The 121896-nt window shown below is 47.2% G+C and overlaps 10 protein-coding genes and 1 long non-coding RNA gene across 16 annotated transcripts; 6 read left to right on the top strand and 5 right to left on the bottom strand.

The window, feature by feature from the left end:
- Window positions 1–730: 730 nt before the first annotated feature.
- fbxl4 (F-box and leucine-rich repeat protein 4) lies at window positions 731–8122 on the top strand. 4 transcript variants are annotated; one of them, XM_049026499.1, is made up of 8 exons: window positions 731–815; window positions 2288–2879; window positions 3691–4027; window positions 4127–4371; window positions 4785–4998; window positions 5329–5400; window positions 5508–5820; window positions 6621–8122. In XM_049026499.1, the coding sequence occupies exons 2-8, from the start codon at window positions 2386–2388 to the stop codon at window positions 6782–6784; spliced, it is 1839 nt and encodes a 612-aa protein (XP_048882456.1). In that variant the 5' UTR covers window positions 731–815; window positions 2288–2385; the 3' UTR covers window positions 6785–8122. The 4 variants fall into 4 exon arrangements, with proteins under 4 accessions (XP_048882456.1, XP_048882453.1, XP_048882455.1 ...); XM_049026496.1 differs by lacking the exon at window positions 731–815 and adding an exon at window positions 1019–1207 and having other exon boundaries at window positions 2439–2879; XM_049026497.1 differs by lacking the exon at window positions 731–815 and adding an exon at window positions 1024–1207.
- Window positions 8123–12626: 4504 nt separating this feature from the next.
- pou3f2b (POU class 3 homeobox 2b) lies at window positions 12627–15820 on the bottom strand. The gene has a single exon (XM_049025956.1). It carries the CDS (start codon window positions 15716–15718, stop codon window positions 14582–14584), a length of 1137 nt encoding a protein of 378 aa, XP_048881913.1. The 5' UTR covers window positions 15719–15820; the 3' UTR covers window positions 12627–14581.
- A 15780-nt stretch (window positions 15821–31600) lies between these two features.
- Window positions 31601–39737, bottom strand: LOC125749342 (uncharacterized). The gene is made up of 4 exons (XR_007399852.1): window positions 39669–39737; window positions 33456–33493; window positions 32206–32906; window positions 31601–31688 (listed from the first exon to the last, which is right to left on the bottom strand). It is a non-coding gene; the product is annotated as an uncharacterized LOC125749342 (long non-coding RNA).
- A 5658-nt stretch (window positions 39738–45395) lies between these two features.
- mms22l (MMS22-like, DNA repair protein) lies at window positions 45396–55833 on the top strand. Its single transcript, XM_049026500.1, has 23 exons — window positions 45396–45892; window positions 45966–46091; window positions 46877–46929; window positions 47064–47151; window positions 48177–48448; window positions 48532–48662; window positions 48737–48850; window positions 49211–49387; window positions 49471–49530; window positions 49616–49732; window positions 50140–50390; window positions 50634–51143; window positions 52200–52366; window positions 52631–52781; window positions 52870–52994; window positions 53095–53237; window positions 53315–53474; window positions 53569–53738; window positions 53877–54088; window positions 54193–54359; window positions 54487–54583; window positions 54751–54918; window positions 55549–55833. Exons 1-23 carry the CDS (start codon window positions 45717–45719, stop codon window positions 55622–55624), a joined length of 3711 nt encoding a protein of 1236 aa, XP_048882457.1. The 5' UTR covers window positions 45396–45716; the 3' UTR covers window positions 55625–55833.
- Window positions 55834–55866: 33 nt separating this feature from the next.
- klhl32 (kelch-like family member 32) lies at window positions 55867–65126 on the bottom strand. 2 transcript variants are annotated; one of them, XM_049026501.1, is made up of 10 exons: window positions 64959–65126; window positions 61095–61275; window positions 60893–61000; window positions 60583–60681; window positions 59920–60135; window positions 59080–59806; window positions 57890–57948; window positions 57118–57310; window positions 56944–57038; window positions 55867–56853 (listed from the first exon to the last, which is right to left on the bottom strand). In XM_049026501.1, the coding sequence occupies exons 1-10, from the start codon at window positions 65018–65020 to the stop codon at window positions 56692–56694; spliced, it is 1902 nt and encodes a 633-aa protein (XP_048882458.1). In that variant the 5' UTR covers window positions 65021–65126; the 3' UTR covers window positions 55867–56691. The 2 variants fall into 2 exon arrangements, with proteins under 2 accessions (XP_048882458.1, XP_048882459.1); XM_049026502.1 differs by lacking the exons at window positions 60583–60681; window positions 60893–61000; window positions 61095–61275; window positions 64959–65126 and adding an exon at window positions 60259–60537.
- A 2994-nt stretch (window positions 65127–68120) lies between these two features.
- calhm6 (calcium homeostasis modulator family member 6) lies at window positions 68121–72797 on the top strand. The gene is made up of 2 exons (XM_049025128.1): window positions 68121–68707; window positions 71959–72797. Exons 1-2 carry the CDS (start codon window positions 68168–68170, stop codon window positions 72373–72375), a joined length of 957 nt encoding a protein of 318 aa, XP_048881085.1. The 5' UTR covers window positions 68121–68167; the 3' UTR covers window positions 72376–72797.
- A 132-nt stretch (window positions 72798–72929) lies between these two features.
- LOC125748670 (calcium homeostasis modulator protein 5-like) lies at window positions 72930–77369 on the top strand. Its single transcript, XM_049025129.1, has 2 exons — window positions 72930–74246; window positions 75169–77369. Exons 1-2 carry the CDS (start codon window positions 73704–73706, stop codon window positions 75550–75552), a joined length of 927 nt encoding a protein of 308 aa, XP_048881086.1. The 5' UTR covers window positions 72930–73703; the 3' UTR covers window positions 75553–77369.
- A 797-nt stretch (window positions 77370–78166) lies between these two features.
- Window positions 78167–82790, top strand: rwdd1 (RWD domain containing 1). Its single transcript, XM_049025131.1, has 7 exons — window positions 78167–78348; window positions 78925–78990; window positions 80646–80776; window positions 81212–81355; window positions 81515–81647; window positions 82030–82092; window positions 82255–82790. The coding sequence occupies exons 1-7, from the start codon at window positions 78276–78278 to the stop codon at window positions 82365–82367; spliced, it is 723 nt and encodes a 240-aa protein (XP_048881088.1). The 5' UTR covers window positions 78167–78275; the 3' UTR covers window positions 82368–82790.
- Window positions 82791–84620: 1830 nt separating this feature from the next.
- LOC125748671 (amine sulfotransferase-like) lies at window positions 84621–88381 on the bottom strand. Its single transcript, XM_049025130.1, has 7 exons — window positions 88214–88381; window positions 87747–87905; window positions 86790–86998; window positions 86565–86691; window positions 86321–86415; window positions 85572–85752; window positions 84621–85432 (listed from the first exon to the last, which is right to left on the bottom strand). The coding sequence occupies exons 1-7, from the start codon at window positions 88218–88220 to the stop codon at window positions 85305–85307; spliced, it is 906 nt and encodes a 301-aa protein (XP_048881087.1). The 5' UTR covers window positions 88221–88381; the 3' UTR covers window positions 84621–85304.
- Window positions 88382–90951: 2570 nt separating this feature from the next.
- On the bottom strand, window positions 90952–95524 carry LOC125748668 (zinc finger containing ubiquitin peptidase 1). The gene is made up of 11 exons (XM_049025127.1): window positions 95344–95524; window positions 94604–95039; window positions 94408–94509; window positions 94207–94316; window positions 93330–93498; window positions 93060–93248; window positions 92777–92942; window positions 92473–92636; window positions 92157–92377; window positions 91967–92057; window positions 90952–91091 (listed from the first exon to the last, which is right to left on the bottom strand). The coding sequence occupies exons 2-10, from the start codon at window positions 95031–95033 to the stop codon at window positions 92010–92012; spliced, it is 1599 nt and encodes a 532-aa protein (XP_048881084.1). The 5' UTR covers window positions 95034–95039; window positions 95344–95524; the 3' UTR covers window positions 90952–91091; window positions 91967–92009.
- Window positions 95525–95578: 54 nt separating this feature from the next.
- Window positions 95579–102362, top strand: kpna5 (karyopherin alpha 5 (importin alpha 6)). 2 transcript variants are annotated; one of them, XM_049026023.1, is made up of 14 exons: window positions 95579–95737; window positions 96388–96521; window positions 96761–96862; window positions 97074–97173; window positions 97328–97422; window positions 97589–97720; window positions 97802–97890; window positions 98230–98329; window positions 98830–98993; window positions 99086–99164; window positions 99603–99728; window positions 99803–99930; window positions 100310–100488; window positions 100799–102362. In XM_049026023.1, the coding sequence occupies exons 1-14, from the start codon at window positions 95734–95736 to the stop codon at window positions 100984–100986; spliced, it is 1620 nt and encodes a 539-aa protein (XP_048881980.1). In that variant the 5' UTR covers window positions 95579–95733; the 3' UTR covers window positions 100987–102362. The 2 variants fall into 2 exon arrangements, with proteins under 2 accessions (XP_048881980.1, XP_048881979.1); XM_049026022.1 differs by lacking the exon at window positions 95579–95737 and adding an exon at window positions 95772–96036.
- The last annotated feature ends 19534 nt before the right edge of the window (window positions 102363–121896 follow it).

Below are 121896 nucleotides of genomic sequence, written 5' to 3'. Positions count from 1 at the left end.
GTATTTTACATTTACTAATTTAGCAGGCACTAGAAATCACGCAAAGCAAGTCCACATGAGGAGCAGAGTCTGCCAGGTCCTGGAGCTAAAGACCCTGCCCTCAGTGGGGCACCATTTTGCCGCAGTGGCAGTACCATGGTCCGGGATGCCATCCTAGAATCAGAATTTGATTTGATATGCTAATAGGCACCAGTGTTTGAATTTGATGGGGGGAGGGGGGTGTGTTGTTTCCCAATACAGTGATTCTATTAAATCATCAAACACTTGGTTAAATTTGAACTGTCTCTGTTAGGTGGGCAGATGATCCGCCTGGGTACTGCCCACTCCCCAGCCACTTGTAGCTGCAGGTCCCTGCTCTGCTAACTCTGCCAGCTATCCAACGATTTCTCAATCACGGGTCCTTACCTGCAGAGCCTCATACCACCTCTAACCGCTGTTAATTGGCAGTGCTGTAAGTAACATCGAAACTCCCTGCTGGTCATGGTTTATCGGTACAGTTTGTTTTCCATAACCAATGTGAGGGATTAGGAGTCCTAATGGCGAGCTTTGATAAGAAAAACGGCAGTTTTGTCTTTGCGCACAAAGTAGGACCCATTAATGTATTGCGTATATTATTTTATTGTCACTAAAAGATGTTTTGAAGGACTTTATTTTTACGACTAACCCCCGCTCCGCCCCCCTCCCAAAAAAAAAAAAAAACTAAACAAACATTCAGAGCTGAGACTGAATTATTTCCTCTTCGAAAAGCAGGAAACCAAATGTGTCGTGTGGTGGCTGAAGTAGAAAACCAGGTACCCCGCCACTCAGACCAGCAGGTGAGCAGGGTTGTGTAAGTGTAAAAATAATACCTTATATATAATACTTAATACTAGTCCTTATAATTGATTATCAGTGTTCGATGCTGTTAAAATGGTACAGACTTACCAGTAAAGTCTATATAAAATTTTAATAGAAGCCAATTCTGATGTATGTAGAATACATTCGATCAAGAGACCGAGCTGATAAAGTTAAAACATACATGGAATAATAACATTGACATTTGAATGGGAACTACATTTCCCATAAACCCCCAGAGCCAGGGCGAGGAGCCGGATGTTTACGGTCCGGACGGGAAATGATGGTGCCATGCGATCGCTGCTGTTTTCTAGATGGATTTAGAAATGTCACGGAGGCGCTTGTATTATTTTCACTGGTATTTGGATATACCGTAAGTAACGTCAATAAAATGTTATAGTACTTTAGCTGCAATACTTCTGCTGCTTAATTGCTAGTTTATACACCGGCGTCCACCCTTGCAAGCAAGTCAAGTTTATTTATATAGCACCTTCGGGACGCCTGCCGTTACTTAACCCAGCAGCCAAATTTTACGTCTCAGCAAAACTGGACGCGATGGCTGTGCCCGTCTTTATGAGCGAGAAGAATGGCACCCGTGCTATATTTTGGCGTACATGCCGAAACGCGTCTTGTCGGTGAAGCCCCGCTCGGGCCGGTGCTGTATCGGCTACACCGTTTATAATCTGTCGGTCAGGTGGTGATTCATAGCTGACAGGCTGAATGCCGCGATGGTGATGGTGGTCTTCCTCGCCCATTAAGGTGCCGATGACAACCTAAATGTAAGCAACACCTGACGGGTAACATAAAGCAGCGCCTGAACCAAAATGTAATCGAGTGTCCCCATATAGACTCAAACCTCTCCGTTTTTTTTTTATATAGTAGATTTCGCTGAACCATTCTTTGCCGGCAGAACAAAATTTGATAAAACCCTAATGGAGATGACAGCAGACTTGAAGGCTGCTTGATGCACTTAGTGCGCGTAAACTAATGGTGTGTAATTAATGTCAGAGAGTCAGATCAATTTTTTTTTTGAACAGATACTTTTCCCGCAGTTACAACGTGGTCAATAATAGATACATAACTAGTGCATGAACGCCTAATGCTTGAGCTTCAAATTCTTATTACTAGGGTGACATTAACAATGACTTAATGTCTGTGATTTCCCTGGTGTGAAAACTACACCCGTGTGTGTTTCTCACCAGCCCACAGTGACGTTTGCATTCCTTACTCCATATCCACCTCTCTTGGGTTTACCCAGTGGTTTCCTGCCACTTGCAGCAGGACAGCTAATGTCACACCTCCACATTCCCCGTTGAAATCGACTTAATGACAGTGGTATTGCATATCTTCAGATTGGTTTATGGAGACTGCCCCCTTCTGGCCAGTTATAGCGGTGACTGATGCTCATGAGCTTGTTGCTGTCGCGCTCTGCCTTTCTCTGTCTGACCTGCAGGTGCTGCATGCGTTTGATCCTGTAGCCTGAGCTGATTAGTGCAGACTGCTGCCTGGTCCTGCTTCTGGTCTTCCCCGGTCCCAGGCCAGTCCTTCCGTATGCTAACCCTACTGGGCATGTTTTACTATATCTGTCTGCGGCGCCGGTCCAGAAACGGAACCCGGGGCGAGGTTCTCACCAGCCGGCGGGCCGTCGAATGCAGCCAGCGCACGCTGCCCCTGAGCGTGGAGGTGAAACAGTACGCTAAGGAGGTGCTGGACTTCAGTTCCCACTATGGCAGCGAGAACAGCATGTCCTACACTATGTGGAACCTGGCTGGCCTGCCCAACGTCTACCCCAGCTCCGGAGACTTCACCCAGACCGCCGTGTTCCGCATGTATGGGCCCTGGTGGGAACAGTGCTCCAGCACGCCACAGCTGTTCCCCAGGACGCCCCTCTCCTTCCACAGCCAGGACTACATCGAACTGGGCTTTGAGGAGCCTGTCTACCCCACTGCCCTGGAAGTGCTGGAGACCTACCACCCAGGCGGGATTGTCCAGATCCTGGCCTGCTCGCTCAACCCCTTTTCCCAGAACCCACCTGCTGATGTCAGGTTAGCCTCCCCGGTGTTGCCGTCTCAGAATCAGAATCAGGTTTATTCGCCAAACACAGGCACGTGCAAGAAATCTCCTTGGTGCAGGCGTGAGAGCAGACAGACGCGGCTATACAGACAAAAATGAAGTGGAAACAAAAACAAAATACAGCTAAACAGAAGTCATGTACAAGAACAGAATCTAAACAAATTTGTGTGCTGACTGGGGGGTAAGAACAATGTAATGTCAAGGGGCCAGTGAGAAACACTGATGTGCAAAGGGCACAAACACTTATGAAGTGGGGCGGCATGGTGGTGCAGTGGTTAGCACTGTTGCCTCACACCTCTGGGACCCGGGTTCGAGTCTCCGCCTGGGTCACGTGTGTGGAGTTTGCATGTTCTCCCCATGTCGTCGTGGGGTTTCCTCCGGGTACTCCGGTTTCCCCCCACAGTCCAAAAACATACTGAGTTGCTAAAATTGCCCGTAGGAGTGCGTGTGTGAGTGAGTGGTGTGTAAGTGTGCCCTGCGATGGGCTGGCCCCCCATCCTGGGTTGTTCCCTGCCTCGTGCCCATTGCTTCCGGGATAGGCTCCGGACCCCCCGCGACCCAGTAGGATAAGCGGTTTGGAAAATGGATGGATGGATGGATTATGAAGATCACTGATTAATAGTTATTGCAGCTTTTGGGAAGAAGTTGTTCTTGTGTCTAGTGGTTCTGCTTTTTGTTGCTTGAAAGCACTTGCAGCTACCAAAACCTGGAAGGCTTTGGAGAAGGTGACGACCGGGGTGAGAGGTGGTCGCCGTGCTGATTCGCGCCTCTCCCTCCCCTCAGGTGGGAGGTGCTGTGGGCGGGGGAGCCCACCAAGAGCCTGAACCCACAGGCCCGGCAGTTTTCTCCCAGCATCAAGCAGATAAACTTCGCCACTAACCTGATTCGGCTAGAGGTAAACAGCTCCATGCTGGACTACTACACAGAGCTGGATGCCGTCATCCTGCGCGGGGTCAAGGAGCGCCCCGTCCTGGCGCTATACAAGACCCCTATGCTGGACATGAGCGATCTGAGTGAGGGCGAGGAGGAGGACAGGGAACTGGAGGCGTGCTACGGCAGACAGGCCGAAGACGCCAAGCGGGGTACGGGGAATGGCTACTTTGACAAGCTTCCCTATGAGGTAGGTGTTACACGCTTCCCAGCTTTGGATCCTCGGATCTTTGGTTCCCCGCCTGTCCTGTCCTGGTCTGACGCCCCGTCTCGCTGTGCCTCGCCAAAGCTGATCCAGCTCATCGTGAGTCACCTGACCCTGCCAGACTTGTGCCGATTGGCCCAGACCTGCAAGCTTCTGAGGCAGCACTGCTGTGACCCGCTGCAGTACGTCCAGCTGAGCCTGCAGCCCTACTGGGCCTGGCTGAGCGACGCCTCCCTGGGCTACCTGCAGAGGTGCTGCACCATGGTCCAGAGGCTCAACCTGTCCTGGACGGGGAACCGCGGGGCTCTCACTGTCACTGGCTTCTGCAGGTACGCCTGGGCTCACCCCACCGCTCACCGCTCAGCTCTGCGGAGGACCCTGAGGGACACGTGTGTTGACGTGCATTAGTGTGTGCACATGCATGTACACTTATTATTCATTTGTACTGAGATGATATTCAGTGAATGTTTGAAACTGGGTCAGTTTGTGTTATGGGTTAAAATTAGAGCAGGTATTAATACAGTTTTATATGCAGTATGTAACATACTGTGCCGTGAATAAGTATTTTACACTGTAAAACATAGTGAACCAATTCAAGTGTCTCTTTTGTCGTTCCTTTAATACAGTCTGTACCATAGCACTGTGCCTAGTGGGGGTGTTCAGTGCAGCAGTGTGTGTGTGTGGGGGGGGGGGTGTCTGCTGTAGTCTTGATGGGCAGGGAATCCCTCTCCTTCCCATCCAGCTTCATTAAGGCATGTGGGCAGGGCCTGGTCTGCCTGGAACTGTCCTGCTGCCATTTCCTGACCGAGGCCTGCCTGGAGGTCATCTCCCAGACCTGCACGGGCCTGCAGGAACTCAACCTCTCTTCCTGTGACCGGCTGCAGCCCCAAGCTTTCGGGCACATAGCCAAACTGACACAGCTGCGGCGGCTGGTGCTGTACCGCACCAAGGTGGAGGTGAGACACAGCGGGCACGGTGATGTGGAGGGAGGCGGCTGGGTGTCATTTCAGGCTGCGCAAAGCTGGGAAATTAACGTTTCAAAAGAGGAATGGTCCTATAACAGAACCGTGAGGTACCCCACTGATTATAGCTGCTCGGCCGGAGGGGCGTGTGCATGCTGCGGGCTGGGATAGGAGGTTGACCACCAACACATCCCTCAACCTGAAGATTTTTAAAGCATTTTTCTAATAATATATCTGTACAATCCACCAGGAATATTACTGTGTGTAACCAAGTCCTAATCCTCTCTTTGCTGTTTGGTTGGGGGCCGTCATTCCTGACTGCAGCAAACGGCCATATTGAACATCCTCACCTTCTGCACTGAGCTGAAACACCTTAACCTGGGGAGCTGTGTAATGGTGAGTCGCCCCCTCCCCGCACATTAAGTTATGTGTGATTGGTGCTTTGCGTATGCTGATGTGGTCCCGCTGAAGTTCAAGCCTGCCCGTGGCGCTGCCGCCCACAGATCGAGGACTATGACGCGGTGGCCAGCCTGCTTAGCACACGCTGCCGCTCGCTGCTCTCGCTGGACCTGTGGCGCTGTAAGAACCTGACGGAGCGCGGACTGGCGGACCTGGTGTCCGGCTGCCGGCTGCTGGAGGAGCTCGACCTGGGCTGGTGCTCCACTCTGCAGAGCAGCTCCGGCTGCTTCCAGAACCTGGCCCGGCAGCTGCCCCGTCTGCGGAAGCTCTTCCTCACCGCCAATCGGACCGTCTGTGATTCGGACATCGAGGAGATGGCTGCTGGCTGTCCTGCCCTCCAGCACCTCGACATCCTGGGTGAGTCGTCTTTCCTGGCTGTCAGTGTTCTTATGGCAGAGCCGACCACCTTGCATTTCACTGCAGGTTAAGTCGAATTGTATACCTTGCATGTGATAAATAAAACCCTTGAATCCTATTAGGTCCCAGCAGGCAAAAATTTAAAATTGACCCAGGTTTAATTTAATAAGCCAGAATATTTTATATTAATACCAAATTAACATTTACTTTTTATTCATTAATTTGATGCTTTTTGGGTCGGCATGGGGACTTCGCGTTAATTTCCCCGACGGGCTTCCGCTTTTGATTGCGGGATTTCGCTACAAATCTCCTGTTGTTCACGCTTTATTTTGTTAGCTAGTTTATTGCGTTTTTTTTTTTTGTACGCTTCTTTGAGAAAATGGAGTGTGTAATTGACCAGTGTTTTAGCGGGAGAATGCTGAAAAATTGTTGCATTCCGGTGGATTTCAGCATGCCTTTTGGGGGAAAACAAAACAAAGCAAAACGAATAAGAAATTTTCTTTATTTTCATGAAAAAGATATTTAAATGTGACATTTCTGGCCAAAGAAATGATAAATTGAATCTGAAGCCCTTCGGGCCTGTTTTTACATTTTCCTGCAGTCGCGGAGGCCGCTGCCCTCAGTCAGTGTGCTTACCCGCTGTTACTGACTGTTATCCACATGGGGTTTGAATAGACTGCGTCTTTGGCTCCTGGAGACGCTGGGAGTAGGCGGCGTCAAGGAGGTCCACTGTGGATATCCCTGTGACCGGCGGGGTTAGCAGTGCTGTGGGGCCTGACCACCGTGTGTCTGTGTGGCAGGGACCCGGATGGTGAGCCCAGCTTCCCTGTGGAAGCTGCTCCGCTGCTGCCCCTGCCTGCTGCTTCTCGACGTGTCCTTCTGCTCGCAGATAGACGCGCGTGTCGTCCAGGAGCTGATTGCGCATTTCCCCGGCGTGGCCATCAAGAAGAGCTTCACCCAGTGACTGGGGAGCGCGATTGCCCTGGCCATGACGGGATCTACTGCGGCTGCTCTGCCTCGTCCGGTCGTGGTCCCCAGGTCCTCTTAGTCCTCCATTTCCCTTTCAGTTTTGGCAAGGATGCTGATCTCAGGGCTTGATTTCTCCACTGCGATTTTTTATTTTTTAATTTCTCCACTGCAATTTTTTAATTTCTCCACTGCGATTTTTTATTTTTTAATTTCTCCACTGCGATTTTTTATTTTTTAATTTCTCCACTGCGATTATTTTATTTTTTAATCCAGAGTAGCTGATCTCCCATTCTGTCCACCCACCTCTGCTGAGATGATTACCCACATTAAGTTGTCTTTTCTATGCAGAATGAAGTTGTAGAGGTCAGGCAGATGGATGCATCCACTCTACGTCAGCACTGATGCCCTTAGGTGAACACATGTGTTGTGGCTCTCCTTACTGAAAGACACGACCATGTTCAGTGTTGCTCCTGTCTGCCTAGGATGGAGTTCAGGTGCTACAGAAGATGCCTGATTATTATTTTTTTTGTTCGTCCTTATCTCCGTTTATGAGACATCGTTGTGCCTTAGGTGGAGGAGGGTGGAGATTATATACTGCCACTCCCCAGGCCGCAGGTGTCACGAGTGATGATGGGGAAACATGCTGATCTGCAGAGACTCAGACGTCCTGACTTAAAAACGTCTCAAACACCACCCTGTCCGGGCAACGCCCAGTCACCACCTGAGCCGCATTGCAAAGCAGCCCATCGACACGCTGTGCGCGGCAAACATGCGGCGCATCACGCTAAATACGTCACACACAGACGAGGCACATCATGCAAAGCATTCTGATGAATGTCTTGGATGACCGGCCGCGCTACAGCATGACAACGCAGAGCAAGGCGCCCTCACTACTGCAAATGTTTAGAAAATCCTCGACGGCTTTCCTGTAACGATGTTGTGTGTTGCTTGTTTATTTTGTCGAAAGAGAGCCGTGCTGTTTTGGTATCAGTGTCATGAAAAAAAATAAGCTGCTGCATATACATGCGAAAGCACAAACATGCTGATGTATGTGCGGATTGCGGGGAATGAGTGGTGAGCCGCATGCATTTCCTGTGTGTGCAGCGCCTCCCAGTCTTGGACATTAAGAGCATTTACACGCACACACCCACACTGTTGGAAGAAGCACATTAACTGATTAGCGTCCTGTATGCCTGTAATTCTGCTTGATCTCCCAGTGGTTTTCAGTCTCTGAGCACTGAGATCTAAACCTAACCCTAAACCTAACCCTAACCCTCTGCAGAACACAGCGCTGACCTGTGCCTCTCCTTTTTTTTTTTCTTGTACACCTGAATTTAATAAAGTAAAAATTGTGAATGAATCTGACCAAACTTCAGACCTCTCCTTTTGTTTTCCCTGATGAAAAAAAACTTCGCTGTCTTGCTGCACGTGTTACGGGGCTGTGGGGTCACTGTCCATGTTTGCGTGTCTTTGTGTGTGTGTGTGTGTGTGTGTGTGTGTGTGTGTGTGTGTGTGTGTCTGCCTGCCTGCCTGTCTGTCTGTCTGTCTGTGTGTGGCACCATCCAGGCCCTGTGAGGCTCGTTAGCCTGCCCACTGACGACCTGCAGTGATTCTTTGGGCCCCGGTCTGGTTTTTTTGTTCCTCTTTACAGTGCTGCTGTTTTAATGACCTGTTGGAGGACAGTTTAATGAAGTCTGCAGGGGGTTGTACTGCCCCCTGTGGTAGCCTGGCAGGTGCTGAAACGCCACTGAGTCGCTGGACCTGGGGCAGATGAGGAGAGCGGCAGAAGAAAATCCAGTCTTATTTATTAGCATTTTTGTCAGACTGAAGATGTGGTCAGCAGATCCGTTTCATTTTTATATTTTAGATGTCTAACAGTAAGAGCATTTACTACAGTCATTTAGGTAATATTACCATGAGTAATACAGTGAGTTGCTGTCATTATTTTAATGTTTATCAAGACATCTACCCTATTTGAAATGATTTTATTTGGCTTTATTTGCCTTGTGCAGAAGTACACTGGAATTCTTCTCCATATTGCATGTTTCTCTCCTTTGTGACACACACATGTATACTGTATATACACACCGAATGGGGGCAGAGCCTGGGGTCTGAGTGCGGGGTCATTATCTATCTATCTGTCTATCTGTCTGTCTTCCTCCCTCCCTCCTGCAATGCACTTAGTGACATTTGTTCTTGGAAAAGTGAAGAGTAAGTCAACTACTTACTAATCCAGAGCCCTGGTATTATTTTTGCAGGGGGGGTGAAGTAAGGGCCGGATGTGACAGTTCTACCGAGAACGTCGCTCATTTTCCCCGACTAAAAAACTCCTATAAACTAGGCCTTGCGCCTTCTGCCGGTGGTGTGGATTGGTTGGGGTGAGGAGTTCACACCCAGCCCATCGGAAGCCCAGCATAAAGCTCGCTGGCGTCGCTCATCCTGATTTTCCTGCAGACGCTTCTTTGGACAGCTGGAGTGCGAACCTGACGGTGTTTCAAATAAACGGGGAAGACAGGAGGTGCCGGCATTAAGGATGACAGCGGTCTGACGTCCCTGAGGATTTAAGGTATCAGGTGTGCCATCTGTTTGGTGATGCGGAGACAACGTCACGCGAGATACCGCCGGTATGCGCTGACAAGTAATGGGTATCCATGACGATGCCGGGTCATGTGACCTCTGTCACATGTGACACTGAGCCTTTTAGCCACAGGTCATTTTAGTACACGATTCCCAAGCATCCTACCTCAAGAAATACAGCATCTGCTTCCAAAGAGAATCCAGGGTCCCGGGACAGATACCCGGAGCATGATGTCGATGCCAGTCGTTCGACTGCCAATGTGGCTACTATAGGGCATGCCAGAGGTGTCCAGTGGCATTAGTAACTCAGCCGTGCAGGAAGGTTTGAGGGTGAGGATGGAGCCACAGCAACTGGCCCATGAACAGTCCTGGTGCACTGCTGCAAGGGTCTGGGTTCGAGACTCGTCTCACTTAACCCGCTGTCTCCCCAGAATCCCCCCAGCTGGCCCCATTTCTTCCTGCAAATGCACAGAATCCAGCTACATGTGGTTAGTCTGTGCAGGCATTTAGAATGAAAGCTGGAGCAGAGCATCTGGCTAAGTGATGGGGGCGTGGCTGTGCTTAGCTCAGGTGTAGCTGAATGGCTGTAGGGTGGGATGTGTGAGATGGGCAGGTCAGGTGTGTGTGCATTAGTTTTATATTACATTGCGGGGACCAAATGTCCCTAGGAATGAATGGAGAGTCCCCACATTACAAACCTGTGTGTGCGTGTGTGTGTGCGTGAATGATGTGTGAGTGTGCCCTGCGATGGGCTGGCAGGAAAATGGATGGATGGATGGAATTTTTGTTGGCTGTTTAAAGACTGTCCTATTACAAGTCTGTAACAAGAAAGATTGTTGGTGGAACGGTGTCAGGCAAACATAGTTCGTGCTGAAATATTCAAAGAAATATAGATTGTCACGTGTAATTGCTGGTAATCATACACCAATATCATGGATTATAAATATTAGTTTTTCATTTCTTTAATTGCGATGAGTCACGTGATTTTATACCTGGCCTGGTGTAAACTGCGTTTCTATCTGTATTTGTATCTGGTGTCACACCGGACTGAAGGCGCATCTGGTTTCTCTACATGTACAGAATCTTGATCAAGTGAATGTAGCGTGAGTCCAACAGAGCAAGGCTGCGTCCTATTTATCATGTGACTCATTCAATGGCAATGTTTGCTGAAGTATTCAACTGGGAAAGCTTAAGATACATTTAGTTAAGGTATGCTAAAGGTAGCGTGTTTGCAGTTACTTTGAACATAGATCGAGTTTCTGTTGGACGAATTCACAGAAATTCAACTGAGGTTTATTTTTGGTGGTGGTGGGGGGGGCGTAATTCGGATATTTCTGTTGTGAACATCACAAATATTTGTTGTTGTCATTGCTACTACTGCATGGGATAAATAAACCCGAGTTACCATTAGCGCAACTCATTTAAACGCGTTTAGCAAACTGAATGCCATTTAAGTTTATGCACTACGGTGCAAAAAAACATACGAATCCAGCCCCAGTAAACTGCCGATTGAAATTGCAGTTAAAGTGGTCTGTTGTGTATAATAATAAATCTCCATTTATCTGAGCTAATTTACCGTGATGTAACGTGCTGAAGATGTACGTCATATTTATTAGCTGGCGTTTTGTGCTCAGACCAGGAGATCGTGACATATTAATGTGAGACCGACCTGTTCTGGTGTCGCTAAAGACACAAAGCTTATTTATAGCTGCTGATAGGCGACTTGTCGCGATGGGACACGAAAAACGCGTTTTACCCGCTCAACCAGTCAATAACTAATTACACTAATGGGTTTTTAGTATCAACAAAACATTGAAAGAAAATATAGGTGAAGGACATGGAGAGAGCAATCGTAAAGCTTGACTTCCCCTAGAATGATTTTACGTAAGCCTACGCAAACTAATGGTAAATACGCGGACCAGGGCGTATTTGGCGGATTCGGGGGCTATCTGACATGCCAGTAAAATTACAAGAAGTCTACAATTGGCGTCATACGGATTTAATACGGATCTGGTCAGCTACGCAGAAACTGTATCAAACCTGATGCTGATATTAACCTATAATGTTTTACGTGTTTATATTTTGTTAGTGTAGATAATATCAATTCACTATTTTTAATTAAAATACCTTGAGACAAACAGCCTTGCTATCCCTTTAATCCACCGGCACTGATAAAAGGTCATAATCTTATCATGAAGAGATCTTCCCAAATAATATAATGCAGATAACCGAACTTACGACAGTGGGGCACAGCTGAAATATCTCTGAAATGACGAAAGATGTTCGGGTAGTCAAGTAGAGCGTGACAAATAAAGAGAACAGGCCCAGCAGTTTTTCTGAAAGTGTATGACAATGAAAAACAATCAAAATTTCTTAACATTTTATCGAATATATCCTGGCTCGACACATACTGCTTAATTTTAGCTGTACTTTTGGAAATATGCAAATTGGACTTTATTACATATCAATTTGATATTATATTGAATAATAAATTATTTAGATTGTTTGGGGTAATGGGCGCGCAATGAAATACAGTGTAATTTTACGTTAATTGTTAATTTTTCTAAACTACTGTCATTCAGGCCTTTCCAAAACTGATACATCATCCAGTATGTTTCAGTACAGGCTAGACCCTGATGTGTATTTTTAAAGATATTTCACTTGTGTTCCTGTTAACGGCGTATCGGCGAGACCCCGAAACAACTCACACGCGCAGTTTCCCTCGGTAGAGGGCGGTCTATGTGTCATCTTAAAGCCGCAGGGTAGGATGACCGTTTTAATACTAATTAGAATGACCCGTTGCGCGGAGTCATTGCAAGAGAACAGAAAACAAACTTCATGAATCCCGAAGGAAAGTACAGAAGTAACCGAAAAAACACACGGAGACCCTCTAATAGCCATTCACCATGCACACTCAACGCCGGCTAATTCTCAGGGGTAATATAAATATATCTGAAACAATTGTGGGAAATCGCATAAGCTGTTGGTTTAAAAATACCGCTGATAGCGAAATACAGTATTCCTCCATACACAAATGTAGTCATAACAGAATCATATGTAAGTCTGTTTTCGATAAATGGGCACTGGTCACGCAATTACTGCCTTTCCTTCAGTTCATATAGTTTTTATAGCATGAGATACAGGTATTTTTGCAATTCCATCCATCCATCCATCCATAACTGCTTATGAAGTAGCCTATACATGGTCAGTTTTGCAACTGGTAAACCAACTATTTAAAATTTTAAATTAAAAGACGCATGGATTTCTGTTGAAGAAAATACAAATATAAACCATGAATAGACCACTGTTGTAATGGGCAAAATCAGACGCGCAATCGTTCGTTTGTTTGAATAAATTCTTGCCGAAACATTAGCCTGTTGTTACCTCTGTGTCTGTTTTATTTCCCCGCAAGTTTATCCAAATCAAACAGAATGTGACAAACAGGAAAACAAAAAACGGAAAACATATCACAGTTTCTCAGGCAGTTAATTAGTCCATTAATTAAAGCTACTGATAGAGTGGGCACGGAGTCCATTTCGTTGGCTTATTGGTACCAAAAAGCAGGCAACTCCTAAACGATGTCACCACGTTTCTCTGGGCAGCATGTACACACACAGAATAATAAAACACCGTGTTTAAAGTCACATAAGTACAAAGAACAACGAAGGACGACTGTTGAATCTGCGTAACCTTCAAACACAAACTTTATCATTGCGTCTGCGAGCGACTGATTTTTAACTTCTAAGCGAGCTGGAAAAACAGCATGAAAAACGTGACCTTGCTTATTCCATATGAATGTGAAAAACGCGAAAAGCAATATTGATTCATGGTGCATTATTTATATATAAACCATACGACAGATTTCTGCTACGTCAATAAATTAATTTCGATCCAAATTAAAATGTATTGAAATAAGACGCACCTTATTAAAACTATAGGTGTTTGGGAGCTTATGTTGCTTATTTTTTTAAATAGAGTGAAACTCTAAGTTCGTTTTTAAGCTGTAGTCTACCCCAATAAAACACCCACATGTTTTATCTTCATATAATTTCTTAACAGCCGGCGACAATGACGGCCACTCAGCATGAACTCGAAAGACAAGGTCATAAACAACGAGACAATTAGTCTCCATAAAAGAACTCAGGTAAAACACCAGCAGCACCTCATATGGAGATATGAGTGTGACAAACAGTGAGCAATGTTCCTGCTTTAGGTTACTTTAAATAAAAGCATCATGTATTAAATGCAATACAAAGTTATGCAAAAATCATCTGAATAAAAAAATAATTTTAAACAGTTAAAACCTGTTTTGTTTTAGAAATCGTTTAAAGGAAAGCACTCCATTGTGAAGGAAACTGAACTGTGACATATTTACAGGTGAGCGGGGTGTTCTGTCAGACGTCTGAGGTGAAATATCGGTAAAAAGTGTCCGGTCTCAGTAGCCAGACAGCCCCTCCGTGCCCTTTCTGCAAGCTGCTGCTGTGCGTCTTTGTGTACTGCGCGCTCTGATGTCCTTAAATCGGGAACGCGCATCTGTTTCTCCTTGGTAACTCCGTACCAGGCTGTACATAAACATGAATTGTTTTAATGGAACATTGTCTAGCATGTATTGAATGGATTCAACTATTATTAAAATACTATGTAGTAGTAGTAGCAATAATAATAATAATAATAATAATAATAATAAATACGCGTGACTCATTATGTCTCGAGACGGACAAGTAACCAATACCATAGCCGACACTCAACCCTTCAGCTCCCGATGAGAAGGTAAAGATGGCGTTTAATTACTGAATACAATTCTTAGTCTTCGTCTATCATATCAAGGACATGGAAACTATCCAAAAATAATAGAAACCATTCAGTGTTTCTCTGTATTTTCTACAAAAGTCTTCTGGTTCCAGTAATGTTATTGTCAGTGTAACCCATAATGAGCTGGTTCCCCCAAAATGTGGGAGCACACTTTACGGAAGTGTCACAGTGCTGGGCGTGTACCGGAGAGTTTCTTCTCCGCTTTAAGGACAGTCCTTCCCCTCCCAGGCCTGCCGTCAGTGTTAATATACTCACTGCATCGCCTGCGGTTTCCGCCTGATGGGCCAAATATAAGTGCACAGTATCGCCCACAGCAGCCCGGTGCTTAGTAAGTAATTAGAGAGGAAACGAAAGGTTTCATAGTCAACAAAGTTCAAGACGTTCCGTTGCTGTTTCATTGAACTTATGTCTGGACCACGTGGTGAGGCGGCGTGTCCCCATATACGTCCTCTCCTCCTGGTACCGGTCCTCCGGGGGGCGTCATACGTTTCTCTTTCTGTCTTCGGTTACAAAACCAAACTCTCACCACTTCTTTTTCCAGCTGAAGACTGTCCGCCAGTGCGGTTATTTCTGATGCCGCGGGCTTTGGACACTTTAAGAAATGACTCTCCAATGCTCCTTTTACGCTTACCTCGATGGAAGTTCGTTTTTTCCTCTTCCTCCCCTGCGCCGCAATCTTGTCCAAGCTGGTGGGACTCCCAGAGGAGGAATCTGCCTCCTCCAACCACTTGTTTAGCAAAGGTTTCAGCTTACACATGTTCTTAAAACTGAGCTGCAAGGCCTCGAACCTGCAGATCGTAGTCTGTGAAAACACGTTTCCATAAAGGGTTCCCAAAGCCAGGCCGACGTCCGCCTGCGTGAAGCCCAGTTTGATTCTGCGCTGCTTGAACTGCTTGGCAAACTGCTCCAAGTCATCGGAGGTTGGTGTGTCTTCATCCGAGTGGTCGTGCTGGTGTTGCGGCGCCGGGTGGCCCTGGTCACTGATGAGCGGGCTGTGGTGGTCCTCCTCGGTGTCTCTCAGGGTGTGCCGGTGCATTGGCTGTCTGCTGCCGGTAACCAAGTCGTTGATGGGGAATCCGGACTGAGCATATATCAGACTCTGGCTATTATTAGTAGCCATGCTCTGTGTGTGAGAAGATGTGGTCGTTCTCCATCCTCTTGCGTTTAGATGGTTTCCGTGCTGCTGGTGTACCAGATGAGGGTGCCGCGGTTGGTGCTGCAGGCTGCTGGAACTGTGCAGTTCGTCCCTGGCGCTCTGCACGGCGGGCTTGACGTCTGGATCGCTGATGGTGCCGGAGGACCACGGGGCTCCTTCACCGTGTGACAGTGCGGCTATCCACTGATGTGCATGGCTGAGCGGGTGACTGTTAGCCTGCAGTGCGTAGTCACTTTGCAGCAGGCTCTGTCCATCTCTGTACGTCGTCGCTTGCTGCATGCTCCCCGGCTCAGAATGCGCGATAGACGCGCTGGAGGTGAGTATATTGTAATGATTAGACGCTGTAGTCGCCATGAGTCTCGGAACCAGACTGATCGCTCTCATTAAAGGAGCCGCGCATTTGACAGTTACTTTCAGCCACAGGCTGCCTGTAGGACCCTAGCCAAGTGGATGCAGACCCGAACACATGAGCTCCGCCCTACTGCGCTCTTTATTGGCTGCGGTGGTTGATGGATGCGGTTGTCCCTCGGAGCATCCAGTGCGTGGACCTCCTGAGATCCCCCCCCCCCCCAGGACTGCTTTGCCTGCCCCAGGAGAGTTCCCCTGTACAGCCGAAGCGCGACACGACAGCAGCAGGGAGAGCGATCGGAGGAAGCGTGCACATTAACTTTCACGAACAGTCGATGTAAATATCACGTTTAATTAGCCACCTTGCACTTTTGCCATCTACCTTGTGACGCGATAAGCGTTCGCTGCAAACTGATTTGACGTCGGGGGTTTGTGCAAAATATTTTATATTTGAAATACCATTACAGCTAGTGGTAATACGTTTCTTATGCCAGGGATTTGAGAGCTCACAATATATCCCAAAACAGACATTTCAGTTTTAGGTACGAAACCCCAGCCTTTACCCACCTCGCGATAGCAAGAGATGCCTAATGGAGAGAAAATTCAGAATTGCGTCACCTTCTTTATCTGAATTCAAAAGACTATAGCGTGGTGTGTTATGTGGCTGAATGGAAGTCAGAAAGATAGCAGTAGCTGTGAAGTAGGTGCTATTTCGTACAAAAGGGATCGTTTTTAATTCGTGCACGCGTGTATATATTTTAAAGAAATCTAACTATTTGAATGCATAGGGGTCTAAATCTCGCATAGTGTAAGTTTTTAATAATAGTACCCTTCGTCAATCGAAAGGTTTGCGTTTTAAATGTGACTTAATGTTAAAGGTAACGATGATCTTTGTTTTGTTTGATAAAAATTCATATATCATTTAAAATAATTTATGGATTAAGTTTTGCTATGTTATTTCCCAATGATTACGCCAAAAGTTAATTACACAACATGGATATGACGCACTTAAATTATAAAATAATGTTTTAAAGGAAAAAACGCTTCCAATCTCAAATGGGAATTCATTAATGTCCTCTTGATTGCGACAAAGTAAAAAAAAAACTTTATTAGTTTGGAATAGAAATGGAATTTAATAATAGGAAATTAATTTAAAAGCTATGAATACACGGGTTTTTTTTTAAAAGATAAATTAGACTGTTATTTTAGTAAACTGTAAATAACACAGATTTCCCTCTATTTCCAGCAGGCATGAAATATCAGATTCCAAGTGCATTAATGTCAACGGCATGATGGTATTCTGTACCAAGGTGTAAAACAAACTTGTACACAGACAGATGGAACCTGTGCGCCGGTTCTGTGGAGATCGCGTGTCGTGCTACGGCTTCTCTCGCATAAATTTGGTCTCGGTGAATGGAAAATAGATTTCGGGGTACAAATGGTGCCAAAACGACATTTAGCCAATGTTTGTGCCAAACCGTGTGTTTGTAAGTGGTGCCACAGATTCGCACTTCGTCAGATGCGTGAGACGCAAATCATCACACCAATGCGGTCTTTTAGTTGTTTGAGATTTTTAAATAATGAAACTCTGATTTTTTTTTTTTTTACAAAATACTTCTTTATCTGAAACACGTATAATAGACCAAACACTGACCTCGTACTCAAGAGCTACGCAAAAACACATCATTTCTCCTACTAGTAAGACCGTTAAATGATAAAAAATATTAAATGATGACATTTTTTTGCAGGTAGGCTATGTATAAATAGATACATGTGTATACAAGTCGTGCTAGGTATACAGTAAAGCTTTAGCTTATTTTAAAATTAGTCATGTAGTATTAGTAATAAGCCCCTCGTGTATATATTTTAGTTGGAAAGTGTTTTAGCGATGCGAAGGCTGACGGCAGAAACACGCTGTTCGGCTCCCTTTTCGGACGATGGTGCTGCTTTTCTTGCCATCCAGAATGATGCCACTTGAATGGAGGCGTTTTTAATGGTGGCGGACAGTTGCTATAGAGAGTGACAAACGAAACAACGCCGCTGCCGGCCCCTTTCGGAGATATCCAAAGGAGTATTTCCACGGTGCATGCTCCCAGAAGAAATGACAGAATGGGGGGTGGAAATGCACTGCAGACGACAGACTTCTGAATAAGTATTAGAAAAAAAATCTAAACTGGTTCCTTTGGAAATTATTGAGTTCGTTCTGATTTCAGGGCCTAACCGACGTCCCTATACTTATGATATAGTTCAATTAATTTAATGTTTAAGCTTATTATAAATCAGGATCTCGCATATAATTAATGACATGATTTTGAAAAGCGTGGAATGATGCATTTAAGAAACAGCTTGTTTGCAAACACAATAGTACTGGGCTAGTACTGCATCCTGGTGTACCATTTCCCAGCTCCATCCGTCTGCTTTTCGGTAACCCCTCTCCCAATAAGGGTGTCTGCGACTCCGAGGCAGCCCTGAGGTGAGGGGCAGCGGGGACCCCGGGCCGTGTCCCCGCACGTCGAGGTCAATGTAAAAATCACAAGGTCGCCCGAACAGCGCGTCTCTGGAATGTGGGCGAAACACAAGTAATAGGAGAAAACTCTTAGGACTCGGTAAAACGTTCATTCAGAAACACGATTGGACTGGAGGACGTATTGTAGCGTAAAATTCAACAGAACCGGGAGAAGGTATGGACACAAAAAGTGTCCATTTTCAAGAATTTCAAGATTAGGCAGTGTAAGGTCACTCTTGAAATTCCTACAAAATCTAGGTCTACAACAAACTTTATTATCGATTCAATTTTAAAATATATTCAAACTGCGTTCTAATGTGCTTTACTAGGATATACGCTATATTTAGGGCGGTACTTGTTATAAAGTTGAGAATCCAGGCACTTATTAAATGTACTGTCCTTTTTTGTAACTTGCACAGTTTATGGTGTTCAGTGTGTACGAGCGGGTATAGAAGATGGATGGATGATCAGTTGGACGATCGATTATTTCTTAATATATTCCATTCTGACGTTTGCTTTCTATTTAAAATCCAAAAGATCATTTTAAAAACGTTTCAAACGTCTGAATGTTAAGTTAGTGCACAAGTGTGTGGCGGCATAAAATACACTTGTTAAAAATACGAGATTCAATAATCATACAAAATAACTAAGTAACCTCATATCATACCGAGCATGTAAAAGTTAAGCAGCTGAAGACGCAATTAGTATATTTTCTATTAAATATAATAAAATGTATTATATTACACTCATAACACACGAGATTCAGCCCCAAAGTTGTAATAGTTGAAAGAAATTGCTGGATTAGCTCGCACCATATTTCACCAACATTGCAGTCGCCTAACCATAAATCGTTTAAATCAAAAGAACATTTGTGGCAATTATGACGGTAATGCGGTGCATTACCACGTCGCCACAGAGGCTTAAACAGTCGTGTTAAGAGAGGAGCAAAGCGTATTAGTTTAATAGCGTAATATGCAAACTACGGGCCGACCAATTACGTGGCTTAATAGCGCATAAACGATCGGAATCTCCTTATTTGGCCTACGAGGTCTGTGCTAATTCGCCACACGACCTGCATTCACTTACAGTCAAGTTGCCGTCCCCCGGTTCAAAAGCCAGTGCCAGACTGCTTTTAAATGAATACAAATTAATGACGCAGAATCTGAGCGTTAAATTAACCGTAATTATATGAGTCGCATGCTGTAAAGACAATTTTGGATGTTTTAATTAGGTTACTGACTCGACGGGCATAGAGGACGCTAACTTCACTGAAATTTACATGCAAAAGCACGGTCATGTTGAAGGAGACTTCACTTCGGACCACTATATATTTATTTTCCTAAAATTTGTATAGTTTTGGCGCTAATAGAAGTTTAATTCTTGCATTTCTCTGTGTAAAATCAGTGATTGTGCATTAGTAGGTTTGCATCGTCGTTTAACGGTATCAGAAGTAGGGCCATGGTGCAGGCTGAATTTTCACGTGAGCAGAAAAGAAGTTCTTCTTAACTCAGTCGCTGCCAAAACTAGTTTTGGACTGTGACCTAATTAGGACTTGAAATAGGCTCCTCTTTATCCATTAGGGAGTTTGGTGGGACTTCATCTAAGAAACAGGACAAGTGTTTCTGTGTATAATGTCATTCACCACTAACACTCACATTTCTGTATGGTTTTACATTCTTTCAGTGTTCATATACCTCTTGTTGCTGTAGTTTTCTTGCAGTTGTTACTGGCTACTCATCGGAAGCTTGGAGTAGCAGCTCTTATACGTTGCTTTTAATGAAAGTACCTACCGAAATAAATATATTTAAGTGTGAACAAATTATTGAGCATCGCTGTGGTCCTCAGGTCATGGCCTCTGCAAAGGTACAGGTGGGAATTATTGACCTGTCCATGGTGCACGATAACTCCCCTGCCACTGTGTTCTGAAGCTTCAAGATTTATCTAACCATTACTTCAGGCGTCTTTTTAGAAAGCTAGTTCACATTGCTGTGATAAAACAATCCCAGGAATTACCTGCTGTGAAATTCTAAGAATGCTCATATAATGGAGAACAGCTCATCTGACCAGACCAAAGCGAGCACTGGACTCCGCACTCTGATCCTCTAACACGGTGCATTATCATCTTCATCCTGCCGCTTTGTGATCCGTCCTGCTCGTCTCCCTCAGAAGAGCCTCGCACATCCTGGTGAGAGCAGTGACACATGACGGTGACAAAGATCCGCTAAGATAGTCTTCCTCGGCTGAAGAGGGTGATGCAGCGCGTGCCATGAGCTTTTAATGGGGTATTCTGGCAACGTCTTCATGTTCATTGTTAGACTGGGGGACAAAACCGTCAAATATAAGCCGGGGCTTCAAGGGACACCTGTTAGCATGCTAATGCAAATGCAAAACCTTGAAACAACTTGTGTCCCCCTGCTGATCCAAGAACAGCCAAAATAAGTATATTTGTAAACTGCGAACTAAATAGTGGGCATTTTTCATCATAGCATGTCCTTTCAGCAAATGATGGTGCGGTGACTCTTGTGACTGCCAAAGTCACCAAGGAGGAGGTGCTGGAAATTAACATGATGATGAGATCTTGTCATCTGCGACCTTGTGGGCTGGGGGTGTGCCTCTGTGACATTACTGGTGCCATACAGTGCAGGAGACTGGGAGGGTGGGCAGTGATGAAACCCGGGGGCTGTTTGTTGAGGCGCCCAAACTGCAGCATGCTGAATTCGGCACTGTCCAGTTAGTCACATGGTGTTAGTCACAGGCATGCCCTCATGATTTTGAAGGCATTTACATCTTACTCATTTATCTTTTACTCAAAAGCAACTCACAGTAGAGGGAAGTGTTACAATTTATGTGGGCACCCAGGGATTCGAACCCACAACCATTGCTTGGTTGATACAATATGCTCATCAGCCTAGGGTAATGCTGGCTCGGCGATCGCCGAGTTATGCCTCGCTGTAGCCTTTCTAGCGCAAAACTATCTGTGTGTTTTTACCAATGGATGTAGAGGGTGATCCTGTCTCTCTCAAGCATTGTTTTTGGTGGTCTTGGGGGGGGGTCATGATCGTTTTCATCACACAGTCTGTTCAGCTGTCAGTACTCTGGTCTCCTGGCATGACAGTGAGTGTTGGAAGAGCTACCATTTGCTCCTTTAGTAATAGGAAAGAACACACCAACAACCTGTAATATCACTGAAGAAATATATTTTATGCAAAAAAAAAAAAAAAATTCTTATTTAATTTCTCTAAGGAAACACTGCGTCTTTGCCTACGAAATGAAGCTGTATATATTTAAATTCCACGAACAGGGCCCTCTGCTGATCCCCTTGGCCTGTTTTTGCATTCTGTGCATGTAAATTTGATAATTAAACGTCAAGGCTATACCACCGTGGGAGGGATCATGCCCCGAGGCAGAGACACATCGTTAGCAGTAATGGATATAAAGTATCAGTGGCACTTGAGTTTGGTTTGTCTTTTATAACTATCAATTAAGCCGACCGTGAGCGTCATCACCCCATCCTGCGCTCTGCAGCGGACAGGTTCAAACTGGGGTTTCCGCTGGTCCCAGCACAGTGACCACCCTCCCAACAAAAGACTGGGCTGTGGGAGCCAGTCACAAATATCCCACAAACCAGCAAGCTTTAAAATGTAACTTGAAATAATTTTTCCCTTCGAAGAAGTTGATACAGTCATGTAACAGGACACAGTAATGTCTGCTTCCTCATACGATAAGCTGCACACCTAAAAACATAGATGATTTGCCTGTAACCTGAAGCACTTTAATTCCGTAGGATGGTTCTTGATATGTAAGTCCGAATAGAGCTTAACTGGTGTGACACGACCCTAAGCTGCCCTGTCAGGTACGAGTGACACTTACACCCTCAGGGCCAGTGACTGCCAGGTCTCCGCAAAGGGAGTGGCGACCATGTTGTAGTGCCGGCCAGTGATGTCGTTAAGATGGAGACAGTTCTTGAGTGACAATCAGTGCCTAAGGTGTACAGTTGATGTACGCTTTTATACCAAAAGCCATTATTTTTGTTTTATGAGCCAAAAAACATTTATTAATGGAACTACTTCCTTCCACCTTTAATTAAACATTTCTGTTTAGTTCACGTTAATTTGAAATTGTGTTCTACTTCTAAAAGTTTAACTACTGTTAGAGTTAATGATTATAACAGCTTACAGTGTGCAAACATATTGTAGCTTGGTGAGAGCAAAGCCTATCCGTCCAAGTTGAATCGCTTCATCCTTTCTTTCCCAGGAATCTCTGAGATGCTGCTTCCTTCATGTTGTCCACGGCGTCCATGTGGGGAATCTCTGCCTTTTCCGGATTCACGCTCGTTTAGGGACCCCATCGGCAGAAGAGACCCCAAGGCTATGTCAGCCCAATGGCACTGAGGGATCATGGGACACTCACTGGATGTGCAGACACAGTGTCACAAGGGAGGCGCTGAGGAGGGCTAGTCCCCCCACCCCAAAAAATAATCATCCAGAAATGCCAAAAATTAATGATTAAGACTGTGTAACTGTTACTATCGCCACCCCCAGATGGAATCCTGGTAATATCACAGCTCCCCCGCCCCCTCCACCCCAGAACACCATTTTACCTTGTGCTGTGCCCTTTTGCACTTTGTGTGAGTCACCTTCACACCTCAGACTCATCCTCAGAGGCTCTTACACAAACACACTCCCAGACCTAGAGACACATCATATACCCCACAAACAAATCAATAGGGAAACCGCAGTTCCTGCATGACAAACATGCTGATTCAGTCTTGAGTTTATATTTGCGTGTGTGTGGCCTAAACTTCTCTCCCTTGGGGACAGAGCCCCGCCCCCTTTCTAGTCACACGTCACCTGACCAATCAGAGCTCTGCTGAGAGTAAAATATTTGCATTCACGTATTTCGGCTGCGGTGAGTCCTGACCAGCGTGACCACGAAACAACGAACCACTGCATGATGGCAAAATGTCCACTAGGAGGCGGACAGGCTAAAAACTCTTGGGATTGTGGGGGTGGGATGGCTATAGCCCCCACCCTGAGTATGGTTTAGGGAAGACTGATGCTTGAGCCATAATGACTTCTGTAGCATCTGATTGCCTGACATTGTGATTCTGAGTAATAGTCTGTAATTTTGTGCATTTTTTGTTTAAATCACCGTAGCGTTATCTGTCCGGAACAAGTAGGCCGACCTGGTTGAATAGCACCTCTTCAGATGGGCCTCTAATTAGAACTGGCCCCTTTTCACACTGCTTTTACCGCTGTTGTTAGCGGACATTAAAGCCTGGTGCCGCTGTCTCGTTCCGACCAGCTGGCGGCCACTTTGAGAATAGAAGCAAAAAGCCTTCCATGGGTGAGACTCCATCGCTTCTTCCGTTGGCTGTTCCTGCGCTGCTCATGGTCTCCTGAAGCCCTCAGCTAGCATCACCCTCCTGGCGTTGGGAGTCACACCGGGGTTTACGGCTCCGGACACGAGGTCCAGCCTCACCTAGTGCTGAAAACACTCAATGATGCATTATCTGGTACCCCACTAAGGATATCGCTTCCCAGCAGCTTTTTATAAAAGGCTTTCTGTTGTCAGCCAGCATTTGCGTTTGACCTTTCCTATGCCCGCAGGATTCTATGCACTCGTATCAGGTCCCTTGCTTATTACTTTTACTGAAGGCTGGAGACATTTAATTCTGCTAACGTGTTCATCTCAAAGAGCTGGAATCGCTCTCAATCTAACATGACATCATCAGGTGACCGATGACAGCCCCACCCACTCAGACGGGCTCCGGGTTCTACAACGTACACATTTCTGATTCACTGAGTGCCGTAAAGGAAATTTTACAATTGGTAAAAATCTGCGGCCTCCTACATGCTTGGTTTAATTCTTGGCTTCCTTGCTGTCTATCCCATCTCTAATTTCTACAGTTAAAGATCTGGGTCACCCATCACCTTTTTTTCCATCCTCCTTTCATTCTTACTAAGTTATACCACATATGTCCAGGATTAGCTTCGCTCATTAGATAAAGTCATTATGAGCCATTGACAGTTGATAAGTATGGCTGCCCATCTCCTTTAATCTGTTATTAAACTCAAACTGGCACATCTGAAGTGCTGCTTTTTGGAAAATAGTTTTCCATTACACCACTCATTTGTAAACATTAAGCCAAACTGGTCAAACCCTTGGCAGTCTCAGAGTTTATCAGTACGAGATTTTCCCAAACGATTTCCTCCATCCTGAAGACAAATGTTACTTTTGGGCTGTTGTCAGTGAAAACGATTGATTGTTCAGACGTAATTGTGGTGGTACCTCCTTATGATGTGGGACAGGTTTGTCCGCTACATTGAGATTCTCTCGCTCTAACTCCTTCTAGATGAGGTCTTGAGGAGACGCTGGGTCTCTGGAACCTCCAGAGGTGGAGGGCTAGACTACACCCTTTGGAGATGCTCCCTGAAAGCGAGAGCATGGATGAACATCCTTCTGTCAGCTCAAACGTCATAAAAATAAAAGGCAAATTTAATTAGGCTGGGACAGGCCAAACATGAGACGAATTTTATCGGATTTGAAATAAAAGAATGATGACAATACAGCTTGTTTTATTATGCAGGCTATTCAATTTATGGAAGAAGCCATTTTATTTTAAATAAATCACATCTATTACTTAACCCTCAATCATTTCAATTGCATTAAACCCCAGAAAAGAGTACATTTACATAAGCACAGGAGTGGCCCTCATGCACAAGCTTACAGGAATGTCATAATAATGTGGACGTCTGTGTGATCAGGCTGCCGCAGGAAAGATGTAACTTTGGTCAGCTGGCTGGTGTGAGACGTCCAAGACTCGTCCACAGATTCATTTATATTCACGCGACGGCTTTATTACCCTGTAAATAGTCTGTAGGGTTTGCAAACTACCCCAGCGCTTTTGATGTAGCTAATTTTAGGTTCATGATGTAATAATATAGATTTGCCGTGAGATTTCTTGTGTGAGTGTGAGCGTCTGAAAGCGTGAGTGTCACACCAGATGGGTGAGTGTTGGTGACCCTGCGAAGCCCCTCATGCCCTGGAGGGGGCACTGTGGGTCAAAGGTCCCACAGATCCAGACAGTCCCCCTTATGGGCCCTTCTTACACTGGGCCCTGCAGGGTGTTTATCCAGAGCAATTCATATTAAGTAACTTAAAGGTGGGGGGTAATCACCCTCAGAAGCTGTGACCGGCAAAAGGTGATGGCAATAAGAATGTATTGAAATCAGGGTTACTGCTGCTTTTCGGACCTTTTTTTGTGTGTCTGAAATAAATTAACCCAGAGAGGTAACGGCTCGGGGCTGGGGACGCCACTTGAACATTGAGTGCCTTCCCGCTGCAGGGACCCTCCCTCATCAGCGCACCGTCTTCAGGGTCCAGTTCCCGAGGCCGTCGGGTTGGGCGTCGTAGGGGTGCGGCGCCAGCAGACGGGCTACACGGAGAGATAGCGGCGGCACACGCTGGAGGCATTCGCGGGAGATACAGGAGGGAGAGCCCCTCCCCCCACCAGCATGCTGACGCCGCTTTCTGTCCCACTGCATCTGTCCGGCTGGATCCCACACTGATCCAAGATGCAGGGAAAGTTCAAAATCCAGCTGATCGCTCCCGATGTGGGGCAGATCGCAGCCCCCCCCCCCGTCGCTACAGGGCAGCTCGACTCGGCAGAGCCGTCATCGTCAGCCTCCCTCTGTCTCCCTCTCTGACACAGTGACGGCTCTGCTCACATCCACTGGGCTGTGACACACATGTTATCAGAGCTCCCTCAGTTACTGTTCAGACAGGGAACCAAGGGCCTGTTGCAGCGCGAGGCCGGCGTCCGGGAGCACAAAGCTGTACCAGGGAAGGAGAGAGCGAGCAAGGTGAGAAATCCCTTTAACTTACAGGAAGCTGAGTGCTGACCTTCTGACCCCACAATGCACCAATCATGTCCATCTGCCAGTCATTTCAAGATAACTGACCAACACATTTACTAACAAAAACTACTGCTGTTGTACAAAATTTTGCTTAAATCTTCCAAAATATGAAACAATTACTACTTGAAAGTCCATCGAACTACAGCATGGAACACACTCTGGGCGGGGTGTTGGTCGTTCACTGGGTACAGAGCCGCGGTAACCCACCCACACTTAACCCCTCCCCTTTCCAGGAATAATCCCCTTGGCTCTCATTACCTATAAACTCCGCCCCTCTGTAGCTAATCCCTCCCACATGCACAGCTAACCCCTCCCCTTCTCAGTGACAATCCCCTTGCCTCGCAGTACTGACCCACCCCCCCCCCCCTGCAGTTAACCCCTCTCCAGATCACTGCCTTCGCTGTAATCGTCTGGGGGCCCTTTTGCTCCGCATGTCCTAACCACCCGCTTGCCCCAGAAGGCTCATTCCTCATCGTTATTCACGCCATCTGGATTCAGCGGAGGGAGAGACTGTCTCAGGCCAATTAGAGCAGCCCCAGACTCCTCGGCGGCTGGGTTTAGAACCCGGGAAGCGCGGCTGGCCTGTTAAATGCGTCGGCGTGCAGGTTTCGGTCCACGCTCCAGACAGGCTTTGGCAGCAGGGTAGGCCTCTGCTCACCCCCTCGTCCTCCTACAGTGGTACATTCTATTCATTCCCACTGAAAGTCTCTCTAAAGAGCCACTCAAGCTGCACTAAACAGCTGTGGGTGAGGTCATTTTCCCAGGAGCTCCGTTTGCAGGACAGCGGAGCTGGCAGGGCCGTGACAAGGGCACCATCTGTTCATGCTAATCAGGCTGGTGACACTTTCCATGGTACCAACCGAGCTTCGTTAAACAGAAAAAGAATGTGCCAGCAGACTGCAACCTGATAGGCTGGCTGCCCGTCCAATGGCGTTCATGGGATCCCTGGCCTCCTCACATCTGTTCTTCAATCCTACGGAGGCCACCCCCCACACACACCCCCCACCACATACACGCACACGATTCAGCTGCTGGCAACACAAACGAGGCTTTAGCCAGATCCAACCTGTCACCTGACCTCAAACTGCAGCTTCTTCTTCAAAGCACTCCAGAGTGGAGAGAAACTTGGGTTAAGGAAGCTGCCATGTTGTGACACTTCAGCACACTTGAGTTTGTAAAATTAATTTAGTAAATGCTTTTACCCAAAGCGATGTAAAACTGACAAGGCAGGGCCACCAGTTAAGGGCCTCGCTCAAGGGCCCAGCAGTAAAATCACTCCGCCGACCCTGGGATTTGAACCAGCAACCTTTCGATCACAAAACCAACACCCTGTCCAGCTGAGCCAAGCACCGACCTTGATAATCCCCTTTTCTTTAACAGATTAATACAGTGTTTCCCAATCCAGCCCCCAGGGATCCACAGACATCCTTGGGAGGGAGCAAAAATATGAACTGCTTGGCAGGGATCTCAGAGGGAGCAAAAACATGGACTGCCTGTGGGTCCCCAAGGAGCAGATTGGGAAACACTGGACTAACAGATTTATAATTCTGAACGGGACCAATGGCAGCTTGACTTCAGGTCGCTGGCAGATCTTACAGGACCGAGGAGGAGTTTGTTTATGGAGCATATCCACGGTGCCACATTCTCACTGTCATGGAAACAGACGAACATGAGCGTGGAATGAGGCGCCCAGGGGCAGCCAGGAGACCTGATGGCAGCGTTCGGCACTCGGCCCACAGAGGGAGCCACATTCTCCGCTTCTCCGTCTGCATCTGTGGTCCCTCAGCTGTCAAACCACACCTGTAATTACGGCTCCATTAGCAGAGACCGGCTGCGGCCTCATTTCATTGGGCTGTTCAGGAACGGGACGGGGGAGGGGCGGTTGTTTTTGTGCAGGAATCCGCCACAACACAAGCTCCCCCTTCCACAGCTGCAGTCTTATCTAACACCAGTGTGCACAGGCCTCAGTGTGCAGCCCTGGTCAACCTGCGCAGATACACCATACCAGACGTGCTGCACACCACAGCAACCGGTCCATCTACACAGATGCAGCACCTGTCACACGGCCAGCACTCTCTGTTGCAATAGCGTAATAGAGATTTACTTCATCCTCAGCGAACTGAGTGACACGGGACACCATGGGACGCCGCCCAGGTGCTGCCGTCGCTCCGCGCTCGTTCGCTCAGATCAGAAGGCATCGCGCCGTCAAAAGCGGTAACCATGACGACCCGAACAGCGGCTCACGGGGGACCTGAAGCTGAAAGAAAACGATGGGGAAGGAGTCCTCGAAACCTGCCGGCGTCAGGGGCCCCATCTGTGGCGTGCGGTTGGTACCGCACCACGGCGCTCTGCTCTGCCATCGCCATGCTCGCCTGTCGCTACGGCCCTGAACGCCACTCACTGCAGAGGGAATGTCCGTGTAAGGCATGTAGGGTCTGTTTGTCTTCACAGGCACAGGTCTGAGCATGTGCACACGCACGCACACACACACATACACGCACACACACACACCCTCCCTTCTCCCTGCTGACTGCGACAACATTGGTAGTCATTTGCATTCTTAATTGGTTTCTAATGCACTTTTAATTAGCATAACACCCTAATTAATTATTTGATACAAAACAAAAGACAGTGGATGTAAACACTTTGAAGCGTTTTATAAAGTGGACATATTTCCTGGGACACCCACACTCCTGATAACAGCCCCTCCCCCCATTGCCTCTTCATAAACTGTGACCAGACTACTAGGGGCACAGCTACATGCAGCATGTGTGTTGGTCAAACACACACAGACATAGAGTTTTCATCTGTATGTAACCTGATTTCACTCAGCTAGCTGTGCTGCTGAGGGCTGCAGACTCGTGTGCTGTGTCATCAGATCGTATAACTGCACACAGTCCAAGCAGGGCTGCATGATGGGCTCCCACACCTGCAGGGCTTGGGATTCAAATCTCAGCCATGCGCTGTGTGCATGTGTGTGTGTGGTGGGTCATGTACATACTACGTACATTTAACAGATTAACAGGTTTTTATCATATTTAGTCTGAACAAAACTCATTTTTTTTTCAGTCCCCACAAAGGGAAACTCGGCTTTAAAAAAAAATCTATGATGGCAATCAAAAAACTAAAAATGCCAATGTATCTTGTTTGGTTACTTATAGGGATGGGTTAGGGATCAAGGGGTTTTTCCCCATAGAAATGATTGGAGAGTCCCTGTGTTACCCAGACTTCCTGCCGCAGCCAGAGGACATGCATTGAGACTAACTGGCATCTGCAAATTGCCCATGGTGTATGACTGAGTGGGAATGTGGGCGTGGGCTTGCCCTGTAATGCCCTGTCATCCCATCCAAGACATACCCTGCGGCGCAGACCAGGATAAGTAACTGGAAGGACCTAACCATCTAGACCCAGCAAACCAAAGGTTCTCAGAGTGTGGGACCATACAATGCAGGACTATGAAGCTGGGACAGATGGTATGATGCCAACAAGTAGTGCAATCTCAGGTTGGGCTGTGGGATGCGTATAATACCTGTCATGAATGTGGTGTCCAGCACCATCTGTAGACCAGTCAGGATCCACAGGGTTTGGGATCTTGGTAGTTGCAGCTATTAGGTGCTGGATGTCTTTCCATGTTCGGTCAGGGCTACAAAGCATGATGGGTAAATGAGGGGGTAATGTATTGACAATGGGCAATAATAGCAGAACATACAAGATCAGACTGCTTGGAATCAGAGACAACAGCACTCCTGAGTCACACCTGGAGTCAGAATCAACAGCACTCTCGAGTCACATCTGGAGTCAGCGACAACAGCACTCCCAAGTCACAGCTGAAGACAGAGACAATAGCACTCCCGAGTCACAGCTGCAGTGACAGACAACAGCATTTTCGAATCATGCCTGGAGTCAGAGTCAACAGCACTCCTGAGTCACAGATGCAGTTAGAGACGACAGCACTCCTGAGTCACACCTGGAGTCAGAATCAACAGCATTGCAGAGTCACGGTTGCAGTTAGAGACAACAGCACTCTCGAGTCACACCTGGAGTCAGAGACAACAAGACTCCCGAGTCACGTCTGGAATTTGAGACAACAGCACTCCTGAGTCACACCTGCAGTCAGTGACAACAGCATTTCCAAGTCACAGTTGGAGAAAATATCACTCCTGAAAACTGGCAGTGAGCTCAGAGGAAATTCACAAGCCATCATTCGAAAGTTGTTAACCAAACATCTAATCAGATTACATATTAAATAAAAATGCATAATAATAGTTATAAAAAAGAAAATATCCAGAAAAAAATAATCTTTAAGGAAGCTTTCACTGTGGCTTTATGATTTATAATAAACTGGAACATTATGATTTAGTGTAAGTGAGATTCTGTCCTACAATCCATAGCAAAAACACTGAGAAGATCAACCGTGACTCAAAACGTAGACCATGTGGTGTAGATAACTAATCAGCTCCGCCAGGAGAGGAGAGGATAATTCTCCTCCTGTAAGGGGAGGCTGGGGCTGACGAAAAGAGTAATCAAAAGGCCAGGGGTCCATTTAATGAATGAAAGGGCGAGAGTGACACAGGGAGCCGTGAGGAGAGCCTTTGTGCACGGAGGGAGAGACCCATTGTTGGATCTCTGGTGGCCTATTCAGGGCGTCCAAATTGAGCACGCCAAAGAATTCCAGGAATGTGGGCGCGCAATGTGGTCAAAAGAAGGAGATAGCTTTAATCGCTGTGTAAAAACCAAAACACAATTCACACAAGAGAGGAGCCGAACAAAACAAAAAGAAGCGATGGAGACCATTTTCTTTTGAGCTCTCATTTCAAAGGAGCGGAGCAGCGCGGACTTTGTACTTCCGAGCTAATGTGCGCAGTATATCAGAGGGCCCCATTAAACATGCATGGATTTCGCTCCGTTAGCGGTACGGCTCTCTTATTAGTGCTGCTCTCCGCCCCCACCCTGCCCCCCCCTCCCCAGCCAGCCCGCAAAACGGCAGCGGCTTCGCCCCGGATGGTTTGCATAAACCAAACAAAATTAAATTTGCTTTGTGGAATCAGAGCTCGAACAGGATTTCGTCGTCTCTCGGGGTCAAATTACTTCAAACAGCTCTTTGTATCATAACAGAATAAAGAAAAGTCCGGCCAATCAGCTCCTTGGCACAGAAATCAATTAGAAGGATCCTTCACAACATAGAGGCTTATTAGTGAGGCCTTTGCTCCACGACCAACTCTCTGCCGGATTTTGCCAGGGCCTTGGATCGGTTCAAAGGCTAAGCCACCCCATCTTCTGGCTCACCAGCCCCACAATGAGACCCAGCTCTGAACCAGGCAGTGGCCTGTTTATTAGTACAGGAGTAGGACAAGCAGGCAGGAAGGATGCTCATCCATCGGATGGTTCACACTTGAGACAAACACCGACTGGCTATACAAGGCTTCGCCAGGTACTGGACATGGCTGGATCTAAACACTGTCAGAGTTTGCAGAGTTTGCTGAGATACCTGTTGAGTGAGGACTCCTGCAGCGATGGGTGGCGTCGCTGTTCTTTCTGGTGAAGTAGGCTTTGCATCCTTTGCTCGTATCAGTAGCCATCACTGGCAAAACACACGCACACACAAACCTCGTCAAGATCAGGCACGGTCACACGTACAGAGAGCGGCTGTTAACACATGCATGGCCACACAATCGAAGCAGCAAACATCAGGAAAATGTCCAATGTTGACCCGATGCCCACTTCGCCCCAGGTTCACATGGTGACCACATCAGCAACCTCCCTTCGAGGACCATCAACATACAAGGCACATGTTCTGCAGTCCTTTAATGTAGAGGTCCCCAACCTCCAATTGGGCATATTGTGGAGTGGTTGGTTACTTTCTAATAAATAATCTATATATTTTCGATGGTTTACGACCCCTCCTGTTTGCATGTTCTGCTAGTCTTTGAAATTAATGGAAATGATCGATCTGCTGCCCCCCCCCCCCCCAATAACCTCGATCAGTCCGTAAAATCTTTTGCGCAATGCACGCCAGTATGCGGAATCAAAAGTTTGGGAATCCCTGCTTTGGGCACAGACGAGAAGATGGCAGACTGCAGTCGGCAGGGTATCCTCACCATCGGCAGGCTTTGCCAGGCTCTGGTGCCGGTCAGGGTCTCGACCATCACAGCCGGACAGCGCCGACTCCCTGATGAGGCTCGCCATCCCAGTGGCCATGCTTTCGATGCTATTGATGCAGGCATCCGCCCCACGATGATCGGCTACCAGGCCGCCGAAGCCAGAAGCCCATACAAATATGCTTCCCTTGTCGCTTCTACCCTATGAGCTGACATTTGACCGAAAATCTTGCTCTCTGATATTTAGGTTATTATTCATACTACAGCTGTCACAAAACTGTTCTGAAGTCTGGCCAAGCGGGAGTACAGGAAGTGATGAAAAGGACCCCGGCCATATGAAAGACACTATTCTAGCAGGTACGTCTGTGTGAAGGAAGTGATGCAAGCTGGCTCAACTTTGTAAAGGAAGTGAAGTAAATCAGCATGAAAGTATAAAGGAAGTGATGCAAATTGGCAATCTCTCACCTGACTGTGCAAAGGAAGTGATGTAAGCAAGCTCGACGGCATTTCAGAAGTGGTTGGTTGCATTGTCTGCACACAGACCTGCACAGCCGTCTCCATCAGCAGCTTGGGGCCTGCCATCGCTTGCCTGTTATCCTTGGGCCCCCAAGAGGGTATGTAGATGTCTACGAAGCAGTTATTGTGGCTGAGGGCCAAGGCCTCCATGGCATTCATGATTGTGTCTCCGAGCAGACGGATGCCTAGTAAGAGCAGAAACAGAGCACTGTTAGCCCTTTCACACCTGGGCCGGTGCCCGTGCTGAATGACCCGGGTGTTGCATTCACACCAAAAATAACAGCAGGTCAGGGCAATATATCAGGGCAATTTCTCCAGCCCCAAAAGACTGCTGGGCCAGAGTTTGGAGCGCGAGACGTCAGGAGGCAGGGTTTGAGTCGCCAAACCGGAAAACAAAAGTTAACCAACCAATGCTTTTCCTATTCAGGCTCAAGGGTGTCCAGAGCTTATTCTAGAGGCTATGGGTGCAAGGCAGGGAACAACCCAGGAGGGGACACTAACCATCATAGAGTTCACTCACACACCAGGCACACATATGGAACCCAGAGTACCTGGAGGAAACCCCACGACGACACGGGGAGAACATTAAATGGTTCCCATTTTATTTTTGATGTTTGACTTTCTGATCATCCATCAGAACTGGAAGCGCTACGGCAACGACGGGAACTTCAAAGGGGGAATTCTGCCCGTGACACCTAGATCATTGAGAGTCGTGCCATGAGAACTTCACTCACATAGTTCTTATTCAGGTCCTCGTTGGTGTGATCGACCCCTGTGGAAGAGAGGGGCAGAGGTTACAGTAAGGTGTGAAATGTCATGATCACTGATTATGCATCGGTCCATTGTGTTATTATGGCACGCACACACACACACACACACACACACACACACACATACATTTTTCCTCCCTGTTCCCCTCTTCTCTCTTAATTCTCATTTTCTTTCCTACCCATAATACCCCTCTTTCCCAGGGTCACCACCTGGCCAGGACCTCATGCCCTTGTCGGAGGTAGGGAGGGAGGTTCCCATAGTTACCATCGTGACACGCTGCCTTTCACCCTCCTCCCAGATTCGCTCATCTGGGTGATTCAGCGCAGGGGAAAGCTCTCAATTACGACCACTATGCTGCAATGCTTATGACTCATTTAGTGGTTCTGCAGGGCTGCCACGGCCCTCAGACATCACCTCCGCCTGGGTGGAGGAGGTGACGTGAGCAGGAACCCCGTCCAGACCATGCGGCTGTGGATCACAAAGCCCCTGCTGTTATCTTGCTTTTTATTTACATACTGAAGTGGATCAGGCTCTCTGACAAGATCTGCACTCCCCACCCTATAGCCAACATCGGAGAGCACCTCGTGCCCTAATCCCAGCACTCCGGACCAAACCACGTGTCACCACATTCCCAAGACTGCCACCAACTCCATACGTCCCAACGCTTCGCACATGCTAGGAGGCAGACGCCCATCAAACATCTGCCGATGGGGTGATTTAAGGTGCGGATGATGCGAGGCGGACCCTTAGACTCATGCGAGGAAATCAGAGTAGACAGTCAACACTTATTTAGACAAAGTAAATGAAAGCAGTGCTGAAAGCGTCTCCCAGAGTTATGGTAGCGAAATGTTATCACCGGCTGCCAGACCTGTGTGATCCTGCAGGGCAGCAGGGAAATAGTGTGCAGCGATGACACTAACATCATGGACTACTGCAGGGAAATAGTCTGCCTTAAAGACACAAATATCATGCACTATAACCAAACCCGGAATCATACCATTTCTCATTAGTATTAAACAGTGACGTGCAGCACAATTCCAGCTAATGTTAAAATCCCAAAGCTCTGGCGGAAATCTAATGCCAAACCAACAAACTGAGCCCACTAAACTGGCCATGGTGGTGGCGGAATGGGGCTCAGCAGGCTGTTCGCTAGAAAATAACACCAGAAGGGTTTTAAGAAAGTTCTCTCCTGCTGGAATTGCCCGGTAGCATTCTGCGCTGCCAGACAGTTTGATTGTCACTCGATGAACTTCCACACGCGGGACAGAAGACGGAACCCAGATGAATATAGAACCGGACATCGACCTGGGAGTCGTTTTAAATACATTAGTTGGTAAATTCAATGCAAACAATGAGGATGAATTAGCCGAGTGAAACAGGAACCAAGATGGCGCCAGATGACATCTCTGATGTCACAAGAGTCAGGTCCCATCTTCCTCTGTCTCAGTAAGTCACAGGCAGACCATAGGCGGATTTACCGAAGGTGTAATTTGCTAAAGCAGCGTTGTTTGTTTTCTGAACGTGTCTTCTTACGCGTTCCTTATATGGCTTGTATAATAGGTCCATGGCTGTCAGGATGTTTCCCAAGTCAGAAATCTGACATTTCAATAACAAACTCCTCCTATAGTGTCTTACCGTGATGTGTACGTGTACATGGATATTGTGTACATGTACACATTATACACACACACCAAAACTACTTCTGAAATGTATTCTTCATACCTTTTTCACATATCAGTCACTTTCCAGACCATTTCCGCGGTCGAGCCGATTCAACGTGACGAACCGTTTCGTTCACTTAACCGACCAAATTCAGTTGTTGTCCTGCCCTGTGGACTTTCAACACAAGTCAATCCTGGTTTAAATAACTGAGCAGTTAGCCGAAGCCTGGGGATTCAAGTGCAACAGCGCCCCCTAGCCCCGATGGAACAAAACGGCAGCATGTTCTGGAATGTTCCAGGACGGGACAGTGGGCGGTACCGGGAGAGCCGGATGAATGGCTCCACACAGGGCACACTGGAGCAGTCCTGCTCATCGGTGAGACCCTGACACACGGCGAGATGCAGGCCGCATTTATACATTGAGCCCCACATGCTAACTGGAGCAACAGGAGCATGTGACCAAAGTGGGGCGGGGGGGGGGGGACTAGTAATGCCCAACAAATACTTCCAGCTGTTTAATAAAATTTTAGTGAAGGCTGACCCCAGGGTAGAAGGGAATTCCCTAAAGACTCCCTCCCCTCCCTATTTACCCCCCCATCTTCCCCTGTCCTCCAGCAGCACTGTCAGCCTCACCTCCCAACCCCCCCCCTACATAGGATGAGTGGTGGGACCCTGGCAGTAATTTCTACACTCCACTTTTACATTATCTGGGCCCTGGGGCTGCTGTTGGGGGGAGGGGGGTGGACACGCAGGTCATATTCATCACGGTAATTGTGTGGGCGCACCGTGTGGCGCGGGGGGCGCCGATGAGGGATTGGGCTGCCCACCTCGCCGGTGGTGGCCATGAATCACACGCCGCCACATCAGGGCCACAACCTCCATAAAACACAGGAAGGAGATGAAAAATGCCGCAATTAGGCGGTTTGATCTGCCCCCCCCCAACCCCCTCATGCTGCCACGCGAGTCAAGGCAGAGCCACCTCGCAAAGATTGATGGGAAAAATTATTCGCTATGATCTCGGACAGAGTCTGGAAACGGTTCTATAAGGAGGGGAAATGCCAGTGTGGGCTCCATGGGGGAAGCTAACCTCCCCAAAAAAGAACCACCTAAAGACAATAAAGAATTTAAAGAAATTAGTTTTATGTAGTGTGGCTACATGCCTACCCAAATGAATGGCCTGCCCATGCCAAAAATATTTTAGATCATCATTCTTCCCAAATGGTAACTTTCACTGCCCCCCCCCCCCCCCATGCCCCCATGCCCCCCCCGATTGAATCTGAGGCAGGATCCTGACAGTCTCTCGCAGTGCATCCAGCGGTGATGTGCCAGGCTAAGGTAGGGCTGTGGGGGGTGACTATGCTATGATGCTGTGGTACCCATCCCCACCCCCCGATTAGCTAATTACCGCTGACGACGGCATATTAATTATTTCAGAATTTTCAATTTTCCTGCTATTAACGTTACACTGTGTACATGTCTAACATGAGAAAAGCCTTGATCTGAGGAAAAACTCCAGCAATATCTCGGTCTTGTGTTGTGCCACATCAAATCAATGTCATATCTCAAGATATTTCAATGCCAATAAGAAGGTGTAAAGCTGTTAGTCTCTAATACACACAGGCCACCCTGTTCTGTCAGTCAGGGGCAGAAAGGTCACCTTGCTCTTCCGTATTACACACACTACAAACCTGCGGGAATACAGTGCAGGGCTATTGTGGCATTATGGGTAACCTGACATGTTTAGTGAGAGAGTTGGGTTGAGCTGTACAGGGAGAGGGTCGGCCCTTAATTAGCTGCCATATTGGGTGATGTTTACATGCACTGTGCGTTTATACATCAGCCGGTTCCAGCTACACGGGTCCCCTAAAAAAATACAGGGCCCACATTAAACTGCAACTTGATTAAAGGTTTAAAGGTTAATACAAACGCCTTGTGTGTACCGTATCTGTATATTCACAATGTCATTGATTTATACTGCGCTGACGGGGGAAGAATCGATAGCTTGACTTCGGCTCGACCTCCACTGGACAGAGTTATGGGCTGAGGTCCGCAGGCCGTGATTTGCAAGTTTTGCCTGAGGAAGACAGTTTGATGAAGGCGTGTGGAATATGGCTGCGACAAGTGCATGAACACGGAGGCGCTGACCCGGCGAGTCAGAGGTCAGAGGTCAGGCTGCTGAAGTTCAGAAACCCGTTAAGCACTAGCTGTCCAGCTATCTTTCTTGCATCTTTCGTAACTGCATCTTTCCAAGCCAGGTCCGAGCCCCTTCATGCTACCAGGCCAGTACCTCTGTCCCCTCCTCCCAGAGGGCTGGCTGACCGGTACCTCCTCCAGAACACTGAGAATCACAGAAATCCAGGACCAGGAGGAAGAGAACCACAACCAGAAAGCCCAAACTCTACACCACCTCAAGCTCCACTCTGACAACGCAACCTGGCAAAGTTCCCAGACCACATCGAGCCTCCGACTTTCGTGCTAAATCGACCAGCTCACTTGTGCATTCAGCTCGGGGCGGGAATGCAACAGAGCTGCCTGGTGAGGGTGGGAGGCGGCCCGGCTGATCCTTAGCCGTGGGAGACAAGCATGCAGGACAGCACCGAGGGGGGAGGCTGAGGTCACAGCGAGCTCACCTCCCCCACAACGCCTCCTAACCTGGAGTGCGTATCACTGGTGAATTTTAGGGAGGAGCCGCACGTCCCTCCAGCCTGCGGAAGACGCCGCGTTCACCTCCTTTTCCGGGTCTGCCTTGCTGCTGTGTCTGAAGCACAGATTTACCTGGGATCCAAGGAATGCTGGAATGCTCTTTATTACAGCTATTTCCTGCTTGTCAGATGGCATCATGTAAGCTGTTCATTAAAGGGCCAGCGCAGGTGAGCAGAGTGTCCCGTCGGCCTTGATGGATTGGCTGCGTTGCCATAGCGACAGCCTGCGATGGATGGAGCAGGCCGCTGACCCCGAGGCTCTGCGGCCATAGGGTGGCGAGCTTGCCGCTGCATGCTCAAGTTTTAACGTTTTAACTTACTGTAGCTTACTGTGTACTGTTATTTATATTACAAATGTGGCCCAGGTCCCCCAAAACCCTGCTTTACTCTGGTATCTTAATTCACACAAATCTCAGGAAAAAAATAAAGCAATTGGCAGGAAGGTTTAACTTCCTAACATAGTGGAAATGAATTAAAATAACAAGCAGGTATCGTCACTGACATGTTGTGGCTCAGTGGATTAGGATGCTGTGGATCAGAAGGTTGCTGGCTCAAATCCCAGGGCGGACAGAATGATTTCAGCGACCTTCTTAACCCCCAATTGCTCCAGGGAACGTCTGTCCCTGTTTTATGGAAAACAATTACGTTACTTTGGATGAAAGCATCTGGTAAATATGTTAAATGGAGAAGTGACTTTATCCAGCACAACCCACCATACCTAGTTACTAAACTTGTTATAACCGAGGGCACGGTAAAATCAGGTGATCCATTAAGCAGATGGGGAGCTTCAATTAACACAGTTCCAACTGATCACCTAACACCCAGATAGACAGCGAGACAGTGTGTTGAGGACATTCTGTGAAGAAAATCTGTTAGAGGTTCAGAGGCTGATTACATTACCTGGCAGCGGAGACCGGTATAGGAAAATGTATCTGAGTATAGTTTTAAAATGAATAAGTATTGATCCTAAGGTGTCTAAAGGTGAAGTGTGCATATAACGGCCCGGAACCCTGGAAGGAGATCCGTTACCCACAATCCCCCGCAGGACAGTTCAGCGAGAGGTGCTCAGGAGGAGGGAGGGATCTGTCATCCATAAGGGAGTCAAAGACAGAACTGCAAATGCATATATGAGAAAAAGGAAGAGAGAGAGAGAGAGCTGGTCTATGTGGAGGGATGATGAAAGTGAAAGGGGGGGGATAAAGGAATAAAAAGTGGGGTGGCGGGGGGGTAATGCTTTGTGTCTTGGTGGTATTGGGAGACACTCACAATAGCGGGGGTCCTCGGGGGAGGGCTCGCTCATGCTGGATTCTATGGACACGTCATGGGGCCTTACCATGTTACGGCCCTCCAGGGGAGACTTCCAGCTGGATGGCGCCACCCTCAGGGACCGAGCGGAAGCAGAACTGCTACCGGAAGTGGCCCCAGTGCCCCGGGCCTCGCTAGCTCCTGAAGAGCGAGATAACAAAACCGGGCTCCTGCACTGCACCTGCTGAGCAGCTGAGTGATCAGCCTGAAACGAGGCGTCACGGTACACTGACTGAGAGGCAGTGGGGTGGGTGTGTGTGTGTGTGGGGGGGGGGGGGGTCGCAGTCTGCACCCTCCAGCACAGTGCACCAAGCCACAGACCGTCACATCGTTGCCCCTCGGGCCGTGCTCAGCGTCTGTGCCAAAATCACAGCATGTTCTCTTCCTGAACACTCTCAGATCAGCAGCCGGCACACTCTCCCAGGTACCCACTGAACACCACTCTCATCTGCATCTTGCAATGAGGAGGGATGGGGGTGGTGTTGTCTAAGGTGCCAGGGGTCCATACCATCATCGATGAGTCACTTGTTGGTGATGCCCTTCTTCTACACGGACATGATGTTCAGGTCAAAGCGTTTCGGGCTCCCAAACTGGCCATGACTGAACTACAAAAGAGGGAGGTCGGGATAAGAGTGGCAATGGGGGGCGGGAACGGGCAGCCTGAGGAAAGGTCAGCTTTAGGCACAGTGCAACGTGATTGGCAGCCATGCAGACACGCCCACCGACATCCACTGCAGGAGCCAGTAGGGGTCATTAATTAAATTGCAGCGGATCCAGCAGACTGTCCTCTGAGTTGATGTCATCATAGGTGTTCCTGGGAAGTGCCACCCACTTGGAATGTGCTGGAAACATGGGAGGCAGATGAAATGAACACAACAGCAGGTGGACAGAAGAATCACAGACCCACCTCACCCCCCCGGTCATGGATCCCTCGCTGGAAGGGCCCAGGTCCAGTCTTCGGACAGATGCCCGTTTGTCTCTGTGCCTCTGGACCCACATCACCTGCAGGATGAGCACAGGTCACATTTCCAGTCAGTCCAGTTAACTGTAGCTGACCCCCTCAGTGTTAGGCTATGTTCTCTTCTCTTTCTTCCCTTTTCCCTTTACCAGAGTGGAGCTTTATTCTCTCAATATTCAAAATTCTCAAGTTTTTAAGATTCTTAAGGTTACTGCTAAATTTTTTCTAAAGATTAATTTATTTATTTCTCTTTTTCTAAAGATTTATTTAAGTTTCATGTCACGCTGTAGTTTTCATTTCTTTGCAGTCCAATAACATTAAAGTTAACCACATTACCCACAATCCTCCAGACCTTAGGGCATGCTGTACCGGATCAGGTACCCACAATCCCCCAGGCCCTGGGCCATGCCATACCAGATCAGGTATCCACAATCCCCCAGGCTTTGAGACATGCTGTACCGGGTCAGGTACCCACAATCCACCAGGCCCTCGGCCACGCCATACCACGTCAGGTACCCACAATCCCCCAACTCACATGCAACTCACGTTTAGCACTAATTGTGTTTATCCCACCCACAGTACCAGAGAAAGTGGACCGTTAACCGCATTACAGTATCGACCGCTCTTATCCTAAACATGATTACATTCCCTCCATCAGCCAGACACAGGGCATGAGAGTGAGGAGCGGCGCTTACCGTAGCGTGTTTTATGGATGGACATAGGCGAGTGACGCACAGGCATGCGGGCTCGCCCAAAGCCGCAATGGCTCTGCCCGGCACAGATATGCAGGCCTCTCTGTACACCTCAACAACACTTATCCATACAAATCAGCAAGGTGTCAGTTTTGATTCACAGTTTATATATAACTGACTATATATCCCCAAAAAAACACAAGAAACATTTAAATTCAGATTCAAATTGGAGAACCAACTACACCTGTCTATATAAAAACTGCCAGAAATAAAATGTATTAAACTAAAGATTTCGGTTTAGGTACTGCGTACTGAGTACTCTGAAGCCATCGTGGTGGGGGTGGGCATTGTCCCAGCTCATCGAGATGGGAGGTTGCCCTGGCAACATCTCCCTGAGCGACAACGAGCATCCCTGAATGCAGGTACCCGGCGGGCACACAGCGGGCACACAGCGGGCACAGCACAGCTGCTGCACGCTCCCGCCTACGGCATCCTGGATCACCGCACTTACCATACGGGTCAATTGCAGACAGCACGTCCTTATATCACGGTGTTACTGACAGGAAAATTTTGGCTGCATCCCTTGGGGGTGTGCTAGGGGACCCACACATACCGGGACTGGCTGCCACCTGCATCTCGACGCTCCTCTTCCATCCCAGGTGATCCACCAGTGTGTAGTAACCCGGTAAGATTCCTCATCTGCAATAGCACAGCGGCAAGGTTTGTCGCAGGCCTGGGAGACATGATCCTGAAGGAGCCCCACCTCCTCTCACATTACAGCTCGTTGGCTAACAAGTGAACTCGTCTCTCTGTAATCCTGCAGCCTCACTGATAACTCTGCAGAGAATTCAAAGTCTTTTCCTGTACTTGGAATCTGTACTTTTTTTTTGTAAAGCACAATTTCACAAAATATTATTCCTCTCTAGGATAAACTCCTTCCAGGGGTTTGGTCAGAGGGGCTGGACGGTGGGGGGGGGGGGGGGGGGGGGGGCATTGCTCTTGATGAGCTGAAACCATGTCCACAGAAAACAACCCTGGCTGCAGCATGGTGATAGTATGCTAATGACATGGTAATCATATGCTAATGAAATGGTAATCTGACACTAGTATTCCACATCAGCGAGAAGCGGGAGGATTTTCAGTGAACTGCTAACATAGTCGGAGAGCTCAAACACATACACACACACACACACACACACACACACACACACAGCAGAACCCAACCACACACAGAAAAATATACACATTCCAGTAACCAGCAAACCACACACACAACCTATACAAAACAAGAGCAAACTATACAAACATACACAAATCACACATTTACACAGCATTGCCGTACAACAACACAGCACAAGTACATACATTAATGAGAATTATGGTCTTTATCTAGACCCCTCCACTAGCGCTCATACCCACCCTCTGCCCAGTACAGCCACACCCACTATAGAAGCCCCTCCCCTTAACACTCAGGACACACCCACCCTTCCTTGCACTAATGCTTAAAACCTTGCATGCTGTTCAGTACAGATAGCACGATTTAAATACTAACATCCAGGACTGATTACATGATTAACATAACACTGACATTCAAAACTGATTGCACAATTAACATAACAGCAAAGCGAACTATTAGTGTATTATTAATCATGCAATCAGTCCTGTATGTTACTATATCAATCAGTATGTTGCTGCTTCACAAACTCAGTTATATTTTTCCAAACAAAATGTTTTTGATTGGCAGGTGCCGTTCCATGTTCATTGTGAGAAGGCCGGACTGTGTTGGGGAGGCAGTCCTTCAGTTAGATTCACAAAAAACTGGATTAATACAACTCAAAGCATACCAGACGGGAGGTTGCAAATTCCAGTTGTTACGGGGAAAGATTTAAATATGGCTGAGAACTGAGAGATATTAAAGTAGAGTGAGGAGGGACTCACCCGGGAGACAAAGCGCAGGTCATGCCTCTGGGCCAGGGCTCTGGCCTCTGCGACACCTCCCTCCATTTCCGGGGCATGAACACTGGCATAGTGGTGCTGCGCTGCCCTCATGTGGTAAAGCGCAGCCACTACAGAGCCCAGCAGGCACGCAGCAGTGCCCTCATGGCCTGGAGCCAATAGAACAGTGTGCACCAGAGTCAAACCAGAATATTCTTTCAAAAACAGGATGTTCAAGGTTGATGGATGAACACGTACAGTAGCAAGAATCACGTTTATACAAGGACTCTCTCTCGGTACGTGTGTATTATATGAAACTTATTAGGCCTAGTTTTTGTCTTTTAAAAGTTGATCTGTGCTTAATGTACACCAAGGTTGTAACAGTTTGTCTAACAGTACATGATGCGATTGGGCGCATTTAAAGCACATTTTAGGCGTTTATCACAACACCTCACAGCAAGAAGGGTCGTGTGGATGCTGTTCTAATACAAGAGAGTAAGGGTGAGAAAATACGAATAAAAGAGGTATTCCTCAAATATTCAGAATTAAATAAATGTACTCCGCTCATTTTCACAACGCTGCATTGGGAAACACTACTTAATATCATGCACCACGCAGGAGAGCTGAGGACGCTGTCTGCCCTGGAGTGAATGTGGTAACACCCACAATGACAGCAGCGCATCATGTCCACCGCAGCATCTGAGTTCATCTGTAGCTCAGAAACAGCAGACTGACAATCGAGGCGCATGCGTATTGCGACGGAATCATGAAACTCGCGCAACTTCAATCGGCGCAAAGGCAGTTAAAGGCAACTTGTGACAGCAGCACTAGTCTAACGGTGGCTGCTGGCTCTAAAGACGCTCGAGCATACATGACATATGAGCATAGCCACAGCCACTCGGCCCTCCCTCAAAGCTTTCATCTGCCACCAGTGGGAACAGGGCAGCTAACTTCCCATAGACCAAAGAGCCCAGGCAGAGATATTATACGGCTGTCAGAAACAGACATATTGGTATGGAACAGAGCAATGACAACACATATACTAAAAACTGGCCCCTATCCAAGGATTACACGCAAACTTCGGGGGTGCTGCGAGGTTCAGCTTTTTAGAATGTTCAAATCCAGAGGCCGGAAGCACCATTATATCCCTGGGCTCTCGAGTGAGGCCCTTATTTCCCAACTGCTCCAAGGATGAGCTGACATTGCTTGGTATATTCTACGTTGCTTTGCATATGAGTGTACGGTAAATTAGCATTTCTAAGTTACTCAATTATGGTAGAAAAAAAACAAATTCCAGCAAAGGACAACATAATATATTCTCACATGAAACTCGCCAGTTACATTCAACCAGAAGTCTGTTTCATCGTGCCCTTGATCTTCGCAGATTCACTGACATGACATCGTCATCATAAACATCATTGCACAAAGATGCTAAAACTTCTGAACAAGAGCAGATCATCGAGCTTCAGGTACAGTACGGCTGATACAGGGCTATGAAGCCCAGACTTTACTGTGTACCGGCGTAAGCTCTGGGTAAACATTATCTGTGGAAGATTACAATTAAGGTATTAGCAGATGTCTCTGGGATACAAATAGGGTTCCGCATATGTTGTGAATTACCCGTTAGCCTCCTTGTCAACGCACCAGGCATTGGGGGAAGCCCCATTATTAAAACGGAGGTGAAGATATCCCTGCCTGTGCAGGACCTTCACACTCCAACTGACCTACTCTGGCATTTCATTAACACCTGAACAGTTTATGATTGGCTCGATCACGGAAATCCTGAGAGGGAATGACAGAGCTCCATCTCGCCGTCAAATGTTATACTTCTTCCTGTCACGCAGAATTCTGCTCTTCAGGCAGAAGCTGTGTATAATCTCATGACTGTAGGCTTACAGTATAACAGAAGCAAGAAAGACACACTATATGGAGATGGATGCAGACTGCGTCGTATTTTGCAGTCTTACTGTGGGTGTAATCGTTTAATATTAAATTAATATTTAAAAAAACGTGTCGTCATTCGTCATGGCACGGACCCTACCCCTATTATGGTTAATTTGCGCACAAAAAGGTCGGCCAAATTGACCGGAAGCCTGCTCTAGCGAAAAGCCACCCGTGCAAATTAAGGTTAACATTTGCAATCTGAGGGAAATGAGTGTTATAACCTACAATTCACAGGCAGCCAGGCTTGGCTTTTTTCGCCGGCAGGTCCGAATGATCGTTAAGACGGGGTGTGACGGGGTGTACACAGGGAAAATATTTTAATATAATTTCAGACCGCGTTTATAGGTTCTTGCACTTATTCAAGACAGGGAGAAGTGATTTGCCTAATGGAATTTCGCATTTTGTCTCGAAAATGTTTTTTTCACGACTGAATCAACCCACTGCCAGGACGTAGCCTACAAAGTATGGTCGGATGAATATAAAAACTTCTCCCTGAACAGAAAGAAAAGTACTAACTTAAAATGTACCTGATCTACGGCAAAGAACGGTGCTCTTACTAACACGTGTCCTGTGTTTGTTTAGACCTGCTGTTAAAGCACTCTTTCTAGGGCCCGCCCCCCAGACGTCTCGGCCAATCAGAGCAGATGGATGAGATGGGGCGTGGCCTAGCCCTTGCGTATCCCTTTCTTTTCTCATTTGGCGGGAGAACTAACAGACAGAGAAGCCGGAAGTGCAGTTTTACGAGAGTGTGTTGCCTTGTTCGATTTAAGTATATTTAGTCTTAATAAGTGTTACAGTCTCTAATAGTATGTTATTTGTGTCATATAATCGTATTCCTAATAATTATGGTTAGATACAACCGGCTTTGTTTTACTTTAGAGTGTATAAATAATAGTAAATAATATAGCCACCGCCACTTTTTGGGCTGCATATTGCAGTCTTTAGTTTTATCGGAAATATTTATCTGGTACAACTTGTTTAAAGAAGAAGGATTTAATTACTTCACTGAAGTACTTCCCTGCGTGAGATGGACGAGGAGTTCAGCCCGTCTCTCACCCCGCCGGTGTCGCCCTTCGCGGTGTATAGCCAGTGTGATCCGGTGCTGGCTCCACCGCCCTGCTTCTCCTGTCTGTCCCAGCCAGCCAGGGACGAATCAGGCCTATTAGCCCCCGATGGGTACGTGGCCAAGGGAGGCCTGAAGAGGTAAGTACCATCAGATATGTAAGAAAGTGTTAAATGCCTGGGTCGTAGAGAAACACGTCTACTTATGTCGAAGGTTATTGCTGAAACTGGACCCTGCCCCCGCGGATTATGAGACGGACACGGTGGACCTTTTCGGCTTCTCCTGGGTGACCGAGACTGCGATGGTGGAGTCCACCACGCTCCTTTTTAACCTATTGAGGTAGGCGTGGGGTTTTGGCTATTAAGGACGTTGTTCTCTCCCATCCCTTCTGCAGATGTTTGACATTCAGACTAGAAGGTAGCCGCGAGCACCACTGAAATGATTTAGAGGGTAAAACTGTGTTGATGCTGTGTTGATGAAGTAAAACAAGCTTCCATTATAACATGGAAAGAGTATGTAACAGTGCATGTCTGACATCCATGTCTGACAAACTGGTTGTGTGGTGATGGCAGAGTCAAATTCTAGGTTCGAATTTTCTCTGCTGTTATAACTGCTAGAGGAGGTTACTTTGATTAATCAAAGATATGACATTTTCTTGCTAATAAAGGTACTGAAATGCTGAACATACTGTAATTATTGTTACCAAAGAATATTGAGAGCATTGTTATGTTAAGTGAGTAACATACAAATGTGGAAAATCTCAGTGTGTGCAAAGACTTTTAACTGGTGGTGTGTATGATGGTTGGTTGGAAACAAAAGTAGTAACACAAAATTACTTATAGGCAATTTTTTTTCTTAGTTCTGTGAGTCGTTAACAGAGTGTGTATGTATACACACACATTCCTAAATGTTTAGGAACTTTCCCCTTAGATTTACCTTGGACTAGAGTTATTATACAACATGAATGTAAATGTGAGGTAGGCTTGGATGCCATATCTAACATTGTATGTAATTTGAAGCTGCAGTGTCGCATGATTAGCTGCAGTGCTCCTTGCATAGCAATATTGGGCTGAATTATCTGCACTGGGTGGTGCTTCACTAGCAGTTCCCACCCGTTTCTGCAGGCAAGCGTTCCTGAGGCTGGAGAACCTGGCGCTGTCCGGCACACACGACTTCGGTAAAGGAGCCTCGGAACCCCCCCCCGTGGTGCTGTCTAGGCGAGAGGCCCTTCTTTGTCTCTTAGATGGTTGTGTCCTTTGAGGTGTTACAGGTTCTCAGTGGGCTGAGATCTTCACCCGATCTGTGTTGCAGGACAAGCGTACAGCCATCATTCCCAGGCTGAGCAGCTCCGGCAGCAGTGTGTGCGATTCCTCCAGTACGTCAGGGTCTTCATCTCAAGGTGAAATGGGGCTGTCTGCCTATGGACTGCTTCAGTGGTGACATCACATTGACATGTGACTTTGAGTAGATCATGAGCACCATGTAGGGTTAGGGGGTACCCAACTGGCGGACTCCGAAACACAACTTAATCCGGACCGTGTGAGCAGTTGGCTTTGTGTGCCTGATGGAATTCTGACCTGGAGAAATAATCGAATATCCTCAATGCGCAACACTGTGCGAAAGTCTCAGGCAGCCAGAGAAAGTGATGCTTAAATGATCTTCACGTTGGTGTAAAACTATGTTATACATCACAGTCTATTAGCTTAGTCATTTCCCAACCTTTGCTAAAATCACTCCTCTACTTGCCCTAACCATATAATACATACACATTTTTTTGGATAGTGCACCTTGCATAGCTAATCAATTTCTCATTGACTTTTTAAACTAATTCAATTGGCTGATTAAATTTCGCCTCCCATCTCAGTTAACAAATGCATGGAATGGCTGTGGTGTCCCTGAGGAGAGGTTTGGGAACTGAAGTGGTGTTCATCTAGCCATCCAGCAAGATATCAGTAACATTGGGAGAACAGAAGGAATTCTTCCAAGTTTTTATTGTATTACTCTTAATTTTCACGTCTTCTAATGCTAAATTGTGTTCTTTATTCTGAGCGAGTGCACTTACTAACCAGATAAGTAACTTAAAACATTTATTTTGACTGCCTAAGACTGTTACACAGTACTGTAGATTATCTAATGGTAAGCAGACTGCACATGCACGTGACATTTCACTTCACTATGGCCGAAGAAATTCCACGCAGATGCTCCACTAGGTGGATCTGTGCTGCTGAGCATGTAATGGCTGGGGTCATCCTGCCAGCTGGGCTCGTTCCCATGAGCACCTTAATAAGATCAGAGGTTCGCCCCCTTGTGGAGTCTCATGTAAAATGCAGCCGAACAAGCGATGACATTTAACAGTTCAGCCGAAGGCACAGGGCATTGTGGCCAATACTTGGGAGCCAGATGAATGTGTATCATATGCCCCAGGTACATGCTGCCTCCTCGGGACCTGGAGGACACTGCCTCACACCCCTACGTGGCCCTGGAAGCCAAGCTGCCCTCGGTGCTGCTGGAGCAGCTCTTTGGGCTGACGCTGCTGGTGGACCGCCTCACGAACCTGCCCCCCAATCTTCAGGCCTGCCTGGCTATGCAGCACCAGGGCACTCGGCTGCCCCCAGCCTGGCATCTCCTGCACCTGCACCTGGATGTCCACTGGTCTGTGCTGGAGATCCTGCACCTCCTGGAGGAGAGGATGATGGGTAAGTCAGCCCTCTACACCATCTCTGCTAGGCAGGTGGGGCTAATCTTGGGATAAAACACTATGTACGCCGCCGCCCTACAGGTCAGGTGGTGTATGCGCAGCAGCTCGTGGACCTGACTGGAGAGAACTTCACCAACGTCAGTCTGTTTGAAAAGCAGGTGACCAGCCTGCTGCTGGATCTGATTGGTCTGGCCATGACACAGTACAGCAAGGTAAGTGCCGTGGTTCAATTAGTGACAGGAGGTTTAGGAAGGTGGAACTAACTCCCTCCCCCATTATACCACAGGTAAGACCCACAGAGGCCTTGGCCATACCCCCCTACCACTGCATCTGTACCAAGGAGCTGTGGGTGCTGCTCATACATCTGCTGGACCACCGGAGTAGAACCTTGCACACTCAGGTGTGTTTCACAACGTGTGAGGGTAACAGCGATACAGCTGGACTATAATGGGAGACTTTTTCTGGGGGTAGTGTGTGCTCAGTAAGATTGGTCTCTGTGGGTCATCTGAAGGTTGCTGGTTCTAGCCCCGACTCTGGCAGAATGTCCGGTAGGCCCTCTATCAAAGCCCTCAACCCCCCGAAATGCTTCAGGGGTGTCAGACAAGGGGATGACCCTGTGTACGTGTGTGTGTGTGTGTGTGTGTCTCAAAGGAGAACAAAGTGGCATATATGAAAGTGTAGCTGTGGTCGTATCGGTACAAATACCAAATGAAGCACAATTTCATTTCCTTTCCTAAAAATTCCCAATGCTTCATGTCAGTCCTTCTGGGGCTACCTAAACAAACTGCTGTGGAGCGTCCTGAAGGGGGAGCCCCAGGACAAGCTGGTGGATGGGCTCCCAGCTCCCTGCAAGGACCCGCTGGGGTTCACATGGTGGCTGCTGACTCACCTAGCGGAACTCGGGCAGACGTGCAGCAACGGGACGCACCAGGATGAGGTAGGAGGGGCCCGGCGGGGGCGGGGCCGCTGCACATGCACCCCCTACAGGTCACAGCGATAACCCCTCCGGCCTTCCTGCAGAAGCTGAAGGAGAACTGGAGCTTCGTGGTGGCGTTGCTGAAGTCCAGCCTCGGCTCTCAGGTGGGCCCTCCCGGCGAGCTCTGCGACAGGGCCCACACCCCGCCGGTCTGACGCCTTACGACCCGCCTTTGCCTTGCGACCCCAGGGTCCGGAGGAGGAGCAGCTGCGGCTCATCCTTCACTGCTGCCTCAGCCTCTGTCTGCTGTGGGAGCCCAGTGTTTCCGTGGTTACTGCGCTATGGGAGCACTTCAGTAAGAGCCTGGTACGCCGTCGATGAGCCGTCTGCCTTGTGCCTGTAAGCCACTTTGGTTAAAAGCATCTCCAAATCAATGAATGTAGATGCGAGGTAGGGGCTGTGATAGGCATGGATGGCATTTATTATTAATAATATTCATGCTGTCTTACCTTTCATACGTTATACTGCAATGTACAGTATTTTAATGGTATTTTCAAAAGCTGCGCTGTTTTGAAATCTTGCCTGTTGAAATTTGTTGGGTCCCACAATATATTTTACCAAATGGCAAATTTTGTCGCTATGATTTCAAAATATGGCGGTATACTGTACCACTGTAATCCCTCCCGAGCCTAGGGCGTGTAACTCCCTGAGCCGCTCTTGCACGGAGCTTGGCTGTGTTCACGCCTCCTACTGCCTGCCTGCCTCCTCCCCAGAATAGCGCCTTCACGGTGCCCTGGCTGGGCGTGTCCGGGCTGGGTAGCGTGAGCCGAACACCTCTCTCCCTGCTGGAACTCGCCCGCAGCTGCTGCGCGTCGGGGGGCCCCGGCCCCGCCCAACTTCGCTCCGCCAGCCACGTCCAGCTCTACCGCTCCTCCAACTCCTTCCACATGTTCCTGCGCATCCTAGCTGTGTACCTGTCCAAGGGCACTGGTGATGGCGCACCCTGGAGGCAGATAAAGGGAAGGTGAGGATGGGACCCTAGGGTATCTATATCCGGGGCTCCTCCTATTGGCTTACTTCTGTGGCTGGGGGTCTTCTCACCGGCTGAGCTCTGTAGCTGGGGTGTTGCTCATTGGCACCCCCACAGTGATGTCCCATGAGTGTCAGAACCTCAGTTCAAGCTCACTTGAGATATTTGTGTTTTCAAGGAATTTTTCCTTCTTGGATACCCGACAAGCCGTTTGTGTATGTTTTGTGGCCGGCACAGGATATACTCCAAGTTCCACCTGCGGCGCATGATGGAGCTGTCGGAGAGGGGGCTGATGCACTTCCTGTTACTCTTCCTGGTGTTGGGCCGACAGGCGGAGCTGGAAGATGCGAGCGGCCGCGCCAGTGAGCTGCTGGAGCTGCGGCCCGCCGGCTCGCTGTCCGTCGCCCAGCAGGCGCTGCTGTGGAGGGGCCAGCTGGCCTTCGTGCTGCTCTTCCAGGAGCGCGGGCTGGATGTGGCGGCACTGGCCGAGCGAGTGGGCGGGGCCTTTGCACAGGCCGCCCGTGACTTTTACCTGAAGACTACGGAGGCGGCGCGCAAGCTGGCGCTCTGGCCGCTGCTGGGAGCCTACATGGAGGGCGTGCAGGAGGTGATGGAGAGCAGCCGCCACCTCCACCTGTCCGAGGAGCGGCTCCTCAACCAGGGCTTCGGCCTGCTTCTGCCTGCGTGCCGCCAGTCGGAGCTGGGCTCAGCCCTCGGCTTCCTGCAGGCCGCACTAGCCCAGCTACGGTGAGGACGTATCGAGGCTACTGTGAACTTAAAATAAGATGCTAAAGCAACATTAAATACTACAGCTAAGAGAGAACCATAAATATTGCACTCGGAACTAACAAATAAAACAAACAATACTTTCCATTACCTTTTTTGCTACTGTTTAGCCAAAATGATGATTTGTTTTGCCCATTTTCAGGGCATTAGTTTATGATGCGCGCTGTGCATTCATGTACGATTTTCTAAAAATCGCACACAAAGTAGCTCCACAGCTTTCAGTCCAGCCCTAGTAATATTTCCAAATCTTTTCGATTTTTATTTTAGTTTGTTTAGTTTGTATATATCTAAAAAGAAGCTAATTAAAGCAAACAAAACCACACTGATCACTAAAATTTAAAACTAATCTGGATTTCAAATGAAAGTTGAAAATAATACAACAACCAAAAACCTCAACCTTGGGGGGGGGGGGGGGGGTCCTGCCTTATCAGAGTCTGCCCCCCAGTGGCCGCCCGCGGCGCTTTCTGACACGTCATTCTGATTCCGTGCACACGGCTCGCCTCCATCATTAACGTGTTCCCTGCATGGCGGTGGGGGGGCGTAATTACGACACCGCCCTGATTAGAGGCGACCGAGTGGACAGCCGCCAAAGACATTAAGGCACAGCTGGGAGGGGGTGAGGGGGCCTAGACGTTAGCTGGTGGCCGCCTCCATTTAATATGTGCCATCGTATTCATCGGGACCATGCCTGCCGTCTGATTCCTGGTATCGCTGTCGCGTGAGACACAGGTGGTGACTGACGGCTGATTGGCTCACAGGGACGGCCAATGAACAGGCTCCTTAAAGCTCACGTTTGGTTAACACAAGCGCCTCTGGTGGCCTGTTTGGTCTCAACTTCTGCATATGGTTTGGTAGCTGCTGCAAATGTGTGTGTGTGTGTGTGTGTGTGTGTGTGTGTGTGTGTGTGTGTGTGTGTGTAAAAGCCTGGCTGTTTCCAGGTGGTGGAGGGGTGTAAGGGGGGATGGGGTTGTGGGTGTGGCTATGTGCATGACCTCTCGCTGTGCGTATGTTCTCTAGGCGCGTCCAGCAGCGCTCCGCTCAGGCTGGTCAGGCCCCTCCCCCCAGTGTGGCTAAAGAGCGCCACCTGGCTGTGGCAGCTGCCCTCTGGACCAACTTCTTCCCCTTCCTGCGCAACCTGCGACTGTCCCAGACTCCTCCTGCGCAGCTGGCTGACTGTGCTGCAGGTCGGCAGGAATGAAGCACACTCGCCCCCCCACCGTCCATGATATCACACTCAGATTTCATTCGTTCGCCTTCCACACCAGTCTTTCCAACACTAAAACATGGCTTTTATATATTACCTCCAAAATCCAGCTGTACCCTTGAACCACAACCTAAGTTTGAATATTTGGAGGACTTTCAATGATGTTCCTTTTCCTTCCGTGTGCTACCTATCAAGTTAATCTTAAGGGACCCCCCTCCCCCTCTGCCCTTTGTGGATTCCCCAGGATTCTGTCTGCTGGCATTGGACCTGCCCAGTTCTGCCCCCCAAGACCTGCAGCCCCAGCCTGCCCTGTCCATGATGCACTGCTTTGCCTGGGATGAGATGTTGCACCCCCTAGTGGTGACTCGTTATCTCACCCACCTTCTCCATGACAGGTCGGGTTTGATGGACAGGTGAGCCCAGGAGCGGCACTGTGTAGGGGGCAGTGTTCTGAATGCCATGTGTGTTGTCCTCCCTTCACAGCGCCTTGGTGTCCTCAGTGACCGCTGCTTCTGGTTCAGCTCAGGCCCTGTCCATCCGGGCCTGGATCCGGTGTGTTCTACAGCAGCACGTCCACAAGGGTGTCGACGGGTCCGAGAGCAGAGCAGGTACGCGGCTCTCGGCGTGGCGTCCTGTTAGCTTGGTTATGCAGCCGTCGTGGCCCGGTTAAGTTTCGCCTGCTTCCCTGGTTACTGGCTGGTGTTCCAGACAAGATGCTGAGAGACCAGCTGAATGAGCTCACCAGGCTGGTGTTCCGGCTGCCGGAGGTGGAGGCTCTCCTGCAGGCGGCGGCGGAGGTGCAGCCTTCGGCCCGACAGGAGCCTGGAGCAGCTGTGGCGGTTTTTATCAAGGTACACACTCCCCCTACAGTCCACACACATACACACGCTCCATCTCGATGTCAGCCAATCGGACGCCTTCTTGTCAGGTGGTGGGTGGGGCCTACCGCCGGCTACAGAATTTGGCTGAGCGCTCTCACCTGGTCGCGCGTGCCTTAGACTACATCGGGGATGTCCTCAAGCATGTGAAGCCCTACCTGGCCAATCGGAGCCCACCGGAGGGTCTCCATCTGGCGTATCGCACCGTGGGTACGTACCCACACCCTGGGGCAGCTTCATAACACCAGCAGCTTTTAGTGATGGTGTAAATGGGGTATCAGTCTTACCTGTTTGTTCTCATCAGGGTGCCTGGTGAAGCAGTGGAGCCCCCTGCTGGCCACCTCTAAGGCCCAGCAGCTGCTCTTCCGCATCGTGGACGTGCTTCTACTCCCTCACGCGCTTTTCCAGCAGGACAAGAACCTGCCGGCAGCCATGCTGAGTGCTGTGAGGGACAGCCTGCCCCTCTACCTGCAGGTGAGCCTCGCCCCCATGTTATGCACAGCCCCCGCCCACACCTCAGCCCCGCCCACACCTCAGCCCCGCCCACACCTCAGCCCCGCCCACACCTCAGCCCCGCCCCCTTTTGCTATACTCCACCGTATTTCCCCACAGGGCCTCTCTGAGGCAGCCGGTGTCTCCCAGACACAGGGAGCTTTCCTGAGACAGCAGCTTCGCAGTGTTGTTGCCCACTACCTGGAGCGCTTTTCTCCAGCCACGCCTGCTGCGGCAGCCCTGGCTGAACACCCCATCTTACTCGCTGTATGTGAGGCTCCTCCTGGCCACAAGGGGGCAGTGCTGAGCCGGACTGTGCTGCAGGTGCTCAGGTGGGATGAGCTGCCTTTGCTAACTTCCTGTACGCTGCCCCGGAGTCCATGTGTTTATGGACTGCGAGGTTTCTGTTTAATAGCAAACATGTCCTGTGTTACAGTAATCACATAGTGCAGTGTAGGGGCCCGGCCTCCCACAGCAGGCTGGCAGTGATGTTGGCCTTCCTCTTCGAGATGCTGAAGCGGATCAGGCAGCTCGAACGCCCTCTGCTCGCCCTGCCCCTGCCGGCTGTCCTCCACTGCCTCATGCTGGTCAGCGAATCACAGGGTGAGCCCCCTTCCCCAGCTTGGCCTTGGTAAAGTCTATTTAGCCTAGACTACCTTAAATCTGACAAGTTATCCAGCTAGGCAGGAAATCCTCCTTTTTGAAAGAGGTCCCTGTTCTGTTCTTTCAGTCAGGAAGCTAAGCACCAACGTACTGCAGCTGCTGTTTGAGTTGCACGCATCTGATACACCAGATGGGTCATGTGACCAAGTCTCCGCTGTTTTGAAGTGAGTGACATCAGCGCGGCCGACGGGTGGGGCTCAGGGCGGAGCTCTGTGTGTGTGTGTGTGTGTGTGTGTGTGTGTGTGTGTGTGTGTGTGTGTGTGTGTGTGTGTGTGTGTCTGTGTGTGTGTGTTTGCTGGCATTCTTGATGAATGATGTGTTTGCGGTGTAGGTCCTTCGTGGAGGAGAACGTGGACACGTACGACCAGCAGGTGTACGGCGTCTTGGAGCTGGTGGCGCTCCTGGACCAGGTTGCCGTAGAGACTCTCATCCCCGTCCTGACACTGCAGCTGAGGAGCGCGGAGCATAAGCGAGGCCTGGGCAGGAATGACGCGCTGAGGTGGGCTCCGCTGAGACGCCGGAACGGAAGGGGGGCCGACCACAAATCAGAGCCAAACCACAGAGAAGCCACCTAGTGTCCAGAAGTCAGAACTACATGAGTGTGTTTATCAGAGTGACATGTACTATGAAGCAAGTTTTACACGCCCTAGTTAACTCGATGTTGTGTTAATTAACTATCACATTCTGCGTTAAATAGAAGTCATCACCTCGATAAAACCACTTGGGGTTTCTTAGTGGAGCTGTGTGCGTTCATATAAAAGAGGCGGGTCAGCATTGCAAACTAAGGATGCAAATTAACAGCCAGCCTTTGATAAATAGGTCATAACCCCCCCCCCCCCTTTTGGTTAGACGTACAGTGTAAATTTACTGTGGCAAAGTACCTTGTGCATGAGTGAGAGACCCAAAACTCAGAAGGCAGCCTGGTGAAAAGCTCCCTAAGCCTGTACACTGCCTGCAGTGCTGCCCTCGGGTCTGTTTACTGTCCAACAGCATTGTGGGCGTGAGCTGCCCTTCCCAACTCCCTCGGCATGATGTGTTTTTTTTAATAAATCACAGACTTCCATCTTTAAATGGCGGAATTTTCCAGTGAGCTCTCTGAAAAGCAGCGTGACCCTTATCCTGTTTCCAGGAACGCCTACAAGAAGCTGTTGTCTAGCCTGGGGGAGCGTGGGATCGCCGAGATGGCCAGCTTGGACCGCGACTGACGCCGGGTGCTGCACGCCTCCCCATCGTCTGCCAGATTCCGGTCATGTGTACATTGTACATAGAGAAACAGTACTTTCTTTGTAATAAATTTTTAAAAAAATGTCTGTTGTTCGGTCAGCCCATTCTCAGCACTGCAACTATGAAGGAGAGCTTGAGTGTGGCTTTGGGTTCAGTGTGAGTGACCAGCAAACGCCCAGAACTGTTTCTAGGGCCGGCCAGGATATTAGACTGGGGCAGGTCATGCTTTTACCAAATTTTTATGCTGAGTTGTCACCAGTCATTCACAAAAAAACTGCAGCTGTTTCTGTACATAAAACAATGTTTCGATTAGGATTTTTATAATACACTTTCATGATTTCCACAAGCTGTAGGAGCAACACACACACCGGATCAGGTGCAAGGTTGAGGCTCACACATGCAGTGTGTGTCCTGGGGAAGTGTGTAGATTGCAGTGTGTCTTGCTACATGGTGCAGGCGCTGTCATTTGTCTGAAGGCCAGTAGGCGAGTGAAGTTTGACCTTGTTAAACCAATTATGTTCCAAAGCTGTGACATTGCAGATCTGGAAAGCTGGGAAACTGATCGCTGTTGGTGGCATAAAAAAAGAGTAGTATTAGGCTACAGCACCAAGTCAGTCAACACATGCTGACCTCCAGCAAAGATCTGTGAACCAGATGAGGATGCCACCTACTGCTCTGGAGGACTACCAGCAGTCTGGAGTGTAGGGGTTTTTAGGACGCCCAGGTGAAGCACAGCTGATGACTTCAGGTGACGCGACCCAGTGCAGTGGGGCAATGGCTTTCTATTTGGAGGTGCCTGGTGTTGCTGGATGTGAGACTAGCTGACTGAGGAAGGTGATCTCCACCTCCGACATGTTCCATTACAGGAAGTGTCTGGTGGGCATCGCTCTTTCTGCGCTGGAGAACCGCATGTGTGAAGTTCACCTGTTTCATCCTGAACGATGTCATGGCTCCCGGTCCATAGACGGCAGTTTCATTTCCGTGTGAATGTATTTAAGAAATGGGAGGACTGCAAGGAAGCGTGTGTGTGTGTGTGTGTGTGTGTGTGTTACAGAGCTCCCATCCGATGGTGTGGCACCTGCAGCGTCTGTAAGTTGGGGCAGGCAAAGTGAGGTGCTGGCAGGAAGCACCCCGCGATGCCGTTGGAGGCAAACGGGAGCGTAGGGCCATAGAAGACCTCCTCCTTTCCCTCCGCGCTGACATCGAGGACCTGGAAGCCAGTGGGACGCATTGTTTAGCAAGGGGCGCTATGCTAAAGTTGGAACGCTATCAAAGTAGGACTGAATGCAAGTACGGTCACCTGGATGCAAGACAACGGCTCATTGGTCCAGATGGAGTATCCGCCCACCACATAAATCCTGTCACTGTGAACGGCCACCCCGGCCTCATTTTGCCCTGTAAGGGACAGGCTGAGTTACCACCATATCTCCTTGGGGGTGTCAGTGGGGCTCAATGGGGGGGGGGGGATACTGACCTGTTAGCAGGCTGAAGGTGCAGCGACTCCACTGGTCAGCGTCCACTGCGTACGAGTCGATGTGGCGCACCAGGACCCGGTCGTTGTTGAAGTCCAGGTCGTTCCCGCCCAGCACGTAGAGGTGGCGCCGCACGGTGGCCATAACGTGGTATACCCTCCTCTGGAGCATGGGGCAGTGAGCCAGCCAGTGGTCCTGTCCAGTGGAGCAGTGGGGGGTTGCAGCAAGGCAAATCAAGTCAAGTGAAGTGGGCTTCATTGTAATACCATCCATATACAGTGACAGCAAATGACATTCCCCCATGACCACAGTGTGACATACAGGCAGCCAGTTATGGGGGGAGGGTTTTCACAGGACGCAAAGTGTAAAACATAGGACAGTTTGAAATGGGGGGGGCTGAATATGAGGGTTTATACACCCTTCAGAAGGAGACGCTTGTGTCATGCATGATCGCCTGAGAACAAGGGGGGTTATGCTGACCAATGAAGGCAAAATACCGTGACTGCACATTCTATCAAAACTGAGTTGTGACCAAAATCAGGTCTTGCAGGCCTGGTTTAAATCTTGTGAATAAATTCTTGTTTGCTCAGTTTTGAATAAGCACACGGTGATTTACCTACCTACTGCATATATGGGTTTAAAAAAACAGTCAAAAAAATCCTTTGGTGCCAGATTAGTTATTGTGTTTTGCCTCTGTGGGGCAGTACAGTCTTCCCTAAAATTTAGGAACAGTGTATGTTTGATTCGTTCAGGGCGTGCTGGTCCGTCACATACCTGCACTGGGTCATATGCCAGAAGTCTGTTTTGGTACTGGGCGGTGTTTGTGACCCCACCTGGGAGAAGATAGCGTCATCAATGGTGAGCCCCCCCAACCCAGGGCCCCAAAACTGCCTGGTAACACGCATCAAACGGCAGCTTGAATGTTTAGAGAGACAGGTGCGAGTGAAAGTTTGACAGGTTCTGCTATTACAGATACATTACCCCTGCTAACTAACATTAGCATAAAACAATACAGCATTATGACACGACACCAGACAGGAAGGCATGTGGCCTTTAGCATTATCTAATGTGTGTGAGCATTTTTTTTTTTATTTTATTGTGAACGTTACCCCAGGCAGCATGTGTAGGGGTGTAGTTAGAAATATTTTTTCTATTCCAGTACCTCCCCCCTACACCTAGCGGTGCCATGAAATTAGGGCAATTCCAAAATTGTTCTAAAATTTGGAACATAAAGGCATTGGTCTGGGTTGGGGTTTGGTACATTTCCACTGGCACCGGGAACCGAGCCCTACAGCGAAGTGACGGTTTTCCATTGCTGTACCCGCTCTGTCACGGCTCTGCTGACTTGCAGGAACCAAACTGAGCTGGTTGCATCACCATCATCATGATCAGTTTGAAATGCCCAGAGCTACCAGTGTCCTGCGCATGCGATTATCTGAAGGTAAAAGGCTATATTCTATACATTATTCATTAGTAGTGTTGCACATCACAATGTATTGATGCATTCTTGATAACTCAAAATTTGAAAATTTCCAACTTTCTACGTTACAAAAAAGTGCTATAGAACAGCTGAATGGAATGCATTCTTAATACAAATTTATGCAAGCGAATGCTAATTCTGCTAGCATTTGATGCTGTTATAACATGGTGATTCTCACAGACGTGCTAGAAAATTAAGTAACTGGCACATAGTAAATCATGATGTACAACATCTGAATAGTAAGTAAGCGTCACGGTCGCTCTCCAGACCCGGCAACGCCTTTAGCGAGCCGACCCTTCCGCAGTGGAAAACTGAAGCCAGCTGGAACCGCACTGCACGCAGTGTGCCTTTACAGCACGGCTCGGGTACGAGTCGGTTCCTTTATGCCGGTGGAAAAGCGGCATATGATATTCTGCTTTCACGGGGCCCAAAATCTCTAGCGACACCCCTGAATCTACTGTCTGTGCCCTTACTGCGCCAGTACCTGAAACCCAAAGCAGTCCGTCAGCGACACAGCCAGCGTGGCAGGACAGCGAGCGGTCAAACGCCTGCACGAAGGTCCACTTGTTCTTCTTAGGGCAGTAGCGCTCCACCGTGGGCAGAACCTGGCCGAGCTCGTTGCGGCCACCGGCCGCGTACAGGAAGTGTCCGAGCGACACCAGGACAAAGTGCTCACGGCACGCCTTCATCGGGGCGACGTCCACCCAGGTATCACGGCGTGGGTCATAGCGGCAGGCTGTGCGCACGGCACACGTCCGGCCTGTGGCGTGCTCTGCCTCGCCACCCACAACGAACAGGAAGTGGCCCATGACCGCCACGCAGTGGTGGCTCCGGCCCGTCCCCATGGGCGCCAGCTCGCCCCAGTTGGAGGCGCCGGCCAGATGAGCGTGCTCCGGCTCGGCGGGGTTGAAGAAGCGCAGCTCACGAACTCGGCTGACCTCGCGCTTCCGCCCGCCGGCCACATACAGCGTGTGCGAGCGGAACCGGGGCCGAGTGCGTGCCGTCTGCCGCAGCGGCTGCGCTAAAGTGGCTCGCTGGTATTCCAGCGCCTCGCCGACCAGCGCCGACAGGGCGCTGCTGGCCTGCACCAGCGGGTGGCAGCGTGCCAGGCGATGCAACGTCGACGTCTCCATCAGGCTGTAGCGGACATGCTGCAGTAGGTCATCTGCATGGTGGTACCTGCGGTCCTGCTCTAACCACTGCATCACCAGCTACAAGAAGGGTGAAAAAACAGAGGGAGCGATTGAGAAGAGGAGGAGCTCCCACCCCTATCTACTGCAGCGCCCCCTAGCTGTGGGCAGCATCTGCTTAAAACGGCCCCTACCAGCCAGATCTGCTCCTCGTTGAGGGAGGTGAGCTGGTCGCTCTTCAGCACCTCCTTTAGCAAGCTGTAGGGGAGCTTCAGCACCTCCTCCTGGTTGGAGTGTTGCAGCTCAGACAGGTGCTCCACCAGGAAGCTGACGACGGCCCTCTCCAGGGCTGGAAGGTGGAACAGGTCAGCCAGGCGGTACATCTCCAGGTAGTTCAAGGTGTTCAGCTCCTGGGTGACAGGCAAGCACCATCACAGGAACAAGGGTAAACGCTCCTCAGTGAAGATTCGGGAATTCCTTGCTCGGCACCAGTGATAAATACAATGATCGTCATGAATGAATACATACTGTACCTGGTTGGTATTCACCTGTATTTGGTAGTTACAAACAAGTACCTGTATTCTAACTGTTTTACTGAAAGTGATTGTGGTGAACAGAGTTAAGTCAACTATGTTCTAATTTTAAGAAAGTTGTGTTTTGCCTGCAGTTCAAAGAAGTTCAACACGATAAAAAAAAAAAAAAAAATGGTAATAATATTCCTCTTCAGCATTCTCCTTACAACAGAAATGACTCGTAAAACCACACATGATTGTCGCCCAGATGATTTTACGAGGAGGTACCATCCCCGAAGCTGCTGACAGAGTGCCACCTGCTGGTAGGAGGATCCAATGTCCCACCTGGATGAGGTAGTGAGAGCAGAGACTGAGCAGCTCCAGCAGCTGGAGGTGACTCCCTGCCGAGAGAACATCTTGGATCACACCTGGCTCCAGCAGGACCTGAGGAGAGGAACCTAGTGACACACCTTTCCATGGCCCGCGTCTGTGTAAACCCGAAAAATATCCAGGATACCTGACCCACACATGTGCTCCCACCTGCCATTTTCAGCTCAGGTATGTCAACCCGCTGAATCATCACCAGTGATCTACAGACACTGCAGAACAGCCTGTCCAAATATACCTGGCTGTATCTTCTGGGAAGGAGATTCACCTGTCCGGTGTAGGCGAAGTCCAGAGACTGCTTCAGACCCTCACTGGTGACTCCCTGGAGGACGACCTCCTCTGCCTCACTCTCCACCATGCACAGACTGAACATGGCCTAGAAACACACGACACACACGCTGCTATACAAACACGCTGCAGGAAGTCGCACCTTCTCCGGAAAAATCTTTACGAGAGCGAGACACACTCACCCGGAAGTAGTCACTGCACGCGGCCAGGATCGCTCTGTGCGCGTGAAACCTCTGCTCACCGGCAACGAGAGTGACATCACAGAAGAGACCGTCCTTCCTCTGACGGTTAAGTGCGGTGAAGACCGAGTCCCGGTGAGACTGTGACCGGCACAGCTTCTGTCCCGTCAGCATGTCCTGCGCGCTGCAAAACACAGTCAACTCAACTGAATTTTCTTCAGACCCTTACAAATTCTTTCAAACAGCTGTACGGCAGAGTGGTTTCACACAAAACTGGGGCTCATTTCTGCAGTGTTGGACTGACATTGTTATATAATTGTCATTTACATTTAGAAGATCAGCAGAGCCTTTATGTAGGTTTTACAGTCACTAAATTGGACTGTCTGGTTAAGCACCTTATTCTGAGGTACAGGGGCGTGAACCAGCAACCCTCCGATTGATTCTAGTCTAGACTATGTTTATTTTCCAACCTTCTTCACGCTTTTTAAAATAGGATATAAACTCAGATTCATGATACAGAGTCCAGGATACAATGTATTTCACAGTGCTGTCAAAGTCTGATATAAAAAGTATTAAGGTAATTAAATTGCTTTTAAGTTTCTCGCTAATTTAGTTACATCGTGACTTATATTGCTGTTTTACTAATAAAAACAAACACAGCAGTAGCATTCAGCCTGTACTGTAATACTGGAAAAAGATCCCTTTATGCCATAATCCAGAATATATGTGAATGAATGGCACATGTCAAACCCAACTGCAAACAAACCACTGAAATGAATGATTGTATTTAATTCCAAGATCTGGGTTAGAGAATACCCTGCGAAACAATACCACAGTGGCTACGGATTGCCTTGATTAAATATGGCCCCCAGGCTCCGCGCTGCCTCCACTGTGGGAGGCTGATGCTGAGGTTGGCAAGAATTGCTCCTACTTCACTTTGACCAGCTCCCTTCTGTTGCAGCATTCAAAACTCTCAGAAGCTGGTAATTCTCTGCATTTCTTGGAATACCGGGAGAAATGTTGCTCACGCGCAGGGGCCTCCTAGGGGCCCTCTCCGGCTCACCGGAGGGGCCCTCTGCACCTTGCCATGGTGCGATTTCACGCAGAGCTGATGCCATCTGCTTACAGGTCACCCAGCTGCTGGTCACATCTGTGTCCTGGAATATTACACACACTCTTCCACCAGCCGCCTCGTCCTGTCACAGCCCTGCTGTCACAGCTACTGAACTCCTGTTCTGTACAGAATGCCCCCAAATCTCTCCCTTTTCAGTCACGTGCCCCCATGCCCCCCCGCAGGTGGTCACCCCCAACGTCTTCCTCCGTGCCCCTCACTGCACGCTTCTCGCAGATCGCTATCTGTAAGCCACAAGCTGCAGTTACACAGCCGTTACAGTGCGATTGTTTTGCTGTAGTGCTTCAGACTCTGCAGTCTGGGATCTCCGCTCATCCTCCGTTTGCCACATTCCAGAGAGATAACGGTGGAACAGCCCAGTCTGAGCACGAGACCTGACTTCTCTGAACATCTGTGAACCTTCTTCCTTCTCTGTGCTTTATCATGTGGCCTCAGATTTGGCCTAAAATAGAATAGGGAGACCACGTCTTTGAGGAAGCTTGACTGCCCCCACTGAGCCTCTGCGTGCTGCACATACATGTCACTGGGAACCACAGAAGGGGTTAGTCTATGTCCCAGAAACACGGCGTATCTCCATTCCAGCTGTCATCTTCCTATTCCCATATAAACAACGTAAATGGGAACCATTAAAGTCGATCACCAGCCAAATCAGGGAATCAACAAGTTTAGGCAAGTTAGATTTAAGACTTCTTAATGTCGCTTAACATTAAATTTAAGGCCAGTTTCACAATGACAAAGATGGCAAAAAACAGTCAATGGCAACGGTTACTTCATGTTCTTGGCCGCTTTGTGTTTCCCATTTGCAGGGTGAGATTCCACAGCCGGGTTTGAACAACGTCTCCCACAGTGCACAGTTCATTATCGCTAAAAGGTTTCCACTAAGTTACAAACCCTCCCTCCCCCAGCAAACGTGATTACTAATGATTCTGCTCATTCCGGTCCGTGTGACGTTTAAATATAAAATGGCTGCCAAATAAAAAATCATCCCATTCGTTAACACGTAAATCGGTGTTATTTTCCTTCTTTGTGGCATATTAAAGACCCTTAATTCGACACATTTTAATGCCAATTGAGAGCTTTCTTTACGATAAACAAATGTAATACTTTTGAGGGATCTGCAAGTACCCTGTAAAGAGGATTAAGGTGTGTGGGAGAATCAGACTTCCTCTTACTGATTTTTAGCCCCGCCCACAACCCCTGCATGCTCTGCCCCCTCCCTGTCCATTGTGTCCTATGTCCCACAAGGTCTGTCACACCTTTATCATTTATGAACAAATGTGGATACCATAAGTACTGGTAACCTTCAGATACACCTTCAATCTCTCAGGGTATGCCTCACTCACCCTTTCTCCATCTTCCCAGCGAATGTCGTCCGTTTCACGACCCAGTATCATCACTGACCCGATTCTATCAACTTAGAGTGTGAAAAATAACCCCAGGTTTCCTTGAAAGAATAAAACAGCAGTACTTGCATGAAGGATGGATCGTTCATCTACAAAATAAGGCCAAACAACCGGAGCAGAACACTGAAATCTGGTTATAGTGCTAAGCCAGAGAGATAGAGAGGCAGGGAAAGGCCCAGTACCGGTGGGCCCAGAACTTAAACAGGGCGTCGCCTGCACATTTCTGCCGTAAACCGGTCCCACAGACCAGGCATTAGAAAGATCTGACCTGGAAGGGGGGGGAAGGGGTGACAGACAGCATGCAGCCCACGGACAGGGGTCAAATTCATCTTGGTGCAACTGTGACCTCACTGTGAGGACAGAGAAAAGCACCAATGACAAAACGCACAATTTACACGTTTCATAAAATTATCAACGAGGGTTGGACCTATATATCTTTTTTTTTTTTTTAACTTAGCCTACACAGGTACAAGGGAGAAGGAGAGGTGGGAAAGGACCCAACTCAGAATTCCCCCTTGTCTGTGATCCTTACATAGACTGAGAGCTTCACTAAAGATAGTGAGTGAATAGGCAGGAGCACTGACGATTCAAGGGGTAATTCTGAGCTACACAAATGTTTAGACTGAAACCTGTCATTGAAAGAGACACTTAGTTTTTAAGTGCGGTATTAGAGAACCAACAATGCAATCCCATAGTCACTAATGACTGGCGGAAAAAGTCTCGGTTGACAAGCACAGACGCAGGGGGAACAATTTACACAAATAAGCTGCATATTCTCTTCACGGTCGTCTGAACTGCTCAACATATCAACACGACCCGGAACGATGCAATAAATCGAGCCCAATTAAAGACATGTTCTTCATGAAGCTCCCGAACGCGGTCTTGTAAGACAGATGTCATGTTTTACAAATTTGATCCGGTTGGACCCTTATAGTAACTAATAAAATTTTGCCTTTTCTACAAAGTGTATTATTTGACAGCCGTGGATTAAGAGCATTGCAAATATATTCGAGCTGCATTTCAAATGGCACCCATAAAATCCACAGCAAATCAATGCGGCCAGGAAACACCCGTAAGCATACTCGTACCCGTACCCGTACTCGTAGCCGTATTATAGATGTCGGGTGTATCTTGGCAACAGGCTACCCTATTCGCAAAGGAAATCACGCGGTACTAAGAGACAAGCCGCGGCCTTACCGAAGCAACGTCAGGGGCCCGATGGATGCCACTGCACAGACCCACAACAGATACCTGCGTTACCTGCTTAACCCGCCCCACACCCGCAAGCGGATTTATGCTGCAGCCCAACAACTCGCCCTAGGTGGCACGCACCTCGGACAGCATTCATTCAAACGCCATTTCCACCCTGGCTCCGGTTCAGAGGTATCGGTCATTCGGGGATGTCACGTTGCAGGGTGGCCTCTGTCTGGCGGCTGAGTCAGTACAGACCAGAGCTGCGATCTACGGCTGCGGCGCAGGCTTTTATTCCAGCTGAGAACATCGCCCTGAAACTCCGCCTTTATCTATCAGTCACATGAAGTTCACTGTTTACGCTGCAGTGCCATCTGGTGGCAGCCAGCTGTCCGTGCCCCGAATCGCAACTATGTACTGAAAGCATTTGTAATGGGCAACAACTGCAGCATATCATTCGTCCGTCTTCTAACTGCTAATCATGATCAGGACCACGGGGCAGCATATTGTTATTATTGCTGTTATTATTATTAATTGGTACCTGTAAATTGCCTGCAGTCCTTGTGACCGTGCTGCTCCCAGCGACAGGTAGTTGAGTATATGTGTTTGGAAGATGGACAGAGGGTACTACTAGATGGTAGAAGAGTTGAAGGGTAGATGGGTATCACTAATATACTGCGGAATTTAAGCTCTCTGTGTTAAATCAACACCATCAATTGTGATATCGCTGATACACTTTGTACAAAAGTATTGGGACATCTGGCCATTACACCTACAGGAACTTTTATGACATCCCATTCTGGGAAGGTTTTCCATAATATCTTGGAATGTGTCTGTGGGAATTTTTGCCCATTCATCCAGAAGAGCATGTGTGAGGTCAGGCACTGATGGGCATGAAGGCCTGGCTCCCCATCTCCTTTCTAGTTCATCCCAATGTGTTTGATGGGGTTGAGGTCATTGGTCTGTGTGGGCCAGTGAAGTTCTTCTATCGCAAACTCACCCAACCATGTCTTTATGCACCTTGCTTTGTGCACTGGGGCACAGACATGCTGGAACAGAGAAGGGCCCTTCCCCAAACTATTCCCAGAAAGTTAGAAGCACAGAATTGCCCGGAAGAGTTCTACTCATTGGAACTAAGGGGCCACACCCCACCCTTGAGAAACAACCCCACACCGTTATCCCTCCTCCACCAAACAGCTGCTCGGCCATAGAATCTCAATGATTAAGGTCCCAGTGCACAGTTTCTGTGCCAGTGTTAATGTCAGAAGTTATCGAATCAACAGAACATTGGCAACCTTTCCGCATTATGCACCTCAGCACTTTGTGACCCCGGAGGTCTGTAACTTCATTGCTGAGTTTCTGTAGCTCCTAACCGATTCCACTTTGCACCAACACCATGTACAGTTGACCATGGAATATCTAGCAGGAAAGAAATTTCACATATGGACTCATTGCAATGGTGGCATCTGACAGTATCATGCTTGAATTCACTGAATCTCCAGAGCGACCTGTAAACCTGACTGCAGGGCTAGGTGCTTGATTTTATATACCTGTGGCAAAGGGTCTGAATGAAACACCTGAATTCAAGAGGTGTGTTACAATAATTTTGTCCGTATAGTGTTCAATGTTTCTCTGCTGGTATACGTAAATTCACGATCCCTTCACGAACTTCCGCTGAGTGACTTCATGTCATATGCTTTCATATCAGCCCAACAAAATCGAAGCTGCTGCCCCTCTATTATTAGCTCGAGTGCTGTTATGCAAGCGTCACGAAATGAAACCCTAGAGTAAGCGCGCGCACGCACGCACGCACGAAACTTTTAAAATGAACGCGTGCATTTGGTTTGTAACGTGTGTACTATTAAATAAAAATTGGAAGATTATCACTAGACCTGTATTTTAAGGCAAGCTGAAAGTGCCACCTTGTCCGGGGCAAGTGCGTAGGCGACGGGATTGTATACCTGCTCCTATGTGTGAGACGTTGGTGACGATCGACTTAATTAGACTTTCAAGTCAACTCAAATTTACAGCTCTGGAAAGAAATAGTCCTTAGTTAATGAGAAGCATAGAAGAGCCAGGTTTCAGTTGTCAAAAAACACATATATTAGTCACAGATGCACGCTCAAAACTCAGAAATGAGTAAAACAAAAACTAGTCGGTTCTCTTCATTTTATTTCCATTGCTGCATTTATAGAGCACGATTAAAATCAATACTTGTTGCCCCAAAGTGCTGTACAAAGCATATAAACAAATAAACGTCATGGGGAAAAAAAGAGGTTAGAAACATGAGTCTTTAGAAAGGGTTTCAGAGAAGAGTTATCGAAGGATGATCCAATGTCAAACGGAAGTTCATACATTCCAAAGCTTGCGAGGGGCTGCTGGAAAAACCCCGATTGTCCTTACATTTTTAATGGGTCTGGGGGATGGATAAACGAAACTAATCGGGGGATTTAAGAATAGGCCTTTAAAACAAAACGGGTAGTGTCTTTAAAACAAATAGTAAGACTTTGGAGATCAGGAATGCGGGAATGATCGCACAAAAGAGTTTCTTAACCATGTTCCAAGGGCGGCTGGGGAGTTAGAAAATCATAAGGCAGCACCCTTCAAAATGATTTCGAGAAATAATTATCGTCAGTTATTATGATCAGTTTAAACTGGTTTTACGTGTTAATACTTTCTATTGTTTTCAGGTAAACTGTCGTATCATCTTACAAAGGTGCCAGCTAAAATACTGATGAATTTCTCCAATGAGGAGTTGTAATGATAAAAATACAGAGCAATGTATGGATGATGACTTTCAGCCCCGTGTGAGGAGCCTGGTCCAGGTGTAGCGGATCTGATATCATAACCATATTGCAATGTTTTGCGTTAAGAATGAAACGACTTACAACGCAAGGCTTTTCAAACACTTGTTGATATTTTAAAATGTTTTACTTTGAAATGTAGGAAGAAATGTTACCAGGTGGGTATGTTGAGCTTTTCTACATTAATTTCGGACGGCAAAGATTAAATATGCGATCGCTGTGAGGACCAGTTTTATCCAAAATATTTGTACACACACCTCGAGATCAGCATTTCGGGAAATGCAAATCACATAAAGGTAGGTCTATTTTGGTTTGGTGTCCAACTTGTTATGTTTATGTTTATAAGCACCACGATTTTGAGTATAAATGCAGAATGTTAACTCATTTTGGTTAGTGGTATAATATTCTGTAGTAGTTTTGCGTGACGTACTAACATCCGCTCCAAACGCAGCTGTGTGAGTGGGAGGAGTGGGGCGGGAGAGAGCAACATCACCCATAAAGGGAAATGAGCTTGTGATCTTCATTTCACAGCCAGCGAGACGAGCCATGGACAAGTTTAAACTCCTGAGCAGTTTCGTCCAGAAACAGCAGTACACCCTGGGCTTCAGCTTGGTGGCCTTGCTGACCGCGGGTGGAGAGCAAATTTTCTCCGCCGTGGTTTTTAAGTGTCCCTGCAATTCCTGGAATTTAACGTACGGGAGCGTTTTCCTCTTCGTCCCAGCCCTTGTGCTTCTTGCCCTCGGGTACATTTTAAACAACAAGACCTGGAGGCTGTTCACGGGTTTATGCAAAGGCGCACAGCGACAATGTCACTTCAAGCAGGCACTGGGCAGATGGCAAGTCTTCCTGCAGATCTCCATCAGCGCGGTGGTCGCCCCCGTCAGCTGGATCGCAGTGGCGTTTCTCAGCAGCGTTTACGTTGAGTGCGCCCTGACTGGGGTAAACGCCACCCTGTTCAGTGAACACCTCTGTTCTGGGAAAACGAAAGCTTGTCTGCAGGAGCTCAACTTATTCCCCTGTGGGAAAGGATCTGTGCCTGCCGCCGAGCGCGATGAGGTGCTGATGGGCATTCGTGCGTTGTCACAGGTGAGGCACGTGTAACTGGGAGATCTTACTTATGTTGAATGGGACCTATCCTGGATGATTGATGTAAACTTAGAATTCCAAGTCACGTTTAGTCAAGTGAAACATTTTATGATTTTGGCGTTATTCTTTTAAAATGGATTTTTAATCGATTTTAGTCTTTTTAAACTGATTTGAACTTTTCTCTCCCACAATAAACAAAACTTAATAATAAAACAGCAGCAAAGAAGCTATTGGTAAGTGGTAGTCCAATGAAAGACAACCGATAGAAAATAAGTTGAAATACAAAAGATAAGTGAAAGTACGGTTTTTTTTTTACTCGTTACGCTCCTGGAAAGTACCGGCGCAAGGATGAGAGGGGGCGCCACCGGGGCTGGCACTCAGCATTCACACACAGCGCATTTTTAACGAAATGGAAATCGGGAAGCTCAGTTCGTGCACGTGAATTGGGACATGCTGGAAACAGTTTTCTGTTTCTGTTCCCCCTTTATTATGGGTGGGTCGCAGCATTTAGCTCGACAGTTTCTTGTCAATCGTATAGCGTACTTACGGCAATTTCTACAGCAACTTGGTAATGATGCGCTTCGACAATATCAAAGGTTCACGGCCATTAGTTTTACACATGAAATCAATAGTTTATCTGCTTTTATCATTTGCGTGCACTGTAAATATTTAACAACCGGAGGTAGCTACCACATTAAAGGAACCCCTTGCGCAAACATGCGATATCAGTACACAGTAAAATCAGGCGCTTTCACTCACTGTGGTTCCTCGTTTAGAGGAATGATGCCACTTATTCCGGTAACCGTGACTTGCGCAATAACTTTGAGTGAGTGTTAAGAGGTGTGCTGCGAATCTTGGCATGCGTGACTACGGTTTCATACTGTTTATTTTGTCATGAACGTGTAGAAGGTTAGTATAGATGTCTGAAAATGCAGTTTGGTGGATAAAGTGACGTCAAGACCATGAGCAGTTCTCTAGCAGTGGTGGTGAAACCGTCTGTGGCCAAATGACATCCTTTGTCCTCTCCTTAACAAGGAGACAAAATGACAGGTGAATGTTTTGGGGACCATGTCGGAACTTACTTTTGCTCAGTATCGTCTCTTTGGAATACAAAATATTTCCATGCAGCAGAAGACATGGCCAGTTCCTGTTTGCTTTTCCTCTCTTAACTCTTCTCTTTTTAGTTTCATTTCTCACAATAAAAGTGGCTTAATGGCAGTGGTGGTTTAATGGTTAGGGAAGGGCACTTGTAATTTAAAGATTGCCGGGTCAAAACCCCAACCGGCAAGGCACCACTGAGGTATCCTGCCCCCTGCTATGTCATGATGTCATGCAGAGGACACATTTGGTTGTTGTGCACTGCGTGGTATGGTGCGTCAAGAGCGATCACTTAATTCTAAACGCACCACGTAGTCTATGTGTGAGTCAAACAGCATGGATGAGAATGATTATGATTGTCTCGGAGAACGCAGAGCTCATGCACCACCATGCCAAGTTTTAAATCATAAATAATAAAAAAGAATTTTTTAAATGGTTTCAATCTTGCCAATGTAAGTGGCAGGACAAGACAATGGTGGAGTTCGTGTAAAGGTGACGGAGAGTAAATAATGGGCACAGCTATAGGCAGTGTGACCAATTTAATTTCTCCCTGCTACTACGATAGCCTCTGCACTGCCAATGCAGGACTCGTGGAGGGCGGGGGGGCGGGGGGGGGGGTCATGCTACCGCATCATGTTTTCCGTGTTACAGTACCCATGATTCCTGTGTTTTCACCCTTACGTCTTAAAAACACCAGTGTTAGGGATGTTTGGCCGTACTTCTGAGTGCAAGTTTACCACATTCCGCTATCGCGCTATTATGGCTCGAGTGGCGCGTGGCTGCGTCGATTAGCTGTGTGCGGTGGAGAGGTTGGTCATACAGATCAGTAAGGAATCCACTTGGAGAGTCTCGCTTCGGCAGAACGAGCAGCAAATATTATATATTGTGATACGGTGTAGAAGTACACGAGGTACTGAAAGGGAGCTCAAATACGAATTAAGGACTGTTCTTCACCCCGGTTTATACCCCAAAAGACCCTCCCTAGCAAGGTACTGTGTGTGGGTGTGGTGAATGAATTTGCATATAGGGGGTGACCTCCTGGAGTGTGAGGAGCCTGCAGTAGGGATGGGGAGGACAGGATGGAGACTCTCTGATGGCTGTAATTCAATTACCTCCTTATCACCCTATACTGGTGCCGACTGGAACCCCCATACTCTCCCTGACTTCCCCATGATCATACACTGCCACCCCCCCTCCCCCATGCCTGCGCCTATGCTTGCACACTGCCGCTCAAAGGTTTTTGTACATCACAGGGGTTTTTTTCTACCACTTTTCCATTTATTTCATAAACTGCAGATTTGTTATTCTTCTACAACATTGGAAAGTTGAGTGAACAACTACAAGTCAAAATATATTAGTAAAATAAAACTAGTTTCCTTTATAACACGGAAATTACGTATGTAACCGCATGTCTGACATCCATTTAACTGGTTGTGTGATGATGGCTGTCCTTTGACTTCAAATGCATTAGTTAACTGTTTCATCTCATGAAGCTAAGCAGTATTTAATGTCCCTTGTAGAAAGAATAAGAATGTGTTGAATTTTCTCTGCTGTTTTAACTGCTAGAGGAAGTTACTTAGATGGGGGCAGTGTGTGTCTCAGTGGGCTGAGCTTCTGGGCCTGAGATCAGAAGGTTTCCAGTTCAAGCCCTGCCTCAACACATCCTGCAGGGCCCTTAACCACCAGCTCCCTGTGTGCTGCTGTGGGTGACTGCCCTTCACAGCCAGCATGTTCTCACCTACAAAGAGCAAGTTGGGGGAGGCGTAAAGAGAGGCATGGATCAAACTAGAAGCAAAGATATGACATTTCCTTGCTAATAAAGTGTAAAGTGTATTTGTTAGCAAAGAATTGTGAGTGTATTTTTAGTAAATGTTAAGTGAGTAACATGCAGGTGGGTTGGCTTAGGTTGTTCCCTGCCTTGTGCCCGTAGCTTCCGGGATAGGCTCCGGACCCCCCGCGACCCAGAAGGATAAGCGGTTTGGAAAATGGATGGATGGAGTAACATGCAAATGTAGAACATCTATGTGTGTAGAAACCTTTGACAGTGTAGTTATGGACGAAGGTCTCTGCCAAGTAAGTAAATGTCAAAGAAGTTGGCACTGGATTTGGAACAGCCAGTGCATATAACTAATCCGAGCTCTGTTTGACGGCAGGTTTTAGGCTGGCTGCTGATCGCTGGCGTCACTGTATTTGGCCTCCTGTTCACCTGTGTGGCCAAGTGCAGATCCCCGGTGAGCTACCTGCAGCTGAAGTTCTGGCAGCAGTACACCAACAAGGAGACCTCCCTCTTTGAGAAGCACATGGCGCAGAACGCAGAGTGCCTGGCCGAGAGGAACCTCAAGAGCTTCTTCCAGCAGACGCCCCCGGAAGATGTGCTGACGCCTTCGAATAAAGCTTGGCAGAAGATCTCCTCACTGTACAGTTTTAGCACCAAGCGTCAATACTACAGCCTTCTGCAGAAGTATGTGGAGACGGAACAGGGTGACAAGCACATGTCTGTGAGGTCGGACACTGGAGAACCCGCCCCTGCGGTGCTTGGCTTCGTGGATGAAGGAAAGACAATGTTGTAAAGGCCTGCAGGATAAGAAAAAACGAAACAATCAGCTGAAAAGGGTCATACGTTTTATAATCAGAGATGAGGTCCTTTTTATAGGTCTAGTTTTATAGTTTTTTTCATATATTTGAATCAATTGTGTGGTTGCGGAACTGAATCAGAAAATTTTATTACACAACCCATGTATAACTTAATGCAAGGTGAACGTGGAATGATGCAGTTCGATGATGTAAATGTCAAAAGAGGACAATCTCTGTGACTCTGCTTTTACTGGGTTTCCTGTATGGTAACTTTAAACATAAAAAACAGGAAATGAGATACATGTCACATTTTGTAATTTATAGTCTAATCACGTTAAGGCTTCCCCAGTGCCCTCAGGACCTCAGTTATTTGATGACATTTTCATGTATAGATATCACATAAACCTCTAAAAGCACATTTGTTTGAATGTGTGGTGTTTTTTTGTCAAAGCAGACTTTCATGGGTGGGGCGCGGGGAGTCGTCTCTCAGCGAGACAAAGAAATGTTAATGTAGGGGAGGTGGTGATATAGGTACAGCTGTGCATGCATGTCATGGTATCGCAGTGGAGCGTGATGCCCTGCAGACTCGCCTGTGCCATGGCAACGCTAACCACTGCTGTGGTGAGGACAGAGCCGGATATAGACAGGAAATGGGCTGCACCCTGATTCACATGAAGCTCTCGCGATTTACTCTATTCTTGCTGGGTTTATGCCAGTCAGGCCATTGAGCAATGGCGCGAAAGACACAAAAACAGTGTGAAAGGATCCGATGAACAGTGCAAATAAAACAGCTTTAATTTTAATGAGAATATACAGTGTAATGCACTGCGAGTGGTCTGCATTCTGGGTAGAATGAACTAATTACGGCTCACAGCTGACACCTTTAGTGTACCTGTGTGTTTGTGTTTGGTCACTAGTTTCTGGGACTTTCAGCGCTTCATGCAAGAATGAACATGCCTTAGATAATGGTGAATTTAAGGAATGCAGGGCGGGTTTTTGTCAGATGGTATTTCTGTCCAGACAGCTGGCCCTACAGAAACGCCGGAGCAGGCAGACACTGAGACCTGGGCTGCGGGGAATCCTCAGCTGGTGAAGCCAGATGTGTTCCGGGAATCTTAGCCTGCATGTGATTTTGAGGGGGAGGGGTGAGGGGGAGCGAAAACAAAGAGCGAGAGAGAGAGAGAGAGAGAGAGAGAGAGGGAGCAAAAGGGGTGGGGCGTGCCACTCTTTGTCTTCATAAGAAGAGCAGAGGAGCAACACGCAGGAATCTCTGCCTAGTTTACACTTCAATTGCAAGCGAGACACCAGGAGCCCTGCTTTCAGCATGGATGTCTACAAGGTGGTGCTGAACTTTTTAACAAACCAGAAGACCACCATCGGCTACAGCTTCATGGCCGTCCTGACCATCGGTGGACAGCGGATCTTCACCATGTTCTCCTTCCAGTGTCCCTGCAACCGCAGCCAGAACGTGGTATATGGTCTTACGTTCTTGCTGGCCCCCGCCTTCGTGCTGCTCGTACTTGGCTTCTTCTTCAGCAGCCGGCTTTGGAGGCTTCTGACGGGGTGCTGCCTGAACCCACGCAAAATGTGTCCTCGGGGAAACTTTCTGGGGTGCTCTTTTGCCCTGCTGAAGGTGTCGGTCCACGCCTTTGTGGCACCCGTCATGTGGCTGTCTGTGGCCCTGCTCAACGGGACCTTCTACGAGTGCGCCGTCAGCGGCACAGACTACAACCTGATCGTGAAGATGTTCTGCAAGAACAACACGGAGTTGTGCGAGCACGAGCTGCCCCGGGTGCCTTGTGGAAAGACCCTGTTATCCCCAGATGACACCAATGCCCTTCTGCTGATGCTGCGTGCTCAGTCCCAGGTGAGTAGCGGCGATGGCGTGGGACACGAGTACATTTCCCATCACATGGGCAGGGCATGTCAATGTATTTGCAAGGTACACAGATGGCATGAGTGACCACAGCGTGTAGAGACATTACATATAGGGAGGGAGAAACATATGCTGTGTGTACAACACCAGGTTAACTTAGGAGTCAGCGGCATCATGGATTGACAGGTGCTGCCCCGCTGGTTTATCCGGTTCCTCTACATTTTGTCTTCATGTTATGATCTTCGTATGATCATGTTATGGAAATTTCAGCCGTTTGCGTGTGTGAGACTTCCTCATCGCAACGCTGCATGGCCGACCGCAACTGTCCACTATGAACGACCAAAAGTGAGACCGCAGGAGTGTGTTAGGACAAATATGCCCCTATTTAACTAAGCGTGATCAGGTGTGTGTGAGTAATCTTGTAGGTGTGCAGGCAGCTGTGTGAGCATTTTGCTTGTGAGTAGACACTTAATTCAAAACACTTTTTTGAGCGCCTTTCACAACAGAGTTGCTCCAAGGTGCTTGTTATGGGTGTGTTGCAATCCATTATGACATCATTTATACAGATGGATAGAAATAAAGGCAGGAGAAAGGAGGAGAGGAACCAAAAACTCCCAAATAGGGTGGAAAAAACTGGCTATTGATCAAATGGCTGCCCAAGATCCCCTATCATGCTAACATGATAGAGAATGGAAAAATGGACCTGCTTTAATAAAAGCAAAGTGTAACTGCAGTTATATTCATGGTCATATTTACGTACAGAGAGCGAGTTGGGGCGTAAATGGAATTTCCTCACGGTGATCAATAAAGTATCAAAAAAAAAAAATCAATCATCAGTGAACTACTATAGTAAACAGGTGTGTTCGTGTATGAGGCTGCTGACTTGCGTGTGTGTATGTCTCTGTCTCTTCAGATCCTGGGCTGGTGCATCATCATCTCCGTTGCTGCCGTCGGCCTGGCCGGCACCTGCTACACGAACTGTCGCTCGGAGGTCAGCTACCTGCAGCGCACCTTCTGGCAAAAGTACATAGACACAGAGAGAGAGAAGTTCGACATCTACGCCACCGATTACGCCTGCAAGCTGGCGGACCGAAATCTCACGAGCTTCTTCGAGAACCGTGACCCCGAGGCCTTCCCCTTCCCCACCCACACGGCGTGGGAGGAGATCTCTGCTCTGTACAACTACTCCCACAGCGACCAGTGCTACAGCACGCTGCAACGCTTTGTGGAGCACGGCGACCGCGACTCCATCCCAGACAAGAGGCCTGAAATGGTAGCCTTAAATGACACCTTCTAGATACCTGAGAGACTGCCGAAGCAGAAGATGCCTTTCATTGAAGCAGACACCTGTGGAATGCAGCATGTTGTGAAGTGTTTAATGTCCAGTTTAATATTGTAATCGTTTTCTTTCTGCTCAAGGTCATGGGGGGAGGGTTGGAACACAGACAGCACAGGACGCATGGCAAGCAAAGGCATTTCAAGGGTTTTTTTTAATTTGGAGGGCATAAAAGAATCCATAATTCAGACAGTGAGGCCAACTTTATCATTAGCCAATCGTTTGTTTTGAATTGGTGAGTGACGGTGATGAGGGTAATGCCAGAGCCAATCAACTTTCAGCTAGGGTCAGTGCACTTATGGCTCCGCCCCTGTATGCACCCCTGACGGCAGGTGTATATCCTGGATGGATATACGATCACACACAAATTACAGGTAATTTAGAAACACCAGTTAGATTATATGACTTCAGAGTGCAGAAGGAGACCAAAGTGACACCAAGAGAACAAGCAAACTCCGTACGTGCAAAGCAGAGGTGGGATTCAAACATCTAACTGTATGTCTGAGCATCTCACAACAGGGACAAATCACATGCAAAAGACAATCGTGTATGATTACCAGGAGTAATGCACTAATTAGCGTGATCAGTTATGTTGACCTAACTCATTCCCCCAGCTTTTTGTATAGTGTAACACAATATCACGATTCGGTACTAAAGCCACGTTTCTGCAGAGTTACTCATCCGGCTCCCAGTTTCCTCTAAGATAGAAATTAAGGTTATTATTGTTAAAAGATCAAACTAGAAGAAAAACAATTGAAAACTACAGATAAACAAAAAAACTACAAATATTTCACCTGGAACCGACAAAATAAAAACTGTTAAGTATGTTCCATTGTCATTTAAAAATATTGCTTAGCTAAAGTAATGGAAGTTTGTTTATCACTAATTATTATTTATAATACTTGGAACATATTTTTCCCATTTTGAGGACATTAATACGTTACGTGCACTTTCTGTTCATGTTGAATTCTCTAAGATCAGACCTATCAAATAGCTAACTAAATTTACAAATCGAAACTGTTGTACCACTGGTAGAAATTTAAATATCTTAACTTATCAGGTATCTTATAGGGTTCAAAGGTAGAACCTCGGTTTCCCTGTATTCTATGCTGTAAAAATGTACCTCTGCAATGGAGACTCAGGGCTTTCTGGTATATTTTTTTGAATAGGGCACACTGGAGTTCATATTAGCACTATAGTACGGTAGAACCTCTGGCCATAGGAACTCCGAAGGTCTGCCGCTGAGTGTAGATGCATTTCCCACTTATGGCGAGTCATGGCACCATGGTAAGCAGAAGCATGGATACAGGTCAAACATTTGTGCTACTTATAATGTGATACCACCTCAGTCAAGGTGTTAGCAAGAACGTTTGTGGATTGGGGGAGAAGTGTGAGACAACAGTGGATCTAGGGTGAAAGGAATAACCTGTGTTTGAGTTAAGCCAAAATATTTAAGGTTTATACCACCCTTTAAGGCCACCCTTGTCAAAGTCCATGGCTAGAGAGCTAAAGATTATAGTGCCAGGGAGCCATATCATGTATTAAAGTATTCTTAGTATAGATTGAAGTACAGATTTAAACATTCCAAACACCTGTTATGGTCAAACTGTGGAAATATATGCCTAAACCAATAGTGTTCAATTTTGTTGCAACTTTAATAAATGAAATTTTGTATGCCTTTTCTATTATTCAAAATAATTTTTTTGTGATGATGGAAAATTTGGTATTTTTAAACATTTCACTGTGAACTTTGAAAAATAAAGCTTGTTCTAGGATCAGTCTGTCTCTTAATTCATTAGGTTCCACTCTTTCCATAAACCATCTGAGGGTCAGGGAGAGACGTTTTAAACGATTGTTTTATATCCATACTAAATGGCCGGAATGTGAATACGTCAATGGTGGCCAACGTGTCGACCGCGACTACTAGTAGCCCGCAGGGAGGTAAGACTGACCAGCATAATATGGTAGATTTTGAAATTTTTACTTTTTGTGTCTCGCATATTCATTTTTATTCGGCGAGCTGCAGAGTGGACGCAAAATTATAATTATAGACGTACAAAGGGAAACCAACGATCCAGTCCTAGGAGGCTGCGGTGTTTTGCACACTGTGGTACTATACGCAAAAATGTTATTACCCCTCATTTACCTACTACATGTATTCAAGGGATCTCCAACATTTTTTACAGAGAGCGTTATTTTCAATAAATAAAGGTATGAGCGAACAAATAAATATATCTGGGGAACTACCGAATGAATATACATATACAAAATTATGTGCGCAAATATAAACATTTTACAACACCATCTGTCCAAATGTAAAACGAATAGGACAGAATATTACATGATATATGGCACCGCACAGTGGTATGAGTCATGTGACCAGCTTCACGTGACTTCTAATGTGCAAATAATCTATCACAGATATCCTTCAACAGAGTCTTTGTGTTGCAAACACAAAAGGAACGTCTTTTATGTGGAGATATACACCCAGCCAGTAGAAGAAATAATTTCGCTGCTCCTGCTTGTCGCACATAAGGAGAACATGTGGGGATTGGCGTTACCTTCGGTTGGTGGCCGATTACCGAGCAGTCGATTCATCCTGGGCCCCGCCTCGGCTACCGGCCCGCATGGCATCCCAGCTTCACTAGACAGCAGTGTTAATCGATGGACATCGACGGGGCAAGATGACGGACTACGCAGAGGAGCAGCGGAACGAGCTGGAAGCCATCGAGTCCATCTACCCGGACTCTTTTACGGGTACCGTAAACGTTGAGCTGAACGGCCGTTTCACCGCGGTTGGTGGATAGCCTTGCTATACGGTCGCGGTGACACGTCGGTTGTCATTGAGGGTCCGGCACTGCCGCAGGAGCGCTTTCAGTTCGGCGTCCATGCGAAACACACCCATACTAGCACCGATGTTTGATATAAGTGTCTGAAGGGTCCTCCAGATCACTCGCATGGGATTGGTTATTCTTCCATGTTGCTGGGATAGATAAAGTGTACTGTTAGAACACACTGTGCATTTCATCAATTACTAATTGACGATCTCAGCCAGAATGTGAGTTACAGTAAATCTGAAAAAAGTTAACAAAGTTTTTGTTACCTAATTTCTAGTCAAGGGGAAGGTCTTGTTTTCTTTAAGATAATCCAAGAACTTCATGATGCAGTTGGTAATGTGTGCGTCAGTTGTTATTTTCTATTATGACGGGGACATGATCGATATATGTTACAATACAATCAAGATGTTTAAATATAATGTATCGTGAAGCAGACAGCGCAGCGTGTCATTGTACCGGGATCTGCTTTAATAATTCGAAATATGTGTTCCAACAGTGCTTTCAGAAAATCCCACAGCGTTCACTATCAAGGTGACTTCGGACGCTGGTGAAAACGATGACAGTGAGTTTCAATGGCCAGAAAAAAAGACGCTGTACTGTTATCCTGTTGTCATTCATCTGTATTCAAATTATACTTCTTAATCTCAGAAATGTGCAAAAATGATTTCGAGATGTCAACGCATTAAACATAACTTACTAAATCCCATCCTTACAGTGGGCAGTAGTGGCCTAATGGTTAGGGAAGTGCACTTGTAGTTTAAAGATCCCTGACTAACAAGGCACCACTGAGGTATCCTGAGCAAGGTACCACCCCCAGCACTGCTCCCTGGGTGCTGAATTAGCTGCCCCCTGCTATGTCACATTCTCACATATGGGTTAAATGCAGAGGACACATTTTGTTGTTGTGTGCTGTGGTGTGTCAGCACTGATCACCAAACTAAGAAATTTCATGTCTACACATGGTAACACATTCAGATCTTTCCAGGTTTTTGCTATGTTTTGAGTTTTTACAAATGTCAGTATTTATTTTATTTTATCAGATGGACCTACTGTTGTACCTCCAGCCCAAATGGATGTGACAGACACCTGATGTACAGACTGTTATGCGCCTGAAATTAAGGCATATTTACAGCAGAAACACAACTTATAATAGAGCTTTATTAATTACCGGTAGTCCTAATACTTTGATACACCTGCATGTTACCAGTGCTGCTTACTGATGTCAGTGAGGACTGTGCACGCGACTATATGTCAGCTGCTCTTGTCAACCCTTTAATGATAACAGTTGTAACATGGTAGTTGTATGATGCATTGAACCTTAGGTAGGATTTGAGATATCATAGAGCTTTAGATGTTTCTAAAGACAGGAAGCAGCAGGTAGTTATTAGAGGCACAATGTCGGCCTGTGTTCGTAGTGGGGTACCGCAGGGTTCAATTTTAGGACCACTGTTGTTCCTAATTTACATTAATGATATTGACACTAATACATACAGTAAACTGGATAAATTTGCAGACAACACCAAGGTGGATGGTGTAGCAGATACTAAACTAGCAGAACAGAGGCTACAATGTGATCTTGATTTAATTAGCGACTGGGCTGATCCGACTCTCGCCAGTGTGGGGAAGCAATAAAAAAGGCCAATAAGATGTGGAGGTGTGTGGAATTAAAGTTAAGGGAGGTGATGCTATGATTATATAATTCCTTGGTAAGACCCCACCTAGAGTATTGTGTGCAGGTTTGGTCACCATACCTTAAAAAGGACATTGCTGTCTTGGAAAGGGTTCAACATAGGGCAACGAGAATGATTCCTGGTCTTAGAGGAATGTCTTATGAGGTGAATCTGTTCAGCCTTGTGCAAAGGAGATTAAGGGGGGACATGATCCAGGTATATAAGATTCTAACAAGTCTCGATGCTGTTCAGCTAAATTGCTACTTTAATATTAATTTAAATACTAGAACTCGTGGAAATTAGCAGGAGAACATTTTAAACTGGATTTGAGGAAGCACTTCTTTACACAGCGTGTAGAGTATGGAATAGTCTTCCTGCTAGTGTAGCATAAGCTAAAACCCTGGGTTCCTTTACATCAGAGCTAGATAAGAGTTAAACAACTCTGAGCTATTAGTTAAGTTCTCCCCAATCTCGTTTGTAGAATTCTTATGTTCTTAAAGCATTTTACTGATTTTGCATGTTAACCAATTCTTTGTGCTATGTTTAGCTGTGGAGACGATACTGAAATTCACATATGTGGAAAAGTACCCAGATGAGCCACCCCTTTATGAAGTTGTCTCCCAGGAGAACCTGGAGGAGAACGACGTGGAGGACATCCTGACGTTACTGCAGCAGCAGGTCTGTGTGTTTCCTCTCTGTGCATTTATGCTTATGAATGTTTTACTTACACAAAAATGTTTTGAAGGCAGAACAAAAAACGATTGGTTCATATAGATAACCAATCAGATTGTCGAGGAGGCGGGACCAAGACATCTGAACTCCTCTACAACTGATTGGTTGATGATGGAGAGATAACCAATCATTTTTCATTCTGCCCTCGGAACATTTTTCTGTAAGCAAATCTCCCACAAGCTGCATATACAGCATGGCTTGTGGCCAGTCTGCATTACTTCTGTAGTCTTCAATGCCTAGCTGATGGGATTCATGCAGGTATGTTCAGGGCTGGACTTCTGTGGGACATGGGCCCATTGGACCAAAAGTGTGAGAAATACGTGAAGGGCTCTTTTGTATCTGTTTGCCAAATCATCACTTTGTATGACGGTCGTCCCTCAGGCTACGGAAAACCTCGGCATGGTGATGGTGTTCACGCTGGTGAGTGCCGTACAGGAGAGGCTGAATGAAATCGTAGACCAAATCAAGAGCAGACGAGAGGAGGAGAAGAGAAGAAAGGAGAAGGAGGCAGAAGAAGCAGAGAAGGTCTGTATCCACGTTGCTCCGTAGCAATGTAGAAATTATCCGCCAGTTTGTACTTTTGAGCTGAGGGCTGTTAAATTGTTTGTATCCATATACATGAGATTCTGCGTTGCACTTCCTGTTTGGTTTTAATTGCCCCTCCCCCCATCATGTGTGAGGCAGGTGGCCTTCCAAGGTACTGTTGTGACGATCGAGAACTTCCTGTCATGGAAGGCGAACTTTGAGCAGGAGATGGCAGAGCTGAAGAGGAAGAAACAGAAGGAGGAGGAACAGTCAGGAAAGGCCAAACTTACTGGTGTGTTACACCTATTCCTGAAGCAATACTGCCATCTCCTGGATGGAGGACTGTAGTGGCTTTATAATTGGTTTTGGCATAGTGTGTTTTCTGCCACTTGAGATCCACAGGGACATGAACGGCTGGTACTATGAAATTTTACCTTCTAGTGCTAAAGGAACTGGCGGTTAACTGACCAAAGGTTAAAATGTTAGCATTGCTCCCCAGCAGGAGTGCTGTTATTCAACATTAACATCAGGATAGTACAGTAATGCACCAAATGTCATACTTGTTGCTTCCTATAATGAAATGCTGGGGAAATGCTATTCATTAAGCATGTAATATACAGTGTGTCTTGGTAGCATGCTGGGTAGGAAATCTAATCTGTATTGTTTTTAAATAGGAAAACAGTTATTTGAAAGAGATCATGACCTTGACACATCCGACATTCAGTTCCTGGAAGACGGTACGGTTAAAATAATTTTTATTGACTGGAAAATTTACACCAACTGCTCTTTTGTGCATTCTTGAGGTCTGCCAGTCGTGACACAGGATTATGCTGCGTTGCAGAAATGCGCTTCACTCTGACTGTCACTGTAACATCTGCTCACTGCGCTTCTCTCCTCAGCTGGTAACAACGTGGAGGTGGATGAGTCACTGTTCCAGGATATGGACGATTTGGACCTGGAAGAGGACGACCCTGACTTTGATCCTCTGGACCTGGGGAGTGACGAGGATTAGGGGTGGGGTGGGGGGGGGGGGGGGGGCTGGAGTGGAGTCTAACAGCAGGAGTCAGTCTGACCCATGTCTCTCTTCAGCTGTCTGGATCCCTGAAGCCATCCTCACCTCTGGATTCAATAGAGACTGCATACATAACACCAAATATTAAACTCAGATTTTAAGTTAGCCATTTGTCTCTTTATCCTGAAATGCCCAGAAAAGTTTGGGGGGGGGGGTGGTTTATTTGGCTTGGGATGCCCTTGGGGGAAGTTATGTGCAGTCTCCCTCAGATTGCTTTAGTCACTGTAGAGTTTTTGGTCCATTCAAAATTTGACTGAATTGGCTGAAATATACCCGATGGTCCAGCAGAGGGAGTCATTGCTCTGGATGTCAGAACACAGTCTTTCCCTCAGTTTATATTAAACTCGTATTTTCTCAAAATAATGTGATTTTTTTTTTTCCCTGGAGAGGTTACTATGATTTAAAAGGAACATCGTGTAACATTGTTCATCCATGATGCATAGTGAATTAATTTTTAATTTAATTAATAATCGGTATATAAAAACACTGACGTGTTTGCAGGTGTGGCACTATGTTTGAATTGGTAACCTATTTGGACTTGAAGTACCAGATGAGGAAACCAGTTACTTGATGGAAACCATAAAGCAGGGGTGTCCAATCTTATCCGCAAAGGGCCGGTGTGTTTGCGGATTTTCACTGCGACTCCCAAATTAGGTCACTAATTAGAGGACTGATTGGCTGAAGGGTCCTCAAACCTGGGTTTGAACAGCTGACCTAGAGGTTACCCCAAAAACCTGCAGACACACCGGCCCTTTGCGGATAAGATCGGCCACCCCCGCCATAAAGGAAGCCGGTTGCAGAGTTCGGTTTGAGGTTTGCTGGGAGAAATCCATGATTTTCAGGTTCTGAGTCTGCCTGCAGGTCAGTGTGCTTAAGGGCGCTAATGTTTTTAACCGCAGCTACTGCAAAAATAAGTGCAGGGAAGTGCATGGCTAATAGATTGCTAAGTAATGACCAGATCATTTACAGAAATCTTGATAATCTGCAATCTTGTAAAAAAATGAGTAATTCGTGAGTTAAAGGACTCTAATGAAAGGAGAGCAAGTCATCATGTACAGGACTCTACTGACAATAGAGTAGATCAGAGACCTTCCATGCTTGATACATTGGTGCCCAGTGTTTCTCCACCTAGTTCTTGGGGGAGCCCCAGACAGTCTGCATTTTTGCTCCCCACACCTGTATTAGATATTCAGTGTTCTTGATTGATTGTTCATGTGTGCTGGGAGGGAGCAAGAATGTGGACTGTCTGAGGAACCATGATTTTGTTTCCGTGTTCACTCCTTTCCCACTGGAGGCACCGCTGACTGTCAGCGGTGCCTCCAGTGTGAAAGGAGTGAACACGGAAACAAAATCATGGTCACTGTTTCAACTAAGAGTAAGAAGCAGCAAACGATTACTTTATGTTTTCTAATAAAGCTCAGTTAAAATGTCACCTTAGGCCACTCCCAGTGGATTCGGGGTCCCATGGGTAGAGATGTTGGCTTTTGCCGACTTGGAGGCGGTGGGGATCCACTGAATCTACAAGGTCAGGGGTGGCCAGTCTTATCCGCAAAGGGCCACTGTGTGTGCAGGTTTTCGCTGCAACTCCCAAATTATATTACTACTTAGAGGACTGATTGGCTGAGTCGTCCTCACACCTGGGTTTGAACAGCTGACCTAAAGGGTATCCCAGAAACCCACAGACACACCGGCCCTTTGCGGATAAGATTGGCCACCCCTGACCTAGGATCTCCATGCCCCCTCACCACCCTGGGGGTGGGTGTACTGGGGTTTCTGTGGGGCAGTAGCTGGCGTGGTGTGTGGCAGGGGGCAGTGCCAGTGTGTCTGTCTTAACTCCTCTGACAAGGATGAAGAGAGACTAAGAACTGGGACGCTGGGAAGATTTCACGTTGCTGAGAGGACCTCTGTGTCCAAACGCTTGGCATCATGCAAACTGCAAGTCGGAGGCGAAGATGATGGTAATCTTGATTGGCAAACTCTGTGCTCTTTGTGGACTCTTTTTTTTTTTTTGCATTCAAAGGGGGATTCCAAACAGTCATGTGATGTTCCTTATGCCTGTTAGTCAAACCAAAGGAGAACTAGGAAGGGCTACGAAATCCTGCAGTGTACATATCACAAGAGGGAAACTGTCCTGCAGTTGGTGTGAAAATTCATTCCCATTGCCAGAATGACCAAGTAGGCACTGCAGCAGAGTTTATTCACAGACAGGTTTTAATGGAATGTACAGTCGGGGGACGGTTGATGATAGACCACGATGTCTTAGTGTGATTACAGCAAATATTTAGTAACATAATCCTTTAATATGATTCATGAACATGCAGAAATCATGGCTGGCTGCTACCAATGGACTTATTAGGTTCGTTGAACCACAACTTTGCCACACATATAAAATGTGTATTAGATACAAATGTTACAATCATATTTTGTAAGTTCCGGTGGGGTGATTCCTAGTGAGTTCATAATGAAATCATGGAAACCCAGGCACCAAAGACCATGATTCCTGAAGGTTTTTGATCTGCCGCTCCCCTCTTTAGAATCAGATTGAGAATCATACCGGCTTAATTGGAGTTTAACTGATAATTCGGTGTTCTGATTCATTTATAACAGACACCTTTATCCAAGGTGATGTATGATTGAGAGAGCAGAGTTAGTCAGTCCCTAGAGCAACTGGGGTTAACGGTCTGAAGGGCCCAACGGTGAAATCACTCAGCCACGGGATTTGAACCAGCTACCTTTCAACCACGGGCACTAACACACGGAGGCGTACTCATACCTCCCACTGATAGGAAAGACGCTGTGAAACCAATCTATCATTCAGCTTGCCTGCTGCTCCCCACCTTCATTACAGATGATTGCTGGTTCCTGGTAGAATTCTGTCTACACTGAAAGATCTTTGATGTCCCAAACAAAGCTGAGTGGCACATTTTTCATCTCCTCCTGGAACATGAGGTCAAATCTTTCACTCTGGGCCACAGTGAAGTGTTTCTTCCAGTTACCGACAGTCCCTGCACCAGGAATAAAACTTAGCAGGATCCAAACAGCCTCGTTAAAACGTTTGTCTAGCTGACAAGCACTGATATTGTCTCTGATACCATGCAGATCACACCCGTAGATGTGTTTCGGTGTACATTGGACCCTGCTCACCTTTCCTCATGAAAGCCCCTTTCTGGTGATTGAGTAATGTCTCAGGCAACCGTTTGTAGTTGACGGATGAATTGTTGCTCATGTTCTCAAAGGTGCTGTGCATCACCACGTTGTCCATCTCTGAGGAGCTCAGGTCCTTCCCTAGAAAGCAGCAGATCCGCTCCACCACTGCTCTTAGATCCTGCAGACGCAACACTGTGACTGAGAATTCCTGAGAAAACACAGCTATCCTACAGAGAACAGCATGAGCTGTTGAAAAGTATACCCAAGGCTAAACTGTAAGCATGGACATCAAGCCCAGCTCTGTTCAGCTTTTTTGATGCTTACCTAGCTGTATTTGACTCAGTGATAATTAGATATATAAATGCCAGCTATTTATATGATTTTTAATGTATGAAATATGTTTATTAAAATGATACATGATGGATATATAGAGGTTGGTGTCAGGTTGGATGAACACAGTGGCTAGTCAATGCCACCCCATCGTCCGATCCAACGCTGTGGGAAGGTGTTGTCAAACTGCGTACCTACTTTAAAAAATAACACGAAATTAAAACATTACTTTGTAAAATAAAAACTGTACATCTGCCTTTGACTCACTTTATGTGCTCCATCTGAGGATTGTCTTTTTCAGGAGGACAGTCATTCATTGATATGCCATTCATACATACCGCGCACTAACATTCGCAGAAATCGGTGTGGAGAGCATGTCGTGTTTTTTCCCACGAAGACTTGCTTTTCAGGCTCACCTGGATCATCTCCTCGTAGGTAACGTACAGATGGTCCATTTCATGCCTGTGCAGGTACCAGGACTTGATGTGCTCAAACCAGTTGCTTGCAAACACTGTAATGTAAGGGTGACACATAGACACACACAAGCATATTCTATCCCCAGCATCGCATTACATCTCCATAATGCCGAAAGCCGCGGCGAACCGCAGACCTTTCGCCGTCATGACGGACGCGAATCGGAAGTGCTGACTTGCTCTTTACCTTTTCCTTGCATAAATTTCTCAAAGAAGTCATTAAAATCCTTGGGTGTCTCCAGCATGACGGCACAGTTATGGAAATGAAAGTAGGACACCAGCACATCTTTGGGGTTTCTGGCCACATAGATGACCTGAGAGCAGAGAAACGTCCCAATGAGATCCATGATACAAACGTCTTGTACCTCCATGGTCTCCTAACACTGTGGTCCGAGCCTCTATTCCCCAGCACCTTGCCACGTTTCTTTGTGAGGTCCCTTGGGAGCAACTTGTAGGGTAGGTGTGAAGAGCGTATCCGAGGTGAAGCAGCAGTGGTAAACTTCTCCTTGTCATGCAGAACCTCAATCCAGGGGATGGTTTCTAATACCATCTGGTTGGAGGTGGCTGTGATATCTCCCTTAGCCTCAATCATAGTCAGGATCTGCTTCAACCAGGTTGTTCCTGCCAGACAGATCAGTTAGGCACAAGGGGTCAGTGAACATCTTGCTTTTGCCGAGTTCGACGTGTCCCTGAGTCAACGGAGAAGGGACTTGTGTTCCACTTCTTTAACCAATAACAGTCTTCATTGCATGACATCACCTCAAATTCAAGGCTTCCAACCAGTGAGCCAGGGTGTGCATGTGTGGCTCAGTTTCTGTGCCTGTGATCAGAAAGTTGCTGGTTCAATCGTTGTCGACATTATTTTTATTATGATCATCATGAAATAAAGACCTTCCTTGACATTGCTCCATACAGCCTTGGCAGGTTCTTTAACAAAAGGCATACACAATAAAATGGGTCTTTTGCAAATCTGGGCACCTCGCCGCTTGACAGAAAACACTGGTTTTAATTAACGTAGTGATATCATACAACAAGGACTGTGCTTGGTCAAAGAAGTGATACACAAGCACCTCCCTTGTTGACCTAGGGACATGTGGAACTCAGCAAAATCAGGAAGTGCTCAGTGTGACAGTTCTGTATAATAGGATACAATGCTATGTTAATTCAAACAGAAATTTTAACTTAATCTGAAGGGCAATAAGGGAGAGATTTTTAACTTAGATATAAAGTCAAAGAGACAGGAACAGCATTATTTCTGCTATAAAGCGACAGGTCTGTCCCATCAGCAGTTTACAGTCAACAACCAACACAGTTAGCATCTCGCCAGTTGCCGAGACCAAGATAGCAGCATTGGTGTTCAGGTCCATACCTGACTTTGGGTAGGTCAACAAAAACACATCCGAGTCACGGATTGCCCAGTTTTTAATTTGCTCCACCTCATCAGAAAGGTGAATCCCGGAGATGAGGTTGAAGTCTTGGAATGAAAACAATTTATAATCTGGAGTCTGATTTTTAGGAACCGGGGCATCTGGGAAAAAATATTAACCTTGTAAATAGCCTTGGAGAAGAGCAAATGAATTAATAAATAATTATCATCAACTTTGAGAATAGCAAACTTTCCATAAAGGATTCAACTACAGATTCAAGCACATTAACTAATATTCTTTACGTACAGTTACCAAGCATCATTTTCTTGTTAGAAAAGTTATTAAGCAGATAATTGCCTTTTACATATAGCTTGTAAAGAAAGCAGTAAAACTTCACGAATACGGCAGGAGTTTTTCAGAATGCCTGTTTGGGACACCCAGTTTCGGATGGGAGCATCCTAGTTCCTACCTGCCATTTCCACCAGCCACTGGTTGCATCCAGTTGCAATAGATGGAGCCCTGCCCTTTTAAGCAGCGAGTTAATTCTAGAAGTGCTCTGGTAAATAATCAAGCTGCAGGTAAAAAGGACATTAGCCAGTTCTCAGAGAAGCCATACGATCTAACCTGAAGTGTTAGATGACACATCAACTGAAGTGTTAGATGACATACATTGTCAGAGCCACCACATCACCGTGACGACCTACCATAAATCTGGACGTTCCTTAGACAGCACTTTGTCTGTGAATTGGCTTTCACACACCCCACACGGCAAATATGCTGGTGTGGTGTCCTGACCGTCTCCCTGTTCCACATAAATGACAATCAAACTTAATCATGGTGAAAACCTAATTCATTTCACATATTCAGATATATTCAGATGGAAGCCCCAAACAATGGAAAGACCGCAAAACTGTGTTTTTTCTCATCACTGACATCCTCGGCTTTGTTTTTTGCCCTGTCGGTTGATCTTTCCACATAGAGTACACTTGTCTAGACCATCTAGCTCAAAGGCAAAGTGTTACTCTGGCAGTTCTAAAATAAAATTAAAGTAAAAGGCTCCCAGGTCTCTGTGATATGCTGCACAATTTCATATATGCAAACATTTTATATATATACATACACACCTAACCTTTCACAATTTTACTCACTGTATTTTATTCTGTTGTTTACTCATGCAAATTTATGAAACAAGGGACAGTGTCCCCTCAGTTCCTATTTTCATGATATAAATCATTTTATTCAGGTGTTCCAATCTCTTCCATAGCCGCAGGAGTATAAAATCAAGCACCTAGGCATGCAGACTGCTTCTACAAACATTTGTCAAAGAATGGGTCACTCTCAAGAGCTCAGTGAATTCAAGCGTGGTACTGTGATAGATGCCACCTGTGCAATAAGTCCATTCGTGAAATTTCCTCACTACTAAATCTTCCACAGTCAAATGTTATTATAAGAAAGTGGAAGCAATTTGGAACAGTGGCAACTCATCCACGAAGTGGTGGGTCACGTAAAATCACAGAGCAGGCGCACAGTGCAGAATGCATGCAGAGGTGCACAGTGTGCAGAAGTCTCCAGTTGTCTGCAGAGTCAATAACTACAGACCTCCAAACTTCATGTGGCCTTCAGAGTAGCTCAAGAACAGTGTGTAGAGAACTTCATGGAAAGCGTTTCCATGGCCGAGCAGCTGCATCCAAGCCTTACATCACCAACTGCAATGTAAAGCGTCGGATGCAATGGTGTAAAGCACACTGCCACTGGACTCTAGAGCAGTGGAGATGTTCTCAGGAGTGATGATTCATGCTTCTCTGTCTGGCAATCCAATGTACGAGTCTGGGCTTGGCGGTGGCCAGGAGAACGGTACTTGCCTGACTGCACTGTGCCAAGTTGAAAGTTTGGTGGAGGGGGGATTATGGTGTGAAGCTGTTTTTCAGCTTGACCCCTTAGTTCCAGTGAAAGGAACTGTTAATGCTGCAGCATTCAAAGCCATTTTGGACAATTTTATGCTCCCAACTTTGTGGGAACAGTTCGGAGACGGTCCCTTCCTGTTCCAACATGACTGCGCACCAGTGCACAAAGCAAGGTCCATAAGGACATGGATGAGCGAGTCTGATGTGGAGGAACTTGACTGGCCTGCACAGAGCCCTGACCTCAACCCGACAGAACACCTTTGGGATGAATTAGAGCAGAGACTGCGAGCCAGGCCTTCTCGTCCAACATCAGTGCCTGACCTCACAAATGCTCTCCCGGAAAAATGGTCAAACATTCCCATAAACACACTCCTAAATTACTACTGGTCGGCTAATGTGATCAGAATGAGATGTAAGCATGCTAGGTTGTAATGTAGTGCTTGTTTATCAGTGCATGGAAGCTGGTGCTCATCACCTTAAGACAGGACTGCAGATACACATCACATACACATCTCCCATCAGCTGACTCAAAGTCTACAATAACAACACTTAATCTACCACCATGCATGATGGGCACCGTCCTAGTAAAGAATGGTGAAAGGGTTGCTGAAATGTCTGATTAAAGGTTTGATTAATGTAAAACTTAGGATAAGTAATGGATAATCTCTCTGTCCAGGGTTGCCCGACATACTCCTGACTGGGTTGCGGTGACCAGCATGATCATGGACACCCTTCAACACTTCAGAATAACATATTAGGAACATTTGTGCCCTTGAGAGGTAAAGTGGGCTATCCCACACGTCAGACAAAAATGAGATTAGTGTCCAATATTAATTATTGAGGGTCTATCTATCTTTTAAATATACCTAGATCTGTGCTACCTATGATATATATCAATTGTAGGGTATAGGCTGATTTTTTTTTTTTTAAAAATCAACTTTGGAGCTCATTTTCTCAAAACTTTGTTTTTGTGGGATAGCCCAATTTACCTCTCAAGGGCGCATTTTATTCCTGACACATGGTCTTGAGACAGCTTGTAGAGGAGCCCATTCCTCAATGTAAATTTCTCCCCGTACTTCATGTAGTGTATGACAGCCAGTGACCCCTTCACTCTCTCCCCTAGATGGCCTGTGACCAATCTACCCATAATACATAACCCTAGATAGACAACTTACCGACAAAGTGCTTTCACACACCCCACACTGCAAATATGCTGGTGTGGTGTCCTGACCTGCAGGCACCATCTGAGGGAGATGATCCAAGGCTGACACATGGTGAGCTCTCACACCAGCCTCCCAGACTTCTTGTGACTCAAGAACAGCCTGGATGCGCCTACTGGTCTGGCAGCCCTGGTTTACGCGATGACTGAGAACAAAGGACCTGGACATTTCCTACTTTGCCGGGCAGAAGAGTCTTGGTTTTCTTGAACCACAGAGTTGTTTCCTGTTAAACCAGAGAATGCGTGGCCACTGAGCCAGTGATTGACCTTGTCACATACTGAATTCAAGACAGTTCAATCAATTTGCGCTCATCTTGGTGACAGCCTCTGTCCTTTATATACATACTGCAACACTGCTATGGGGAACTTCTATTCATTGAATCGGAGGATGACATGAACATTAAGTGCAGGTGTGAAGTGCACTGCTCTGCTGGAACAGGGTTGTATCAGGCACATAGAAGCAGGATGAAGACCCATAAAGCGAGGAAGAAGCTGCAGTTTGCAATATTACACACACACACCCATTTTATATATATACACACACATATATATACACACACATTATACATACACACACATACACACACATATATATATATATATATATATATATATATATATATATATATATATATATATATACACACACACACACACATACATACATACATACATATACACACACCCATAAATTGAGAAATGAGTAAAACAAATAATTGTGATGTGGTCTAAATTTTTTGCATCGGCTGTGAATGACATAATATGCCCTTTTTCCCCTTCAGATAATCCATGCGTATCGAAGCAAAACACTGGTATCTCTGCCCACTCTCACAATTAGATACAAGTGACGCACTTTCAGCCTTGATATTAAGCAGACCCATGTCACTATGGTTATGGCTTGGGTACAACTCTGACAACTTTGTTACGTTTGTAATGTTAGAAGACGGAGCAAAAACATCCAACATGACTAATTAACCAAGACATGGCAAACCAGCCACATTAAACATTTCTGCTGAATAGTAAAATGACGAAAGCTTGTTGTTTATGTAAAGATGACAAGATTAAATTTATTTACATTTAAAAACACACACAAACACACCGATTCATGTATATATACGGTCCTCAGCTTCGCTATTTCTGGATCACTGAATCCTCTCTGCACGCAGTGTTCGTGAGTTTATAATCTGTGTCTGAAAACAAAGAACATTATTTCAGGCACAATGGAAATTGGTAGCTGACAGCGCAGGAATCTCGGGGCGCTGACCAATAGCCAGCATAAATGTGCTTACCCGCTTCTCCTCTGGAGAAAGTACTCCCTCTACAGCAACAATCTGGTACTGTTTGTGCACCAGATGACTGGGAACCTTGCGAAGGGAGCGCAGGGCCGTGGCTGCAATATTTGAGCACGTCAGGCGTCTCATGTCCTCTAGGGGACACCCTGGGTCAAAGAGCAGGAGACAGAGACTACCGTTCCTCCTCTGCTCTATTCCCACAATGGAGCGACTATGGCCTGGACAGGCAGACAGAGAGAGAGATTTTAAATCAGGAAGATTTTAAGGAAACCATTAAACAGAACACAAACCCTCGGAGAAGGGGCGCGCATACCTTGGTGCTGTAGGTAAAGGGGAGGCTGTGTGGTTTTGACCACCCGAGGGGGTAGCTTAGCACCCCTGCTGGCAGAGCAGGAGAAGTACTTCTTGACCCATTCAAAGAGATGAGGGTGGGTGTTTTTGGCACCACTGGGCTGGGGGAAGTCCACAATGTGAGCCCTACCAGCATAAAAAGGGAGGACGACATGACAGCCAATCACAACCATTACCCACAAAGCAGGTCGGCCCTCACCAGGGCAGCCAATCACATAACAGGACAGGGGGTACAAGGCCTTTAAAGTGATTTAAGAACCTCTCACCTGATTCCAAGGGAAGTGAGGAGTGAAAATATTTCTGTCGCTCCAATCCAGGCTCTTGTTCCCTTTAGGGAGTTACTGAACTGTGATGCACCCTGAGGGTCCACTCCCTGCTGCCAGGCCTCCTCGATCAGGGCCTGCACGCGTGGGATATTGGGGACTCTCCCAACTATCAGATGACAGAAGAAAATCGTGTGACAGAATCAATGTGTGTCACATGACCACACTCACAGAGCAAGATGAGGAAAACTGCCAGAGTTTGCCTACTGTGTGGCAGTGTACAGACCTGTGACACATGGTGCGTATAGCTCCATATTCTGCAAAGACGACTGCAACATCTGATAGTTTCTGTAGCCACAGCCCCAGCCCCGGTCACCTTCTGAACATGAGAAGTGATCGGTTTCTGCACTCAGCCACACGTGAACGATGTCATGGCCCTGCCTGACATAGTGCTTGTAGAGGGCTGACATCACGCCTGGGGGGAAGGGAGGGGTTAAAAGTGGCTACTGTGCACCCCCATTGATGAGTGGTCAGACCAGTAATCCGGTCTCCATACCAGTTGTTCTGGTCTTGCAGTCGTCTATTCCTGACGCCAGGCTCTCCATCATTTCTGACTTCTTCCTGTGGAACTCAACTGGGGTCATGTGACCGCGAGACACCGCCTTCTCCATGCTCTTCTCCGCCTGCCGGAGATAGCCCCCACTGCCATCGAGGCCAAACTGCCTCTGCAGGGGAAGGGGACAAAGGCACAGCGAGGACCGATTTCACACCATGCATACAAATAGGTGTACAAGTGTTCTGACCTAGAGGCAGCTGCTTATGTCAAACCTTGGTAAATCATATATATTAAATATGTATATATGTAATTACACAGTTCTGGAAAAAATTAAGAGACCCACTCAATTTGTGGGTGTGCACCTGTGTAAAACGTTATGTTTTTGCAAACTCCAGCCGGGGTCTTTCTTGCTTCTCATTGATGAAGGGCTTCTTCCTTGCTTTAGGGGTCTTCAAAGGCTTCTAGGAGTCCTAGCAGGTCTAACTGTCCTAGCAGTGCACTTCACAGCTGGACTTAATGTTTCTCATTCTAAAGGTCACTTGAGGTCATCCTCCGATTCATGGGGCACTGCTGGGTAAGCTAGCGGTCATCTCTGGCGTTAGAAAGACGCTTCTGCCCTCTACCTGGCTGGTTTTTTGGTTATTGCCAGTGTCTCCTGCTTGTTGTTGTGTACTGCTGTCTTGGACATTTTCAGTGTGGAAGCAGCCTGCCTCGCAGTGTAGCCTTCTGCCAGCAGAGCCAGGTTTAAACCAGGACTTGAAAATACAGATGATTTTTTTTAAATATAGAGCGGTCTCAATTTTTTCCAGAGCTGTATAAAACTGGGAGGTGTTGTGGTCCATGCCAAGTGAAGAGGCTGGTCATGGTGAACAGTCACCTGCAGCTTCCTGAAGTCCTCTGCTTCTCGTTTGGACTCCTCCACCTTTAGTCTCAGCTGCTCTTCCTCCTGAAGCTCTCTGGCCAACTGCAGGTCAGAACTAGAAGATTCTGCAAAGCAGCAGAAGGAACACTGGCTACAAAGTAGCGAACGTAGAGGGCGTCCCCTCTTAACCCGAGCTGTAAGCAGCATTTCAGGTACCTCTGTCCATATCTTGCTCCTGCAGGTGCAGCTCTACATGTTCCTGTAAGACAAACCGGTCACTGCACACCAGGGCACACACTGGACATGTGTACCTCTGCTCTGAAACACAAAATCAGCATCGTCGACATGTCAGAATCTCACTACCGTTCAGGTCCCTACACAGACGCATCTCTAAAACACTGACTGCTCCTACCTTTCCCAAGGGAAGTGCAAACCTCTCGGTCAGGTGCTTCTTGGGTCCTTGAACCCCCCAATACTGGGCGCTGCGGATTCTGCCTGGTTTCACTAGCTTTCAGTTTTTTGGCACTCTCTTCCAAAGATGGAACAAGCCACATTGTTTCAGGTGACCCCCTCTCTGGGACTCTGACACCCTCTGCTATACATCTGCTGGAAAAGACACCTGGTCGACTTTTATTCTTGTCCACCTCATCCTGTCTCGCTTGTGCCTGAGTGTCAGCCTCTGGATGAGCAGTGTTAATGTGAAATTGGATCTCATCATAAGTTAGCCCCGCCATTGAACAGAGTGGGCAGCTTATCTCCCTCTCCAGGTGACTCAAGAGCAGATGGGTCTTCATGTCCTCCTCCAGCAAGGCCTCTTCGCCACAGATATCACAGACTAACATGACGACCTGAAATACAATGCGTTGTGTAGATTTTAAATTCATAACCTTCCCCGATAGAAACGCGTGAACGTCTAGCAATTAAACATGTGGGCCCTTACTCCTGAATATGCTGGGACTGACGGTGTATGCTAACCGGTAACTTGTCTGTCTATAGACCGTTCACACAGACTGAATGACACAGAGGGCATAAAAGAGTTGGCTTGGGACGGGAAATCGCTGGCGATAGAAAAAGGCAGGCAGGTAAGAAGACATAAACATAACAGGCAATTTGACAATTTAGACAGATATCTAATAATATGGAAATACTTACACTGAAAAAGTAGAAAGTATATGCGCCAAACTACCCTTTAACTTCCCAGATATTGTATTTCTAATTTTACTAAAATAGTTTGAATTACTAAGAGCGGCTAAATGCTAAAAGCTTCTCCTTCTAGTTTAATTAACAAGTCTCTCGCTCCAATTGGTTGACGGGGCCGGAAGTAGTGTTTTTCTGTTTTTTTTTTTAAACGGAAGTGAGTCTTTTCCTAAAGGCGGAAATAAATGTGGAGCCGCCGTGACGTTTGAGTGGCTGTTTGCTGCGAGGGTAGCTGGGATACCTGTGACGGATCTAGGGGGTACGCCATATTGTTCACGAAACTGTGGGAACTGGCGGAGGTTGCCGCAAGGAAACAGGGTTACTTACGGGGATTTTTTTCATCGAATGGGTAAGTCGAGCTTGGCCGTGGGTTACTTAGCCACCTCGCGGCGCTTTGGGAAGCTGTACCTGGACCCTGTTTAATCGAGGCACCGTGTATTTGGACAGGGCCGAGAGGAGGAAATGAAGGGGGTGTGTGGGGGGGAGAGCAGGACTGCCAAATGCCGCCTCCGCGTTTAACTAGTTAGTCTGCTTACCCTGTGGTTACCAGGGAGTAAAGACTGTGGGTCCAAAGATTATCTGGCATCTTTTGAGATCTGCGCGGTGGATTACCGGGGACTGGGCTGGAAGTCTGGCGTATGATGACTTGTAGGCTGGTTATGCTAAGCTGTTAATCTGTCAAACGAGACGGGTCACATACTGTCCCTGTTTTCGAGGTTTCATATAGGGGCGAGGGGTGTGTTCTCATTTAGTGATCGGTAAAGCTGATCAAACTCACTTTTTAATGTGGATAGATTACTTGTCGCCCACCTAAACATAATACTAATAAATCGAACGTACTGTTAATATACGTATTTTGTTGGGTAATCCCCTCAATGTTGCGCGAATTAAAAGCAGGGCATGCCACCTTTATCCCTATTTGATGCCTCAGTACCGACTGCCTCATAGGAGAGAGGAGACTGCTTTCTGTTGGTTTACTTTTCTCATGTTCACTTCTAGTCACCATGGCAAGTCCAGTGAATGACAACTACCGGATGAAGAGCTACAAGAACAAGGCCCTGAACCCCCAAGAGATGCGGAGACGCCGGGAAGAAGAGGGCATTCAGCTCCGCAAGCAGAAGAGGGAGGAGCAGGTAAACAAGGGCTTGTGTCACTGTGGTTGTGTAGGGTGGTGTCCCTTGGCCCCGAACCCGAGGGTGGTGAGGATAGCGTGACCTCATTTCTGAAACTGTTATCCGTGCATTGTGTCATGGGCGTGAATTCCTATCCTGCTGCATTTTTCAGTTGCTTTATATGGCTTTTTAGAGATCCCAAACATATGCTTTCCTCTGGGTTTTCTTATACTGACCGTAGACTTAAACCTTACTTGCAGCTGTTCAAGAGGAGAAACGTCTCCCTTCCCGTCGGAGATGAGTCAATGCTGGAGTGCCCCATCCAGGACCCTGATGTCAGCTCTACTGTGCCTGTGTCGGGCGTAAGTATGCCTGCCCCCTGTCTATTTGAACCAGGGAGCTGCTGACTGTGACATCATACCACGTTTCGGTCACGCTCTCTCAAAGGCCCATGGGTCAGCCGTGGGTAGCACTTTCCTCTGCTTGTCTTGTTCAGCAGTCTGGTGTTTTTCTGGCAGCCATGAAGGAACAGCTTGGGTAATTGTGTGTGTGTGTGTGTGTGCGCCATTCCAGGAAGCTGTCATAACGCCCGACATGATCCAGATGATCTTCTCTGATGACCCAGACCAGCAGCTCATCGCAACACAGAAATTCCGGAAGTTGCTCTCCAAAGGTATGGGGGTTATTCTTCACCCCTGTTCTTGATCGGTTTTTTTTTTTTAAATGGTTGTTTCTCTGCACATGGAAACGTGGGTAATTTTATGATTCTTGGGGAAAAGAGGGTGCATCGTGAGTTGTTACGGTGTTCTGCTTCCTTTCCTGCTCAGAGCCCAACCCCCCCATTGATGAGGTCATCTTAACACCTGGCGTGGTCAACAAGTTCGTAGAGTTTCTCAAGAGGAGCGAGAACTGTACTTTGCAGGTATGTTTGGTGATGGGTGTCTGTTTCAGTGCCCTAAGTGTAAATTTCTGCTACGTCCCATCCCTGAGATATGGGATGTGATCTTTGGTCTGGTCTGTTCCTACAACAGGGGCGTGATGTGTTTCTGCCTTGTTCCCCTTGCCCCACCCCTTCTTCCTCATGGCAGTTCGAGGCAGCGTGGGCCCTTACCAACATCGCCTCGGGCACTTTTCTCCACACCAAGGTGGTGATTGAGACGGGAGCCGTGCCCATCTTCATCGAGCTGCTCAACTCGGACTATGAGGATGTCCAGGAGCAGGTAAGGGACAATCTGTGTGTGAACTGAGGGTCTGCCAGCAGGGGGCGGCGGTCACAGTGATGTGTCGACGGTGTGTTTCAGGCAGTCTGGGCTCTGGGGAACATCGCTGGTGACAATGCAGAGTGCAGAGACTATGTGCTGAACTGTGGAATCCTGCCATCTCTCCTGCAGTGAGTTATCTCTCTGTCCGCTGTCTCTGTTAGCTGAGCTCTTAATTATTTTAGAGTACAATTAGACGCTCAACTTAAGTGAGAAGTGAAACTGGATGTGACGTGAGTCAGGAGGTTTTAAGTGAAGACAGTCTCTTACTCTTCAGTTATTAATTCAAGTGAGGAGATAAACATACGTAAAGGAACTGTGATCGTTTTAACATTACAGGCACTTTTTCAATGGACAGATTCAGTAAAGTAGAATGTAATGAAACCCCAGCCTGTGGTTCTGTAAGTGCGGCACAACTATCTCAGAAGTACGTGTTTCCCCATGACCCAAATGTTCTGTCTGCCCCCCAGGCTGCTGACGAAATCCAGCCGGCTAACGACCACTAGAAACGCGGTGTGGGCACTCTCCAATCTGTGCCGGGGGAAAAACCCCCCTCCAGATTTCAGCAAGGTACTACACCCCCTTCTGAGGCCTCCAGCTATGAAACGGGGCGGAACTGGGTAGCTATGATGAAGCCAACTTGAGATAAAAGTGTCCGGCCTCTCCAAATCAAATATAGGTTCAAACCCCAGTATTCTGTAATATTTGTGTTGCTGGTGAGACCCAGAGATCGCAAAAGTGCCTCATGTTCACAGTATATGTTGGATAGTCCTCTCCTTGATTACTCTATAGTGACACCTACAGGACCGGGGTTGAAATTGCGTGGAAGCTGCCATGCTCTATGCTCTATCACTATGAGGCCCGCAGGCCGTAGAGCGACAGGAAACAGGTGGCTGACCTCACATTGCAGGAGGAGTGTGTCAGCTGTCGTGAGGCTCTTCTGCTGGGGCAGCAGCTATAAATGGGGTGAAAATTCTGTAAATGACAGAAGGTGTGTGGGGGAAAAGCCACACCTGCAGTGGCTGATGGGAAGTGAGTGATATGGCATTACCCTGTCCCCTCCCCGCCAGGTGTCCCCCTGTCTCAGCGTCCTCTCCCGGCTGCTCTTCAGCAGCGACCCTGATGTTCTGGCCGATGCCTGTTGGGCGCTCTCGTACCTGTCGGACGGACCCAACGACAAGATCCAGACGGTGATAGACTCCGGCGTGTGCCGGCGCCTGGTGGAGCTGCTCATGTAAGGGGCGGGGGGGGGCGTGGAGGGAGGCCGGTGAAGCAGGGGCTTGGGGGGCCGCCTTCACGCTTGAAACCATCTCCTCCATCCCTCAGGCACAGCGATTACAAGGTGGTGTCTCCCGCCCTCCGAGCCGTCGGCAACATCGTCACGGGAGATGACGTCCAGACTCAGGTTCTCCTGTTCGCCTCTTTGTCCAATCGGCCCAACCTTGTCTTTCGGTCCCTCTCTGTCCCATGTGGAGTTTGATCCAGTCCTGCGGGTACCACGGACACTGACAGATTTAGCATGTCAGAAATGAGACATGTTTTAGATTTAGATTAACTTAAGCGAAGTGTATTTTATTCCCAGTGGCGAATTCTCGTGCGTGCGGCAGCAAGTATGTCAGGCACAGTCGAGCGTTTAGTGCAAAATAAACGTGTTGCAAATGAGTAAATGTCATGAGGACAGATCAAGAAATGCAAGGTACACAAATGGAATCCTGAAAGACTTAATGTTTCGTCCTGATTGCAGAGCGATTGCCGCGTTCGTGTCTGAGGAAATCGAGCCAGAGGAAACGCGTGTCATGCGTGTGCGTGTCATCCGCCTGACCGTGTGCGTTCATGTCCGCAGGTGATCCTCAACTGCTCGGCTCTGCCCTGCCTACTTCACCTGCTCAGCAGCCCCAAAGAGTCCATCAAGAAGGAAGCCTGCTGGACGGTGTCCAACATCACAGCTGGGAACAGGGCGCAGATCCAGGTCCGTCCCGCGTCCGTCCGCCTGCCCGTTTCCCCCAGTTGTCCGTTCTTGACATCAGCATGCTATTTCCTCAGGCTGTGATCGATGCCAACATCTTCCCGGTGTTGATCGAGATTCTCCAGAAGGCCGAGTTTCGTACGAGGAAGGAAGCGGCCTGGGCGATCACAAATGCCACCTCTGGAGGCACTCCTGAGCAGATCAGGTATAAACGGGGTGTTGGAGTTGCTGATTGGCTGGACACGTATGAAGGTCTTTAGGTTGTCGGACCTGGCGTGATGAGACTTGGCATGTTGGAGGCAGCATCTTGAAAAGTGCGTCTGGGGTTCTGTGACTCGGGGGATTAGGCCTCCGCGGATATGATCGGTAGGTGCTGGTTCGAGCTCCGTCCTCTGCCGAATAGTCACATCTCTGTTGGATCCTTTACCAAGGCCCTTAACCCTGCCGTAGTACCGGATAAGTGGCCTGACCTGTGTGTATGTCACAAAGGGGAGCAAGTTGGGATATGTGCAAATCAGCGTTCCAAAGTATATTGCCTCATGCAAATGGCGAATAAAGAATCTTTTCTCACTTCTTGTCTGCAGGTACCTGGTGTCCTTGAATACCATCAAACCTATGTGTGACTTGCTGACAGTCATGGATTCCAAGATAGTGCAGGTGTCCCTGAACGGCCTGGAGAACATCCTCCGGCTGGGGGAGCAGGAGGCGAAACAGAACGGCACGGGCATCAACCCCTACTGCGCGCTCATCGAGGAAGCTTACGGTAAAGCCGCACGCTTCTCTGCCTCCCTGTGTCCGCAGCCCTGTCCCACGGCAGCCGGCATCCGTCTCGGGAAGCAGTCGTCTTAATCTGTGATTTAGTCGTGATGATATGGTTGAATCTCGGCCAACCACCAATGTTCAGAATGCATAGTGTATAAAAGGGGGATACATTCCTACCTATCTGGTGCTCCGAGTTCTCTTTCTGGAATGTTCACGTCGGTGCGCCCAGCTTGCCCATAAGGGATCCGCCTGGGCTCATCCTGTTCTAACGGAGGGGGTGGGGGGGCTGTTTGTTCTCTTCATGCTCGCAGGTCTAGACAAGATCGAGTTCCTGCAAAGCCACGAGAACCAGGAGATCTACCAGAAGGCCTTCGACCTGATCGAGCGCTACTTCGGGGTGGAGGAGGAGGATGCCAACTTGGCCCCACAGGTGGACCAGAACCAGGCGCAATTCATCTTCCAGCAGTCTGAAGGTCCCGTAGGAGGTTTCCAGCTCTAATCGTCCGCCCCCCTGCTCCCCTGGAGACCCTGCGAGAGTCTGACACCGTCGCCCGGATACATAAACTCCTTTCAGCATCTGCCTGCCCGGATCTGCTGCTTTCCCAGAGTGCACTGCGACGCGTGTGGCATGCCTAGGCCATGGCGTGGGGTCCCCCCCCCTTTCTTGTTCTGTAACTGTGATGCTGGTTTCCCAGACTGACGACCCCCCCTCCCCCCCCCCCCCCCCCCCCCCCCCCACAGCCCATAACAATGTGAACTACCTCGATATTCAGTCCGCGGCCGCAAAGCCATCCTGCACCGGCCTGGTTTTGCGGTCCGAGCTTCGTCTGGGATGAACGTACCCGAGGTGTGGATGAGCGAATGTATTCGTGGTAGGAGATGCTAAACTATACCCGCATTTTACATCACTTAGTATAAAAGTGTGCGTTTCTGTGGGGCTCCTGTTGATAATCAAGCTGAGAGGCCCTTTGGGCCGGCTTGGCCCTCGCCGGAGCCCTGTGTTCCCTCTAGCTGTAGCTGATGGTCTGTGTGAACGTCCAGGGTGATGTCAGGGCGGCCCGCCTGCCCCCCCCTTATTGGAAAGCCACAGGCACAGGGATCTGTGGTAGGGTGACGGAAAGTCGGCTGGAATGAGCTTAAAGCTCACACTTTAGTTAAATGTGGCTGGAGATCTACTATGTACATTATATATAGGCATATTGTATATTTAAGAAACAAATGTGTGAAAAGCATATATACAGCAGCATTACGTGTGGGATTGTGGCTCGGCAGTAAGAAGACCTGGACCAAGGTGTGTGATGCTGCAAGTCTAGTTCCACGCTCCTTCATCACTTATTTAAATGTTCAGACCTGCCCCTACACACCTGCTCCTGCGGGGCAGCTGCAACTCAGTGTTTGGTTCTGTCGACTTTACTCCCGTGTGCAAAAAGTGAACCTGAACTGGAGCCACGGCAGTCCGAAGGAAAACGAAACGTGACTGTATTGCGTTAAGAGCTACACTCCTAAAAGCAGGAGCCATTTTTTGGAAAAGGTAACTTTCTTTTGTTTGGTTTTTGCAGATGCATTAAATACTGTAGGTTGGCTGAAGAATGGGGGGCGCGGCTTCATACGACACAAAAGTGATTTGTAAATCGCTGCTCATGTGGACTGGTGTATAGTTTTGTAATTTGTCTGTCTGTACGCTGTGCTGGTTGGCCGTCCCTCGGGGACGGAGCGTGCTGATTGGCCGGGACCTGAACCGCCGCACGGCGTCGAGCCCATCCGCTGACGCGTGGCTGTCGTTCTGCTCTGTCCGGAAGAAAGTGCCGCTGGTCTCCACCTAAGAATGTTGAGGCGGGAAAACCAGATTCAGGAAATAAACAGTTCTGCTACAAAGGGTCTCTAATTTTTTTTTTATTTTATTATTATTTTTTTTTCTTCATTCCTGAGTTGTCTTAAAATTATATCAGGTAAGTACTATTTTAGAGTTTTGGCCACACTGATTTTCAAGGAGCTGGAGGTGAGGACCCTGGATCATTAGGGGTAGTTGTGAAGCTTTTCCAGTTAGGGTTCAATCTGCTCTGTGACAAACAAGATAGAGTTGGTAAGACAGTTTGGGTACTGGATCTGTTGTCTATTGGGGCAACAAAGTAAAATATCTTTCATGAATGTATAAAAATGCTGTGATTCTTGCCTTTTATATCAGAATTATTTCTCTCCAAGTACTGTTACGTACAAGAAATTTACTTTGGGGTGCAAAACAAGGGAAATCGACAATATAAATGATGTTCATAAATATTCCCTTATACTTTGTTGCAAGTTCTGATCACAGGATCTTTCAGTGAGAAGCACTTCCGAGGTTTGCAGCATGTATGATGATGCTTAGTGTGTCTGTGAGCAGGGACTCTGTGATTCTGGTCCTGCTAATCACAGACAATCCACGTGGGCGAGCCATTTTAATAACGGGGTGATGTCCACATCCTGTTCCCTGCTGTCCTGCTCCAGACATGCCACAGGCTAGATTCTCAGGGTCATGCTTTCACATGGGCGTTGCTCTTATCGAAACTCTCCGCTGCAACACCAGCACTGCCTTCTAAAAGCAAAAGATGTGTTTGCCCATTGTGTGCTGCAATATCCTTGTGGTGAATTACACTTGTAGCAGTAGGCAGGAAAACTGCTCCATGTTTGACAGAAGTTCCATCTCTGTGTCTGTAACAGTGCATCACTGGCAATGTTCTTGAAATGGGAATGAGATTACTGGTGCTGCTGGTTAAGATATAACAAGCCGAAGCATGAAATCCCTTAAACTTGGCATCGGATGATTCCCGCTGATGTTTGATTTTCTCGTTAATGCGGCCGCTTCTCGTGGACGCCGAGCGGAAGGTGGTCGTGGCACGTCTGTGAGGTGACACCGGCATCACGCTCTCGTCCCATGCGGAGCTGCTATTTCGGGGCTGAGGGATGGTGCGTGTGCCCGGCTGTGGCGTCTGGAGCAGTATGACGGAGGCAAGGGGCATGTGAGTGTCACGGCGGCTAAAAATAGCACCAGAGTCACTGCCAGCAGGTTCCATTGAGGTGTGTCGCCCTTTAATAGCCTGTGAAATCGGTTGGAAGCCTATTTGGTGGGAGACAGGTGCACAGAACAATATTGAATTGTAGCCAGGAGCATCAGCCTGATTCTGAGTATCTTCACTCCTGCTGTTTCTATGGTTTCTGTCCTCCCATTTGTCTCCTCCCCCCCCGCCCTGTGATATGGTCTGTATTCCCTGTCTCCTTCACTCTGTGGGACGGTATATACACTTTGCCTCCTCCAACCCCCGTTGCAACCTGCCCACCCTTTCTCCTCTACCCTCTACTACAGCCTGCACAGTCTGTCACCTCCATCCTCCGGTTGAGACCACGCCCTGTCTAACCCCCCCTTCCTCAGGCATTTTTGAGGCATCTCCTCATTGGCCGGACCAATGTGAAACAGAGTCTGTGGCGTCGGCTGAAATGCGTTTTTTTTTTTTTTTTTTTTAACTTCTCCATTGCCTGACTTGTTTACAGAAATTGATTGGCTAACAGAATTCACTCCACATGTCACATGGTCTTATTCACGGCATATAAGGAAATGCTAGGAATGCCTGATGCAATATTACATCATTCTCTAATCTCCCCACATCTACAACTGTCGGAGATCGCCAGCAAAGATATTGGCTTTCACAGCTGGGTGCTCCTGAATTTTATGCTACCCTGCATGTTTGAACACATCCTGTACCCTGTCAGAAGAGCTGCTTTTCAGAAGACTGAGTGAAAACCTCAGACACTGGGCGACATCAACTTTTATCATAAAAGTTTGTCTCTTTCTTTTGCACTAAAAAGTTTGAAGCCATGCACTCCATCCCCAGCCGATATCTTGCATTAGAAACTTCTGTCTGAAACCACTGATGAACTCTGGAACTTTGGGATGATGAAATCATTTCTGTTGTGATCATCTGTGAATGAACCTTTCTGCTGGACTTCAAGGGCTTTTGTACTGTTCACCATTGTTCCTGCGGATGAGGCTCTTCATTGCATAAAGCTCCTCGGTTGGCTATGTTCTGTGCTGGAATAATTTAAATATTTTAATACTCTTACATTGCAGCGAAATCACCACCTTCCTTAAAAGGTTTAGCCACTAGGGGGCACCATCACTCTGAATTCTACAGCCTCCAGGTCTTTCATAGTGTTGCCGGAGGAATGGATTTGACCCAAAATCCATTTTAGGGCGACCTCCAGCACGCAGGAAATCACAAAAAGCATTTACGCACAAACAGCGACCCATGGATGCTCAAACTCATGAGAACATCCAAAAGTAAAACCTATTAAAACGAGAAAAAGGCCACTGGGCTCATCGCTTAAATGTTTAACAACTTAATGTTGGCAAAAGCTTATCTTCTGCTGACGTGAATGTCACCACCGCAGTTAGGAAACATACTCCAAACACCACGCTGATTTGTTTACTGTAATGCTTTCTCTGTACATTGGCCTCAGCTGACGTTACATAAGCCTCTCCGGCTTTTCTATGTCCTTCTTGGTCGCTTTTGTCTGAGACGCTGTTAACTTTTTAAAGGCCCCCAGCTGAATTCTCTAAATCTCGCTATGAGCAGAAGAGCGAAAGGTTTCAGGGAAAGGCCGCGGCTCGGCGGAGGAGCGTTTCGTGCTCATTTTCAATTCGCATGGCTATTCTTTGACGTTGACGTTCAGGATCCTTTGGTGTCCCGGACAAGATAAATTTATACCGTACGTGTCGGTTCTGCAGCTCTTTTGAAGGTAGATCAGACGGTGGTGAATGACTCATTTTTGTTCATGTTTTCCTGCCACCTGTCTCGCCACAGAATTAAATAAAAGGCAATGCATCACCCGAACTAAATGTATCCTGTCTTAAAATGTTTACCCATGAGACCTCAGATAACATGTACAGTAATGTGCAAAAGTCTTAGGCAGCCAAAAAACAAATTATCTTTAAATAACTGTCATGTTGGTGTAAAACTATGCTGTTACACCTGGCAAAGTGTGTCAGCTTCGCCATTTCAAAACCTCTGCTAAAACAACCCTGTTATGTCCAGAAACCATACAACACACCCGTGTATTTTGTGACCTGACCTCTAGCCCACCTCATATATCTATTCAATATCTCGTTCACTTTTTTAACTAATTAAGTTAGTTAATTAAGCGAGCTGGTGGTGAAATTTAATAAATACATAGAATGGTTCGGGTGCCACTGAGGAGAAGTTTGGGAACTGAAGCGGTGTTCATCTAGCCATCCAAGTAGATATCAGTAACTTTTTGGAGAACAGAAGACATTTTTACCAGTTTTTATTGTGTTACTCATAATTTTCATACGTTCTTATGTTAAATTTAATTTTTTTGTTCTGAGAAAATGTGCACTTACTACCCAGATAAATAGCGTTAAACATTTCTTTTGAGTGCCTAAGACTTATGCACAGTGCTCTAGTTCACATGTATTATGGATATCTGTTTGACTCTCTTTCTCTCAGTGTCCCACTAAGCAAATCCACATTTCTATTTCTTGTCTTAGCTGGTTTTCCTCTACCTTCGGTCCAGTTTTATTGTCACTGACTGCCCTTAGAAACTCTGGCTGAGCTCAAAGGTTGCCTCTATTCCCAGCCAGAAGGCCTGGCACACCACCACTACTGCCAGGTATGTGTTTCACATCTCCTGTCTCGCTAAACCAGGTTATGCCCCCATCACAGCAGATAGTGAAGGGAAAACGACTGGGATGCACGAACGTTAAGGATAAAATTGATGTTATTTACACACTGTTGCTGGAGAATCTGCTCTCTCCTGTTGTCTGCCAGCTAAGACCTCCCTCCCTAAGCCCAACACCCCATGCTTCTCCTACAGATCTTTCTCTTGAAAATCTCTAACAGCTGGATTGAGGGTCTGCATTAACTGGCGTGATAGTTAGTAGTAGGAAGTTATATAAGACTTAGAAAAGAACACAAGTGTTTTGCTGTGTAACAGCTGGTGTGATCATTTCCAGTAAATGGGCCCAATTCTCTTCAATCCTGATTTATATAGAGTAAGACCAGCCGGACTTTCATTTGATATTATGTGTGTCGGTTTGGGAATTCCTGTCATGGCTTCCTGGCAAAGCTGCAGATCCACAGTGGGCTGACTGACCCTCCAAAATGCCAAATCTCTGAGGGTTAGTGCCCCCCCCCCCCCCCCCCCGGACTGGTGAGCGGTGACCGCCAACACGCTACAACGGTATGTAGTCACGTCTGTTGCCATTTCTTTTTTCTGCTGTTCATGTGCTTTGTTATGTAACCTCTTCTGGTAAGATGCTAGCCCACCAATTCCATTTGGCATTCTCCGGATCCTTCCCTCAATGAGTAGGGTGATATCACTGTCCTGGCTCATGCTAGGGGTGACCCTGTAGCCAAGGAACAGTGAAACTGTGAAAACCTCACCTAAAATACTGTCTAATCTAAAGTGAAGATATCATATACAATATGCATATACATCATGTACAATCTAATGTGAGGACCTCCCCTGAAATGCTCTCCAGTCCAATGTGAAGATCTCACCTAAAATACTCCCCAGTACAATGTGAAGATCTCACCTAAAATACTCCCCAATCCAATGTGTAGATCTAACCTGAAATGCTCCCCAATCCAATGTGAAGATCTCCCCTAAAATACTCCCCAATCCAATGTGAAGATCTCCCCTAAAATACTCCCCAATCCAATGTGTAGATCTTACCTGAAATGCTCCCCAATCCAATGTGAAGATCTCCCCTAAAATACTCCCCAATCCAATGTGAAGATCTCACCTAAAATACTCCCCAATCCAATGTGTAGATCTTACCTGAAATGCTCCCCAATCCAATGTGAAGATCTCACCTAAAATACTCCCCAATACAATGTGAAGATCTCACCTAAAATACTCCCCAATCCAATGTGAAGATCTCATCAGACCTCAATAATTCGAATATTAATATCATATAAAAAGAAATACAAATTTGCAAGCAGTTTGAATCATGACGATTAAATTATTTTGAAGAATCATGGAATGAATTTAGAATGAGTAGCAATATCTACTTGGTAATAATTGTATGTTTACCTGTATTCTTACACTTTAAACTTGTATATCTGATAGAGTGTTATGACAAAGAAATCAGAAATTCCTTCTGTTAGATGTCAGCAAATACACAAAAAAGATATAAACAGAACAGCCCTGAAGAAAGTGAGTGAGATAAACTGAACCTCAGACAATAACATGTTTTGTTTAAATGTTTATACATGAGGAATGATTGTTTCGTCATTTTTAGATAAGAATGTCTAAATGGAGGAAAAGCGTGTTCATCGTCTATGTGTTAGACAATAACAAAAGAAGTGAATGAAAAATGTCCCACGACCCCATGAGAGCATTTAGAAAGGCTTTTATGTTTGTTCTTTCCAAACGAGCCGAATATTTAAATTAGCAATAAAACCCCTTAATTAATATACTTTATGAAGGCACAAAGTGTCAGCTTGCTGATTCTGTCCACTGAGAGCAATATATCAAGTGATTATTATTATTATTATTTAAAAATGGGTCTTTATGTAAATGTTAAATTATACATGAATAAACTGTGTTACTGACACCCAAGGTTATTAAAAGCATCGCGGGCACACTTCATGGGATCATACATTGAATCGGACGTGTTTCATAAGGCTTACTGAACAAGTAGTAAACGCAGTGAAAAGGGACAGGGTCAAGCTGACCCTGGTGTCGGCTGACCTGGACACAGCTTCAATGGGCCTTTTCATTTCATGCCGAGCGCCTCATGTTCCATCACAGACCATTCGCTTTACAAATGTACTGTATGAGGACCCACAGGTGCAAAATCTTTCAAATGGAAAACCAGTCACTGGCCTCCATTGACCAGGATCGACAGAAGCTGGCTTCCATTAGCAGCTGAGCTACTCGAAACCATAGACGTTCAGCAGGGCGGTAGAAGGTTCCTAGCACAAACTAGTATTGTGTTCTAATGAAGTGTTATGCTTTTCTCATAAACTAAAAAAAAACATTCTGACTCATTTCCAAGACATGATGACTGATATAAATACAAATACGCCCACTACCTCTATTAACTGGAAAGGTATAATATGATTTTCCTAAAATAAAACGTATTATACCTTTCCAGTTAATAGAGGTAGTGGGTTTTATTTCAGGAAAATCATAGTTTCATGAATCATACTTAAGACATACTACAAAGAACGAGTTACGGCGCATAAAATCCATGTGGATAGTGGTCACTTACAGTGACATCCGCACATAACTTCAGATTAAATAAAGATAAAAATTATCCAGTGTCCTTTCACTTCGAAATTGATTTTTACCAAACAATTTGAGGGATTAAGTGGGGAACTGGCAACCCCTGTTCTGTGGGGCTTACATTTATCCAGTGATTTCAGTACCTGGCAACCCTCGTTCTGTGGAGAATACAGTCACCACGGTGATTTTGGACCTGGCAATCCGTGTTCTGTGGAGAATACAGTCACCCCAATGCTTGTGTTTGGGTCTTTTGTTCATTGGTTGTACCGTTTCGCACTGAGAGTCCTGGAAATTTCCACAGGATGCCGCCTGAATATTGAACAGGCTTCAGAGGCCTGAAGATGGACTTGTAGCTGGCAGCGGAGAGCGTGTCACACGTATTCTGCTCACTTATTTTGGGGAGAGTCATATAGACGAATCTAAAATCCATGCACACTGAAACACCCCGAGAGGCTCAGGCACATTGTATCATTCAGAGTTGTGTGGTGTTATTAAAGTGGAATTCTATGTCAAACACCGCACACGGGCATTAAATCATGCTCCCTGATGTTTAAAGCAAATAGGCTCAAGGTAATTTGGGAGGGCGGTGGTGTGGACACTGGATTGTTTAAGTTTTGCACACTCTGTCACATAAACTAGGACACGCTCACTAATCACCGCACGCAGATTGTCTACAGGAACGTTTCCCAAAGTGATTTCAGCCTGGCGTCATCAAAAGAACCGGCGGTCAGCAGGTCTCCGCATGAGGCCTGTGCTTCTAATCCTCCTATGTTTTAATCCACCCATTTTATGATTTTTTCAGTCATGTGAAATTGGATTCGCATTTGTGTCTGGCAGCGCATCTGGCTGAAGAGAGGACTGACTCCCTAAAACAACTCGAACTCATTTAACCGGTGCTGTGCCAGCTGTTTATCTCCTGTGGTGACTCTGCAGCCCAGGGGCCCATCCATTCAAGAGCCCTGCCCTTTCAGGGGCCCATCCATTCAAGAGCCCTGCCCTTTCAGGGGTCCATCCATTCAAGAGCCCTGTCCTTTCAGGGGCCCATCCATTCAAGAGCCCTGCCCTTTCAGGGGCCCATCCATTCAAGAGCCCTGTCCTTTCAGGGGCCCATCCATTCAAGAGCCCTGTCCTTTCAGGGGTCCATCCATTCAAGAGCCCTGTCCTTTCAGGGGCCCATCTATTCAAGAGCCCTGCCCTTTCAGGGGCCCATCCATTCAAGAGCCCTGCCCTTTCAGGGGCCCATCCATTCAAGAGCCCTGCCCTTTCAGGGGCCCATCCATTCAAGAGCCCTGCCCTTTCAGGGGCCCATCCATTCAAGAGCCCTACCCTTTCAGGGGCCCATCCATTCAAGAGCCCTGTCCTTTCAGGGGCCCATCCATTCAAGAGCCCTGTCCTTTCAGGGGTCCATCCATTCAAGAGCCCTGTCCTTTCAGGGGCCCATCTATTCAAGAGCCCTGCCCTTTCAGGGGCCCATCCATTCAAGAGCCCTGCCCTTTCAGGGGCCCATCCATTCAAGAGCCCTGCCCTTTCAGGGGCCCATCCATTCAAGAGCCCTGCCCTTTCAGGGGCCCATCCATTCAAGAGCCCTGCCCTTTCAGGGGCCCATCCATTCAAGAGCCCTGCCCTTTCAGGGGCCCATCCATTCAAGAGCCCTGCCCTTTCAGGGGCCCATCCATTCAAGAGCCCTGCCCATTCAGGGGCCCATCCATTCAAGAGTCCTGCCCTTTCAGGGGCCCATCCATTCAAGAGCCCTGTCCTTTCAGGGGCCCATCCATTCAAGAGCCCTGCCCTTTCAGGGGCCCATCCATTCAAGAGCCCTGCCCATTCAGGGGCCCATCCATTCAAGAGCCCTGCCCATTCAGGGGCCCATCCATCTATCCATCCATCTGGGGCCCCACAAGATTGAAATATGCAGCTAGAGAAAGTGTTGCTAGAAATTTTGGGCCCCATGAAAATGTATCACTTTGGGCCCTCAACCTAAACCAATTCAATTATGACTGATAATTATGAATTTTTATTGCCCCTGTCAATCAGCCCCCCCCCCATTTACAGTGCCCCTGGATGCTGAATTTTTCAAACAAAAGGTCTGAACAAATAGGGTCAGGCTGACTAGATTTAGATTGATTTAGACTACTTCTATCGAAAGCTGACTTGAACCTAAGGACGACGCCTGAGACACAATAACAGGAACCTGAAACGCCCTTCGTGTGCGAGACAAAGTGTATTTTCTGTTCTGCTCTGAACTGGTCACCAGCCACGAGTGACAGCATTAAAGTGATCTTTGGAACTGACCCTATCTGTCATCTGCAGTGTTCCGTAAACTTGGCTCGGTTCCAGCCGCCCCACTCGTGGAGGGGGGGTTCTCAGTAATGCAGCGTCGATGCACGAGCGTGACCTTGGCCTTGGCTCTACGTGCCACACGTAGGGGCGTGTCTGCTGACATGAGGTCCCGATAGAGGAGACCTCCATGTTACGCGGGGCGTCTCCACTCGGTGACGTTACCTCATGGGAAGGGGACTGAGGGTGGGGGGATTTGGGGGTAAAAAAGACAAACAGAGATTACAGCGTATAAACATCGCAAGTGAAGCTGGAGAATAACTCTTTGTTTACACCCACTGACAGGAACCTCTCCAACACTCACCTCATCCGTCACTGTTATTTTTTAACTTTTTAAAAAGCATCTTAAAGGCAGACCCATTAAACCAAAATATCAATCTGTTAAAAAAGTATATATGTATATACGTGTGTGTGTGTATGGAAGACAGATTAAATCATTTATGACCAAATATACCCCCTGTCCAAAAATTCTTCAGCTCTGTCTTCCATCATTTTGTATACATTTCTGAGAGTTTCTGGAAATGTCCTCGATAAAATGATGTTAACATTTATAGCAGAAAATATTCTTCTATCTTTTGGTGCACATGCTTATATTTATAGTGCAAAATACAAAATCAAACAATGTAAAGGAGAATCGTATATAAAAACAGACTTTATGAAAGGATTGTGGGGCATCCCTGGTCACTGGTCTTGGTTTCTGAAGACATGCTTTATTTAGGGGTTTGTAAATTAGCCAGAATTGCTTAGTGGGGGCAGGAAGCTTTTGGGGGTTAAAGAGAATAATTATTTGATGTTTCATCATCTCCCCTTTAAGATCAAATTGTAAAAGCAACATTCCTGATTTAATCTCTGAAAGAACTTCACGTTTAGCCCTCAAGAGCCACTCCTTTTAAGGCTGCCCAGGGCCCCTATCTCTACATGCCCATTGCAGAGCTCCTTCACTTTAAGAGGCTGCTCACATGTGCACATGTTTGAACAGAAGCAAAATTCAGGAAACGTCTGCCTGAGCGCGGTGCGGCCAGATAGAGGGCACCACTCTGGATAATTTCCGTTCGCGCGGCTGCAGGACCGAGATGTGAGGGAAGCCCCTGACCTGTCCTGACACCAGTAACTGCACCTCAGAGAAAAGGTCACCAGTCTGCCGTTTAAACATTCGCGCACCTCGCTAATGAGAATCCGACAGCCCTTTGCGCCAAATCATAATGAATGGCCAGAAAGAGAGAGACAGGGAGGTTAAACCTGAGTGCTTTATCTGTGTCAGGGCGCTGTACTGATCAGCGTAATTAGCAATGAAGTATGGCTGCGGTGTATCACAGAGTGGCCTGTGTTGTGTATTAAACCAACATCTGGATGATGAATTTTCAAAACCGTTGCATAAGTTTTCAACACCCCTCTAACTGACTGGAACAGGCCTCAGAGAAGACCTCCTGGACAGGAAGAGCGTGTGTCTGCGTTACATCCTGGCCGGCGTGAGCAAAATGTGAAAATGACTGGAATTCAAAGTTTAATTGCAAAAAAACAAAGAAAAATAATAAAAAAACAAAAAACAGAAAGAAAATAAAAGAATTTTATTGTGGATCGTCCTTTTAACCGGTTAATGTTCAGGGGGGGCAGTGCTCACACCTTCAGAAACAGACATTTAATGCTTAACGATGAACAGTATGTTTAGTGTATTTCCGTCAGACAAAGCTTGCTGTGTTCCTACATCCCTCCCAACCCCCCCCATTGTAGTCACATTAGCAGTCACATTTCCTGAGAGAAGCCCACGGAGGAGCATTTAAATTGTCTGCTCACCCTCTCAGAGCCTTTGATATTCAAATGAAACGTGGCGCTGGACAAACAAGGGCCACGGTTGGCCCCGAAGGGACAGCGCGCGGAATTTCACCCCGGATGAAAAGCGGAGTGTGACATTCTGAGGCGAGCGATGTGTACAATGAGACAATGCTTATTTTAATGTCACAGTGGAAAGTTACAGCCTCGTGACTGAATAGTTCCCTCTCTGGCCAACCAGTGGTACTGCAGCAGGACCCATGCTGGCTCTTTCCACTCTGGGGGACCCTTTGCTGGGGGGTGATGGAGGTTTCTGCAGGGAAAAGGAGGTTTTTCCTGCTGATGGACCGGCTAACTGCAGCTTTTCCGGCTAAGCCTCCACGAAGGGGACACACTTTTCAATCCCGACTAAGCTGGTCACCTACGGGGACCGAATGGGATTCCGCAGATAAGCTCCTGAAAGTGGTTATTGATCACAGGGATAGATCTTGCATCCAGTGATGCAGTGACTTTGAGAGACTCCCCGTTTCATTACGGATCAAGTCGTTTTTTAACCTTTTCATTGCTGCGGTAGGTCCATCTGGGCACGGCCATGCACAATTATACCGTGATGCACAGAACAGTGTAGAATCCTCAATGGAAACTCCACCCCAGTGGTCAATGACAGATGTTGTGTCCCAACGGTACCTCACACTATCCACAACTTCACGCCATAGGTAACCTAGACACTCACACTGCCGGCCTGTTCGCACGGCCGCTCCTCTCCCCACATGATAAGAACCCAAAATCTGTGGTGTATCACAGCACAGTGCTGCTTCCAATAACCCCCTGGTGGGCTGGAACCAACAGCACTTTGGGTGCACTTGTGAAGACAGGGGGATGAATTCAGAACCTAACGGCATCCTTTTGCAATCGAGATTAACTCGTATAGACAGTGAAATCAAGTGGATGCAATTATTCCAAATCATTTGAGAGGCTTCTCTTGTAGAAACGAGTTAAAAAAAAATTCTGGGCTAAATGATCGACTCCATGGGCGAAAGATTTTTTTCTCACGTGCTTCGCTCATCGGCTCGAATTCAGATCGAAGACGACATGAATGATTACATTCATAGTATCTACAATGAGGATTTATGCTCCGCCTCTGACGTGATCTGACCAACTCTCGATGAGCCAACCACATGGAGTTTGGATGTAGCGTGGCTGTGGGTGCCGAACCCCCCCTCTCCCGGCGTACGTGCAGACTGGCAGCATCTCCCCGCGGCTCCTCGCGGGCTCCCGTCCCGCTGGCTCTCGCCCCGAGTGCTAATACCGCCCACATGATCCGTCCTGGTCTTTGTCTGGCTCTCGTTCCGCTCAATGTCCCATTCATGTTAATCTCATGCGAGGCGCGTCATCGGATGGGGTGGGGGGGGGGGGGGGGGGAGGGGGCAGCATAATAAGAGCCTGGCTTTTGGGAGCTTCTTTTCAAAATGAGTTGAGAAGCTGTCCCTTCTGCCCCCCCCTCGGCATTGCTTTCAGGGTGTCCTCCCTACCCTGTCCGCTGCGTTCCGCATTAACCTTGGGGGGTGGGGGGGGGGGGGGGGTGGACGTCCATTCGTGACTCTGCATCCCGTTTCCCGCACGTGGGGTGCTCTAACCCCCCCCCCCCCCCTTTCCGCCCCCGCCCTGTCACTGAAAGGCCACTTTCGTCTCCCTTCGAAAAGCCTGCTGGGAAATAAAATACAAGGAGATTGGAAGTCTCTGAATGGCAGAACTGGAGGCTGAAGTGAACGGAGGCTGCTCTCCTTGACCCGCCATCTCCGACTGTGCCGTCCCGAACTGCAGATTCTCGAGCGATTTGATTAGGCTGAAGTGTCTGGCAGACGACGTCCCTGCTTTTCATACTGGGCGCCCCGTCAAGATCAGCAGACTCTTTCACCCCGCCTCTTCCATGCCACACATCCTGCACGTTACCATGGCAGCAGAAAGACATTTGCGCACAAGCCGAATGGAGCCGGCGGACGCTACAATAACCCGGATCCTAATCCATTTCAGTGACCGAACACCCTCTTGGAACCGTGACCTCACGAGCACCTTGACCTGTGGCCGCATGCTGATCTGCAGTGATGACCGTGCATGTTTTCACTGTTAACCACATGTAGCAGAGCAGCTGCTAGCACACGGTGCAACATGATAAGCATTTGGTAGTGACCAGGACATATATGAAGAGCTGGAACCAGGTGTGAAGGATCTGCATGGGCTGCGTTAATATTCACGCTAAGATTCTGGCGCTAACAGCAGGAAGCCTTGGAACTGTACAGTGCCACACGCAAGCCATGCTCTCAGCCGCCATCTCCTCAATTAGCGCATCAGTTCATTAAAAAATGGGTTTTGGTGAGAGAGCACAAGACTGTCCGATTCAGCCCATTTCACGTTTTACATCCTGTCAAGCCGCACTTGTCGAAAGTCTATCTAGACGGAGAAAAATTTCATAATGGCAGAATTCCGCTCAGGTGGGATTCAGCACACGTAGGCTGGGAGGGGCAACATTTAAACTTTCAACGGTTTGCGGGGGCCACCTTTGAAGATGTTTCGCTGCCGTTTCGCTGGCAGTGTTTTAGGCAGAAATAAAAATGAAATATTGCGAGAATATTGTGAGCAGTAAAACTTTGAAAGCAAACTCAAGCGAGTGAGAATGTTCCCAAACTGCACTGAAAGTCCTCTCAAATTATTATTTCATCATGAAACTCATATAAAATACTCCATTGTAGAAAAAAACAGGGTGGACAGGATTTATCTGTCCCTCTTGTCCTGTTTATAATGGACCTTGTGGATTTTTTCACTACCGCATGTTTAAACAGTACTTTAACACTTGAGCACTAGGAGGTCCTCTGATGGGAGCCCTGGTAACACGCTGCTGGTCGGGGCTGCCAGCCAGAAGCTTTGGCCTAACTTGTTCCGTAATAAAAGCCGTATGAAAAAAAGCTCTCTTCGTGGTCTCACCTCATTCTGGCCATAGTCCTGCAGGAAAACTCTGCCGGTGACTAGGAACGGCGAACACGTCATCATTTCAGCGGTGTAATTATGGCTTTCGGAGCTGCCGTTTAATGTTAAGGGGAAAAGGTGGATTCAGATAAAGGGAGGGGTAGAGGAGAGGATGCTCAGGTCTTTAATGACGACTGTGCCGACACCCCGGGGCTGATCTTCATGCTAGTTTGGGAAGAGGGGGCCCCAACACCTCCAAAAGACCCGTGCAAATCACACTGCAAATAGCACTGCAAATCGCAGCTCTTCGAGACGCCACTGTACCTCAGGATGATTTCTGAGTCCTGGTCCGCATTCTCTCTGTTTTACTACCTTTCCATTACCCTGTCATTTTTTTAAATCATAGCTAAACAGCTAAATCCTCCTGTCAAGCCTGCTATTGCTAGATAATATTTCTTCTGTATTGAAATACCTTTATTCTCACACACTCTCAAAAACCCAGACGCTAACATAGGGCTGGCAAATGCTTTTTCAGACAAGAAATTTTACAGCAAATCTATATTATTCCATTATAAACCTAAACCGAGCTACATCAAAAGCGCTGGGGTAGTTTGTAAACCCTACAGACTATTTACAAGGAAATAAAACAGTTTCATACATGCGAATGTGTGTGCAGACTAGTACTGAATTGAAAAACTCACAGCAGCCAGTTCACCAAAGTCGGCAATCCTGCCAACAGACTTGGGTCGGGGGTGGGGGATCAATCTTGTTACAAATTGTGGTTCTTTGAGGTGTCGGATTTTATAATGCCATGATGGTTATAAATCGATTTTTAGATGTCAGTTTAAATGCAGGTTACTGTACTTATACTGGTCACATTTGATATTTCTAATATGCGTTCAGAAGTAAGGCGACATCCTAACAATTATAATCAGCTGAAGCCCATGTTCTCTGCTACTGAGTTTGGTCACATGTCCGTAGTGAAAAACATCCTTAGTTGTTTTTTTATGCCTGAATTTCTTGGCAAAATCGCCTTAATGGCCACAGATAGAGTAACTTACAGGGGCTGTCTGCCTTGCGCCAGTCGCACACACTGCGATGATGTCATCTCAAACGAGTTCGGTATAGCAGAGCCAACAGACAGTCTTGGTCTTATCAGCTACTCTCTCTGCACTGTTGGTGTAAGTTATTAGGAAACCTTAATGTTCCCAAACTACTCATTTAAGTGACGTGGGAGGGTCACTTAAGCTCCCCAGCATTAACCGTAACCAACTCATAGCCACGATTAGCCCAAAGTTTTCGGTGTTGAACATTTACTTATAAATTTCATTCATATCATTGTGTTTTGAACTGAAAATAACTGAGCAGTACACAACAAAAATGTGTATCATTATAACTATTTAAACGCAGATCTGAAATGCTCTTCAGCAAAAGCTATCAAAATAAACCACAATACATATTGAATTGGCAAAAGAAAAATGAAATCGATGCAATATCGATTCGGAAGGTCCCATTCCTAGTGACAGAGTATCAGAGGGTGTGTGCCTTTTTAAAGCATTTTAATACCCAGAGTGAGAATTAATTTGAGATATTTAAAAAATAAACGTTTCAGGTGGATTTCCAGGACGATTCTCTCTGAGTATTTGCGGAAAGGGTGGAGAGTGAAATACATTCAGTTCTGCATGCCGTTTAGGAAGGAATATGTCTCTATCCGAATGCCGCGAAGGTGACGACACCGAATCATCGCAGGGACTGACGCCTGTTTTCTGTCTTCCAGGCTGAGGATCAGTTAGAGTCTTGTATTTATGCCTCTGTGGTTTCCCACACCGTGAAACATCCCTCGGAGGAGACTGATGCCTTCTCCCCACTGCATGTTTAAAGGATCACGGTCTGTCTGAATGGTGGCTACGTGTCACAGGTTTTATTTATGGGATGCATTATGAGGATGTTGAGTCGAACGCGAGTCAGCCGGTCAGCTTGAGCCACTGCAAATGCTCCCTCCAGACACAAGCTGACCTATTGTCTCTCCTAAAAAATGTCCTTCCTGACCCGGGCCCGCCATCTGCCTTACTCCAACTGCAGACTCACTTCCTGCTTCACCATGAAGTTATCCAGCTGCAGGCCTGCTCTCCATTCATAAGTGTTTCCACTGTAATGTTAGTAGTTATAACGTAAATACAACGGCAGGATGACTTTTAAGGCCTGGCATAATTTCCCCTTTAATAACCTGCATGAATGAGTGATACAGCAGTCATCTACTACGATCTTTCAACCACACCTAGAGACGTCGGTCATGCTAACAGAGATCCTTCAATAGAGTCCTTGAGGGAGAATCCCTGGCGTGCATTGGAGACCCTCAGGGAACTTCCAGAATCTTCAAAGGCCCCCTGTCCCAGTTTGGCCACCCTGCAGCTTGGCCACAGCCTAGTAAGTGCTCCTCATCACGATGACTGCCTGGACTTCTCGCAGACGTCTACCTCCGAGCACGAGAATGTGCCAGGGGTGAAGAATTCGAGTGAAAAAACAAAAGACAAAAGCAACCCTGAATATTTTTTCAGTATCTGCAAAACAATTCAAAATACAGACGATCCTTTACTTATGAATGAGATACGTTCTGATCGGCCGTTCGTAACTTGAAATGTTCGTAAGTCGTTATTCAGCGTCATTTTAAGGGTATACGCAAGTGCTAAGAACTAGGATGCTGGGAGTACGCACGCTACGCTGCTGCGCGGCGGGAATAGCGGCCAGAAGTCGCACTGGGCGGAATTGGCACGCAGAAAAAAAAATTGATGTTGCGGACAGGAAACGGGAGCCCAAGGAACACAGTTTGGACTTCGGTCGTATGTCTGAAAGTTCGTAAGTTGAAAGTAGAGGAGCATCTGTAACTATAAAACACAAGATATTTCACAAATATCTACAGTAACAATGCTTAAAACCTCATTCTTGTTATCTTTACTTTGAAAGACATAAAATGCCTGTTTAGTTTTTGGGAAGCCAAAGAGTCATTAAAACAAAAATACATTAAAAGCCACTTAATCCGTGATACCTTATGTGAAGTTGTTTGTAAAACATTGGACAAAAATGATCATTTGATGGGCTGCTGCCTCCATCCAGCTAACGCCACTCACCTAACATCCTGTTACAGTTTGTTTAAGAGGTCGTTAAGTTTCACTGCCCGTTTTCATGCGGCTGAACCTACTTCAGATAAAACGGAAATAATTATAGGAGTCATAATCTACGGGAGACGTAAATTACAGTTGTTATTCTTCACTTGTTGTTTTGTATACATTCATATACGGGCTTTTAAATGCAGGAACATTACAGCGTGTGCAGCGAAGGCTGGACCACACACGTGAGCCCATGCCGTTCCCGGCTGCCCATCGGCTGAGTCGTTCCTGGACTAATCGCAGATTGTTGCATCCAGTTAGCAGACGGCGTGACGTCAGACTTCAAAGCCTTAGGACGTGCCCCCTGCGTTCACCTGCAGGGCGACTCCAGCCGCCCAAACCCCATTAGGGAGGATATGTCCAGCTGGTAGCGGTTCATCAGCACCGAGGGACCGGGGGGAAGAAAACAGGCCGCAAGCCTGGGTCAGTGGAAATGCACACATAGTAAATATTAAGGAACCAGGTGAAAAAAGGAAGGGGGGTGGGGGGGCTTTATGGGCCGTGTCACAAGTCTGCCATGTGTGTCTGGTTAGGGAAGAGTACAAGAAAACATCTCATTTAATGTAACGCAGGGGGGTCCCAACTTTTCAGCCAAAAACCCCATTTCGTAAAGATTGGGAAATGGGGAAACCCATTCTTCGGTGAAAAAATGCACTGGCATCCACCACGGCAACATAACCGGCAGCACATTCATGAATTTGTATTTTAAAGAGATTATAGATACATTAGGTGTCATTTATTGTATAGCCACATAGTTAATTAACTACAAAATCTAAAAGATTTGAGACCCCCTTGGACGCATAGTCGCCACTAGTGGGTCGTGACCCCCTACATGAAGGATGCATGTGGACTCTGACAGCTGTTGAGATGTGAGCCCCGGACCTGGACTGTAGGTCAGTGTTTCTGGTCATTTCCCCTGCGCTTTACTGGCAGAGGGACATGTGAGGGGCTGGGGGGGGGGGGGGCACTATAAACACAACAGCACTCGGTGGCTGCGGTTCTCCTTGGGAGGGTGCACTTATTTCACTTATCAGGCCTCAACCGCCCCCCCAGTCAGTTAGACTGGGGATTAAAACACGCCCAACCATTAGAGAGTCATTAGAAAGAGTAATTAGACTTAAAGCTGAGATATCCTCCATCCATCTGACACGTTCTTAAGAAAATATTTAGTCTGTAAACTCGGCTGTGTGTCACAGAATTCATACGTGGAGATAAAGGACTCATCTGTTTCCCCACATGGAAAAAAATCAGTAATAATTAAAGTGCAGTGTGTATTTAGAAAGCAAAGGTCACACACCTGTCATGTATACTAAGTTTTTTACATAGAGTAGGACGTAAGAATGAGTAACGCCTTATATCCATTCCACACTGCTGAAAGACTTAGACGGCTCATCTGTACATGGTATTAGGAGACACAATGTGCTTGGCTCAGGAAGCATGAAATTATGAACATTTTAGACATTTAAAGACATTTTGACAGATACCCCTCTCTGTTTCTCTAGTCTCCGAAACGCAGTACAATCCATTTTCCAAAACACGCTTAGAGATTTTTTCACAATGTGTTCCCAGACACTAGCAGATGTTTCTGCAATAAATCTACCATTGGGGTTTCAATACGCTTTTGTTTAACAGCACAGCTAATCCTCGCACTATAGCAGGCTCAGGTTGCTGTAGAACCATAGTTTATCACAACTAGATACTCAAGCCTGGAGTGGACAAGCGAATAAAGCAACAGGAGAATAGCTAAGCTGAAGTGGTCGGCGGAAGACAAAGTATCAAAACTGAATATAGCTAAATACCGAACAAGGGTCTGAGTACACCCGCTTTAAATAATCGGGCTCAGGATATTTCAGACACATCCACAGCTGAAACAGAGATAATCTGAAAAGTCCTTAATGCATTAAGCCCTCATCCAGATTGCTGTGAAATGGATGTGTAAAAATATGCCTGTACAATAGGACTAGATTTCCCAGAAATTTCTAAAAGATTTCGTCTCATTTTAATATAGCACTCAAACTCAATAAAACGCTTGTAAGAGGACAGAAGTGATTTCTGGAAGCATTAAGGCTGAAGGCCAGCATTTGCGTCGTGCGATTCATCGCAGAGGCACGACCAGCAGGGGTTAGATCCGAGGAGGGAGCGTCTGGGTGCACACTGCTGTGCCTCAGTTTGGGGAGAGGCACCAAGTCCACAAAGCCCACACACATACATTCAATAACAAAGCAGAGGAAGAATTCCATTTACCAGATGTTTTAATTTTTGCAAATTGGTCGAGGAGCAGCTCAGAAATGGCTGAAGTAACTAAGGGCTATAAGACAAGCCTGTCTCGCCTTTTTAGGATGCTCTCTGATTTCAATCCCATAACACAATTTTTTCTCCAGATTAACTCAATAACATGTTGTTATGTAAGATCTTAAGTAGGGGTATTTAACCAGCCACAGATGATTTTCATGAGTCAGTCCTCAGACATATTTCATTGGAGTTGAGGAACAGACACATTACATGGACTTAAAACGACTCGTTGCTCAACAGTCATTATTTAGCAGTTTCTCAATTCTCATTCTGCCTTTCATTTGCATTTAGCCAGAAGAGGACAAATATTTATTTCTGCACTTATTTTGGGATTCTGTGGTGTGCTGTGTTTAGTATAGTCAACTAAATGTTTGTTTTCAGTCGCACACAAAGAACGAACTTTTCAGATCTATAATTCTAGGAACCTTCCTCTGGGTACTCCGATTTCTCTCCCCATAATACAAAAACACGCTCAGGTTAATTGGAGTTACCAAATTGCCTCCCATGTGCATGTGTGAGTATTAGTGAGTGTGCTCTGTGATGGGTTGGCAGGGGCGCAAGGCACGGAACACCCCAGGATGAGGTGCCAACCCATC

Source organism: Brienomyrus brachyistius, chromosome 9 (genome assembly GCF_023856365.1).
Source record: "Brienomyrus brachyistius isolate T26 chromosome 9, BBRACH_0.4, whole genome shotgun sequence".
In the NCBI taxonomy this organism is placed as follows: domain Eukaryota; kingdom Metazoa; phylum Chordata; class Actinopteri; order Osteoglossiformes; family Mormyridae; genus Brienomyrus; species Brienomyrus brachyistius.
The sequence above is the reverse complement of the archived record's forward strand: the minus strand, read 5'-3'. Positions and strand labels throughout refer to the sequence as shown.

Bases quoted from the DNA above. Each gene is read 5' to 3' on its own strand.
- fbxl4 (XM_049026496.1), top strand. From the start codon at position 1,149: ATGGATTTAGAAATGTCACGGAGGCGCTTGTATTATTTTCACTGGTAT. The intron at 2,880-3,690 runs GTTAGCCTCCCC...CCCTCCCCTCAG, and splicing joins AACCCACCTGCTGATGTCAG to GTGGGAGGTGCTGTGGGCGG. The intron at 4,999-5,328 runs GTGAGACACAGC...TCCTGACTGCAG, and splicing joins TGTACCGCACCAAGGTGGAG to CAAACGGCCATATTGAACAT.
- LOC125748670 (XM_049025129.1), top strand. From the start codon at position 73,704: ATGGATGTCTACAAGGTGGTGCTGAACTTTTTAACAAACCAGAAGACC. The intron at 74,247-75,168 runs GTGAGTAGCGGC...CTGTCTCTTCAG, and splicing joins TGCTGCGTGCTCAGTCCCAG to ATCCTGGGCTGGTGCATCAT.
- kpna5 (XM_049026022.1), top strand. The intron at 97,891-98,229 runs GTGAGTTATCTC...TCTGCCCCCCAG, and splicing joins ATCCTGCCATCTCTCCTGCA to GCTGCTGACGAAATCCAGCC. The intron at 99,165-99,602 runs GTTCTCCTGTTC...TCATGTCCGCAG, and splicing joins GAGATGACGTCCAGACTCAG to GTGATCCTCAACTGCTCGGC.
- mms22l (XM_049026500.1), top strand. From the start codon at position 45,717: ATGGACGAGGAGTTCAGCCCGTCTCTCACCCCGCCGGTGTCGCCCTTC. The intron at 48,449-48,531 runs GTAAGTCAGCCC...GCCGCCCTACAG, and splicing joins CCTGGAGGAGAGGATGATGG to GTCAGGTGGTGTATGCGCAG. The intron at 54,584-54,750 runs GTGAGTGACATC...TTTGCGGTGTAG, and splicing joins CAAGTCTCCGCTGTTTTGAA to GTCCTTCGTGGAGGAGAACG.
- LOC125748668 (XM_049025127.1), bottom strand. From the start codon at position 95,033: ATGTTAGTCTGTGATATCTGTGGCGAAGAGGCCTTGCTGGAGGAGGAC. The intron at 92,378-92,472 runs GTATGCGCGCCC...CTGCCTGTCCAG, and splicing joins CCTTTACCTACAGCACCAAG to GCCATAGTCGCTCCATTGTG. The intron at 92,058-92,156 runs GTAAGCACATTT...CTTTGTTTTCAG, and splicing joins TTTCTCCAGAGGAGAAGCGG to ACACAGATTATAAACTCACG.
- pou3f2b (XM_049025956.1), bottom strand. From the start codon at position 15,718: ATGAGAGCGATCAGTCTGGTTCCGAGACTCATGGCGACTACAGCGTCT.
- rwdd1 (XM_049025131.1), top strand. From the start codon at position 78,276: ATGACGGACTACGCAGAGGAGCAGCGGAACGAGCTGGAAGCCATCGAG. The intron at 81,356-81,514 runs GTCTGTATCCAC...TGTGTGAGGCAG, and splicing joins AGGCAGAAGAAGCAGAGAAG to GTGGCCTTCCAAGGTACTGT. The intron at 81,648-82,029 runs GTGTGTTACACC...GTTTTTAAATAG, and splicing joins AGGAAAGGCCAAACTTACTG to GAAAACAGTTATTTGAAAGA.
- klhl32 (XM_049026501.1), bottom strand. From the start codon at position 65,020: ATGACCGATACCTCTGAACCGGAGCCAGGGTGGAAATGGCGTTTGAAT. The intron at 61,276-64,958 runs GTGCGTGCCACC...TGTGTTTTGCAG, and splicing joins TTGAATGAATGCTGTCCGAG to CGCGCAGGACATGCTGACGG. The intron at 60,682-60,892 runs GTGAATCTCCTT...TCCTCTCCTCAG, and splicing joins ACTTCGCCTACACCGGACAG to GTCCTGCTGGAGCCAGGTGT.
- LOC125748671 (XM_049025130.1), bottom strand. The intron at 86,692-86,789 runs GTGCTGGGGAAT...CTCTGCTCTCAG, and splicing joins TCACAAAGAAACGTGGCAAG to GTCATCTATGTGGCCAGAAA. The intron at 85,433-85,571 runs GTGAGCAGGGTC...TTCCTGGTGCAG, and splicing joins AGGGGCTTTCATGAGGAAAG to GGACTGTCGGTAACTGGAAG.
- calhm6 (XM_049025128.1), top strand. From the start codon at position 68,168: ATGGACAAGTTTAAACTCCTGAGCAGTTTCGTCCAGAAACAGCAGTAC. The intron at 68,708-71,958 runs GTGAGGCACGTG...GTTTGACGGCAG, and splicing joins GCATTCGTGCGTTGTCACAG to GTTTTAGGCTGGCTGCTGAT.